General features: G+C 47.8%; 6 protein-coding genes and 1 non-coding gene across 11 annotated transcripts; 1 reads left to right on the forward strand and 6 right to left on the reverse strand.

Annotated features, from left to right (window-relative positions):
* Positions 1-16,587: 16,587 nt before the first annotated feature.
* On the reverse strand, positions 16,588-19,963 carry MRM1 (mitochondrial rRNA methyltransferase 1). The gene is made up of 5 exons (XM_065897802.1): positions 19,401-19,963; positions 19,106-19,199; positions 17,160-17,292; positions 16,938-17,057; positions 16,588-16,733 (listed from the first exon to the last, which is right to left on the reverse strand). Exons 1-5 carry the CDS (start codon positions 19,961-19,963, stop codon positions 16,588-16,590), a joined length of 1,056 nt encoding a protein of 351 aa, XP_065753874.1.
* Positions 19,964-21,601: 1,638 nt separating this feature from the next.
* DHRS11 (dehydrogenase/reductase 11) lies at positions 21,602-29,102 on the reverse strand. Its single transcript, XM_065896950.1, has 7 exons — positions 28,962-29,102; positions 25,955-26,164; positions 23,522-23,616; positions 22,755-22,884; positions 22,036-22,128; positions 21,772-21,837; positions 21,602-21,643 (listed from the first exon to the last, which is right to left on the reverse strand). Exons 1-7 carry the CDS (start codon positions 29,091-29,093, stop codon positions 21,602-21,604), a joined length of 768 nt encoding a protein of 255 aa, XP_065753022.1. The 5' UTR covers positions 29,094-29,102.
* Positions 29,103-31,816: 2,714 nt separating this feature from the next.
* Positions 31,817-62,793, reverse strand: GGNBP2 (gametogenetin binding protein 2). 3 transcript variants are annotated; one of them, XM_065896796.1, is made up of 14 exons: positions 62,647-62,793; positions 61,935-62,124; positions 54,637-54,717; positions 52,816-53,069; positions 50,657-50,755; positions 45,590-45,703; positions 39,607-39,810; positions 38,391-38,565; positions 37,104-37,238; positions 34,917-35,064; positions 34,438-34,563; positions 34,207-34,355; positions 33,090-33,338; positions 31,817-32,056 (listed from the first exon to the last, which is right to left on the reverse strand). In XM_065896796.1, exons 2-14 carry the CDS (start codon positions 62,025-62,027, stop codon positions 31,853-31,855), a joined length of 2,031 nt encoding a protein of 676 aa, XP_065752868.1. In that variant the 5' UTR covers positions 62,028-62,124; positions 62,647-62,793; the 3' UTR covers positions 31,817-31,852. The 3 variants fall into 3 exon arrangements, with proteins under 3 accessions (XP_065752868.1, XP_065752869.1, XP_065752867.1); XM_065896797.1 differs by lacking the exon at positions 62,647-62,793 and having other exon boundaries at positions 61,935-62,171; XM_065896795.1 differs by lacking the exon at positions 62,647-62,793 and having other exon boundaries at positions 37,044-37,238; positions 61,935-62,119.
* Positions 62,794-68,098: 5,305 nt separating this feature from the next.
* On the reverse strand, positions 68,099-69,919 carry PIGW (phosphatidylinositol glycan anchor biosynthesis class W). The gene has a single exon (XM_065897796.1). It carries the CDS (start codon positions 69,911-69,913, stop codon positions 68,405-68,407), a length of 1,509 nt encoding a protein of 502 aa, XP_065753868.1. The 5' UTR covers positions 69,914-69,919; the 3' UTR covers positions 68,099-68,404.
* Positions 69,920-73,883: 3,964 nt separating this feature from the next.
* On the forward strand, positions 73,884-105,421 carry MYO19 (myosin XIX). The gene is made up of 24 exons (XM_065897078.1): positions 73,884-73,895; positions 77,255-77,393; positions 77,726-77,874; positions 79,693-79,806; positions 86,521-86,653; positions 87,292-87,361; positions 87,905-88,007; positions 88,660-88,756; positions 88,895-88,971; positions 90,628-90,718; positions 91,182-91,353; positions 93,351-93,424; positions 94,123-94,244; positions 94,441-94,554; positions 94,796-94,972; positions 95,301-95,453; positions 96,424-96,531; positions 97,424-97,494; positions 99,086-99,189; positions 101,044-101,192; positions 101,315-101,444; positions 102,759-102,844; positions 104,076-104,378; positions 105,293-105,421. The coding sequence occupies exons 1-24, from the start codon at positions 73,884-73,886 to the stop codon at positions 105,419-105,421; spliced, it is 2,877 nt and encodes a 958-aa protein (XP_065753150.1).
* LOC136139603 (small nucleolar RNA SNORA11) lies at positions 103,763-103,892 on the reverse strand. Its single transcript, XR_010657123.1, has one exon. It is a non-coding gene; the product is annotated as a small nucleolar RNA SNORA11 (small nucleolar RNA).
* Positions 105,422-106,285: 864 nt separating the features above from the next.
* Positions 106,286-114,923, reverse strand: ZNHIT3 (zinc finger HIT-type containing 3). Of its 3 annotated transcripts, XM_065897551.1 has the most exons (5): positions 114,838-114,923; positions 114,707-114,738; positions 109,532-109,618; positions 108,494-108,577; positions 106,286-106,467 (listed from the first exon to the last, which is right to left on the reverse strand). In XM_065897551.1, exons 1-5 carry the CDS (start codon positions 114,921-114,923, stop codon positions 106,286-106,288), a joined length of 471 nt encoding a protein of 156 aa, XP_065753623.1. The 3 variants fall into 3 exon arrangements, with proteins under 3 accessions (XP_065753623.1, XP_065753624.1, XP_065753625.1); XM_065897553.1 differs by lacking the exon at positions 106,286-106,467 and having other exon boundaries at positions 108,503-108,540; XM_065897552.1 differs by lacking the exons at positions 108,494-108,577; positions 109,532-109,618.
* Between the last annotated feature and the right edge of the window lie 6,973 nt (positions 114,924-121,896).

The following is a 121,896-nucleotide window of genomic DNA, read 5'->3' on the forward strand; positions in this document are numbered from 1 at the left end:
CCAGCTGTGTGGCCTTGAAAAATTCACTTAGACTTTCTGAGCCTTACTCTTCTCACCTGTGAAATGGGGTTGTAATGAGCGTCATGTGAGATGACAAACCTGAGGCATTCGCCAGCGTCAGCCACTTACCAGAGGCTCGGTACTGGCCAGTCTCGTCTTCCTCATCTCCCACGGGGACTCAGCACCTCGAGCTGGGTCCCCGCCATTTTCTTGGTCTCAGAGCACGTGTCACATGCATGTTGCATCTCTGTTTTCTGTGGATGTGTCCATCTCTGCAGCCCGGTGACAAGCCAATGGTGTGTATCGACCAGCAGCTGAACTGAATGTCCCCAGGCACGGCCACACCTGTGAGGACAGCCCATTCTCCAGTCCAGGGGCAAGACCAACCCAGATTTCCAGCGCTGTCCAAACAAACATTTCCTTTCCCAGGGCCTCAGTCTTCTCCCCTGTGAAGCGGTACTGAAGCTCCTGGCTTGATAGGGAATAAAGAGGACATATTTGGAGGTACTTGTAAAGCGTGTAACACCCAGCAGGCCCTCCATAAGTAGAATTTATCATGCTGATGGCTGGGAGGCCCGGTTGGTGTTCAAAGCTATGTCGAAGGAAAACAGAAAGAGCAGTGTCATCTCAATTCTGCAACAGAGACATCGGGGCAAGGAGGCTGAGGGCAAGCTAGGGAGGGTGAGAGATGCTTAAAACAGGAAAAATTAAAACCAAGTCAGGGTCTGGGCCAACAACTTATCTACAAATAAGGTGTCCCACAGGCCAGGGGTAACTGGGTCCGGGAGGCCTCTCTTTCCCCCAGGCTGGGAATGGGGAATGGGCCAAAGCAGGGTGGGGGACAAGGGGGCGAACAGCCTCTTTATTAACACAATTATTTTATTTGCTGGAAGGTAATCACCCTAAGTGAGGTCAACGCGGCTGGCCCGAGTTGCCATGGCAACGGAGCCCTATCACTTCCAGCAGCTGCAAGGGCTGGAGGTTCCTGAGGAAGGATCCCCCCAGACCTCTCTTCTCCCCCCAGAGAAGGGCTGAATGAGACCTGCAGGTGTTTGCTCTTCCCCCTCCCAGCTCCAGTGACAAACCAAGAGTCCCTGGGAGAACACCCCAGTGCGGGTTCGTGGGGATCCATCCTAGGGGAGAGGGGCCTCTGCGTCCATCATCTCTCTGCATCCCATAATAACCCTGCAAAGAAGTGACTAAGCATCGCCTGACCATTTCACAGATCGCTGTGGATCAGAGAGGCTAGTGACTTGTCCAAAGACACACAGCACTTGAGGATTTGGGGGCTGGAGTCAGAAGACTGAGGCACCATTTGCAGTTGCCTCAGAGACAGGGGCTGTGACATTGACAGGGAGGGATTGGACCAGAGTCTTGAATGATCGTGAAAACTGGTGTGGAGGAAAAGTTGCTAAACTAGAAATCGAAGACGCCTGGGTTTGAGTTCCAGCTCCCCCCTCACAGGTCACGTTACCCTCAGCAAATTCGCTCTGAGCCTCTGTTTATCCAAAGCGTTCTGCATCTGTGACTTGTCAGACTCTGAAAGGTTAAGCAATGACCAAGACATGTTTCCCCATCTGTAAAATGGGCCAACAAAGGCCTGCGCTGGGGACCCAGGACGTCAGTGGTACCTGGTAAACTTGTCCCAGTGTACAAACAAATTAAGAAGCTAGTTCTGTCATTTTCATCCAACTCTCAAAGGGTGTTAGCTCTGCAGAGAAGGGCACAAAACACGCCCTGCCCCCAAATCCTCCAGCCCTGAAGTCCAGGAGACAGCACAGCAGAGGTAGGCCCAAGGAGGAGTACAGCCAGGGCGGGAGCGGGGACGGGGGTCCATTTGGCTTGTGCCCACGGCGTCTATTGCCCCCTGGTGGAGGAGTCTGACACAGCTACAAGGGACAACTCTGCAACCAGAAGGAATTCAGATGGGGGTGGGGAAGGGACAGACAGGTTCAAAGGGAGCATCTGGGCAGGGTCTGTGGGGGCCAGGGGCAGTGAGACTTCAGCTGGGTCTCCCAGAAGGTGGACCCGGGGATGGGAGCAGGAAGGAAGACATTTCAGGTAGTGGAAACCGCCCACAGTAAAAGCCTTCAGACTGTCAGGTGCCACGGGGGCTTGGGGAAGAGGGTTTGGGTAGGGGGAAGGGGTAGAGCAAAGGGACTTCAAGGGGCCCAAGAGGATGTGGGAACCAGCCTGGGGCAGATTGTGGATAGCTTTGACCTTGAGGCTAGGAAGTCTGCGCTTTCTCCTGGAGGCAAGGAGGCGCCATTGAAGGTTTCTGAGCCAGGACAGGAAAGATCTGATTTGCATTTTAGGCTTATCATTTGGACAGGAAGTGGAGGCAAGAAGGCTATGGGAGCCACCTCCTTCCATTAACAAAAGTTAACACCTCATGGCCTGACTGGAGACCTTACAAGCCCTTTTTTAACCACTGCACACAGGCCTCAAGCTGCGTGGGTTCCCTGCCTGGAGGCAGGTGCTGGGGAGGGTGAAGCTCCAGGATCTGCTTCCCACTCTGGCCTCCTTCAGTCAGGGCCCCAACATTGACTGAAGAGCTATGTAAGTCCCCTGAAAGATGAAGGGGGGCAGGGAGGGAGCCCCCTTTACTGAGGGTCTGCTCAGCTCCTTACCTTTTACCCCAGGTCCTCGTGACCGTGGGGCAAGTGCCCTGAAGTAATTATCTCTGTTCCAAAGAAGGAAACCAAGACCTGTCCTAGTTAGGAACAGCCCAGGACCCCCAGGGCCGGGACACAAGCCCAGGTGGGTCTGACCTCAAAGCTCCTCAGACCACAAGCAGGAAGAGAAACCAAGGCCTCAAGGAAGCAAGGCCCCCTCCTCCCGGAAGGAGGACCACTCTGGCCCAGCTACCATGGGGGAGGCATTCTCAAGACCCCTGTCCCCCTCCTGCACACCCCCCCAGTCTCTCCACCAGCCACGTCAGGATCCCAGCCTCCCATGGACACACGCTCACACACACTCATGCTGAGTTCTGGCGTATCGAAGACATTCACAAAGAATGTCACAGTTCACCCAACTTCCCAGTTTAGATGCGCCAACCTCGTCTGAGGCTACCGATCGGAGTCCCTGTCCTGTGCCAGATGACATTGAATAAAGGCAGGAAACAGCAGAGGGGCCGCCCAGGATGGGGTCCATGCCCCCCCAGCCCTGGGGGACCCCGAGTGGGGGAACTGGCAGACAGGAGAACTTCTGAGGAAAGGGTGGGCCCCCCAAGGGGGACAAGGACAGTAGGTATCAGAGAGGCATCTGGGCAGGAAACAGACTCAGAGGCAGGGAGAGAGGCAGAGAGGAAGCAGACAATTCTAGTTCATAGCTGAGCCTGGCAGCAATGCCCAGGGCGCTGGCCACACTCCAGCCGGGTAAGAGCGCCAGCTCGGGCCTAAATTTTAATCAGTGGATCTAAGCCTTGGCCACAGTCAGCAGCAAGGAAGATTAGCAGACACCTGGGAGGGAAGGAGGAGGGTGCACATGGAATCTATCTGGGGGGAAGCGGGGCTCAGCACCCCTTCCCACTCCCTCAATCTCAACAAGCCCCAAGTGAGACACCAAGAAGAACTTACCAACCAGTGAAACCCGAGGATGCCTGAGCAGGGGAGGCTCAAAGCGTTCAGGTCATCCTTAGCTGAGGAGAGAGGTCTCAGCAGAGGAGCTCCAGTGTCCCCGTTGTCCCCTTTAGGCCAGGCTGTGCCCCCCAAGTGCTCTGGAGAGAGGGTGGAAAGTAGGAGGTGACAAAGGGAATCAGCTGCCCAGCATAACTTATTAGCATCTAGGTGAGATTAATCAAGCCCAGAAACCTCGAGCACACCCCTAATTAGTTGCTACTGATAACTATATTTGTCATGCTCTCCAATTACGCCACTGTAAATTTCAGAGTTTAATTGCACCTTGTTCTTCATCGAAGTGTCACTGTTTGCACATGCTCCCCTAATTCTTTAGCAAATTTGACAAAATTCAGCATTAAATATAGATTATCTTTAGATTTCCATAATTAACACAACCAAACTGTCTTGGGCCTAAATATTTCTCCCAGCACCATAAATCTGGCCTGTCCCCGGAACCCGGAGAGCCGCTCCCAGCTCTCCCGGCAGAGGCCGTGGTGAGAACACACATGCACATCTGCGAATTCACATGACATGCCTGTGCAGGGCTGGGGCAGAGGTGGCGGGAGAGGCTTCATTGAGGGCACACACCCAGGGCACGTTCCACCCCCAAATGTGTAGGAGGCCCCATCGAGGCTGCTCGCTGGGGCATCTCAGCTATGTCCCAGGGCTTAGAAGGCCAGTCTAGCACCACGGCTGACCTCTGCCCCTGGCACGTGGGCTAGAGGCCAAGGGCCCAGCCTACAGTCAAGCCATAAGCCACTTCACCCCACGAAGGCCAAAGGGCCCCTGGGTGACCTTTATCCCCATTGAGGCCACCCTTGATGTTGGATGTTGCGCTCGGAACATGGCCCCGGCAGACAGAAATGTCCTCTGTGCCCACCCTCTCCCTGGCACCCTCCCTGCCCAACCTTCTCTCCTAATCCACTCTCTCCAGACTCACCAGGTACATATATGTCCATTCAACTCTAAACATTTACCTGGGGCTCTTAGTTCAGGGGGAAGGGAGGGGAGGGAAGAATTCATGCACCGCCCCCTAACATCAGGCTGTGAATCTTTTCTACCAGCCCCCCAAACCGCAAATCTAACACCCCAACAAAGCCAGCAAGGTGTCCCATTTCCAAGATGACAAAGGGGCAGCAGGGGTAGGTAGGAGAGGGCAGGGAAGCCTATGCCCGCTCCAGAGCCCTCCCAGCCCTTGGCCCCTTGGAGGATCTAGATCCATATCCTGGGTTTACCCCAAGTCAAGTCCCTTCCCCAGGCTGCCTGGTTCATGGGCAGCAGAGCATCAAGAGTTCAACAGCCAGCCAAGCATCATATCCCCTGCTGCAGTCACACACACACACACACACACACACACACACACACACACACACACATTTAGATATATACACAGATACAGAGACAAGTGGACACAAAGATGCACAGAGACACGCCACCGACACCCAGGGACACACACAGACACCCAAAATCACACACTGACACACAAAGACAGACATACACAAACAGAAACACACACCCCTCTGCCCCAGCCTTGTAGGAAGATGGGGCAGCCAGACAGAGAAATTACTCCCTCCCCAGAAATCAGTGGCATATCCAGAACCTCGCTGTGTTGAAGGGCAAGAGCGGGCTGGGGGCTCTGGCGGACAGCTCTCCAGTCCTCTCACCCTCTTAAGAATCCTCAAAGTGTACTAGCAGCAGATTTGCAGGAAAATCAATGGCCTTTAATGAGATTTGATTTTTTGCCCCAATGGCGGGTGCTGGGCTGGGGGTTACATGGGGGATCTCTGGGTACAACATACAAGGAGATGGGCCCAGGCACAGCTTGCAGGGCTGGGAGGGATGGGGCAACCAGCACTGAGGAGGCTCCAGGGCCAGTAGCCATCAGGACAGGCATTGACAGAGGACCAACAGAGGGGAGATGAGGCTGCCATCCAGCCCCACCCAACCAGGCCGAGTGGGCCCCTGGGCCGGCTTGGGCGTCTCCAATGGCCAGGCTGGGTTCTGGATCTGGATCCAGGAGTGTGGATTCCCAGCCTCAGAAGGAATGAGGGGCCGAGGTCCTCCCGGGTCAGAGGGGCTGGCCAAGGCCAAGAACAGTGGGAAGCACCGCAGGGTGGTGGTCGTACAGCCCACTCAAGGTCATTGGCTTTGGAGGGTGGTGGTCGTACAGCCCACTCAAGGTCATTGGCTTTGGAGGGTGGTGAAAGGCAATTACTGAGCACCAGACAGCCTCCAGGCACTTATCGTCATTCTGCAGAAAACCCTGCAAGAGAGGCAATGGCCCCTTGCTCAGCTGAGGAAAGTGAGGATCAGAGAAGTTAAAGAAATTGCCCACAGCCACCCAGGCTGCAAGTGCCCAAGGCAGCACCGGACCAAGGTCTGCCAGGCCCTGAAGTCTATGTTCCCTCAATTCATTCTGCTCGCAAGCAGCACCTCGCAGGTGATGAAGGTGCCACGTCTTCACCTCTCTTCTCCTCCACCAGCCCAGGGCTCCAAGATCCTTGGGCCATCCAGGTCAGAGCTTGGATTCAGGCTCCAGGGTGACGGGAACTCAAGGAATCTCCTCCACAGCTCAATCCCAAATTACAAGACTTCCCCGGACACAGAAGAGTGGACACTTGTCAGGTGGAATCCTGTCTACCCCACCCCACAGGCTGAAGTTCCCTCCTTCCTTACTGAATCATAGAAGGGATCAGAGGCCAGCAACCCAACCTTAACATCATGTGCCTGAAGCCCCTGTGCCACATCCCGCCTGAGTGGTCATCTGAATGCTTGCACTCCTCCAGTGACGGGGAGCTCACTATCTCTAAAGTACCCCATTCAACCTCTGGAATCCTGTTAGATTGAGCTGCTATCTGACTCCCTGAGCCTCCTACTGGGCCCAATCCTGCCCTCTGGATCATTGCTCTGCTCCATGAAAGCGCTTCTGTAATTTGAATACGACGGCCACTGCTCCTACCACTACCACCCACGTGCTTCCGCTCTCCTGGCTAAACACTTCCTCATTCCCTCAACTGCTGCAAACTGTCCTTCCCTATTCCCTCCCACCCACCCACCCAAAGGTGTCAGCAGAATTGTTGACTGCAGAGAGGAGTGGCAATGGATTCTTGGATATGACACCAAAAGCACAGGCAATAAAAGAAAAAATAGATGAATGAGACTACATCAAAATTTAAAACTTCTATAACAAACTAGTGATATTGCATAAAAGAAGCAGACTCAGATATAGAGAACAAACTAGTGGTTACCAGTGGGGGGAGACGGTAGTCTAGGAAATCCTATCACATGCTACATGGATGAACCCTGAAGACATTATGCTAAATGAAACAAGCCAGTCATAAAAAAAAATACTATATGATTCCACATATATGAGTGAAGTTGTCAAATTCACAGAAACAGAAAATAGAATGGTGGTGGGGAGAGGAATGGGGAGTTGTTTAATGGGTGTAGAGTTTCAATTCTGTGAGACGGAAAGATCCACAGATCTGTTTCACAACGATGTGAATATACTTAACTACTGAACTGTACACTAAAAAATGGTTAAGGTGGTAGGCAAAAAAGAAGGAAAAAGCAAAGATTTTGGAATTAGACAAAACTGGGTTTGAGTCCCAGCTCTGCCGTTTCCTAGCTGCATGACCCGGGGCAAGTTGCCAAATGTCTCTGAGCCTCAGTCTCCCCAACTCACCAAGGACTGAGAGATTCTTACTGAGAGGGTTGCTGTGAGCATTATCTGGTTGACAAAGCCAATGAAGGACCTCGAACGTGGTCACCGTTGGAGGGATAAATTAGGAGGATGGGATTAACATATACACACTACTGTATATAAACTAGATAACCAACAGGACCTACTTTATAGCACAGAGAACTATACTCAATATTTTGTAATAACTTATAAGGGAAAAGAATATATACCCACACATACATATATATCACTGAACCACTGCGCTGTATACCTGAAACAAACACAATGTTGTAAACCAAGTATACTTCAGTTAAAAACCAAAACATAAACAAAAAAAGAACAAAAAAAACCCCAAAACAAACAAACAAAACCTCCGGGCATGGCTGGAGCATCAGAATCATATTCTAGAAGCTACCCTTGTGTGGGAGCTGCTCGGGCCTCTCAGATTGGAGCTGGGGCAGCTGACAGCCCTGGACTGGCTGTCCACCCCCAGCCATGCACGTGCCTACCCACCCCCACATTCTCCCTCCCACCCATTTCCTCCTGCTCTCCTTATTCCTCACTCTACCACCAACCTCCTTGGGAGCCTAGAGCACACCAAGCCTGGCCCCACCAGAGGGTCTCTGCTCATACTTGGTGTTTCCACTGCCCAGAATGCTCTCAGAGGGCTCACCCCTTCTCTTTCTTCAGGTCTTTGCATAAAGCTCACCTTTTCAAGGGGGCCTATCCCTAACTACACTATTCAAAATGGAGCCTTCCCCCAAACTGTACTTCCATCCCCCTTTCCCTGCTCTATTTCTTGCATAACACACTATATAATTTTACTTATTGATTTTTGCTGACTCACTCACTGCTGTATCCCCAGCTGGCATATAGTAGATGCTCAATAAATACTTGTTAAATGACAGCATGAGCTAAGCTTGGCTGTCTGTCCTCAGAGGCCCTCTGCCCCGCCCTCTATTCCCATCCTAGCGGCAGGGTCTGCAGCTTTAAGGACTCCCACTCCCAGGTCCTGGCAGGAGCCCTTCTTGCCTTGCAGCCCCAGGTTCTACAACTGCCACTCCATCAGCCCGGGCACCGATCCTGTCCGTCAATGTTGGCCTCCGGCAGCCACACTTGGATGCCCACCCCAATCGATAACTAGCGGCTGCCATCGATCTGCCCTACAGGGTAGAGCCAGAGGAGAGGAAAAGAGAGGGACATACAGGATGTGGAGACACAGCCCCAGAGAGGGAGCAGCAACAGGGACCCCCAGTGACAGGCAGACAGGATGGAGATCATCAGAAAACAGAGGCAGAGCTGAGAAGGAGAGAAAGAACCAGACCCTGAGCTAAGAAGGGTAAAGAGGCTGACACAGAGGGAGGCCCCCAAGAGAGACAGAAGAGGGGGGCAAGGAAGAGTTCTGAAGGCCTACCTTGTGCCCAGGGCATTTCCTCTCAAGCCCCAGCACAACCCTGGGAGAAAGCCAGTTTGGGCACCATTTTACAGGGAGGAAACTAAGCTGAGAGGTTCGGAAACTCAGCTAAGGCCTGAGCCTTTAGGTGTGGGAGCAGATCCAGGATTTAAACCCAAGTCTGGGTGTCTCTAGGACACATGCCACCCACAGCAGCCCTGGGCTGTCACTCTGGCCTCCCAGCCTGAGCATAACACCCACAACTGAGCCAGGAGCTGGTGGAGGTGCTCCCGCACTGGGATGACCCACTGAGAGCTTGTCGAGATGGTCGGGAAGAGGTGGAGTGGGGAGACAGGGTGGGGTGCTGCATGGGGGAGGGGCCTGGTGTTGGGGTGAGGGAAGGTGGCTGTGTGCAGATGTGGCTTGGCCTCCTGAGCAGCAGCCTCCTAGCGGACGCTTGGGCTGCAGGTCCTCTCCTGCCAACCCCAGCTCCCCACCCTCTCTCCCTTCCCTCCTTCCCTCCTTCCCAAACCCTTCGGACTGCCACACCAGGACCCTGGGCCAGTTACTCAACCCCTCAGGGTCCATTTCCTGTCTATAAACCAAAGGTAATAACAGTGCCCACCCCAAAGCATCCTAAGGATTAAAGGAGATGAGGCATGTAAAACTGCTAGCGCATGGCACGTACATAATAAACATTCGTCCCATCACCACCATCATCATCACCATAATCACCATCATCATCATCACCCTGCTGCCAGCACACCGCTTGCGGGTCCCATACTCACCATGGCGAGGCTGTTGTGTATGTGTATTGGTCTCAGGGCTCTGACTTAAACAAGATCCAGCCCCTGGCAGTGCCTGACCTGCAGCTAGTACCCCCATCTAAGGGAGGGGCATCTGTGCAAGATGGGTCTCAGCAGGGCTGAGGGCTGAGGGGTTCTACAGAGCATCCCCTCAGCCCTCGATTAGCTTCTTTGTTTCAGAGAATCAAGAGCAGCTGTGGCTGGAGGACCATTTGCATCTTGCCTCTGAAAGGTGAAAGGTCAGGACCAGCTGGAAACATGCTGAGAGATTTGCCCCCCACCCCACCATAGAGAAGAGGAGGGGGAGGCAATTAGTCTCCCATCTCAGGACCTATTTGCTTGTTCATTCATGGTTTTTAAACCCCCAGTATGTGCCTGGCCCTGTGCTGGGACCCGGGAATACAAAAGGAGTAAAGCTAACTAACTCCTGCCCCAGAGTCTAAAGGAGGGGAGTGGGTGTTCCTAGGCAGTGGGAGGGGCTTAGTGTCTGCAGAGGCCTGCGGGGAGGCCTGTGAGGCTGCTTGCAAGAAGGGACCAAGCCCACTGTCTTACTGTCTCCCTCGTTTGCTGACTTGTGTCTCATTTTCTTCTTTCTGAAGGAAACCGTTCAGCCCACTGATGTTTTTTTGAGGTGACAGATAAACCACAAAAGGTACCACTTTTTAGAGTCTCCCTTCTGACACCCACAAACCTCAGCAAAAAGCAGGGTGTCTGAGGCGGACCAGGATAGGGGCGCAGAGGTCGCGGGGGGTGGGAAGCCCGGGCCCAGCCCCTCCTCCCGGCCCGCCGCAGCTGGTGAAGGGTGTCCTCTGAAATGGAATATTGTGACAGAGAGGGCACGCAGGGGGCGAAGGACAGGCATTTCCATAAGAATCCTTCTTGGAGTGTAGTGGAGGGGAACCTTGTTTAGAAGCAGCCTTCCCAGAGCCCGAGGTATAAATCTCCCCGTCGCAATTCAATGACCAGCCCCACTCCCTTTCCCAGTCTGGGGAGGAAACTGGGACAATTAACTGGGGCAAAGTTCACGCCCTTTCCTGCTTCTTTGAACCTAATGGTCCTCAGGGCTCTGGCCCTGCTCCCCTACCCCAGTTGGCTAAACAAAGTCCTGCGGTTTAAAATGACAATTCTGAGAGCAGTTGTTGTTCCCTGTAAAATAACAACGACGACTGCCATTGTAGAGAGTTTAACAATTTACCAGGCTGTGAGTATCGTGTCCACATTTTACAGAACTGAATAAATGTCCTAGAGGACGGCCACTTGCCTTAGGTCATCCAGCTAGGAAGAGGTGGGTCAGGATGCGAACCCAAGATCAAGCTATGTTCACACCGAGTCACGGGAGATTCGAGATTCAAAAGGAAGGAAGAAGCGGCCAGGCTGGGATGCAGTGGGGATGAGAGGTTGATGGGGGAGGGGAGAGGAAGGGGCAGCCTCAGGTGCTACACCCCCTGACTAAGCCCCCAGGACCTTGGGGGGAGGGGACAGTGACAGCCTCCAAGCCAGTGGACACCTCTCTCCCACATAAAACTCGCTGTATGTGGGTCTGAACACAGACCCAGGAGTGGGGAGCAGGGAGCTCTAGGAGGCACCTCCCCCAGCAGGATGAGCTGAAGACCACCAGGGAGGTGTTAATGAAACAGAGAAGCTGCGAATAGACCCAGGAGTGATTCCAATCTGACACCTCCACCCAGCCCCCACCAGTAATGAGCTGGGACCTGCCCTTCTCCCCAGAGAGGGGGACTCCTTGGGCATCTCTGTAGCCTCCAATGCCTCCTTTGATCACCATCATCATCATTCTTATCATTGTCATTACTTTCACTGACATAAAAAAGCTCACATTTATTGAGCACCTACTGTGTCGCCGGCACCGTGCTAAGTCCTTTTTATACATCCAATCGTTAATGCTCACAGTGACCTCTATGATAGGTACTGTTCCTATCTCCATTTCACAGATGAAGAAACTGCGGTTCAATCAGGTTAAGTGACTGGCCTGAGGCCAATATTTGGACCCAATATTTGGACCTAGGACTGTCTGATTCAGAAGTGTGTGATTTTTTTTTTCTTTTTTTAATTGATGTAGAGTTGATTTACGATGTTAATTCCTGCTGTACAGCAAATTCTTTCCCGTATTCTTTTCCATTATGGATTATCCAAGGACATTGAATATAGTTCCCTAAGAAGTGTGTTCCTAATGCTTTCGCCACCGGGCCTCTGACCAGACCCACACAGTCCTCAGCAGGAAGGTGGGAGGGGTGTCTGGGGAGAGGCTGGGAAGCCCAATCCTTGGGGCACTGGGGACCGGCCCACACCTCCACGAAGGGAGGTATGTGTGTGTGGCCCCGGGGCTAGAGCCGGCCTGGTGAGTAAAGGCAACACCGTGTGTCCTGGAAGTTCCAGAACTGGAAAGAAAGAAGAGCAGGATCCCAGCCTCCCTGGGCGCTCTCGCTGGGTCTCCTTTCCATCTGTGTGCAGTAAGAGTTGGGCCAGGGGGCTCTGAGGAAGGACCTCCAGCTCTGCTCACTGCCTGGGGAAGGGGCTGGAGAGGGGTGTTGGCTGGGGAGGCCTGAAGTAGTGGGCTGGGGGTGCTAGGAAGACCCCTGCCTCCTGGCCCAGGAGGGAGGGGCTGAGCAGCTCTGAGAGTGGAGTCCCATGTTTGTAAACATCATTAATCAGGGATTAGCAGATGGGCATGCTAACTGCACCTGTGGAAGCCAGAGACCTCAAGGTTGATTACATTTGCAAACTGTGGGGCCCCCTGGCGCCTGGCCCTGCAGGAGGGGGGAGGGGGTCGAGTTTAGGACCCCAGCCTGGGGGAGGGTACTGGCCATTTAAGCTCCTGCCAAAAAAAGAAAAAGATGCCAGCCCTGGAGGGGGGCAGGGGTGCTGGCCACAACTGAGCTGCTCTGGGAACACCAACCTTCTGAGACCTGTCTGCTCTTGGCTGGGGGACCCTGACAGAGGAGGGTCCTGCAAATGTCATTTCAACCCCTGCCCCTCCCCCAACTCCCTCTGTTCTTGGCGGTAAACCATTGTGTATTGCAGCTGAAAGGGGCCCTAGAGCCTATGGGGAAGTTGAGGCCAGGTTGGTAGGAGGGCAGAGCCCAGTGCCCTGACCTCTAGGTTGGCCCCCAGGTGCTGTGAGAACACCTTGAAGTCTGAGGGCATGGGGCTGAGGGCTTTACGTGCACCATCTCATAATGATCCATATCACGATCCTCCAAGGTGGACACTACTGTCCCCATTTACAGATGAGGAAAACCAAGGCTTGGAAAAGTTAAAGGACATGTCCACATTTACACCACTAGCAAGTGTCAGACTTGGAACTCAAAGCAAACACTGCTGAATAGCCAAGGTCATGTTCTCAGCCACCACTGTGCTCTCCTCTGGCTGCATCCCGTCCCTGCCGCCCTTTATACCCACGGCCACAGCCACCCCAGCTCCTGGGCTTTTAACCGCGCTTGCTGAGCTGAGCAGCCTCTATGAAGCCAGCACCAGAGGCCACGTGCAAAGAGAAGCAGGCCTCATCCTCGGCCTTAGGGCCTCAGGTGCATTTTCTTCGTCTTGGGAGTGCCTGGTTTGCATGACATAACTACACACCTGTGTGTACCTGGCAGGTAATTAGGGCCTCAGTTCCCTTTGGTCCAAGTGAACCTGTCTTCCCAGAGGACAGCCAGCCTGCTGCCCAGGGGGTGAAGCAGGGAGGAGCCGCCTGGGCCTGGCTGTTTGCCCAGGGGAGTGGCCCTCTAGGTGGCCCAGACCACTGGGAATCAGAAAGCTGATGACAGCAGGCTCAAGGCAGGTTAGATAGGGTTCCAGACACCACGGAGGAGTCCGTGGGAAGGAGGGGGCTCTGGACCCCAAGGACACCAAACCCCAACTTCTAGGTTCCATGCTGGGTTTAGTTCTAGAGAGCAGAACTAAATTCTGTACCCACACATGCAGGGGAGCACCAGGACACCTCAGTTTGTTTTCATCAGGTCTATTAGTCTGGGTTCTCCAGAGAAACAGAACCAGTAGGATATATATATATATAAACATCCACATACAGATACACACTATGTATGTTATAAGGAATTGGGTCATGTGATTATAGAGGTTGACAAGCCCCAAGTTCCGCAGGGTGGGGCTAGACACTCAGAAGAGCTGATGATATAGTCCCCATCTGAAGGCCAGCCAGCTTGAGACCCAGGAAGAGGCCATGTTTCAGTTCCAAAAAGCAGGGAGAATCCTCTTACTTGCAGAAGGGTCAGCCTTTTTGTTCTATTCGGATCTTCAACTGATTGGATAAGGCCCATCACACTGGGGAGGGCAATCTGCTTTACTCAGTCTACCAATTTAAATGCTAGTCTCATCCAAACACACCATCACAGAACCACCAAGAATAATGTTTGACCAAATATCCAGTCACCCCATGGCCCAGTCAGGTTGACACATAAATTGAACCCTCACATCCAGGTTTGTATTATCATGTGTCAGTCTTGGGGTGCACAGCCCTGTAGTTTACAGAATACTTTTTATTTTTACAAACTCCCTATTGGGGAGGGGGTAGCTGGAGCAGGTAGTGATGGCACTATCCCTATTTTACAGATGAGGAGACTAAGACACCATCCGGATAGGAAGCCACAGAGTCAGGGCTGGATCCAGCATCTTCTGAAGAACCTTGGGGACAGGTGAAAGGTTGCTTGGCCCAAACTTTCAGGCATGCACTCAAAAGCACAGGTGTGAATGATGTGGAAGCAGCTGGACACCTGCGGGTGGTCTGAGAGCCAGTGATTCTCGAACTGGTTGCACGCTGGCATCAGCTGGGGAACTCTTAAGAAATGCTGGTGCCTGACACCTTCCCCAGACATGCCGATCTAATCAGCCTGGTGCCTCTGGGCACCTGGACTATTAAATGATGCCTCCACCCACCCACTCCCTGATCCCAGGACACTAAGGCACAGTCACAGTTAAAAACCACACTAGGCTCTTGGTCAAGAGTGCAGCAGGGATATGGGAGGTGGTGTAGTACACCCAAGATGGACACGTGCCAGCAGAGGTCAGAGCCTGTGTGGCAGTCAGGGACAGAGCTCAAGGGGGGACCCGGGCAATGGAGATCTATGGCGTTTATGAAGGGATTTCTTCCTCCTTCTTGAGAGGAATAACTTTGAATTTAAAGCCATCTAAGGCATTTTTTTTTTTTTTTTTTTAAACAAACTCCCACATTAGTCCCAGTGAGAGATCGCTGATGCCTTTATTACGCAATTTGTTTTTTTTTGTTTTTTTGTTTTTTTTTGCGGTACGCGGGCCTCTCACTGCTGTGGCCTCTCCCGCTGCGGAGCACAGGCTCCGGACGCGCAGGCCCAGCGGCCATGGCCCACGGGCCCAGCCGCTCCGCGGCACGTGGGATCCTCCCGGACCGGGGCACGAACCCGCGTCCCCTGCATCGGCAGGCGGACTCTCCACCACTGCGCCACCAGGGAAGCCCTAAGGCATTTTTAAAACAAATTCAAATGTCTTTCTAAACTGGCATCACCATTAGAATTCCAAGATAAATCCATCCCACAGAGAAAAGGGCAGTACTACTTACCAAGCACCTATGATACGTAAGGCACTGAGTTCCTATCACCCTCTATATCCTCCCGGCCACCCAAGAAGGTACGATTATCCCCCTTTGACGGAGAAGGGGGCTGAGGCGCAGGTGGGTAATGAAATGGCCAAGGTCACACAGCAACGGGATCCGCACCTAGGGCTGCTGTCCTCCAGATCCATGCTCCAGAGCACTGGTTCTCAACCAGGAGCGATTCTATCCCCCAGGGGACATGTGGCAGTGTCTGGAGACATTTTTGGTTGTCACAACTAGGGGGAGAAGGGTGCTACCAGCATCTGGGCCTCTGGGCAGAGGCCAGAGATGCTGCTAAACGTCCTACAATGCATAGGACAGGCCTTCACGACAGTTACCCAGCCCAGAACGTCAGTATTGCTGAGGCTGAGAAAACTAGTGGTTCCCAGACTGGGTTGCACATGAAACCCATCTGGGAAGCTTTAAAAATTCAGATGTTCATGTTGCACACTGACCAATTACATCAGGCTGGGAGGGGTGGGTCCCCAGTGTCACTTGTTTTTTAAAGTTTGCCAGGTGGTTCCAATGTGCAGCCAACACTGCTCTAAGTTACTTATCCTAGTGGCCTCTGCTCCACTTGTGGGACCCTGGGGGAGGAGTACCAAAGTTGTCTGGGTTGTACAATAAACAGCAATGCTGCCAGGTCCTCACCGCCTCCCAGAATCAAAGGCCAAGGCTCTGGTTCGGCGGGTCCCTCCACAGAGGCAGACTGACTGATGACTCACCATGGGGGTTACTGGTGGGCCAGTAGGGTGAGAGATATTTGTTAATCGTTCCCCTGCCTCTGGGTGGGGGGGGGGGGGGGGCGGGCGGGGAGGGCCACAGCCAGGAATCTCCCCAGGTGGCTGTGAAAGCCGCCGGAATACTATGGACCAAAGAGCGAGGCTGCCACCTAATGGAGAAATCAGATATAATGGCTCACTGGTTGAGGGCCTGCTGGATACCAGGTGATGTTTTATTGGATTCTCACAACAGCCCTGTGAGAGAGGTGGAGACAAGGGCCCCCAGACACAAAAAGATGAAGCCACGTGCGCAAGGCCCCAGTAGGGCAGGGTTTGAGCCTGGATTTGCACCTGTCTGGCCCGCAAGAGAGCCCCGGGCTTCCCTCTACATTCTCACGCTGGTCCAAGAGGAAGAGGACCCCTGGACTGGGCCGCTTGATTCCCTTCTGATGTCTGAACTTCCCCTTGACTTCCAGGCAGGGCCTGGAAAGAAAGAGACCCTCTGTCCCAGCACAGCCTGGAAATTAACAAGCTGCCATCTCCAATTGCAAGTCCAAAGCTAAAACGGGAAACTGAACTTCCTCTGGTCTCCACCACAAAGCTCCCAGCCTCGGGAGAGCGGTTTATAAACATGGGCCTGGGTGCACATACTCAGGCAAGAAGGCAAGAGACCCCAGCACATTCAAGCGTGTGGATGTGTGTGCCCCCACAGCACACACACACCTCGGACGGTCCAAGTCAGCCCCCGTCTTGCCTCTCTTTTTCTCATCCCGAGGACAGTCCTGGGTGCTGAGCCACTCTGGGCACTTCAGACGAGGCCGAGGGATCTTGGGGGCCTTGAAGAGGTTGCTCTCTCTTCCCTTCCACCGGGAAACCCGTCCTCTGGCTGCAAATGGAGTGAAGAAGAATTCCTGCACAGACAGAAGGACAACGATGGAGAAGAGGAGGGAACATGTGCCAGGCACTCCCTCACCTCATCCTCAAGAGGATGTAGGTATTTTCCTCATTTGGCACATAAAGCAACAGAGACACAGAAAGACTGAGAAACTTGTTTAGGATGAACCAGCTGTACATGTGTGATTAAAGGGAGAGAAGTAAGGGGAGTGGAGACTCACCTGCAGCCACGGAGACATTTAAGGATTCGAGTCCAGGAGGCAGCTGCCGGCCGGGCCGGATGCTAAGGAGAAGCTGGCAGGAGGCCTGCACCTCCCGGGACAGACCAGAGCCCTCGTTCCCTGCAGGGTACGGGGGCCAGAGGGTTAGGGAGGCCCCAGCTGTTCACACAGGCACTCAGAAAATGCACGTTTGAGCACAGAAAAGCAGGGGCATCCACCTACCCAGCACTAAAAGAGTAGGCCGGTCCCAGAGGAACTCCAAGCAATTAGTGATGGGGATCTCAGAAGACAGGGAGATCTCAGGCCCCGGGCAGCCCACCGTGCCAGCCACGAGCCAGCCCTGCCGGGATTTGGCCTGAAACAGGGAAGAAGAAATCATGCTCGCTCACCAAACCTTCATCAGAGCCCCGGCCTTGCCCATATATTCATTCCCTCACTGAGCCACTAGATTCAGTCAGTAGTTATTAAGCACCTAGAACGGGCAGGTTCTGTTCTAGGCACTCGCATAAGGCAATGAACAAAACAGGCCCAAATCCCATCCTCGTAGAAGGGTGGTCAGGGAATGCCTCACTGAAGTGACATTTGAATGCAGACCTGAAGGAGGTGAGGGAGCACCACGTAGACATCTGGGGGAGGAATATTCTAGGCAGAGATCAGTAAGTGCAAAGGCCCAGAGGCGGGTGCTTACCTGGCATGCATGAGGAACAGCAGAACAAGGTGGCCAGTGGAAAGGGAGCCACTGAGACAGGAGAGGAAACAAAGGGCCACGTGAGGTAGGACCTCAAAAGCCACTGGAAGGCCTTTGGCTTTTACTCTGAGAGATGCAAAGGCTTTGAAAGTTTTTTGAGCAGAGAACTAGTAACATGGTCTGACTTATGTCTCTACAGAATCACTCTATGTTGAGAGCCACTAGCAGAAACAAGCAGACCAGTTAGGTTTCTGCAATGATACATGCTAGAGATGATGGTGTTGGACCAGAGTGGTAACAGTGGAGATGGTGAGAAATGGTGAGAATGTGGAAATAACATCAAGGTAAAAACAAAAGGATATGCCAACAGGTGGGACATGGTGAGAGTAGGAAGAATCAAGGAGGGTGCCAAGGTTTTGGGGCGTAAACAACCAAAGGCACAGAGGAGTTGCCATCAATTGAGCTGGGTAAGTCTGCAAAAGGAACAGGAACAACATTTGGAAATCTTGTTTGAAATGACCATAAGACAGAAAAAAAGAGCTGTTGAGCAGGCAACTACATATGTAAATCTGAGGTTCAGGAGCAAGATCCAGGAGGGATCCAAGTTTGGGAGGCATTCGAATATAGATGGCATTTAAAGCCATCAGATTGGATGCGGCCAACAAGAAATGAATATATACAGAAAAGAGATCCAAGGGCTGTGACTTGGGAGCCCTGGGAGAGGATGGTCAGGGAAGCTGCTAAATACAGGGCAGTACTGCCCCCTTGTGTCCAGCAAGGGAAGCACAGCTGAAGAAAAATGTGTATGGACCAGGAGAGGGGTTTTACTAATACTTAGGTTTGCCCCTTCCTTCTTAGGTATCGAAGTGGTTTTTTTGGTGGTGGTGGTGGTTTTGAGGGTTTCTTTTGTTGCTTTGTTTCTTCGCTTGTGGGAGGGACGAGGGGAAAGGCATAGACTAGTCCCTGTTCAGGTTGCCTTTCAGGCCGCGCCCCTCCTGGAGGAACCAGGAGCCATCTGTTCCTCACAGCTGAGCATTTACTGAATACCTGCTTACTGGGCAGTGAGGCACTGCGTACACCGCAGGAGGCGCAAAGATGTACGCCTCGGAAGGGAGTGCAGTAAAAGTCCCTAACATCAGATTCTGCTCCGTGCGTGTGCGCTTTCATTTTTTTTGGCCGCGCCGCGGGGCGTGTGGGATCTTAGACTCCGACCGCGGATGGAACCCGCCCCCCCTGAATTTGAAGCGCGGAGTCTTAACCACTGGACTGCCAGGGAAGTCCTACCATGTGTGGTTTTTAAAACTCCGGGATCTTTCTCTTCCTAAAGGGATTTAGAAGGATGTAGGAAGCGATACCAACACGCCCTCTTCTCTCCCTTTCGTCCATCAGCTGCTAGCTGGGGGCCCTTGGAGAGACTTAACTTGGCTCATTTCTTCTCCTTTACTGACACCCCGCCTCCCCTCCTTCTCCGCGCCATTACCTGTAAAAAACCGGCCAGGTCATCAGTGGAGAACACGTCCATCACCTCCATAGCCCCGGCGCTGGCCTTGCTGACTACAGGACTGAGCGGGCAGCTGCAAGGTTTCCCCATGCCACCGTATGAGGCTGGGTGATCTCAAGCCCGGTGCCGTGCCCTCCCCCCAGCCTCCCAGAGTTAGGGGTGAGAATTTTGGCGTTGGGGAGGCCTGGCTGAGGGACCACCCAAGGGTCAAGGTGCTTAGGAACTCGGCTGCGCCTCCAAAGTGGGGCACACGGGGAATAAGGGGAGGCCATGCCTGTTTCTCCGGCTGGTGATGACTTTATCCACTCCGAGAAAGTGAGCGGAGCGCAGCACGGCCCCAAGATTCCGGGGATCCTGTAGCCCCTCGAGGACGAGCCACAGCTGCTGGGGGTCGTCTCCTGGCCGAGCCTCCCCGGCCTCAGCCCAGGGCCGGGGCCGCAGCGGGCTCACTTCCATGCAGACGCCCTGGTGGACCTGGTAGCGGCACAGGACGTCCAGCTTCCGCCGACTGGGCCGCAGAACCGGGATGTCCCACGCCTCAGCCGCGCGCAGCAGCTCGGCCCGCTCCCCCTGCAGCCGGGACCTACCGGCCTGGAGCAGGAGCCGGGCCACGCGGCGGCGGGCGGCCCGCAGAGCCAGAAGACACGGGGACAAGCCGAACAGAAGCTCCAGCCCCCCGGCCGGCCGCGGAGTCGGCGCCAGGTCATCCAGGAGCAGGCGGCTTAGCTCCTCCCCGCCGGGCCGCGCCCCACGCCCCGACGCTTGGGAGAAAGGACGCGTGAGGAGGCGACCGCAGCAATGCCAGGTCGCGCCCCCGACGGCCGAGAGCAGTGCCATGGTCGATGCCCCAGCTGCGTCCTCAGGAGTAGTCAACCCCGCTGGGGCGCGCTCTCAGGCCCCGAAAGCGGGTGAAGGGGACCCGAAGGCTGCTCCCGGCCCACCCGCTCAGATACAGGAAAGGCCAGGATTCCCAGTCGTGTGCTGGCCAGGACCCGGCCGCGGAACTTAGACAGGCCCCTCCCGGCCCCGACGTGAGCCACTCCGCTTCCGCGTTCGGACGGCCCCGCCCCCGGCCTGGAGCCGCACGGCGCATGCCCACAGCGCCCCCTGCAGGGCCGGCTGAGCGACGACTTCCACCGCCCAGTCACTGGCCCGAGGGGTGCTCGCCGGGGAGCTGACCCTACTGTGGGCTGCGTTCTGCACCCTTCAAGGTCCCAGGAGGCTGGAGGACCTCATTTACCCTGGTTCCAGCAAAGGACACTTTAAGGGGATGTATTGGCTTTCCTATTCAACCTGGTTAGTCGTGGTGACTCCCTCCCCACATCCGGTCCTCCACCGGGCGCTGGTGACTTTCCTCAGAAGATTCTCCCACATCCAGCCCCTCCTCTACACCTCCATTGCCTGTCAAACCATCGGCACCCGTCAGCAGGACCCCACCAATAACTTCCTGTGCCATGGTGCTGATTCTCTAAGTGACAGCTCTGTGCCTGACCTGCACCTGCTGACAAACCAACCCATGCCCTTGGCCCACAGGTAATGGCCAGACTCCTTGCTCAGCACTCAGACCTCCGGGGGATCCAGGCAAGGAGCTACCTTTTCAACCCCACCTCACTCCTGCACTAAGTTCTGTGCTGTTCCCACAACACTGCATGCTCTTCCAGGCCTCCCCGCCTTGCAAGCCCTGTTGTCTTCTTTTCTGGCAGGCAAACTCCTACCCATTTTCAGGACCCAGCTCAAAGGTAATCCACACTCCACGAGTGATGCCCCCAATCCATCCACCTTCCCACTCTCCTGGAAGAAACTCTGAGACACAACCATTCCTGATCACAGCAAGGGGGAAGACCTGAAAGACACTTCTGAAGCCAAGGCAGGTTGTCGTAGTTTTTCTTTTTTAATGATCACAGTGAAACCACATGGGAGGCAGGCCCTGGTACTCTGCTGCCATAGAGTGGAGTGAGGACCCCACCGGAGGCTGAGAAGCCACAGTGGAGCTGGAGAACTGGGACGGGGAATAGATGGGGTGGGGTGTGGGATGCAGGGAAAGGAGGAAGCCCAGAGCCCTGAAAGCCATTCAGACGGAAGGTGAGGGCTTCCCTCTGCCGCCTCATCCTGAAGGGACAGGGGTGGGGTGCAATAAGATAGGGGAAAGCCCCACTTTTGGCCACAGCCCCTTTCCCAGGTCAAAGGGAAGAGACCAAGGACAGCAAACAAAGGCCAAGGAGCCCAAGAAGGAGACCAAGAATGAATCAGTAGGGAAAACAATCAGGGACACCACCTCCTCTCCCCTGCCCATTTTTCAAATTTGGTGGAAACAATTTGACAAGATTATATGAAATCTCAAACAAGTTTTCTAGCCCCTGCTGGGGGTGGGGAAAGGAAGTGGAATCCAAGGGTCCAGAAATCAACACCCCAAATCCAGAGGCAGGTGCCAAGCCTTGAGGGGCAGGGAGGGAAGGAGGAGCTCCCCACAGGAAACTAGGTCACCTGCTCCGTGGGCCTCATCTGGATGTCTCCGATCTGCAGAAGGCACAAGGCTTGAGGCAGCCAGCCAGGACCCTCTCCCCACCCCCTTAAAGCCTCCCTGCTCTTCTCCTCTGGGGACGGTCGGGCTCCTCCGGGGGATGGACATCCAAGGCCAGACTCACCTGGACATGTGGCGGGGTGCTGAGGACATAGATGACAGCCTTGGCCACATCCTCAGGTTTGAGACACTGAGAGCACCAGGGGAAAGGGGTGAGATGAGGGCAGGATGGATCCAAGTCCCCTCCCACCACTGAGGTCCTCTCCAGCACCGCCATTCCCACCCCCACCCTGCAGGAGGGGCGACAGGCTGGCTAGAACGGCGAGGTCTAAAGGCCAGGGTTCCCTCTGCCTTCATTTAGGAAGTGAATGGCTTCACTGGGCCCCACCTTCATGTGTTCATAGGTGGCAGCTGCCTTCTCAGGGTCCTTGTCATGGAGTTTGAAGGCGAATTGTGTCTCCACCACTCCTGGAGAGATGCACTGGGCCAACAGAGACAGCCTGCTCAGGAGCTGAGCCCCAGGCCTTGGGGAGGTTGCAGAGAAAGGATGGAAGCCAAAGGGCCCCAGCTTCACAGTGATGGCTGCCCGATGTCCAGCAGCCACCTCCTCCCTCCAAAGCTGCCACTGGGGATTATCAGAATGATTCCTACCAGCTACAGAGCCATTACTATAAGCCAGGTCAGTTTTACAAAGTGGTGTCCCTTAAAACCTCATAACCTGAGAGGTATTATCATCTCCATTTTACAGATGAGAAGACTGAGGTTTGGGGAGGTTGAGCGAGTCACCCAAGGTCATACAGCCTTCAAGGGAAGAGCCCAGAGTCCCACTTTCCAGCCGTGGTTTCCCACAATCCCTTGCTTTCCCTCAGTCTCACCCCACCATGTTCCCTTCAGGTCACCCGCCTCCCACCTCAAAGTCTGAGAAATGCGGGAACTCAGGTACTCAGCAGGGCCATGCAAGTAGCAGCAGAGCCCAGTAGATGTGGGCCCAGTACAGACCCGGGAGCTCTAAGCAGTACAGCCAGGACATGGGCCCCCGGGCCGCGAGTGTGTGGGGTGAGCGGGCCTGTGCCTCTCAACCCCCACCAGGGTCAGGCCACCCCTCACCGTGGCTCGGATGTGGGTCTGGGCCTCCCGAAGCTCTTGCCTCAGCCCCTCTGTCAGCGCAGTGACGGCGTACTTGGTAGCACTGTAGAAATGGGCCACGGACTGGGGTGGCACTTGGTGGCCAGACATGCTGGGTGGAAGGAAGGAAGGGGAAAGGAGAGAGTGAAGCAGTGCCCCCTGCTGTACCAGCCAACCCCACCCCCTGGACGCCTTCTAAACGGGACCTCCAGAGGCCATCCTCAGGGCCACTGGCCCGGCTTCTGTAATTCAAGCAGCGTCTATGAGCCCCACTCTTCCTAGAAGTCCTCCCTACACCAACCACAGCATTCACTCTCCAGTCCACGCAGGTTGTCAAAACTCTCTCGATTTCATCTGTGTGTTCTCTGATGTGGTTCTATTGGGAGATCTGTGGGACAGAGGCCACGTCTCCAGGGGCTCCCCAGTGACAGAGACTGTGCAGTCTTTGTGCCACGAGGTGAGGTTCATGCTGCGGCCTGAGGAATGGAGAACCTCAGTCCCAGGAGAGCCCCCAGGCTTCAGCTGCAAAGGGGCTGAGCTACCCCTTCCAGCCAGCTAGGGGCTGGCATTTAACACATACTATTCTTCCCCTCACCACAGTCGTGCCACTTGGATATTAACTGGGTGTTAAATCCCTGCTTTACCACCCAGGAAACTGATGTCCAAAGAGGTCAAATGAGCCGCAGCAGACCACCCAGCTTGGAGGGTGCGTGGTTATCTGAACTCTAGCCCTCAGCCACCGGCCGCACCTGTTGATGTTAATGATGTGCCCGTCATCCACCTTCCGCTCCCTCATGGACTGGTAGGCTTCCCGTGTGCAGATGCTGAGGGCCAGCACGTTCACCTGCAGGCCAGAGGGGCAATGGGGTGTCTCCAGCTTGGGCCCATCTGAGCAGGTGATGGAGCCACAGAGCACCCTGCGGTTGCGGGGGCAGGTGGCATCCAAAACAAGAGTCCAGATCCTACCAGAGACCAATGAAGGGGACAGGGCACCTGGCTTTAGGTTCCTCCCCCTCAAGTCACCAGCCCCACCTGACAGCAGAGGAAGCACCTCTCCCTGGACGATGCCCCCCAAACGCACCCAGGAACCCTCCCTGTCTTGGCCGTCTCCTGTGCAAACAGCAGGACCTCTACCTTAGGGACTCATCTCCTTTCTTCTCCAAATGCCCTACTCTTCACTGGCTCACCTCTCTCCTAAACAGCCTAAAATCCATCCAAAAAAGACTTTAAAAATCTTGCTCCTCAGGACAGATCTTAGCTTCTCTCCACCTTACCCACTAGTCTCTGTGCCTTTCCTGTCCCTCCCTTGAGACTACAGTGGAGAGAAGGCCTGATCCTCCTTCATTCCACGCCTTCCTTTAACCTCTGTTCCACCTGTAAGACTAGGCAGAGACTCTTCAGAGCGTGGGGTAACTTGTCACAGGATGGCAAGGGACGTCCCAAGGGCATGGGGGCTTCCTGCCTTCCTTGGCCCCCTCCCACTCCTGCTCCTCTGGCAGAGGTGACCCCAGATCCCCGCCCTTCCTGGAGCAGAGGCCTGAAGAAGTGTCGCTGCTCTAAAGCTCCTGCCCAGCCCCACCCCTTTAGCCTCACCCAAGATAAAGCTTTCAGCAGGTTTTCGCTCTCTCCTCTGGGGAAGAGAGGAGACCAGCCGGAAGATTAGATGTTTTTCTTTATCGGGTGTCAGAGCCAGGCATCAGGACAAATACTCGGTGTAAACCTGCCCCAGCATTCACAGCAGGACATAAGAGGTTTCCAGCCCTGCTTCTGGTCCTCTTAACAATGTGGGTTTCTGGGGCAGAGAACTGAGCTCCTGAGGACGGATGGATGGAGTAAGAGAAACAGATCCCCTTGGGCCAGGGGAGTGGATTCTCCTAGGTACAGGGGTCAGGGGTTCCCTGTGTGTTCAATGATGTGGTTCTATTGGGAGATGCCTCATAAGACGATCCTAAGAAAATTACATAGTGTTCAAGCTGAAAGGGGTCTCAGGGATTTAATATACGTGCCTCACTTTACAGATGGGTAAGCTGAGGCCCAGGTTTAAAGACTCCCTTACTGCAGGTGACGACCACAACTCAGATCTCCCAGAAGGCTCTCTGAGGGCTAAGGCAGTGCTTCATCTCCCGTTTATTGTTTCAACTTCCATTGCATATTTCTGGGCCCAAGCACCTGTTAGGTGCTAAATCTATTGTGAGCACGTGTGAAAAGGATTGTGAGGGGAAAGAAGCATCCCATTTACACAACGCTTTCAACTTCTCAGAATATTTTCATACCCCAATATTGCCTCACAATACAGTCTAGAAGTTGAAAACCCATGTCCAGAAGGCTGTGTTTGGTCCACACAGGGTTTTGAAACATTTTAAAATTCACTTCCAATATGTATTGGAAGGTTTCATATATTCAAAAATTATCTGTGGAGTGTTTGCAGGCTGAGGCTATGACAGAGAGTAAAATAGACAAACCTCCTTGCCCTCCTGGAGCTGAGGTTTTGGTGAATGGAAGGAGTGAGGTTCCACGTGAAAATCTAGGTCCCCTCTGCTCTCAGAGAAGTCACAGGATCTGCCCGCACTGCCCAGACTGCAGCGCAGCCACCCCCAGACATCCATGTGCTTTCCCATATGACCCGCCTCCCTCCTTTACAGTACCTACCCAGCCCCAGGGGACACTGGAGTTCGTGACCCCAGATATTGATGGTCTAGGTGTGTTTCATCCCGATTAAATGTGACAAGACTGAAGCTCAGACAGTGTAACTACCTGCCTGAAGCCACATAGTTACTGGCGGGGCTGTGAGATCATCAGCTTCTTCATCTCCTGTCTCTCGGTCCCTTTTCTTCCCATAAGACCACGGTCCCAAGCACTCAGCACAGTGCCGACACTTGGGGACGTTCAACCGAGCCGTTCTCTCCCCTATCCGTATCTCTTCCAATAGAAAGAAATCAGCCTAGACTTTAAGAACTGCCCCCAGGGGCTCAAAGGAAAGAAGAATGAAAAAGACATGGCCATTCATCCACTCTCTCTCCTTCAGGGGAGGAGAAGCAGGGGAGAGTGCCCCAGGTAGGAAACTGAACGCCCCTCTCAGTAGATGTCTATCCCCAGCAGCCCCCTGGCTCCTGGCTCCCCGCTCTTCTCCCAGCCTCTCCCCCATCCCTGTCATCCCCAAGCCACAGGCCTGCAGCCCTTACATTGAACATGTCCTTCCAACCGCTGGTGCTGCCTGAGAGCAGGGTGTCAGGCCGGGCCAAGCCAGCGTTGTTGATACAGATGTCCACACCACTGTGCTGAGAGCGGACCGCCGAGAACATGGAGAGGATGTCCTCCTCATTTGACAGGTCACATCTGTAGGGCATCAGAGTCCCGGGGTAGCCTGCACTCTTACATTCGGCAGCCAGCTCCTATGAAACCCAACAGGGGTCTAACTGAGGTAAGCCGCTCACTCCACGCCTCCCCACCCAGAGATAACCTCCCACCGGTGTCACTGCTCACAGAACTCTCGCCTTTGGTGGCCAACTTGCAGCCACAGAGATGTTGGGACTGCCCATCCCCAAAGCGTGTCCTCTTTGGTCAAAGTCCCAGGGGTGGGGGGTGGTGAGAGCACTCCCTGAGGGAGGGAGGGGAGGCTGAGACCATCCATGGAGGAACCTGAGGGATAAACTCGAGTCTTCAGGTCTAAAAGGGGAGAAGGGCTGAGGCTGTGAGTGTGTCAGGGAAGGGGCCCAGGGATCCTGGGAATGGAGTGATATCTCTTTTCTGACTCCCAATAGGAACACACCTCCGCTCGCAGGGGAGATGCAAGCCTCCCCCAGCCCCCTGCTGCTTCTGCCGGGTGCCAAGAGTCACTGAGCTGGTTACACCAGGGCCTCGATTCTCTTCTCTCCCTTCACTCCATCCAGTCCCTCCCAGAAGGGCTTATATCTAAACTATCGCCCTCCCTCCACAAACTGCAGCCAGGTGGCTCAGAGTCCTCACACGTACTTTTCAGTTGAGCCCAACTGCCAGTCTCCCCTCACTCTCACTCCGTCTATAGAAAGGGTCAGGAAGTCGGGACGGATTCTTTCTCTCTGACCCACAGTGCAACACCCTCCACCCCAAAGTTTCTCTGGATATTATGAGCCAAGCCAGGTGGCAGGTGACATTGGGTACCCCTGTGCTTTGCCAGGGTCCTCAAGACACTGAGGATCCCTGAGAGAGAAAGATCTGAGAAAGACGGGCCATCAAGAGATGGCTATGAGGGAAGCTGCCATTCAGAATCAGGAAGAAAACAAGCTATGTGGTAGCCTTGGAGGCCAGTGACCGGGCACCCGACCTCGTGAAGGTGACTATGTACATGTGTGGGAGGGAGAGGGTTGGCGGGTGCAGGGTGCCCTAGAGGAAGGCCGGCTTGGCCAGCCGCCCTGGAACACCTTCCTTCTCCCAGACCAAGCTGAGAGTAAAGGGCCGGGTCAGGTGACCTAGGAAATTCTTTTCTGCTTTAACTTTCCAAGAGCTTAAGAGGTACAGTCCTCAGGGACCCAGAAGTCCCCTTTCACCTGATTTCACCTACTCACGACCACCTCAGGAAATAGGGCTTCTCGCTGTAGGAGGCCAGAGCTCAAATTTTGTTTTAGTATCGACGAATGAGTGAATCAACCAATCCATAGAAGCAGACCGTGGCCAAAGAAGCCTGGAATTCTCCCCTCCCCTGGCATTCAACTTCTCCCTTCCTCCTCCGGACTCAAAGCCCTGCAGGAAAGCCAGAATGGAGGGACTCCCTGTCACTGCCTTCTATGCTCTACCTGTCCTCATCTATCCTCAAAAATGACCCGAAATCATGTCAGTCCCATCACAGCAGAACCATCCTTCCCTCATTAAAGGAGATACCCTGGGGCTGAGTGATCAGCCTGGGGATCTCCTTTGGGCTCAGGGACCCCTTTCCTGGCTGGTTTGGGGTCGGGAGGTGGTAGGAAGAGAAGGCAAGAGTGGCTTTAGAATTAGGGAATCAAGTGGTCTAATCCCTGGTCTGATCCTCTAGGCTCCAAAGTGCGGGCTGGGCCCTGAGCGCCTCAGGAAAGGAGAAAGGGATGGGCAGAGTGGGGCAACAGTATAGCTAGGTGACCTTGGGACTATCTAGGAGGCTATAAAGTGCACCTTTGGTCAGCAGCAGGGCGGAGAGGGGGGGAACCGGGGGGAACCGTCCTCCTTCCGGTACACCTTCCCGCTCTGCCCCCACCCAAGGCCTCCTCACCCTCTCCCAGCCCAGGGACTTTGAGCAAGGGTGGAGAGAAAGCTAAGCACTAGCTCAATCCCTGAGAGGGGTCTTGCCAGGGGCAAATCCAAAGTGATCCTATGATGGAAATTGCTTGTATTCTTCCTCCCTGCTCCAACATAGCCAACTTCATTTCAGTTTTCTCTGAGCTCTTATCGCTCACAACTCTTGGGGCTCCCAACCCATGTTAAGAGAAAAACCAGGAGGTTCAGTTCCACAATGCTTTGTCCCCCAGGGCTCACATGTTCAATGCCCCATTTCACCTAGTCAGTCCCACCTGGGACAGTGAGATTGCAGGAAGGTCTACCTATATATCCCATTTGTCCCTTATGTCCATCGGGTAGGAGCTAACCCTCACATTTCGGGGGAAGATGGAGCTGAGCCTCTTCGGAAAAGTTCCACTCCCACCCCAACCCCACTCGCAGTCCTGGGTGAAAATGATCATGATCAAAACCTGCTCACTTTGCTTGGCTTTGTGGGCTAGGTCTGGGGACCAGAGGAAGCAGTCCAGTAGGCAACTTAGCCACTGAGGCGGGAAAGCTTACTTTACTTCTCCCTGGCTTAGCCCCTGATCTCTGGCTTCTCCCTTTCTCAGCCAACCCGGGCATGCAAGTCGGAGAGAAGGAGAAAGATGCCAGTAAGTCAGAGATTTGGTGACTGGAGTAGAGGCTGTCAGGAGAAAAGGCTCCTTAAAAGACTGGACTGGAAAGCGAAGACTGGAAAAGCGAAGGTGAAGTCCTGCCCTGAGGGGTCCAAAAGCACCTAGGTCCTCTCCACCTAGGCATCCGTCTCTCTTGCCCCTGAGCCTGCTGCAAGTGACCCTGGGGTGGCGGGCAAGTGAGGGCAGCGTGACAGCTTGGCTCCGACCACTCCCCATCCCCCACCTGGACCCTAGCGCGGCCTAAACGACGCCACCCAGAGCGACCCTTTCCCCAGCAGGGCCTTACCTCGATGTTGCTCACGGTGCGGGCACAACCCACCACCTTCAGTCCCTGCTGGACCAGGGCTCGGGCCACGGCCGCGCCGACGCCCCCCGAGGCTCCCGTCACCAGTGCCAGCCGGTCACGCCACCGCTCCATGCCGGCCCTGGCCAGGGTCCCGAGCCGCCCGCCCACTTCGCTTGGGGAGCCGAGCACTTGGATCGCAGAGCTCCGCCCCGGGTCGTAGGGACCCGGCCACTCTCTTGTCACCACCGCGGCAACCGCCCCCGACCTGCCCCAGTCAGAGCTGCGCCTGGACCTGCCTCCACTCACTCCGGCTTGCCTCCGCCCCCGGCTCCACCCTCCGCTGCTCCGCAAATGGCCACATCCCGCCGGAGGACCAACAGCGGCCTGGCCACCCCGCCCCCTGCGCGAGCACGGAGGGCACGACCCCGCCCCCTCCGGCCCCGCCCAGTCTGCGCCGGGAGGAAACCGCTCCTCGCGGGACAAGGGCGGAGGGTGCTGGGAGCTCGCGGTCCTGCTTTCCTGGTGAGCTCCCACCCTCCGGAGAGGAAAACGAAGTTTCGCGGGGTCTTGCACCAGGCCCGAGAACGCACGTACTCCTGCCTCCTGCTCGGTCTGCCTTCCCTGTTCCTGACCCCTAAGGCCAGGAAGAGAAATTAAGGGCACTTAAGGTGACTCCAACGCCTGCCTAAGCCAGCCGGTGGCTGATGGGAAGGATTCAGCTCAGAAAGGGCTGAGTGTCTCCGCTATCAACGCTGGGTGACCTTGGGAGGGGCTTTCAACCCTACCTGACCCCTTGGCCTTACTAACCAAGGAGAACTGATGGTTAAAAATGCAAAGACCCCCAAGTACACGGGTATTGGGGGGGTTGTGTCCCTAATGGCCTACAGTCTACAACTTTCCTAAGCCTTCCCACTCCCATTGGAGCAAATGTATCACGGTGTATGTAAGAGATTAAAGCAATAGCTAACATTTATTGAGCGCTTACTGTGTGACAGGCACTTTTATAAGCACTTTAAATATATGAATATGCCCAAGAGCCATATGAGATAGTACCTATTAACACTTTCATTTTATAGACCATACTGAGACAAATGTGAAGCCTGGCTTGGATGGCAAGCAGTCCAGTATTAGGCCAGGCGATGTGCTCCTAAACTGCCTTCACTCCACTCTCCTTTGTCTCTTCTTAGGTTGTTGGTTCTGTCCAAAGTAGAACTCACTTTTCTGACCACTAAGGATATTCCATCAAAGCATGAAAACTGCCTCACTTCTGCATTCTTTATATAGCCATCCTTCCAAAGAGAAAACATCTCTGCATAACTACTGGAATCCTGTTACTGCAAGCAATGGGATAATCAGTGAACGTGGCTGGTTTATTCATTCAACAAGCACTCCTGTGTTTGGCCCCAGAGGCAAAGATTAAAACAAAATAAAACTAGCCCTTGCTTAATTTAGGGATCTCAAGAGAACCTGACTGCGACAGGGTGGTGGAGAGGGGTTTGGGCTCAGAGCCAAGGGCTGTGGGAGACCCTTAGTCATTTTTTATGGATTCCAGGATGAAAGCAAACAAGAGTCAGAAAGGAATGACTCACTTTATCTGCCCCAATCCCTATACAACACTTTGATTTGAAAAGACAACTCAGGGGTGGATCAAAAAAATGCCACCAACTACAAAAGTTAAATCTCACTAAGCTTCTGCTGTTGCCCATTTGAAATCTGATTAGTAGTCTGATTAAGTGGTAGAAAGCCTATAAAATTCACTCCATCCCCACCGCACAGAGGTACTGACCGTCCCACTATTTGTCTGCTGCCCACCAAGTATCAACCTGTAGACACAAAACTCTAAGCACATGAGTTTACTGAATTATTGACTCAACCTTTTAAATGGCAGCCAAATGCTACTCCTAGGGGAATCTCTCCTTCTTTAGTACTCAGACAGCTTGTGAAAGCAGTAAACTGTAATGCCATAGTGACCTTATTGTTGGAAACCAGATAAGGAACAGGCACTTATACAGACTGCAGTGTGGTTAGCCCTCAGTGCAGCCTTCTGCTCTCAGTTCTCTACATGCTGAGTAATTATCAGCAAACCTTTGGTTGAAATTCTGCCAAGTTTTGTTCTCATTCTTCTAGTTCAATATGAACCTCTGAATTTAAGGTGCTTTGTGTTATGTATCAGGGAACCTTATTAATAACAGCAATTAAAAGTCTCATGAGGAAGTAAGATGCTAGCCAGTATTTAAAGGTATCGCAGCAAACTTATTCTTTCAAAACAGAAGCCTGGAAACTGCTTTTCTCGGTTGTCAACTCTGATGAAGGGAAGAATTTGTCTTCAGCAATCTATCTCTCTCCTCATTTGCTCCTCATCCTCTCTAACATCAACACTGGCCAAGTACCAAGACCACAGGTGGCAAATTAAAATACTGCCACACATTAAGCAGAAACATGTACACCAAATTTTACTATGCGTATTAATAAATATTCTTTATTTTAAATTTTGCACATTGCGCTTTAACATTACATCCAAACATTTCGCAAGTGGATGTCTACTTTGTAAAACCATATATTCAGCTCATTGTCATTTCTGTACAGAAGTATAAGTACAACATTACTTTTTGCCACTAAGTTGCTTTTTAGTAAGTCTCACAGGAAGAGAAACATTTAATGAAAAGGGATGGCTGAAATCATACGGCAGGCCTGCGCAGCCACACAACTAAAGACACAAGCCTGAAGAAAGAACAAACTAAGGAGGTTACCTCCACCGTCTCCCAAAACAAGAAAGAATCACATTGATTTAAGATAAAATTTTGCCATAAGTCACTAAGAGTTTTTTTTGAAAGAGAAGGCGCAGTAGTCATCTCGAGTGTTTCAATGAAAGACAGAGCTATTTTATTTATTTAATTTGCTCCAGCCGTTGTCAACCAACCACTACAAATGGGGCTCTTGTGATCATTTAAGCGGCAGTATTTATTAAATTTCTCCTTCAGATGCTGTCGGTATTGTTCTCTATTGCTGTAGAAAGACTGGTTATTAGCCATAAATGACTGTATTTCATCTTGTGAGATAAAGATTTCCTCATCTGAAGTACATTCAGACTCATCCTGCAAATTAAAGCAGTAGTTAAGACTATGACTTAAATTAAGAATGCAAAATGCTATGGTGATGGAGGACAGAGAAAAATTAAAGCAGTCTAACCCTTAGTTTAATTGGAATGTTTACAGGATAAGCATAATGTCATTCTGTCTTAGAAAGTACTAAGTAAGAATAAAAGGCAACTCAACTTGGTTTAAAACTCTGGATCTGTAATTTGTCCTAGAAGCCTACAAGCAGACTCCCAACACACTTCAGCCTTCAAAAGTGATTAGGGATGGTTACAAATAGCTACCAAACTTTAAATAACCTGACTTATCTCTGGCTGGTTCTATGTTGAAACTTTTATCTCTACACATTAAGTAAAATATAACCTTTTTTAAACTTATGAAATACATAGCATCACCATTAAACTTTACAACCATATAAAAAAGAAAAAACCTAATATTCTAAAGGATTTGGTTCCCTTGGGATCCCATAATGACTACAGAAAAGATACCACCCTTCTCCTTCTTTGCCCCTCCCCCAAGTCCCACACAAACTATGCACTGGGTCACTTGCAATCAGGTATAATTCATCTAAAGTATCAAGAATTGGAGTCAGTAATAAAAGATTTTCCAGGTTGAGTTATATGCTTTTATCCTACATGACACCTAAAGGAAGTAGCCTAGAAAGTGGGCTCTAGTTCAGATTCCATATTCTTTCCTGGTCTGGAAGGGTAGCTACCGTAAATTGCCACTCAGAAAGGCAGTTTGCTTATAATAACCCTCGTCAAGGAGTCAGACTCCTGGACATAATGCTAACTCTATCCCCGTCTCCCAAGTAATCTTTTCTACCTCTGAGACAAAGGAAGACGAGGAAATGTGCTCCAGAGTAGTTAAGTGGTAGAGCAGGAATGAAGTCACCAAAAAATAATGAAATACTGCCCATAACTGCTTAAAAGCCTCCTCCCATTCCCAACATTAAACCCTCAAATACGTTCCCTCCCACATCTACCCCGTGAACAATCAGTTATCCACAAAAAGATAATCATGGCTTACTTACAAGGAGTTCAACTAAGCTCTTGGCACCTTTTCCGGAATCAGGACCAAACGACGTTTCTGTATGTTCTGCAAACTGTGGTACATTTTTCCTATGCTCAAACCAAGGCAGTGGCTGCCCACCCTTTTCAGAGGTGCAACAGCTTTCAGGATGTGTATCTTTGGTCTTGTCACGGTGAAACACTGTGTGCACGGTATTTCCTGAGGCCTCTCGATTACCTGGATCTGTAATACAGCTTCCAAGCTTTTGGATCTGAAACCACAGCAAAAGGACTTCTCAGGTAACAAGGCAGGGAATAATAGCAATTACTATTTTTTAAAGAAAAAAAGTACCCTGAGAGTGTGTTAAGATTTTAGCAGGAACACTGAATAACAGCAACAGCTGGCAGTTACTAGGCATTTACTGCACACCAAACACTATGCTAACCCACCAATATAATTTCACTTCATCTTAACAGAGCCTAATCTCACAGGGACTATTATCTACATTTCACAGATGGGAAAACAGATCAAGCAAACTGCTCAAGATTACAGAGCTAAGGGGCTTCCCTGATGGCGCAGTGGTTAAGAATCCGCCTGCCAGTGCAGGGACACGGGTTCGAGCCCTGGTCCGGGAAGATCCCACATGCCACGGGGCAACTAAGACCGTGTGCCACAACTACTGAGCCTGCGCTCTAGAGCCCGTGAACCACAGCTACTGAAGCCCACGCACGCAGACCCCATGGTCAGCAACAAAGAGAAGCCACCACAATGAGAAGCCGGCGCAGTGCAACGAGGAGTAGCCCCCGCTCACCGCAACTAGAGAAAGCCCGCGCATAGCAACGAAGAGCCAATGCAGCCAAAAATAAATAAATAAATAAATCTATTTTTAAAAAAAGATTACAGAGCTGAAAGATTAAAAACTATTATGAAAAGAATGAATTGGATTTATGACTCACGTCGACTGTTGGACAAATGACCACATCAGACATACACATGCATATAAATTCACAAGATGAGCAACCAATGGAACTGCATAGGTGCTCATTCTTAAAAAAAAAAAAAACCTAGCAGCTACGCTGCACACTTTCCACTCCGAGGAAAAGAACAAAGGCTTAAGGATTCCAGGTCATGACACTCACATGTTCATCACATTTCAACATCTTGCTTTTCTTTTTCTTCTTTTTATTTTTTCCTTTGGTGGTGTTCTCTTCAGAATTTGCCCAACATTCAACACAACTATCGCCATCATCCTCTTTATCTTCACAGTGATGAACACAGGAGTCATCACCTGCAGAAATCAATAATCTCTTATTTGGGTGTTTAAATCAGCCATGTAGCAGAAATAATTGGGAAGCTTAATCTGAACCTACCGTGTTCGTCATGATTACAAATGCCTTCAGTGCAGGCAACGTCCGAACCCTCCCGAGAACCAGTTTCACTCCCTTCCATGCTAGATGAATATCCACAGTCACTACCATTACAGTGTGGCGATAAGCCTGAGAATAAATCAAGTGAGAGTTACAATTAACATGCCAATAAATATATTAAGACAAAGAATGAACCAACTGGGGACCACAGAAAAATTTCAAAATTGATGGCTTACTGAAAGTAAAAAGTGCATTAAATAATGAAAATATGATTGGAGCTTTACAATTTTTGATTTTGTTATTATTTAACAAATCAAACACCATAAAGAAAAAGGAAATACTAAGTGTCTGACTAAATTTTATGATATTCTTAGGGCTGTAAAGCAGTTCCTAAGTTCTAAGTTACAGGATCTCTAAAAGCTCTTATATTTAAAAAAAAAAAAAAAGAATAAAGAGTTAATTTTTAAAAACTATTTACTTACCTTTCTTTATTTTAGGAGACCCCAAAAGATTGCCACTGCTAGGACAGGTACATGATGTATTTTCATTGGTAACAATTACTTCTACACAACTATTACCATCTTCAGTGCTGCCACAGGCTTTGCAGCTGTTTTCTATGAAGTCTGTTTCCTTTAAGGATCAATATTAAGAGATAGTAAAAAGCTTTACCTCCATAATGGCTATATTTTAATTTTCTTAACCTAAGATAGGAGTTACAAGGTTAAAAATTGAAAAAAATTATTCTCATGAAAAATCACTAATTCATTTCAAGACCAAGAACCAACAAAAGTAAGTTAAGACTTAATGGTATCAGGGAAGTCTAGGAGAGCTATTCTCAAAGTGCAGTCTGCTAACCCCAGGTCAAAACCATTCCCTAGGTCAAAACCATTTTCATCATAACACTGAGATGTGATTTGCCTTTTTCATTGTCTTGACACTTACACTGATAATATAAAAGCAATGGTGGGAAAAGTTTCTTTAGCACAAACCAAGGCAGAGGCAACCAAGTATGTACTAACAGTCACCGTATTCTTCACTTGTCAAGCACTCTCATCAGGAAATAAATAGATAAAACGATATTTCACTTATGAATGTCTTTGATGAAGCAGTAAAAATGCGAATTTTATTAAATACGAACTCATGGCGTAGAGGTCTTTTTATTACTCTGTGATAAATGGGAAGAATGCTTAAAGCACTTTTGATGCATACCAATGTATAATAGTTGTCTCAAGTAAAAGTACTTGTGCAACTGTTTAAGTTGCAAGCTAAACTAGCTGCTTTTTCCTGGAACATCAATTTCACTTGAAAGAAAGAATAAGAGACAAATTATGGTTATTCAGACTTGGATATTTAAAAGATACTTTCTCAAAAATGAATGAAATCAGGCTATCTCTTCAAGGAAAAAAATGGACAGTCAATGATACAATTCAAACTTTCAAACTACAATCAGAATTTTGAAAACTTGCATACACAAGCACAATGAGCTTGAAGCTTCCCAATACTTAAAAGACCTTTCTGATCAGATGAGTAGTGGTTTTAAGATGATTATATGATATTATATAATGAATGTCAATATCTGGAAAGATCTGCATAACTCAGTGAACCATTATCTTTCAAATGACCAATGCATGATGTTACAGAATCATGCATAAATAAAATCTATTCAAAGTGCCAAGACAGACCAATGGGTTTTAATTTAAAAGTATGAAAAGGTCACTGATAAGGTGTCAGGTTCCACATTGCAACTAATCTTTAGGAAACTACCACCTGTCAAGTTATAATGCCAAAGAAGAATATCCACAACTATCTGAAAAGGTTTATATTAAAATACTCCTCCCTTTTCCTACTATATATATCTGGGTGAAGTCAGACTTTCTTCACATGCTATAACCAAGCAACATATGCTAACAGACTGAATGAGAATTTACCTGATTCCTTTTAAGCCAAATATTAAAGAGATTTACAAAAATATAAATTAATGCCACCCTTCTCAAATTTTTCTAGTTATTTTTAAAAAAATGTTCATTTTAACATATAGTGGGCTTATTATTTTTAAAAGAATAATAAATAACTTTAAATTTGTCCATTTTAATTTCTAATACACTAAATGCTGATAAGTACAACCCACATAAACAAAAGCTCACTGGGCTCCCTAATTTTTAAGAATGCAAAGAAGGGAATTCCCTGGCGGTCCAGTGGTTGGGACTCCACACTTCCAATGCAGGGGGCATGGGTTCGATCCCTGGTAGGGGAATTAGGATCCCACATGCTGCGTGGCACGGCCAAAAAAACAAAAACAAAACAAAACAGAAAAATGCAAAGGCGTCCTGAGACTGAAAGTTGAGAACTGCTCTAGGTCATGCATGGAGTTAACTTTTCACATTTGGACTATGATCTAGCAGAATACTAAGGTCATGTAATAAGTTAACTAGCCAACATTGTCTCTAGAAAACAAACACACGACATTAAAGATTTTGGTTTATACAGATTAGAGTAAGAAAAAAAGCCAATAAAGAAGCCAAAGGAGCCACATTCTGGGAAAGCACAGTAAAAGTGCTGAAATCTAGAAATAAGCTATATATTTATGAGTCAATATCAAGAAATACTACCTTCTCTTGGCTTACTTCCTTTTCATCTGCTGTTTGTAAGGGAGTAGGAATATCACATACACATTTATTTTTTCGTCTATTCTTCCGTTTTTGGCGCTTCTTTTCTTGCTTGAGTTCTCTTACTCGTTCCTCCTCTGAAAATTCTTCACAAAGTTGTTCCAATCGACTGATACCCTGTACTTTTTCCACAGTCATCTATTATAAAACAAAGCTGAGACTGAATACTGGCCCAAACTTCCCTTTATTTTCCATGGAAATTCTCACTTGTTAATTTTAAATGATATCACACACATAGAAACTGGTATTTCATGCTGCAATTTGTCAGGTTAGTTTTCTCATTGTATGAAGAAATGGATGAATATTTACTTTGCTGTGTCTTGTCAGGCAGTCCCCACAAAGAATTTTAAATTTTAATACCTTAAATGATGACAGTCTTAAAATCTACTCAGGAAATGAATATACAACTAATTCCTACAGGAAAGGTAGACTTACACATACTCCAATTTCAAACCAGAAATATTCTAGTTTCAAATTTCAGAATTTTAACACAGCAAAGTAAATATTCATCTATTTCTTCATACAATGAGAAGACTAACCTGATTAAATGATCTAGTTTCTGAAGACACAAACATTCAAAGAGAAAAGGAATAAGAAATCTGTTCAGCAAAAACTAGCACAAACCTCCTCAGACTCCCCAGAACAGTGTTTAAAGTTCATGGATGGGCTTTTGAAAAAGGGTTTATAGCTTTCGTACCATTTTCAAAAAGGACTGGTGACCAGTTAAAGAGTTACAACCATGCCCTAGAATATAACAAAATATTCACTAGCCAAAACTTTATGTTCTACAGAGTATAACTGAAAATAATGTTACCAAATGACAAACATGAAACCCAATACCAGCATTATAAAGAGCCTTCAGTGTGCTTCTAAAAAGTAGCTCTTATATCATGGCATTCAGACACCATTTACTCCATATGATTGGAAAGAAGCAGGCAAACTGGGACTCATTAAATGTTTCTAATTTTGATGCTTATTTTTGGGTTGCTTTTAACTTGTCAACAGTTATGTTTCATAGCAGCTTCTCATTAAATAATCATCAATTTCAGTTTTCTACTTTCAGAATGTCTAAAAATCAAGGCTGGCAGAGGAACAGGATTAAAAAACAAAGAAAAAAATCCATAAACAACTTCTAAATTTCAGTTCCCCAGCAAACTCCTCTCCTAACCCCCCAAAAGCCATGACCAGTAGATCACAGCTAAGGCAAGGTAAGAGTGGTGATTAACATTAAGATTCAGTCCAATAACTTAACTAAGCAATCTGGACACTGAAGCAGTCCACTGTTCTTACCTCAAAACTCTTGCGTAAAGCATCAACACCAAGATAGAAAAGCATCTGCCACGTCTGCTCTTCTGCCCGTAGTTTTTGCCAGATTCGATGCAGTCTTTCATAAAGATGAATTCCCAAGCAGGTCAGAACTTCTTCTTGAGCTATATCTATTGTCTTAGCATGCCTTTCTCTTCTCCTATAAAGGAGAATAAATCACACATATTTCCTAATACCCTTAAGCTGAAACAGTAAAAGATGGATAACACCTGTGCAAGTTCAGGTTTTAAACACAGTCTGCATGCCTAGTAACAAACTAATAACAAGACAGTTATACATTCAAACTCAATGTATATATAAATACACGAGCACACATGTATAAAACCAATGAGAAATACACATGCAGGTAGAACTCAGCCTTAATATTGCTTAACTTAAGGTAATTCAGGAACTGGCCCTAAAGAGATGTTTTCCGGAGCACAGAGAAGTCATCATATGTTAAGTGTCCAGCTCAAGTAGGCATGACAGTTCACCTTCCAATTACCGTAAATGCCTGTTTGGTTTTTGTTCTTTTTTTTTGAGGAGAAAGACAATACCACCAAAGTGATTCAATCATGGGCAAAAGCCCTCTAGGTCAGTCTTCTGTAGAAGTGTTCATGAACTTCAGTGATAAAAGGAGTGTTTGTATTCTGAATGCCTAGCAGAAAGTAGGCACTCAAATGAGAGCTGATACACAAAACACAAGGGGAGGTGGGTTCAATTTATTGTGAATAACTTTTTTAATTTTCTTTTTACAACAAAGCCAGAGATAAAATTTTGGCTTCCTATATAATTTAGTAATAATATACACAGTTCATGAATTACATTCAATGAAGTATTTCTTAACCCCCTGCTGCAAAGATCTCACTTCCTATGCAAAAACCATCATTATAAACAAAATTTAAACATGGAAACGCATGGATGGAGGGGGAAAAAAATCCCTTCTGATCATTTTCAAATGAAAATGATAAGCTATAATAATGAAAGCCAAAAAAAGCCTGCCTACTTCAAGCAACAAGGAGAAGACAACTGATCGACATTTTCTCCCTGTTTTTACTCAGTCAACTAAACGCATATTTTAAAGAAAGCAAAATCTTTACAGGCACACTTTAATTTATACATGTATCATATGTACTGAGGCAGAAGGATAAAATGAAGCAAAGCGCTAGATAGCCCATTCTAGCAAATTACATACTCATACCCTCCTGCGAACTCTGGCTCAGCACGACCCAAAAGATGTGCAATGAAGTCTGTCTCACAGCAAACATGTATGTGTCGCTCATGTGGACAGCACCGCAAGCCTTCATAAAGTGCAGCACAGTAGCCCTTCTCTTTGCTGCAATCAAGTTCACCAATAAGGATATTGTATGCTCGGAGGACTTTATTTTTGCAATCAGTGCAAAACCTGTTGAAAAGAAAAACCTCAAAATTAAGAACTGGCTGTGTAATTATTTCATGAGGTATATAACAGTGTACTAGACAATGACACTCCCCTCCCGTATAGAGCATTAAAAAAAGCCTCCATACACACATTGAAAACATACACATATAAGGTAAATACACATTTAGGGATTACATGGGTATAGCTAGATCTCCATTTGCAAATGCTTTTTAAACTAGAGAAACACATGGGCCTAAAAGAATGAGGCAGATAAATACCTGTTAGTGCATAAAATACATGGCCAGAAAATATTAGTTGCCAAGGACTAGCTTATCTTCACTTCAAGAGCTATTTGTGCAGGTCAGAAAATAAAACAACAGAGGCTACCAACCAATGACTCTAGGATCCCTCTCCTTTCAGCCTCTGAAGATAGCTGGTATCTTCAGCCAGTAAACCTTGATTCAAATTTTTACATTTTAATACATCACTAGCTAAGTATGTGGGGTGGGAAGGGAAAGAAGAATGGGAAAGTGGTACATGTAATTTTTACTTTACTGGTAATTTCCAAAATGTCAAATTCTTTCCTCCAAAAGAAAATGCGTGTTTCTCAACACTCAGTCATAATATAGACAACATATATGTAGAAATGTGGTTTAAACTTGACTGTACAAAATGTGGTAAAAGTACAGAAGAGCATGTGAATGTAGAAGGATGTAGAAAAGTTTTAGAAACCATTTTTTTTTAAATACAACTTTATAAACAACTGAAAATAACTCACAAATAATAGAATTATGACTACGACCGAGCAATTTACAGAGAAGTAACTGAGGGTGGTGGGCAATATATTCCACTATAAAGAGCATCAATAGTAATCAAAGAAATGCAAATAAAATCAACAGCAACGTATCACATACATATAATTCACTATTCAATCAGAAAGAATAAAGCCTGGTTTCTTTATTTTTGAATTCCTGAAATAAGGAAGAATTCGGTCTGGCGAAAAAGGCAGGCTCACAATATTCGTAACTCTGAGAAGATCAGCTGTGGTGGAATGAGGAAATTTTGCTCTCTTTGATTTAGATTCATCTACCCACATGAGCTCATCTATTCCCATAGCTTCAGTCAACAGGTCTGACTCTCGACTCTACAGCTCTGCTCAAGTCTCTGTCCTTGCCTGAGGACCAGACCCATATAGAAAAAATGGGCAGCAACACAGATGTCCAAAAGGCAACACATTAAATTTGTTGTCCAAAACCAAGGGCAACACGGTTCCCTTCTTATGTTCCCTTCCATCTGTGTTAAGAAATCACCATTCAATATGGGGATATATGCATACATATAGCTGATTAACTTTGTTATAAAGCAGAAACTAACACACCATTGTAAAGCAATTATACTCCAATAAAGATGTTAAAAAATAAATAAATAAATAAAATAAAATGCAATACAAAAAAAAAGAAATCACCATTCACACAGTCACCCAGGATGAAACCTCAGTTAATTCCAACTCCTCCTTAGGTCCTGCTTTTAGGGGTGGAGCCAACTGGTATCAATTCTTTCTAAAATTCCCTTGAAGGTCAATTCTTTTCAATTGCCTAGACAGTTTTTAAAAATGCTTAACAGGTTTCCCTGCTTCCACTCTTACTAGTTCTAATGCATCTCTCATACCAAAATAATTTTTTTAAACAAATCTCATTACCTCAATCTCAGCTTAAAAAACTCCCCACTGTTTATGAATAAAGTTCAAACCCATTAAGGCCTTCAATGACTTCTCTTACCCAATCTACTATTTCCAGCCTTATTTCCCAAGATTCACCTCTCCCTTCATGGTCCCTCTACTCTACCCCGCCCCCCTATACACACCAGATATATAATGGACTTTTTTTTTTTTAAATTGAAGTACAGTTGACTTACAATGTTGTGTTAGCTTCTGGTGTACAGCAAAGTGATTCAGATATATAAATATATATATATATTCTTTTTCATATTATTTTCCATTATGGTTTATTACAGAATATTGAATATTGTTCCCTGTGCTAGACAGTAGGACCTTGTTTATCTATTTTATATATAGTAGTTTGTATCTGCTAATCCCAAACTGCTAATTTATCCCTCCTCTATTCCCTTCACCCTTCAGTAACCATAAATTTGTCTACGTCTGTGAGCCTGTTTCTGTTTTCTACGTCTGTGAGCCTGTTTCTGTTCTGTAAATGTTTCACTGTATCATATTTTAGATTCCACATACAAGTGATATCATATGGTATTTGTCTTTCTGATTTACTTCACTTAGTATGATAATCTCTAGGTCCATCCATGTTGCTGCAAATGGCATTATTTCATTCTTTTCTATGACTGAGTAGTAGTCCACCGTGTGCGTGCATGCGTGTGTGGGTGTGTGTGCATGCACGCACACAGGAAAGTTGAATTCTAGTTATGGGAATTGCAGAAGGCTTCTTTAAGGATGGACGTGAAATGAAATGAATATATGTTAAAACAGAAGCTCTAAGCCCATTTTGTAAACAGAGGCAATAATGTTGACAAGTAAAGTTAAATCATTATGTTTCACTAATGCTTAAAAAATAGAGACAGAAATATACAAAAATTAACTCAAAATGGGTTAAAGACCTAAACATTAAGACCTGAAACTATAAAAGCCCTAGAAGAAAACATAATAATGGAATAGATGATGATTTCTTGGATATGGCATCAAAAGCACAGGGAACAAAAGAAAAAATAGACAAATGAGACTATATCAAACTTAAAAACTTCTGTGTAGCAAAGGAAACAATGAATAGAGTGAAGGACAACCTATGGAATGGAGAAAATATTTACAAACCATATACTGGATAAGGGGTTAACATCCAGAATAAATAAAGAACTCTTACAACTCAATAACAAAACAAACAAAAAAAGAACCTGATTAAAAAATGGACAAAGGACATGAATAGACATTTCTCCAATGAAGATATACAAATAACTAATAAGCATATGACAAAATGCTCAACATCACTAATCATCAGGGAAATGCAAATCAAAATCACACAGTATCACCTCAAACCCACTGTATGGCCACTATCAAAAAATTAGAAAATAACAAGTGTTGGCAAGGATCTGGAGAAACTGGAACCCTTGCACACTGTTGATGGGATTGTAAAATGGTGCTGCCAGCATGGCAAATATTATATTGGGTTGGCCAAAAAGTTCGTTTGGGTTTTTCTGTGACATTGTACAGAAAAACCAGAATGAACCTTTTGGCCAATCCAATAGTATAGCATTTCTTCAAAAAATTAAACACAGAGCTATCATATAATCGAGCAATCCTAGTTCTGGGAATATATACAAAAGAATTAAAAACAGGATCTCGAAGAGCTTTTTGCACACACTCATGTTCACTGCAGCACTGTTCACAATAGCCAAGATGTGGGAACAACCTAAATGTCCACAGACAGGTGAATGTGGTGTATACATACAATAGAACATTATTCATCCTCAAAAAGAAGAAAATTCTGTCATCTGTTACAACATGGATGAACCTTATGGACATTATGCTAAGTGAAATAAGTCAGACACAAAAAGACAAATACTGCATGATTCCACTCACGTGAGTTATATAAAGTAACTGAACTGAAAGTAACCAAAAAATAGAATGGTGGCTTGCAGTGGGTGAGGGGAGGGGTAAATGAGGAGTTATTGTTCAATGGATGTGGTATAGCTTCAGTCATGCTACATGAAAAAATTCTAGAGATCCACTGTACAACAATGAGCAAATAGTTAACAATACTGTACTGAACACTTAAAAACTGTTAAGAGGGCAAGTATAAGTTATGTTTTTTTATCACAATTAAAAAAAATCTTCCCCTTGGTGGGAGAAATGGTCACAGACACAGAAATAAAAATACTTCCACGTTTTCAAGCTACAATGTAAGTTTTCATTTTTGAGTAAATAAATGATTAAATGTCATACAGTACCAATAATGAAACTTGAAATATTTCCCCCATATCTTACTGCTTTAAATCCTCAGTCTAATATGTTTGTACGTAATCTTAAGTAACATAAGTAAACAGCAATTTAAAATTTTATATGTAAGCCACAAGAATGAAAGTGATTTTTCCTGTTTTCAAAAGTAACCTTGCACACAAATTTAAAAAACATTTTCTTAATTCAGAGGTTTCAGTTTCCTAACACCTCATTTCTAATAATGTACTATCATAAAATTTAACTGGCTAAATAGTGTTATAAAATCTTTATTATAAAGTGCTCAGAAAAGTCCCCTAAATAAAGTGGAAGTGCCAAGAAGGTCCATTATTCAGACGTTTAGAAATCATTTTCAACTGACTGTACCTCAAAAACTCAACCTGTACCTATAACAACTAGATACCCAAGATTAACAAGGACTTGCAAATCTGGCATGCAAAGGTTCACTGATGCGCTTACTGTGTGCCAGATACTGTTCTAAGTAAGTCTTATTATGTATCATCAATTCGCACGACAAATTTAATCTTATAATAAATCCTATTAAGACCATTTCTATCATTATTTTTGTCTTAAAAAAGAAAAACACTGAGGCACAGAAAAGGAACTTGTACAAAGTTATAATCAGTAGAACCCAGATTCAATGCAATCTCCCTTAATTGCTCTCTTAATTGTACTTCTCCCCTCATCCTTAACATATTTATAAAATGGACTCCACCTTTCTTATAAATTACTGCCCCCTAAACACAGGAAATATCTAAAACCAATATAGGAAATTCCAAAACATTAGCTATAGTAACTAGTAATTTATCACCCAAAAAAGCTATCTTTTGGGGACCAATTCATATTGAATACAAGGATCAATTCATATTGAAAGAGAAAGGAATCTATAACAGACCTATACATTTATGTTTTACGGTTAAAAATCCCCCTCCCAAACTCCAAATAATTGACATATTCTCTACTCTCTTGGGTATAATCAACTAAGGCAAAAAACAAGAAAGTTTGTAATTCTAAAAAAAAAAACACTTAATAAACTTAGTATGCAGGTAAAGTCATTAGCTCATTGCCATATAAACATCAGTCTTGATAATGCCAGTTTTTATTATTTACACGTTTTCTAGAAGTATCCCCAAAGTAATTGTGTATATCTCTCCCAAAGTCAAAGAACACACAACTACAAACCCAACATGTGACAAATTTATATGAAAACAGTACAACTCCCCCCCAAGAACGCCATCTCTAGATGGCTCCCTTACCAGTTTCCTTTCCTACTGCACTCTCCCTCCCTATGAATTTCCAAATGTTAATGACACTTAGAAAATTCCTTTGTAAAGTAGTATTCTAAAAAGAAAAATCTGAAGTTACTTTTATAGTACAGGAAGCACATGAATTCCAACTCTATTTTTAGGTCTTGACAATTAAAGAAAAATAATTCAAAATATTACTAAGTAAAAGCTGCTATTTTAACTTTAATTTTGAAAAATGACATCATGAAATGCTTCTATCATAAAAACAAGGAGTACTAGAATTTCCAGTGATTAAGTACACTTTACTTGATTTACAGTTATTGTGCGTTTCTTGAAAGGCTGGCCTGGAGCCAACAGGTAGAAATTACAAAAAATGGAAATGCTGGCCTAACACAAGTCAACCAACACTGAGAGTCATCCTATAAAGGAACTGCCTACCCTAACATTAAACTCCGCCTCATGTCAGGTATTAACGGGAAGGCTGGAGTACTATTATGTGAAGAAGGTCAGTGACAGGTCAGTCTGGAAGACTGACAGCTATGGCGCCTTCCAACTACACCATGATGATCTTTGGACTTACCTGTGTTTTCGCAGATACGTTTCTAGTGTTTCCAAAAGACAACTAGAGTCAATTAAAACTACTTCATCCCTGCATTCTTGGGACATTAGTTCCCATACGTCCATCCAACAACCTCTGCAGAAAGAATCAAATCTTAGTGAGAAGAAGGAACATACAAGGGTAAAACATTTTAAAAAGGTGAGTAAAGGATTGCTTGATTTTACCTGGCTGTTCCCTGGAAAGGTCCATAATGGAAAATGATCCTACACTTGCTGTCCTTCCTGTGGTCTTCACTACTTCTCTTATATGTACTTAACTTCTCTGAACTGAAACTGCTACTGCTCCCTTCACTGTAGTACAGTACAGTACAAAGCTTAGTGACACTGAGATAATCTGAAGGAATAATTTCTATAGTCTAAATTAAAATCATGAACTCTTTAATACATTAAGATATTAGTACGATAAGTTTGCAAATTTGTATATAATTACATATTTAACCATATTAAAATGTTACTTAGACAGGTGCTCATATCTTTATACAAAAACTTCTGCTCAACTATTAAGTTTACCTGATATAATTTAACAACATTTACACTTATCAAGATAGTAACTGGTTAAAATACTAAGCATTTTATGAGCAAATCTACTTGGAATGTTTTAAAGTCAAAAGGGCTGAAAAAAAATAAAATATTTTCACCTATGAACATGGGATCAATCTTCCACAAATTGAAAATACTAAAAAGTGTTGATCTACTTAATGTGATTTTATAGCTAGCCCATGGCAACAAAATTCTTATCTACCTTCACATTTACAAGTAACTGGGAAAGTCACAGATTAATCTAGTTATAGTAAATAAATTTTTATTTTTACTAAAATAAAGATAGCATACTAAGATGAACACTTTACACAGCCTAAATTAGTAGTAAGTACTATACAAATAATTTTTTGAAAACTTACTAAAAACTTCCCAGACTCTCCCTCCCCCACAGGTTGCAATGTGGCACTGGTCATGCATTTTGCTTAGCTGCAGATGTGCATTCCAAGAGAAATAGGTTTCTATATTCCATTCAATGATAGTCTTCTTGATTTTTCATGATTCTGAGCAACTGGCTCCTGCCTGTTCTTCTGCAGGGTCTCACTACAGTCCTAGAAATTCATTACCTGGGATGCTTGAGATGGAAAAACTTCTGAATCTTTACTTAACCTACTCTATATACCTACGTAAGTATTTCTCAACCCCCTGCCCACCCTATAAGGTCATACGTACAATTCAGCTCCCTACTCCCATCTCACAAGGGCTCAGGCCAAGGATCAATGTTCCTTATTCTTGAAACAAAAACCTCAACTCCTGCTCTGCCCTGCATCTTATATCCTTCTATTCTCATCTCCCAAATTTGCAATTTTCTATGCCTGAGTGATCCATAATCTAAAACTGAGTAACTCTCAAACTCAAGTTCTCATTATTGAGGAAAAGGTTCATGAAATCAGAGCTGGGGAATGATTATTATACCATCAGAATGTGAAAGCATTATTCTAAAAAAAGCTTGAAAAAACATTCTACAGCTCAAATCAAGATTTTATCCATAATCTCTCCAGACCAAATGTCTTTATATCACTCCTTCCTTTCAAGATCAAGCTCTCTAAAAAAGGAAGTCTTTTCACTTCTTGTTCTACTCCCACGCCTTCCACTCACAGTTTAACCCATTACAACCTTGCATTGCATGCACTTTTCTACCCATGCTGATCTAGATTGTTTCCATTCAACCACAGATCTGCTCATCAAAATCACCAATTATCTCAGTGTTGCTATATCCAACAGACACTTTTGGGTCCCTGATAACTCAGCAACCTTCAACACAGCTTACCAACCACCACCCGCCCCCCGCCGCCCCACACTCTTTTCCCTTGGCTTCCTCCTACCTCTCTGGCGATTCTTTCTCGAGTTTCTTTAGGCTTATTCTTTCTACCATTAAACTGAATTCCTCAGCATTCTTTTCTACTACTCTACTCTTCCTCTAGGTGATCTTATACAGTTGAACAACATGAGGCTGAAGTGCGCAGGTCCACTTATGCACGGATTTTTTTCAGTAGTAAATACCACAGTACTACACAATTTGCAGTTCGTGGAATCTGAAGATACGAAGGAACCATGTATACAAAGGGCCAACTAGAAGTTACACAAATTTTCCATTGCGTGGAGGGTCGGTGCTCCTAACCCCTGCACTGTCCCAGTCAACTGTAGGGACTTCCCTGGTGGTCCAGTGGTTAAGAATCTGCTTTCCAATGCAGGGGATGCGGGTTCGATCCCTGGTCAGAGAACTAAGATTCCCACATGCTGCAAGGCAACTAAGCCCGCGCACCACAACTACTGAGCCCAGGCGCTCTGAAGCCTGCGTGCCGCAACGAAGATCCCACATGCCCCAACGAAGATCCCACGTGCCGCAACCAAGACCCGACGCAGCCAAATAAATAAATTAATTTTTTTAAAAAAAGACTCAACTGTATATCATTCATCAGCTACAGGCCTACAACTCTGGCCTAGACCTTTCTTTCAGACCTTGCACTTACTCCCAGACAGACAATAACTTGGGTTTACTTGCACGAATGTGAGAATACTCTCAGGAAAACTGAACTAGATTGTTACTACTGATTAGGCTAAAAGCTAATTAACTGTATTACACTTTCCCCTGAAGAAAATCTAGAGAGAGAAAGGGGGGAGCAACACAGGGAAAATATAAAAAGAAAAGTCACAGTAGCATAGAATGGCAGTGGCCATCCAAAGTGGAGGAGAGGTCTTGGCTAAGCAGACTAAACTCTCTGGCCTGCTATCTACATGGCTTGTGGGAATAACTGAAGCTACCTTAGGAGGTGTCGCTTAACTAACTCCACTCACACTGACTGCATAACTCAGCAAACAACCTTGCAGAACATTTGTCTTCCCATGTGGTGGGGCTAGAGCTGAAGCAGGATGTGAAGTCTGTGGAGGACTGTTTTTTGTTTTTAAGCTGAAATATAGGAAAACATAGCTGTATGTCAATTTAATAAAAGTAGGTAACTGATGAAGCAAAGTCAGAGAGAAAAAGAGAAGAGGTGGAATCCGGAGCGAAAGTGGAAGGACTGGTCTTTGAAGGAAGGTGGCAATGAGCACAGATGTTTAAGATGTTGGGGTAGCTGTTGCTTTTCAGCTCCTCAATGAAGAATATTCATAACAAAAACACAGAAGGCAGCCTTTGTATTATATCATACTACTCTGTGGCTTTAGTCAACAGGTTATTCAGAAAAGGTTACTGTCTAATGAGAAAATTAGAATGGATTCTGCATTCAGAAAGTCAGGAATTCTTTAAAGATATTGGTAAATCAGGTATATGAAATAATTATCCTTAGATAAGCACTTTAGGTTGTGTAGAGCTTTACTGGGTTCAGAGCTCTCACACTTAGAAATCATATAATGTGTGGTTCTTGTTTAGATCTTGATTCTAACAAATCAGTGTAAGAAGACACTTTTAGAGAGAGTTGGGGAAATCTGAATATGAACTGGGTATTAGATTATTATAGTTAAAAGTTTTGTTAGGTGTTACAATGGCACTGTCATGAAAGAAAGTATCACTGCATTCAGAGATGAATGTGGAAATATGTAGTAGTAAAATAACATGATGCCTGGAACTTGCTTTAAAATACTTCAGCAGGGCTTGCCTGGTGGCGCAGTGGTTGAGAGTCCGCCTGCTGATGCAGGGGACACGGGTTCGTGCCCCGGTCTGGGAAGATCCCACATGCCGCGGAGCGGCTGGGCCCGTGAGCCACGGCCGCTAAGCCTGTGTGTCCGGAGCCTGTGCTCCGCAACGGGAGAGGCCACGGCAGTGAGAGGCCCGCGTACCGAGGGAAAAACTTCAGCAAAGGAAAAGGTGAACAAATGAAATAAATGTGGCAAATCTTGATAACTACTGAGTCTGGATGAAGGTATTTGGGGGTAAGAGGGTCCTTGTATAGTCTCTCTACTTTTCTATGTGTTTGACAGTTTTCATAACAAAAGTTTAAAAACTTTTTTCTTCCTGAGTATAGAAAATAAAAAGTATTATTAACTATTAACACACCACCACCTGGTCATCTAGGTCTTTTTACCAGAGCAGAAAATGTCAATTTAACAATGGTGTCAACACTACTAATGAGATATCTAAAATAAACTAATTTTTTTTTTTTTTTTTTTTTTTTTTTTTTTTTTTTGCGGTACGCGGGCCTCTCACCGCTGCGGCCTCTCTCTTTGCGGAGCACAGGCTCCGGACGCGCAGGCTCAGCGGCCATGGCTCACGGGCCCAGCCGCTCCGCGGCACGTGGGATCCTCCCGGACCGGGGCACGAACCCGCGTCCCCTGCATCGGCAGGCGGACTCTCAACCACTGCGCCACCAGGGAAGCCCCCAAAATAAACTAATTTTTAAAATTAATTCAGAAGTATAGTTTTACATCATCTCATTCTCTCCCCAAACAAAAGTTACTTCTTAGAAACTCCCTTCAAATTCCACTGCTTCTCCTTACCACCCCCAACTCCAAGCAATTTTGAAGGGGCAACTGTGACACTGTGCTAGGAGATGGGGGCAGAAGCAGCCTTGGACACTGTAGCTCCTAACCAAGAAGAAAACTACAAGTTAGTTACATGAATTCACATTGCTATAACTGATTCAAGATTTTTTTTTAAATCCTTGATAAATTATTAGGGAGACCTAGAGACAAGGAAGACAAGAAAAATAATTTATACATTATGACTATTACATAGATTAAAAAAACGATACAACTTTGAAAACTTTAATACTGGCTACATAAATTTCCACAAAGATCTCAACCTCCTTTCTCTGAAACATATTTAATACAAGGAAAAAAAAAACTTAAAAAAAAAACCAAGCCTATGTAGTCCTAATGCAAAAAGGCCTACAGAACCAGGAGACATTTATTTTGACCAATTAAATGGTTTTTATGTTACAGTGTAAACAATTAATGAAATAAAACTAGCAGGGCTTCTTTTCTTTTTACCAAATGTGATCAACATTTATAATCTTAACACCGACAAAGCATCCTGATAATCATTTCTACTTACCCCAAAGGTTTTGGTTTGTGCGTATCTAAGGAGTGCAACTGACATCTCTTGTTCTTTTTACTTTTTGGAATAGCATCTATCATGTCATTTAGTTTGGACCTAATTAAAAATAAAACATTAAAGGTTTGATTAATATTAACTTTTCTTTAGAATTTTCAAACTCTCTATGCCTTTTAGTGAGAAGTATATTTAAAGTATTAGACACATCACTTACTTTGAAAATTTCTCATCAAACTCTAACCCAAGAGTCAGTACATTTATATTCCCTTTCCATTCCCAGCCTATCGAAACACTGAAGACCTGCCCTATTCAACATACTCTTGCCCCTAGACTACATGTGTCTCATTCATCCCTGCATCTGCATTGTATCTAGCAGTGTGCCTGGCACTCAAATATTTTATGACTGATTGCTACCTGACTCTCAGCCATACTCCCTTGTCCAAACATTAGATATCTAAACATACACTATCCTTGGGAATTCCCTGGCGGTCCAGTGGTTAGGACTCCGTGCTCTCACTGCTAACAGCCCGGGTTCAATCCCTGGTCGGGGAACTATTATAAAATCCCACAAGCCACGTAGTGCGGCCAAAAAAAAAAAAAAGGAAACAATAAAAGATACACTATATACACTAAAAGATACACTATAAACAATAAAAGATACAGTATATACACTATCCCTGATGAGGAGCCTTCAACAGAAATTTTATGCAAATATAGAAATACATAAGGCTAACTATCCAAACCCTGCATCCAATCAGCAAAGCTTGTCAACTCTAACTTTTAAATATATTCAGAATCAAATCATGTCTCATCACCTCCACCGTTACCACCCTTGTCCAACTCGCCTCTCTAGCTTAATCAACTGCAACAGCTGGCCTCCCAAATGGTCTCTTTGCTTCTACAGTTTGCCTTTACACACTATGTTTCACTTAGCAGCTGGAGTCATCTTTTCAAAACAAAAAGCACATTATGTTATTTCTCGATTCAAAAACCCTCCAAGGCTTCTTTTCTGAGGGAGAGTAAAAATCCAAAGTCTCTACCACCACCTCAAAGTAGGTTTGGTCTCCAGACCTCTTCTCTTTTCCTATTTACACTTACCCTTTGGTGATCACATCTCATCTCATGGGTTTAAATATACATATAAATACTATATATATGTTGATGACACAAATTTATATCTCTAGGCCAGAACTCTCTGAACTCTACCTGGACGTCCAACTGCTATCTCAAATTAACACATCCAAAAGTGAGTTCTGCAAAAGTGCTCCTCTCTCCTCCAGGCCTACCCACTTCAGGAAATGGAAACCATCTGTCCTGCTCTTTAGACCCCAAATCTGGAAATCATCCTTGATGCCCTCCTCCATATCCAATCTACCCAAAAATCCTGTTGGCTCATTCCTCAAAATATATCCAGGATCCAACCATTCCTCATTATCTCCGTGGCCACTATACTGGTCACTATTATTTCTTGCATGGACTATATTAAACAAGCCTGTTTCTCCACCCTTCCATGACCCTTCTACTTATTCTCAACACAGAGGTGACAGTAAGCAAAACTTCAAGGAAGACCATGTATTCCTCTGCTCAAAACCTTCCCAAATCTTCCTATCTCAGAGTTAAAAATACAAAAGACCTCAAGATGGCACTCCATAATTAGGCCTTTTAGTACTCCTGTGACCTCATCTTTTATTACCATTCCCTTCATTCATCTGGCTCCAGCCACAATGGCTCCCTTGCTGTTCTTCAAACATTCCAGGAAAACTCCAACCTCTGAACCTTTACACTTGCTGCTCCTTCTTTGCCTTCCCCCAGATATCGACATGGTTCACTCACTTCATTCAAGTCTATATTCAATGTCATTTTATCAGAGAGGCCTTCCCTGACCACTCTCCATATGAATTCTACCCACTCATTGTCTATCTCCCTTACTGGTTTGTCTTTGTAACTTAACATCCTTGACAAATTATGTATTTGTTTACTGTCTGCCTCTCCCCACATGAGAAAAGAAACTTTACAGTCACTGGCACATAGGAGTTACTCAATAAAAGTGTTGAATCTGGACTCAAGCTTTGCCCCAACCAAATTTAGAAAAAAAGCTGCCACTGTCACCAAGTTTAAAAATTTAACAAACTCATTGTTTCCGAATTGATTATACTCACCCATGTACATAAAATAATGTATAAAGCTTCTTTGCATCAGTCATGCAGCTTCGAGTTACAGATAGGACTCCCTTGGGCCCCACAGTCAGGGGTTCAAGGGCAGGATTTCCAGACTCTACAAGCTGGGAAAAGAGGCGCTCCACACTTCGACGACAACCAACACATGGGACAAGCTGAGAAAGTGCGCTCAAGACTTCACGTGATGTCACCACCATGGCAATACTTAGATCTTGCTGCTTAAGCATACTATGTCGCTGAGAGAAGAGGGAAAGAAAAATAGAGTTTGTAAGAAAGACATGAAATGACTCTTTCACCACTCTTTCTGGTTCCTATCCTTGTGCAGTGAGTACAGCCTGGGCAGGGCTTGCCATCTCTATCTGCAACTGAGTCAGTAAGGCAAGGCAGTCGGCCTTGTCCATGCTGTACTGAGTTTGCTCCACAAATCCCCCTGTTCTAGAATCTAGGGTATAAAAAACTCCACTTAGGATGCCAGGGCTATGCAGTATGTGACCCAGCATAGCAAAAAGAAGCCCTGCATGTGGAAATTTAGTGCCTGTCAAATGTGCATTAACCTTAGTACTCTCACTTAAAATAAAACATTTCAGAAAGGAAAGAAAGAAAAGAGAAGAGAATAAAGACACAAAGCAGCTTTACCATGTCTTTTTCTCAACCTTTAGCAACACACTACATTTAGCTATACAAGTCAAGTCAGGACAGTGATCATGTAGAGCAGCAATTCTCAACCTGGAGGTATGGGCAGGTGTGTCATGGATTAGTGGGCGAGAACAAGGCCTATCTTACCTATGTAGGAGCCTGCAGTGAGTAACTAAAATGCTGGTGCATATGAATGTTATCTGTTGGTTATGACAAGGAAGAGAAATGACTGAGAACCATAGCTGTAGAGAAATGGGCAAAACTCATAAATAACTTCTACTTAGATGGAGTTATAGTTATACTACAAGTAATACCTCCAGTTTACAAAAAAAAAAGATGAGAAAGTAAGATAACTCCCAAAAAGGATATTCTCACATTTACTATCAACCTTTAATTCAAAGTTTTCTCCAAAAGTTGAAATAGAATTTTGAAATAAAGTAACCATTTATCTTCCTTTATCTTGATCATATATAGTGTATTTACAAAGTATCACACTGTTTAATAATGAAGTAAGACTGCGAGTTTTGGGTTAGTAGATGCAAACTATTACATTTAGAATGGATAAACAACAAGGTCCTACTGTATAGCACAGGGAACTATATCCAATCTCCTGGGATAAACCATAATGCAAAAGAATATAAAGAACATATATATGTGTATAACTGAGTCACTGTGCTGTACAGCAGAAATTAGCACAACATTGTAAATCAACTATACTTCAATAAAAAATTAAATTAAATTAAAAAACAATTAAATAAAAATCAGAAAATTCACTATACAAGATTAATTTTTTTTACTGAACAAAACAATTACTACAGAAAAAAACGAAGTTCTCAATGAAAAGCTGTCTGCCTTACCTTCTAAAAACAGGGAAATTAAATTTAAACTAAATTTAAACTGGTGAAATTAAAGCCTTACAGACATGTAAAATGATAACACACCACCACCAAATCTTTCACATCACAGGTATGTAAATATACCTGGAACAACAGTAAAAGAAAGCAACCTCACTGCAATCTTAAGACCTAAAGAGTCCTAGGTAAAATAAAATTAATACTTACAGGTAAAATTTTAAATGACTCTTTGAAACACACATACATACACACACACACATGCGCACACGCACACACACACACCATTTAAAACATTAATTTTTAAAACTATTACCTGAATGAACTGCTTTAGTTGTGCACCATTATTTTGATGCCCATCGAGATTTAACACATTGTCAGGAAATTCCATCACCATCTTAATATGCAAAAAAATAAAAATCAATTATTTTATCCTCTTTGAGCACATGATACAGACTATTTTATAGTCTCCTAGGATAGAAATAGACCCCTAAAGCCCAATTTGCTCCCTCCCACTTCCATCAAAAAGTTAAAAAAAATCCAAGTTACAGTTTCTAAAGCTAGAAATGGTATAGTCATTAAAATCAAGGGCACTGAAGTCAGGCAGACTTGAATTCAAATCCCAGCTCTATCACTTACAATTTATGTCATAATTCTGGGCAAGTTATTTAACCTGATTTTCAGCTTCCTCATTTGTAAAATGAGATTAAATAATAATTTTTCATATCTCTCATCAAATGGGTTGTGAGGATTAAATTATATTTTAAAATGTTTGTTGCAGTGGCTAATAATAGCATTTAATAAGTTAAATAACCTGATATCTTACATTAAATATCCTGATATTTTCAGTTATTCCTCAACTACAGAATAAATCTTACCATGTAAATGACTATGTAATGACTTCACTACACACACACACACACACACACACACACACACTCAGAATAATACCCAGCACATAGTAAATGTTTGCTCTAATCATGAACCGAAAAAAATACACTGAGATATTTATTCAATTATCAAAATTCACTACCAGAGGAAGAGGGATACATAAAGCTTAAGGATGTCGCAGGATGTCAGATAATGGGAATTAGTTATCAGCACATTTCACTGATTTGTGACATCACCGAAGTACCTTAGTTATGTACCACTAGAAAAGAGCCATTATAACTGGAAAATGTCACCGAACGAAAGAAGCATACCAATTTCAGAGATGTTAAATGTGAAAAAAAGTATGCCTTCAAAACAATGAAATAAAGTAACACATTTGTATCTTAACTAAAACACTGTTAAACATATCAAACATATTGTGCTAGAACAAACTTCTATTTCCAGATGACAAGGGGCACAAACTCCTACACACCCAAAGAGTGAAGTCAGGATAAAGAGACCATTTGAGTCAAAACCAAAAAACTAAAAAACCCCACCCACCTGAATGTGATCTTAAAAAGATTCCTCCCTTCACCAACCAGCACCACAAAGACCTGCTTCTTTAATCAAGTGACCATTCTTTCCCCTCCACATTAGAAATGAGAGCCTAAAAACATGCTTGTTCTAGCAGTAAACTGAGGACTAAACAAGTAAGGCAAATATAAGCAACAGATATAAGACCTTTTCTTTATTAAGAAGGGACTACTGGATATGTGAACTAGAAAAGACAAGTGGATACTAAGGATGGACAATGACGCCAACACCGATTCAACAATCCAGAGGACTTCAGTGTATTTCACAGGCTCAAAAACTGCATGTACAATATGATTCAAATTTTTATGTGTATATTTTCCTACAGAAAAAGAAAATACATAATATATTAGATGTGGCTATCTCTAGGCAGTGAAAAGATACATGACTTTTTTCTTTACATGTTCCTATCTTTCCCAAATGTATTATAATACACATATACCACTTATTACCGGGGAAAGAGCTACTGTTCCTTGTCTCCAGTTCTATATTCATTATACCATGTTCAGAGACATGCTTCCATTTCAATAGCTTTTACTATTCTGGAAGTTTCTCCTTCCATACACACAGACTACATGTCCTTATCTCACAATTTTAGGATCAATTATCCAGTTTTCAGGTTAATCAACTTCTCTCCAGTTTTCCCTCTCAGAGTTGTCTTATCTCCAAAGAGTGGTGGTGATAATAATAAAGACATTTAATGTAGCTTTATGCATACTAGCCATTGCTCTAAACACTGTCATATATTAACTTTGCCAACAGTACAAAGTAAAACTGGTCATCTAGTCATCTTAATAATCCTGGTATTAGAAATCCTGACCCATGAAGACTGAAAAAAGAATAGTGCAATTAACTCACATTATGTTTTCTGGAATCACCACATGGTTTAAAACACAAAGAAATTAACTGTCAAGTCATAAAAAAGGTATAGGATAAACTTTTAAAGCCACATAGCTCAACAGAACACTGCAGGTCACTCCACATCTACCATTTAAGCAACTAATACCTTAATTTGCATTTCCACTTGCTTTATACAAATATACACCATTTCACCACATATTAATTGCCACCATAAAAAAAAACTGAGACAATTACCTATACTACTTTAAGATCAAAGCTACTCAATTTACCAAATCAAGGTCTCTCCAGTCCAGTTCATAGGTGAAATCCTAAACTGACTCTGTGTAAGTGAATTATTTTTATTCTGATCAACTATATTTTATTGTTTTAATAATTAAAGCAGGGGCTTCCCTGTTGGCGCAGTGGTTAAGAATCTGCCTGCCAATGCAAGGGACACGGGTTCGAGCCCTGGTTCAGGAAGATGCCACATGCCGCAGAGCATCTAAGCCAGTGCGCCACAACTACTGAGCCTGAGCTCTAGAGCCCGCGAGCCACAACTACTGAGCCCACGTGCCACAACTACTGAAGCCTGTGCGTCTAGAGCCCGTGCTCCGAAACAAAGAGAAGCCACCGCAATGAGAAGCCCGCACACCGCAACGAAGAGTAGCCCCCACTCACCGCAACTAGAGAAAGCCTGCGCACAGCAACAAAGATCCAACACAGCCAAAAATAAATAAATAAATAAATTTATAGGAAAAAAAAAATTAAAGCAGAGGTCAAAGAATACACCTAACATACTGAGACCTACCAGCTGACCTTTAAAATATATATGTATGGGGCTTCCCTGGTGGTGCAGTGGTTGCGAGTCCGCCTGCCGATGCAGGGGACACAGGTTCGTGTCCCGGTCCGGGAAGATCCCACATGCCGCGGAGCGGCTGGGCCTGTGAGCCATGGCTGCTGGGCCTGGGCGTCTGGAGCCTGTGCTCCGCAACGGGAGAGGCCACAACAGTGAGAGGCCCGTGTACCGCCAAAAAAAAAAAAAAATATATATATATATATATATATATATATGTATATAAAATTTAATGGATAATACCTACTTTAGGAATCCTTTTTAAAAAGTCTATAAACAGGGTTAAAATTAAAACAAAAACCCCTCATTTCCAATCATTTCATTTTCACCTAACTAGTACAGATAAATGTCAAGATCAGGTCTATTACTGCATCTTTCCTGGGTTTCACTGGCTTGGATAATACTAAATTTTCTCTTGTACATACTCAATACCACTGGGTTAGAAACTCTGCACTCACACTAAGTAATTACTGTCCTTGCCTTTCACTTAGGACAATGGCTTTTTACCTTGCTGTTTACTGGCCAATCACTATATGCTCTTCAATGATGACACCACAATAAGAAAAAGGGAAAAAAGAAAAAGAGGAAGATAGAGGATAGCAGCACTATTTTTCCCCATTCTTTAAAACCACTTCCTTGACTTAATCTTCAGATTCTAGGTTACCTAAAGGAAGACAGTCATGTAAAGTATTTCAGGTGTGGTCTCACAGAGGAATCATTAGTGTTTGGCTTCATGATGAGGTTGCCTATCCCTAGCAAGCCAAAGATAGAACAAGTCATTGTCCTGCAATTACTGCTTTATAAAGTGTATTGAATCCATTACCCACTTTCACTCTTAAGTATCTGTCCTGGTTTCTCCTGACCACAAACAATCTGTTCTTAGCACATTCTCACAAGCTCTAACCCAACAATACTAAGCTTGTATTTATTAAAAATCATTGTCCCTTTAGTTTTCGTTTTTTATTTCCTTATCCTCACAGCCACCTGCAACATCTATCACCTTTGGTAAATTAGTTAAATATTTAATCAAGAGTTGAAAGCAAACAATAAATACTAAACTTCTAACTGATGCTAAATACCTAATCCCCAAAAGGATATGCTACATTTTAAAATCTTTTTTAAGTCTCAATCAAAAAACCTTTATCAGAGTTTCTAGTCTCTTTTAGATTGGTTTGAATTAGAAGGGTAAACTGTGTTCCAGAAATATTGTAGCAATCTGACAGTATGCATCAAGAATTTTATAAAAGGTTTTTATCCTTTGACATGTAATTTTCCTCCAAAACCCTGAAAAAAAAATTGTTAATGCAAAGATTTATGCATTATGTATATTCTTAGAGTATTATTCATAGTAAAAACTAGAACCACCTCTATGTCCAACAAAGGGAGAATGATTACATTATGGAATGTCACACAACAAAGTATTACATGGCCACTAAAGCTGTTTAAGAATGACAAGAGAAAATGTTCTCAATATTACATTTAGTGAGAAAAAAGCAAGATATAAAGTGTTACAGAAAACGATACACCTCAACTCTGCATCTGTGTGTGTCTATGATGGGAACTACACCAAATGCTGCTATATTCTTCGCTATCTCTTGGAAGTAGGGTTAAGGATAATTTGTTTTGCAATTATTTTTCAAGATTATTTTATAAGGAGTATATATTTTGACTATTAATTCCTTTAAAAATACTTTAAAAATCTTAATTCTTCAAAGATGTCTTCAAAATAAAATCTGTATTCTGTCCATCTGCTATTCTATAATTCTAATAACACTGAAAAGCATTTTGGCTACATGGCGTACCACTTTCCTGAATATTCCACCAGTTCACTTATTGGAGATTTTCTGAAATACACCTACATCAGCACTGTACTCAAGCATTCAAACCCACTAAACTGCCATATGAGTCTTTTAAATGTGGCTACAACATACCACATAAAAGAGGAGGCTACTTCCTCACATACAAGCTTGTTAATTTCACTTTACAAATCCAACTTAAAATCGCCCAGTTTACCTAAGTAGAGGTTTCAGCTTCTGTTACTAAAACGACAAATATTTGTAACTGATTGTAAACATTACAACCAGACTTAACATCTAGAAGCTAACAAGATTCTAAGACTACTTGAAATAATGATCACACAATGTTTCCTCAGTGCACTACCTATGGACCCTAGGAACAAAGACCAAACCAAAAGTTAACTTCAGGGTGACAATGCCATCACACTAACAATGGACCCGTGCATAACCCTCTGCTGCAGGCTTCTCCCCTCCCTCTTCCCCAACAGGTGTTTGCTCTACATTATTCCTTTAAGTAGCGTTTGGTAGAATGGTTCTGAAACTTGTTTCCCTAAATATGATGCATTCTTGACAAGATTTTTCACTAACCAGCATTCAATGACCGTGCATAAGTTCCATAACAAAGCAATAAATAGTCTCACTCATTTCCTAGTGATAAAAAACCTTCCACAGTAAAGAAAAACTGCACCTTTTCCTAAATAAAATCCTATTTTAAGATATTTAAGTTGAGTAAGCCTAAATTTTATTTGCCTGGGTCACAAGTCCACAATACAATAAAAATGAAATTCAACCACCAGGTCAGTCCAATCCCAACTTCTCTACAGAAATAAGTACAATAACAAATCACAGGGCAGGTTACCTCTTTTTCTTTGGAAAATTTTGGAAATTCATCATTGTATAGAGAATAGAGTATAAAACCCCCCAAGTTGACTATTTTAAAGCACTACATGATGGATGTATCAATGCTACATTCACATTAAAGGTGATTATGTGAGCATAAGGAGAATCAGTGTCTTTTAAATTTTTGTAAATACTCAAACTTATGTTTGATTTCCCCTGTTTTGATAGTATACACTCAATAGTAATCTTATGTCCAAACACACAGAACTTTTTTTTTTTTTAACTTCAAAGGCTTTCTGGGACAATAAACATAAAAGGTTGATACCAAACTATGTGCTCTAGAAAAGTGTCTGTGTTGGAGGGAGAGAGAAGAAAGAAAATATCAACACATGAACTCATATTAGTTTTCAAACTGAGAAATGCATCATTTAATTTGATCAGTGTTAGTTTTTTAAAAAACTACTTAAAATACAAGTCCATTACACTTTTAATGCAAAAAGTGCAGAAATCATGACCACGGCATACAAGTACACTTTCTAATTCAACAACACAAATTCTATTTACCTTATATCAGCCCAAATCATTCTACCTTTTTCCATGAAAAAAAAAATGCACTTGGATAATTATAGATGCTTTCACTTAAAAAGTTCTAACAAATTAAGTCATTCAATAGCTCTTCTAATCCTTTTAAAGGTACTGCAGCTCAATCAAGTCTTAACTGAGACTGGCAAACATAAAGGCATAGACTGGCATCTCTACAATGACTTGCATTTTATACAAAATTTGAAAAAAGTTCAGTAGATATTTGCAAAAAAGAAATTCAGGAACAAAACAGATCAACTGCCTTTGAAAAGGAAAAAAGCTAAAGGTGTTACGATGAAGACACAACACCTTATCAAAGCAGGCAAATGTATAATCCAAAGCTTCAGCATCATCAAAACGTAGATTTCAAGATATTCAGAAAAGGTTCATTTCATTTCGTAAGAAATTGTGGCAAGCAACTGCACTCATTTCCTGTTCAGATTCGATTCAAATTTCTACCATTTCCTTTTAAAGGAAATACTACAGCAACACAGGGCAGAGGGTCTGTAATGCTGTACCATGCTAAAAAGGAAAACTACTCAGAACTGGGTTTTGACATTCAAGATGAGAAATCAGCTTTTTACAATGCTCTTACACATTCAATCAACTTTGCTTCCTTTGAAAAGGCTACCTGTAAAGAATAATGACAAGAAAACCCATTTTGAAGAGTCATGGCCTAGCAATACAATCATTTCGAACAGTTTTAATGTACGGGCATATTGAGACTATAACGAAATCAGATCATTTTAGTGGAATCTTTACTGTGCAAGCGCATGCCACCCTGCCCTCAGTAATTATGCTTATGAAGAGCTGTAGTATTAAGATAGAAAATAGACAGGTAGCAGTGCAGCTGCGACATTTCCAGATAATTAAGCCTCCCCGAGGGTAGATGGTTCCCGTAATAGGCCCTTGACGCCCAATATCCTTCAACCCGTATCCGAGGCGCGTGCTTTGGCAAAAGCACCGTCTGCTAATGGGAAAGGGTGAAGCTAGAGGGTTGAAAAAAGAAGGGAGAGCTGGGGTGAGGGGCTCAAAGTGCGTACGGAGCGCTAGCCTGGGGCCCCGTAAAGGTTAGCGAGCCACCCACTGCAAAGGCGAGTTTGCGGGGCCTGCCGGAGAGAAGGCCTCGCCTAGGAGTTGCAACACTCTTTCTCCAGTGCGCAGCGCTCGGCCTGGGGGAGGGGGAGGAGGGGAAACAGCTGCCAGGGGAGCGGCGAGCCTGGCCCGGCCCGGCCCGCTCACCGTGAGGGTGTCGTCTATGTAGAGGGGAATCTGCCTCCTCTCGAAGGGGAACTCCTCCTCCCCGTCCCTGCACACTGCCACCAGTCGCGCCATCGTCCCCGACGCTGCCGTTGCCACCGTCACCACCTCCTCCCAGCTGCTGCCGCCGCCGCCGCCGCTCCTGCCGCTGCCGCCTCCTCCCAGCTCCTGCCTGCAACAGCCAAACCCCGCGAGCGTAAGCACCCGCCGCCGCGCAGCACATTCGCCACGGGGGGGAGGGAGAGGAGCAGGAGAGACGGGAGATCTGAGCTGCGTTTCCCATCACCCGATTCCACACGCACTCAGCCAATCAGCGCCGAGCAACGCCGAGACCCGCCCCCTCGCGCCGCTCTCCCTCCCCACCCCCCACCCCCACCCCGCCGGCCTCCAGTCAGGGTCCAAAGGAGAGGCGGAGGGGACCCGCCGGCCCTGGGGCTCCCCTAGCCCGTCAGCGGAGTCCCGGCTCTAGGACCCCACCCCCGGCCTCCGCTCCGCTGCCCGGGGGCCCTCAGCGTCCAGCTGACCCCTTCTCCCCCTTTAAGGGCGAGCCCCGCCCAGTGAGTCCCCTGGGCTGCAGTTGCCCAGCGCGACCCCGCCCCTGGGAGGGGTCGACCCCGCCTCAGCTCTGCGGAGTCCGAGGTGGGAGGCTCAGACCGTTTCCTAGCCCTTCTCGGAGGAGCCTCCCGGTTCTGACCTTCACCGTTTTCGTGATCGCCTCCCTGACCCCCACCTCGGCTCCCCGTTACCGGCTGACAAGGCCCGCGTCAGGGCCGGCCTGGGCGGGAGCGCGGCTCCGACTACCGTTTCCTCTCCAGGCTCAGTCAGCCGCTGGCGCCACGGGGAGTGGGGGAGGGAAGGCGGGGGACGTGGGGAGGGTGGGGCAGGGAGGGGCAGAGAGCGCCGGGCGGGGGCCCCGCCTCCTCTCGCGAGACTCCAGACCCACGCTCCTGAGTCGCGTTTTTCGAAGCCCTAGCGGAGGCGGTGGGTTGCTCCCCCGGCTGTCTCCGACGCGTTACTGGCACCCTCCACTGAGTCTAGCTACTCAAATAAATACGAAATAGGGCTGCTATGAGGGATGAGTAGGCCTAAACTCAGTCCTCCGTTGCGCGAGCCTGGAAACCGCTCTCCCGAGGGCCGAGGGGCGAAGGGAGCGGAGCCGAGGTGACTCAGGGCCGATCCGAGGGTCGGGGCCCAGTGAGGACTTGGGTAAGTGGGCAGGAGCTGAGGCTTTCCAAATCAGTGAGAGCAAAAGGTGGGAGTGAGGGAGTGGAGACGTGCATCTGGGGGCTAAGGGACAAACTCTGAGTCCTTGACGCCGCTTTCCCTGACCCCCCTGATCTACCAGGAGCCCCCCGCATTACTGCTTCCCAGACTCGAGTCGCGATCTCGCCGAGGGGGCAGAAAATATTTAAGTGCTGACAGCTTTTCGTTGTCGTTGTTACACTAGAGACAAATAGAAGACTATGTGGAGAGTGGCTTGTGTATGCGTCCTGGGCAGAGAAACTTCTTGGACTGGGTTAATATGAACTTAGAGGCTCAGAAAGGACACTGATTCCCTTGGGCAAAGTGCTAGTGCTGGCCAAAGGCCCTTCCCTCTGACCCTCTCCTGAGAAGCAGAGCTGCTGACAAGCCACAGCGTGCCATCATGTACTTGGTTCCTACCCTGAAGGCTTTGGAGGCCAATATAGTTGTTGGAAAGTATTGTGCCTATGAAAGTCTTCACGATTTTAAGGATCAATACATTTGCTGCTCTTACAACTAACTAATCCTGGTAGAATAGACTAGAGCTGTGATACTGATCTTTTTTTTTTTTTTTGCGGTACGCGGGCCTCTCACTGTTGTGGCCTCTCCCATTGCGGAGCACAGGCTCCGGACGCGCAGGCTCAGCGGCCATGGCTCACAGGCCCAGCCGCTCCGCAGCATGTGGGATCTTCCCAGACCGGGGCACGAACCCGTGTCCCCTGCATCGGCAGGCGGACTCTCAACCACTGCGCCACCAGGGAAGCCCCTGTGATACTGATCTTTAAAAAGTATTTTGGTCACGACATGAAACCGTACAGATTCGCAACCAAAAACCTCATAGTGCATGCAACCCCTTAACCACGTTGACTTACGACATTGTGTGGTCACTGTTAGGTTAGGTAACATAGTAAACTGGAAGAACCATTGTTCAGTCCCAAAGGTGTGATTATCCAGTAAGTATTTATGTCTTTGGCCATGTTAGGAGAGCAGAACAGTGTATGGTCCTTAGCTTAAATTCAATAGGCATATAGGATGTGCATGTAGGTTCTGACAAGTTAGACTACATAGCCAAAACCTGCACATTTTTAGAGAATCTTGTGTTTTATGTAAAACGCTCCCAAGGAAAAAAGGAATACTGTGGCTTTTAAGATCTGTAGGTGCTCCTCTAAAGACTATGTCGGTTAATGTGCCTACTTTATACCTTTTAAACTAACTTTGGGTGACGGTTGGTAAAGGACATTGAAAATGACAAGTTCAATATATAGGTGCTAACTTTAATAAGTTTCAATACTGAGTACACACTGGGTACTAGCAAAGAAAGAGTATTCACCCTGGGGGTTTAAATCTAAGTTAGAAAAGGCATTAAAACCCAGATATAAAACGTAACAAAACGAGGAGACCAGAACAGTCTCTTTCCATCTGAGATTACTTTCCCTGATTTGGATTTGTCTTTTAGATCCACTGAGCACACTGCTTAGTATCTTTGGACAATGTTTCACATACTATAGGTATTTAATAAGTACTTATTGTAAGGTTAAAAAGCTAATTTTGCTTGATAAATTGCTCTTTCTCAAGGAGGTAGCCTGGGCGCTACAACTGTGATAAAACCAACATTTGAGGGGAAAATGCTTAGAAAGTTACTTCCCTGTAAAACAGTTTTTAGACGTTTTAACTATGTATCTTCATTTTAGAGCAGGCACTCTTTTTCGCCATTGGTCTATCTTCAACTAAGCAAATATAATATTTAGTGCTGCAGCAAATATTTCATGACTAAGTATCTGCCTCAGAGAGCTTACCTTTAATTAACAAAATAAATGATTGCATAAAAAAGCCAGGGGCTTCCCTGGTGGCGCAGTGTTTGGGAGTCTGCCTGCCGATGCAGAGGACACGGGTTCGTGCCCCGGTCCGGGAAGATCCCACATGCCGCGGAGCCTGCGCGTCCAGAGCCTGTGCTCCGCAACGGGAGAGGGCACGACAGTGAGAGGCCTGCGTACCGCAAAAAAAAAAAAAAAAAGCCAGTTGTTGCCCCTTTTAAATTTCGATATTGGCAATGTGAAGGGCAAGGCTAAAGAATTTTAAAGGCCAAGAAAGAGCGGGCAATCAACAGCAGAAGACATTTTGCTGGTACCTCGTAAAGAACAGTTAGTGTGATGGAGATGTGGTAAATTATCAGCAAAATACCATTCTTTTTCTTCTCTGGGAGGTCAACAATGTGTGAGAAGCCAAGCACAAAACTCAGACATAAATGAGATATGACTAGTCTCCAAGCTACCTGAGTTTAAAAGAAAAGAAGAATATTGATTTGTTCCTTACACTCCTATCTTCATAGACTATACACAAATTCCTAGGGAGCAAAGTATGTTTTTGTATAATTTATACAACCTATTGGACAAGGTGCTCAATAAAAATTGTCATTTTCTGAACACAAAGCTATTAATATATATGTGGTAGACATCCCCAGTTTCTTAATTGTGTAAAATTAAAGGCATGGGAATGAGTCACTTACTGAAGGTCATAGGATAAGGCCCTAGACTGGATTATATTCTTCCTTTCTTCTCTTTCCCCCTCGCTTCTCTGTCCTCAAAATTGACAGCTGAAAATTCATTAGAATACATACTGTTGTTTTCACTGTAATAACCAATTGTTTTATGTGGTAGCAAAATCAACAGCAGGATGTTATTTAAATTGCCACAGTTGTCCAGATCTGAGTATCTGTGAATTGGGTTTTCTTTTTCATGACCTGACAGTGGGAAGTTGTGTTCTATCTGTCAAAAACAGAGGTACATTTCCCCCACTAAACAAATTTTAAAGGAAAAATAAGATCCACAAGTTAAAATGTAAGCTCCTTGAGGGCTGGATCTTATTTTCTTTTGTCTCCCCCGGGACCTATATCTGGCCTACTGGAACTCAGTAAATCTTTATTGAATGATCTCTTTCTCTTCTATAAAATCAAGTCAGAATGGTCTTTTTTTTCCTTATTAATTTCTGTTTCTATTAATGCAATTTCATTAGCTTTCTCTTACATGACTTCCCTAACTGGAGGTAGAATAAACACAGTACATTTCATTCTTAGTTGTGATTCAATGTCTGTAACTGGGAGACAAACTTCCTGAGAGGTATTTAAGACCTAGGACAAGAAGCAGCAGACCAATTAGACACATGCTCATTGTCATCAAATACTTTAAATTACTATTTCTTTAACGAGAGGACAATATGGTTAGAGCCTCTCAGCCTCCTATGAATGCTTTGAACAGGTAAGTTGTAGGATATTAGCACTGTGACATAGCAGGAAAACCAGTCACCTTTCCTAGTCATGCTTAATTTACACACTATAATCTTATCGATTAAATTTCAAGGTTTTTTTTTTTCAGTCTTTATTGAATTCGTTACCATATTGCTTCTGTTTTGCATTTTTGTTTTTTTGGCCCTGAGGCATGTGGGATCCTAACTCCCTGACCAGGGACTGAACCCACACCCACTGCATTGAAATTTGAAGCCTTAACCATCGGACTCCCAGGGAAGTCCCTCAAGTTTTCCTTTTTTTTTTTTTTTTTTGCGGTACGCGGGCCTCTCCCTGTTGTGGCCTCTCCCGTTGCGGAGCACAGGCTCCGGACGTGCAGGCCCAGCGGCCATGGCTCACGGGCCTAGCCGCTCCGCGGCATGTGGGATCTTCCCGGACCGGGGCACGAACCCGTGTCCCCTACATCGGCAGGCAGACTCTCAACCACTGCGCCACCGGGGAAGCCCCAAGTCTTCCTCTTTAACTGAAAATAAAATCTGACTTTTGTTTTTATAGCTATATAACTATTCAAAAGACTGATTTTTTTAGGGGGAAATTTCTTTTAATAATAGATGACCTCCAAATATAACTGATTGTAGTCAGCAAGGATAAAATGCCACATAAATACCAAATTAGCCATCATCAATATAACAAATTGAAGTAAACTAATGAGTATAATAGTCATATTTGCTGTTTACCCCCACCCTTACCAGCATATGCCCCTCTACTCCGTAGACACTCAAACACTAACTCCTCGTCCCATGCATCAGCTCTAGCTCAAAAAATACCATCTGTGGGGAAAACTTTCTTGACTCTACTGTAAAGTCAATTCTTGATTTGACACTCTTGGCAACCTATACTTTATGACTTAACACAGTTTATAACAGTTGTTTAATGTGTTTCCCCCATTAGATTGCAGGATCCAAGATATCAGGAAATTTTTGCTTATCATCCCTAGCAGAGGGTAGGCTAAAAAAATGACTAGTTTTGCCTTGAGACAACAGCTTTGTCTCAAGGCAAAACTATTGTCTCATTAATTAAGTATATAAACCACAACAAATAATTCCATCTATTCTATGGAGGATTTAACCGTTTTCTGACTTTATAAGTATTTGATTTTAAACATTTGCTTTCTTATACTGAGGTTTCTTAAAGACTAAAATTGAGCAGTAGTGTTGACAGTTCCACAACTGAGATTTTAATGTAAATGTTATAAAATACATACAATAAAAAATACAGAATAATAAGTGATATAAGATGGAAAGTAGGGGCCTCCCTGGGGGCGCAGTGGTTAGGAATCTGCCTGCCAATGCAAGGGACACAGGTTCAAGCCCTGGTCCAGAAAGATCCCACATGCCACGGAGCAACTAAGCCCGGGCACCACAACTACTGAGCCTGCGCTCTAGAGCCCGCGTGCCACAACTACTGAGCCCGTGAGCCACACAACTACTGAAGCCTGTGTGCCTAGAGCCCGTGCTCCGCAACAAGGGAAGCCACCGCAATGAGAAGCCTGCACACCACAACGAAGAGTAGCCCCCGCTCACCGCAACTAGAGAAAGCCCGTGTGCAACAATGAAGACCCAACACAGCCCAAAATAAAATAAATTTATTTAAAAAAAAAAGAGATGGAAAGTAAAAATCCTCCTCCTCACCCTCCAATCTTCCAGTATCACAACTGTAAACACAACAGTTTCTTTAAAATACTGAAATTTATAAATATTCTAACAAGTCAAGAGGCTTTGTTTCTTCTGTATTGGTTTGTTTTACATGGTGTTGAGATATATTTAAAATATTAAGCATCACTACTGTTAGAGTAGGAATGAAAATTTTATAATAAAATACACTTAACACTGAGTTGCCAAAAGCCCATTTTATATTTATTCTTCCTTATTAAAATAATATTGCTCAAAACATATACTACCTGTACTGATCACCAAAGTTTTACCGTCTTATCCTGCAAGTGCAGCACATATATAACTAAGCAGTTGGTAAACATGTAGAGATTGAGTACAAATAAGGCCCACAAGGTACTGCTGTGTAATGTATCTACCAACAGGTTGACTAGGCCAGTTGTTACATTTGACAGCAAGAAAAAAATTAACTGGTTTCTGTTCATTGCTGTGATTAAACAAAGAGTGGGTTCCTTTCTTTCAGCTTCAGAGACTAGAGATTCTGAATACTTTCTATTTGCAGCAGGTGACTGGATAATTTTCCAAGAACATGGTACTGTTGCCCCTTTAATTAGAAATTTGGCAAAATTCAAAATTATATCACCCAGTAATAAACTACTAAGAAGGATCAGGCAAGAAGCAACTATCCAAATACAAAAGGCTAAATTGGCCATTCTTCGAGATGCTACTTCTACATTTACCTGAACTATGTAAAGAGATATGAAGAAGCCAATAGCTGTCAATAGAATACAACATGCTACTTTTATCCAGTCTTTGATATGTGATCTTTTTTTAAGTACGTATGATCCTGTTTGAACACCAGCCATGTGTATTGCCACATACCCCAAGGTAGAGATTATTCCTTCTCGGTTGGCATTTAATAAACCAACCCTTGTGCCACTGCCATCACTGCCATACAAAATTAACCTTCTCAGTGGGGTAAAATCAAGGGCTAACTGGTAGAATACAGTAATGCCGATAGCCACAATCCAGGATTTATTTAGGGGAAAAATAATCAAAAGCAGTGATGTTATCAATTTCACAACTATTAAGGTAAAGAAAAAATTCCAGTGAACTCCATACTCAGTTATATGTTCCTGATAGCCTATGGATTTTATAATGACTAATCGTCCCACTCCTAGGAAGACTAATGGCCAAACAGAGTACAATGACTTTGTAAGATAAAGTCTGGACCCTTTTGTATATTTTCTCCTAACCTCTGGACAAACCATTGCAGTCCCAAAAATAAAGCCTCCTACTCCAAAATCCATTGCTCCTGTCCCATAGAGCTCGGTTTTGGCAAATCTTCTGGGAAAAAGAGGGAAGTCCACAGCCAAAATGGCAACAGCAGTAAATGCACTGTTAATTACACGGAAACAGGAGATGGCTGGAATGTATTCTGATTCTATACTGATTTTCAAGAATTTTTCAAGGATTTTCCCGACAGGCATTCTGGCATAGCAAGTTCTCCTGCAGTATGTTTCATAGAGCAGCCCTGCCCCAAAGATAATTACAATGAGATACTCAAGGAGGACAAATGAAGCGAAAATGGTCAAAGTGGTCACCAGGGGAACTATTAGGAAAGCAAAGTCAATGAAGAATCGAGTTCTCCAGGTATGTGAAGAACAACATAAGTGCTGTGAGGCAATGATCAGGAGCCCTCTACACAGGATACAGAGTGCAGGTAAGCACAAGCCCTCGGTGATTTCCAGCACGCTCGTTCCATTGTGGTTACTGACAAAAGCTTCCTTCATCTGCTTTTGAGACATTTTTTCTTCTTCCTGTGAAAACAAGAGCAAAGGGATGGGGCTAATCTGGCAGTCCAGTAGTTAAGACTCTTTGCTTCCACTGCAGGGGGCACGGGTTCGATCCCTGGTAGGAGAACTAAGATGCATTTGTGGAAAGCAGCGTTCCTGTGGAACTGGCATATATATGTACCTGACTTGGTAATTTGCATAAATATGCACCTGACTTGATTTTACTCTTATTCCTGAGTTTCGGAGCAGAACCTAGGACTCGCGATTCCCCTTACAAGGACTGCTGGAAGAAGCCTAACACTAATATATGAGGATAAGAATGTCATACTAATAGTATGAAATTACTGGTTAAAATGCTTTAGCTATTCTCAGTATAAGGCAGACTCACAAAGAAAGTGAATTTGAGATACATAACCTGAGAGTGGACTCACGGTAGGATAGAAATTCCTACTACAAAGCATGTAAAGGTCATGAAGATAATATAATGAAAATTGAATATACCTCACTAATGATTTAGAGTCAAATCTGAGACGGGAGGAGAAGAGGGACAGGGAAAGAGAAGGTATTTAAGTATACTTTGGAGTTGGGGGCCCTGGTTTCTGTCCTGAGCCTCTCTGAACCTCCTGCCTCTAGTACAAAATGCGAATCCTCCAGTGATCTGCTGAGCCCCAGGGTACTCCTTACCTCATTTACAGGTTAAGGTGTAGGTAGGTAGAATGGATGCTAATCGTGGAGGAGGAGTAGGGGCCGTAAAGTACACACTAGTGTTAATTGTTTTAAAGGGATATAAAACACCTCTCTGCCACATATCCATGTCTGAAACGTGGCACCTGGGAAGAACACATTTGTTGGCCAAACAAGAACCATATTGAATAAAAGAATGCATGCATGCGTAATGGCCTATCTGAGCCCAGCAGCATTACCTCCCGAGAACAAATCGATCCAAACCTGCTGGCCTTTAAAAATAAAAGAGCCCTTTTCCCGACAGACACGCGCCCCGGCCGCGCCGGCCGTTATACCTCACGTGTTCCTGGTGGTCTCTGCGCCCAGAGATAGAGGGACCCGTAAGAGTGCCGGGGCACTGGATACCCCCGCAAGGGCGGGACACGCGCGAGCCAGCCGCTTCCGCCTCCCGAACAGCGCTTCCGGCCGACGTCGGGCGGGCCTGCGCTTCTGGGCCGGCCCCCCGCGCGCGTCCCCGCCCACGAGGCGCGTTTCCCACGCCCTGCAGGCTCCCCATGCGCGTCCTTCCCTGTCAAGGGCTTGCCTAGCCCAGGTGCTCTCGGGCCTTGGCCTCCGGCAGGTCGGTAAGAGGAGCTCGGGCGGGAAAGACGCTTCCCGCACCTCACTACTGGCCCTCAGACCCCACGGCGAGGCCTCGTCAGTGGGGGGTGGGGGTGGCCAGGGCGCCTGGTCTCCCTACGGAGAGACCCACAGCCCCGTGAGAGCCCGGAGGCCCTGAAGCCCTCCCTCCCTTCTCTTCTGCATCTTACCCCAGGTTCTCAGAATATTTTGTCCCGGACGAGCCCCCAACTCCGGATGCCGGCGCCGCGGACAAGCCACGTGCGCCCCGCGCAGCGAGTGCGCGCCCCGCCCGAAGGGAGGAGCGTGCCGGCTCCCAGGCACTTGGCCCGAGCTGCAGCCCGCGGCTGCGACCCGGCGTTCCCTGCTTTTCCTCCTCTCCAGCTGGCTCCTGACCCCGCCTCCGCCCTCCCCTCCCCGGGCTCTTCCCGCCGCCTCACCCGGCCCGCGCGTCTGCCTTTCCAGTCTGGCCAGCGGGGGCCGCACGCTGGGCGGCTCAGGCCGTGGGACCGGTGAGTGCCACCCCCAGCCGGGTCCGAAGCCCTTTGCGTGCCCGAAGGGACAGGGGAGGCCGGTGGGCCCCCGCGGCGCTGGGGAAGAAGGGGGGCGTCTCTCCCTCCCCTTTCCAAAGCGCCGTTTCCCTTCCCTTTGCCTTTTCTTTTTGACCCTCTCGTATCCCAGGAAGAGGTAGCCCAGCTCTTTGCCTTTTTCCAGAACAAGAACCTTTCATAGTCACTCACCACCGAGCCGGCAGGGGGCGGCCCGGGGTGGGGGAAAGGTCCCGCTCCTCTCCTCTCCTTGGCTAGGGACCTGGGAGGGGGCGGCTGGCCCCGGGAGGCGTCGGGGCAGCCGCGCCCTTGGCTGGGGTCACGTCCACCTTCCCAGGAAGGACATACTGTCCCCGTGCCAGGTGCTTCCGGAGCGGCATCCCAGCCCTGGGCCCGGCAGGCACCTCGCGGGGACAAGGAGTGTCCGTTCCCGCCGGGAACCTGGGGGCGGGGCTCCCAGGACCCTTACCCTGCTCTTCTCGTCTGCCCTCCCACCGTCGTCTGAGCCGAGGAGAACCGGAGGCTGGAGGGGAGGAGGGAGGGGGAGAGCTGTTGTTCAGGTTGCCACCTGCCCTGACTAGGGGTTTTCATCTATTCATTACCGTCTCCCTCCTGCCCACAGTGGTCACTCCCTTACCAGAAATTCTTGGCTGGTAATCGCGAAGCCGACAGGGAGCAAGAGCTGGGAGAACTGGAGAAAACCGCTCTAATCTGACTTGATTCTGGCAAGAAGTGGACCCTGCGTCATAATAACCAGCATTTGCAAAGCGATCTCAGAGGTACTATCCCATTTGATCCTTAACTCAGCATTGTGAGGTCTGGGTATTAGTAGTCCTTTTTGCAAATGAGGGAACGGAATAAGGCTTAGAGGGGTCTTGTGAACTGCTTTTGAGGGGTTGTGGGCTTTGGATTCTAACCCTACAACCTGTTGTGTTACCCTCTGATCCTCTCTCTTAAGATGAGCTAGTTGAGGGAACTTTGTTGGCCTTGAGTCTCTGGAGCCCTCTGCATGGCTGTACCCTGGATGGGGTCCAGTCAGTGTCCAGGGTGAATGTGTCCACCACAGTCCTGATGCCCTCTTCTGCCTGAATTGTCGTTTTTCCAGTTTCCATGGCAGCCCCTATCCCTGAGGTCTTTCAAAGGCTGGATGTATTCAGGGGCTCAAGAAAGTCTCCACCAAGGTCACCCCAATGACACCCCTCATTCTCATCCTTCCTTGCTGGGGAGGTGTGAAGCCTGGGAAATTCCAAGTCTGTGAGTCACTTACAGTTTTTCAGAGATTGGTCTAAGCCCAGCTTCACAACACCGGCTCTCTCAGACGGGTTCCCCTCCTCTGAAATCTTCGCCTTCTTAAAGTTGACACTGAACTGTTCCACTTGATTAGTGCTCCCAAATGGATCCTCCATCCTTAGTACTAACAATATTTCCCCTCTGAATGAATATTCAGAGTTGTACTTTGTAGGGTGCTTTCACCTGGTTGCCCTTCACAGCCACTCCTTGTGAGGTAGACAAGATGAGGAATGAAGGTGGGTGGGGAAGGTGTGATGGCTTACCAGTGAAGGGCTGAGCTGTGGCTTCCGTCCCACACAGCAACTTTCCTGGAACATCAAAAGTTGACTCCAGCCTCCCTGCCCCACTGACTACTGACTGTACTAAGATAGGACATTTCTGTGTGCTGGAGAGGATAGGGCACGAGGCATCTCTGTCTTCCGGTGTCCTCATCCTGCATGGCACGCTGACTCAGAAGATTTGCAGCCCCACCTCACACCCCGTAGTAAAACTGGCCCTGAAGGAGCCCAGGGCGCCTCTGGAGGCTCCTGTAAGTTTCCCGTGTTCCCTCATCGGCAGGGGGCGTCACAGACTCCCTCTCTGCCCAGGCTCACCCGGGTTCTCATTTTGGTTCTTCCTGCTTGGTGTGAGGAGCAGGAGTGAGTCACCCTGGAGAAGCCATCACCTGTGTGTGCCCCTTGTCTTCCCTCTCATGCCACAGGCTCTAGGGTGATTTGTCTCAGAGATTCCTCAAGAACTGAGCCCTTTGCAGGACTCATGCCCCAGCCTGTGCCCCCATGACCAGGTGGATAGCACTCCTTGTGCCTGCGACCCAGAACCCTGGCTGACCACATTGAAGCAGGATGCTCCAGCAGGTAAACCCTCACCCTTCGATAACCCTGGCCCTCAGGCACCTGAGGCACCTCCGCATCTTTCATTTACCTGAACGAAGCTTCCACTGCTCTGACCTGGAAAGAAGGGAAAGACCCCTTAAAGGTCTTTCTTCTTTTCTGTCTTCAGATAGTCATTCCAGTGCTTTTCACGTGTTTCCAAGAAGCTCTTCCTGATACCTAATTTGAATCTCCCCTGTTGTGGTTTTTAGCTCTTTTCCCTGGGATGGGTAAGATGGGCTGGGTGAGGGAATCCTTAGGGCGTTTTGGTGACCTTACAAGCCTGAGCCGGTGAGGGAGTCCTGAGAGATGTCCTTCACAGCCTGAGTTATTAAGGCAAGTGGAAGGCTGTGGCCTCCAAGAGGAAGTGTTCCTTGAAGCTGAGCCTTAAAGAATAAGTAGGAATTGGGACTTCCCTGGCAGTCCAGTGGTTAAGACTCCGCCCTCCCACTGCAGGGGGCACGGGTTCAATCCCTGGTTGGGGAACTAAGGTCCTGCGTGACATGCAGTGTGGCAAAAAAAAAAAGGTAGGAATTAGCCAGGTGGAGAAGGAAATAAGCAGTCCAGGCCAAGAGGTCAGCCTGTGCAAAAATGTGAGAGAAGAGGACCTATGTGGAAATATATAAGAATTCTGATGATGGATCATGGAGTCCACGGTGGGTTGCTGTAGGGACTTGAAACCTGCCCTTACTCCAGGCCTCAGCCTCTGAAAGGCTCCTATGGCCCCTGTCCTGCCCTTCACTGTGGAGCCCTATCTCATACCCATATCATCCTTCACATGCACCTCTTGGTCCAAAGACAATGCCAGTAGATATTTGCTGAATTTTTATTTACTGAGTGTTGCCACTGGCCTGAGGCAGATGCTTCCTGCCCTTTAGGAGATCACGGTCTAGTGGAGTCCTAGGCAGGTCAGGCAGGATAACTGAGAGTGAGGTCAGCCAGCCTCAAGGGAGTCATGGTAGACTCTGCTACTTGACCTTCTCCCAGCCTTTTGGCTGATGAAACAGGCTTGGAGGCTGGAGAGAAGCATGCAGGACAGTCATCTGCTCCGGGCTTTTTTTATTGTCCATTTTTGACTTATTTCTTATTTAAAAAGCAGTAACATTTATCGTAACTGTACGAGCAGCTGCTCTGTTGAGCCCTTGCTATATAGTAGGCACTGTAGTAAGCATTTTACACATTTAGTTTTGTTTAGTCCTTGAGAAAGAGACTGTGTCATATATATAGTGCTATTATATCCCCATTTTGGAGATAAGGCTCAGAGCAGTTAAGTGACTTATTCAAGGTCAAGTTCATTATAAGCAATGTGGGAAATACAGGTAAGCAAAAAGAACATTAAAGTTACCCATAATTGTACTGCCCAGAGATAACCGACATTTCAAAGAATATCCTAGATTTTTTTCCCTAAATATGTATTTTTAAAATATTTAAAGGTATCGTTCTCTTTGTAATCTGCTTTATTCCATTGTAAGGTTGTACTATAATTTAAACTACTATTTGGACATTTGGGTTATTTTCAATTGGTTTGCAGTTGTAAATGTTTCTATATATACTGAACATTTTTATGACCTTTGCATAGGATCATGTTCTAGAAGAAGAATTGCAGGCTTAAGGGACATACGTAGTTTTAAGGCCTTTAATATATTATTGCCTAATTAGAAGGACTGCTTTTAACAAAATTATATTATAATAGCTAACTTTTGGTGGAAGAGACCAGATGCCTTTTCTAAATACTTTATGTGCTTGTTAGCATCTATGAGGTAGATGCTACCACCATTCCCACTTTACAGATGAGGAAAATTGAGGCACAAAGAGATTAAGAAACTTACACAAGATATACAGCTAGGAAGTGGTAGAATCAGGATTCAAACCCAGGCAATCTAGCTTTCAAGTCCAAGTCAAGGACCATGATACTCAGCTGCCTCTCTGGAAGGATAAGAGCTGTTCATAAATTATGGATGGGGGACTTCCCTGGTGGCGCAGTGGTTAAGAATCCGCCTGCCAGTGCAGGGGCATGGGTTCGATCCCTGGTCCGGGAAGATCCCACATGCCGTGGAGCAACTAAGCCCGTGCGCCACAACTACTGAGCCCGCGTGCTGCAACTACCGAAACCCACGCGCCTAGAGCCCGTGCTCCGCAACAAGAGAAGCCACCGCAGTGAGAAGCCCGTGCACCGCAACGAAGAGTAGCCCCTACTCACCGCAACTAGAGAAAGGCCGCGCGCAGCAACAAAGGCCCAGCGCAGCCAAAAAAAAAAAAATTATGGATGGCTTTGTGAGTGATTTTCTTTTTTCCCCTAGAGCAGAGGGATTCGCATAGACCCAGTCATGCTCTGACCTTGGCAGTTATCCTGGAGGCCAAGAGCCTGCTTTGTACATTCATCATTGTGGGCCCAAGTTCAGAGAACAGGCAACATCTTTGGAAAGAAACTTATTACTGGGCCTCTCAAATGACACTTGCCTCCTTGGCTTGAGGGTTTGAACTCTAAGGTTAAGTAGTATCATTAGAAACCCACACATGTTATATCACGGACCCCTTCCTCCAGAATCAGATTTCAGCCAAGTTACCGTCTTCTTTTATTACCCACACCATCTTTCCTGCAGCCCCCAGGGAGAAAAGAGGAGCCATGGGATCACAGGAGGAAAACAGGGAGAGGAAACATGTGGAAAGTGTTGGCATCGAGGATGGGCAAGGGAGAGGGAGAAAGGGCCACTTCCCCTTGGTGCTCGTTCTTGACCTCATCTGAGCCAGGCTTCTTCTCAAGTAGACCAGGGCAGCAGGAGCTAATTAATTAACCAGGCTAAATTTAAGCCCCAAGAGGCGGCTGCTGAAGGCATGGGGCTACCTCATAGCTGAGTTTTCATCTGAAGCTGAATGGTCTCTTTCAAAAAAGGGCCAAACCATGGTTGTTTTCCTTTGCAGTTCTCCTGTAGCAGCCTCCCACCTTGGGCCCCACCCCTGCCAGCCCAGTAATGCTGGTAGCTGGTCTGGCTAGAAGCTGGAACTCATGGCAGAGGAGAGGGGATAGCATTTATTGATTTACTGAGTACATGTTATGTGGCAGGCACTTGACTAAGTGCTTTGTATATGTCTTCTTATTTTTCTTCCAAATAGCCCTGTGAGTTGATTTTATTTTTCCTAATTTACAAATAAAGAAGCTGTGGCTCAGAGAGGTTAAGTAACTTACCGAGTCTCACAGGCCTAGTAAGTGGCAGAGCTGAAGTTTGAACAACCAGGCTATGATACTATAGGCCTGTTCTCTTTCTGCTGTACAGGCCCCCACCCTTATGTAGCTGCCAGCTGGTCTGAGTACCAGCTCTCCTGGCCCTGTTACTCCCTCCCAGGTTAATGGCCACAGTTCAGGCTCTGATGCCCATGGTGGGGAATCCCTCAGAGAAGACCTGCAGGAGTTCCTGGGCGGGGAGGCCCCGCTGCACCAGCTGGATGACCTCACCAAGGTGAATCCTGTGACACTGGAAACAGGTATGGGCCCCCCCCTCCTCGAGTGTGCCATCTCCAGTGGGTGGAGGTGTGATGAGGGTATTCAGCACTGCTGCCCCAGGCCAGACTAAGGCAGGCAGGACTCCTGACCTGGAGCCAGACCTCTGCCTGGCAGCTGCCCCCGGGCTCCCCAGTGCAGCCTTTGCTCCAGATGTGGGGCTCAGCTTAATTAGATCTTGTACCTACTCTTCAGGGAGCTGCTGGGATCTAATGGCTCTTGGCTAATTGCAGAGGGAGCGCTGTTAGGTGGGTGTTTGTATGTGCAGTTATGTCTCCATTTGAGCCAGAGTTTGCTAAAGGCACCTCTGCCTCAGTCCTGAGGTGTCTGCAGGCCCGGTACATGGCAGACACGTTCTACACCAGCGCTGGCTGCACCCTGGTGGCTCTGAACCCCTTCAAGCCCATCCCTCAGCTCTATTCACCAGAGCTGATGCAAGAGTACCACGCTGCTCCTCAGCCCCAGGTAAGACTCTCCGCTGCCTGTGGCCTCAGGGCTGCCCCTCCTCCCCTAGGCTACCCTGTCCTTATCCATGTATTCACCAGCCAGGTAGTCATTCAGAGTCTACTGGTGCCATGGCCCTGCCCACCAGGAGCTCACAGAAGTTTGGACATATACCAGTAGGTGCAAAGTGGGAGATAAATACTTGTTCAACTGATTTTGGAATTTAAAATAGGGACATAGGACAGGTGATTTTTATTTTCTTTGTAAGTTTATTAGTAGGAAAGAATTTATAAGGGTACATTTGTGTATTTAACAAACTACTTTTTTGGGAAAAGGATAAAATGACATGTGATAAGGATTGCCCTAGAAAATTCAGCACATATTCATCTTCACTGATTGGAATGCCAAGTAACTTCTTTTTTATATAAATTTATTTTATTTATTTATTTTTGGCTGTGTTGGGTCTTCGTTGCTGTGCGCGGGCTTTCTCTGGTTGCGGCGAGCAGGGGCTTCTCTTTGTTGCGATGCACAGGCTTCTCATTGTGGTGGCTTCTCTTGTTGCGGAGCACGGGCTCTAGGCTCGTGGGCTCAGTAGCTGTGGCTCGCGGGCTCTAGAGCACAGGCTCAGTAGTTGTGGCGCACGGGCTTAGTTGCTCCACGGCATGTGGGATCTTCCCGGGCCAGGGCTTGAACCCGTGTCCCCTGCATTGGCGGGCAGATTCTTAACCACTGCACCACCAAGGAAGTCTGCCAAGTAACTTCTTGTGGAGGTGAGGATGGAGCTGGTACAGGCAGGGAATGGACCAGTTGATGTTAAAGTGCAGGGAGAAGCAAGAGCTGACTTGCTGGCCAGAGGGAGGTATTGCAGAGAGAGACAGGAGATGAGATAAGCCAGGACTGTTGAAGGGTCTGATGCACCACAGCAGGCAGAGTGTCCACAGAGGTTCTTCATCAGGCTTGGGGGTGGGACTGTGAACGGAGCCGACTGTGGGGATAATTACCTTGGAAGTTGGGGGAGTTGGGTTCAGGAAGGTGAGACAGGAGACAGAGAACAGTTGGAGGCTTTGTAACAGTCCAGGTGGGAGGTGGATGGGGTGAGGGCAGGGGGAGAGAGGGACGGTTCTGACACCATCCAGAGTGATGTCCTATCAGTCATTCCGGGCCAGGTGGTGCTGCGCGGGCTGTGCGTTGCACAGGTTGCCTGGCTCACGCGTGGTTAGTGTACGAGTGGAAGCCAGGAGAGGCCTGGCCAGAGAGCCCATATCTGACCGACTGTCTGCTTCCTCAAAGGCAAAGCCATGTCCTGGTCCCCTCTGTTTCCTCAGTGCCCAGCACATTGAGGGCAATTAATACTCGTTGATGGAAAGGAGAACAGTGACTTTGGAATTCAAATCACATGGCTGCACTTATTTGCTGTGGGGACTTGAGAAGGTTATTTAACCTGTCTGAACCTCAGATTTCTCATCTATAAAATATAGTTAGCTATCCAGCTAATGTACAGAGACTTCTTAGGCAATACCTTGTAAGAAAGTTCTTGCAAATTGCAAAGTACAGTAACATAAAATAATAAATAGCAGAATAAGACTGTTGAGGTAAGATAAGATGGGAGGATAAAGTGTTAATGTCGTAGACTGGTCAAGGCCAGCACTGCTTCCAAACTGAGAGAAGATGAATGGGTAAAGCCCACAGTTGGGCTAACTTTGTTACTTCCAGGAAATTTTTCTAGACAAAGCCTCTGCCACTGCTGTGGGCAGGCTCCTCATCTCAGCCGTCATTGGATCAACCACTCCTTGAAGACAGGCGTTTGCTCACATGACCTTTCACCCCTTGATGTTTCAGAAACTGAAGCCCCACATCTTCACTGTGGGTGAACAGACCTACAGGAATGTCAAGAGCCTGATTGAGCCAGTCAACCAGTCTGTTGTCGTCAGTGGAGAGAGTGGTGCTGGGAAGGTAAGAGGGCCTCTTTCCCACCCTGTCAACTTTGTGACTGGCTGGATGGGCAGGGAGGCAGAGGAGGTCACTCCTCTTGGATTCAGTGTGCAGCAGTGGGCGGGAGCTGGGCAGGAAGTCAAGAGGCAGGGTTCTAGGCTCTTCCACCGGCTCTACTGTAACCCTGGGTGAGATTCTTTTTTCTCTGAGCCTTCATTTTCTCATTGAAGGACTCTCTCAGCTCTGACACCATTGGACACAAAAGTCAGCTGTTGGGGGTTCCAGCATAGTGCTTAAGAGCACATCAGAAAGATATTTAGCTTTTGCAAACCTCATTTCTTTCGCGTGTAAAATGTCAACACGTAACTCATGGGACTTCTGTGAGAGTTAAATGAACTAGTGCGCATAAGGCACTTGGTGGCATGCTGGGCACGTGGCAGCACTCCTCCAAAAGTAGTTAGCATTCCAATAAGGAAGTAGCCCACCTGCATCTCTGGGTTGCCCTTGATGGCAGGGGCCGTGCATTGGGCCAGCTGTGGGGAAGGACAGAATCTCCTGATGTGGTCATGTGGTCCCTAGGTGGCAAAATCTTAATAGGTGAGACAGAATGTTGTACAAGGATGAGTGAGGAGTTGCACGGCTGGTCAGAGGAGGCTGCTAGCCCAGGCCTCGCCACCTTCTCGTCGAGCCTCACCAGCCACCCCACCCCTTCCTCAGCATTACCTTCACAAGGGATTCTTTGGACCATAAACCCCCTCTGCCTACACTCGCATGTGAAAGCATTGCTGAGCACTGAGCATCTGCCAGCTTCTAGGCTCTGGGCTAGCCAGTAAGGAGTGGCAGGGGGAGGAACAGAGGAAAAATGCAACATCTGGCTTTCAGGGGGCTCTTAGCTCACTGGGAAAGACAGACAAGGAAACAGATGGAGACAGCAAACTGTAGGGATGAGGGCTAGGACTTGGGTGAAGAGGGGATCTTTGAGAGCTATATCAAGTTCGCCGGTGTAGTGGCTGAGGCCCAGCTCCTGGATGAGCCCATTGTCCTCCAGAATTGCTCTGGGCAGCTGAGGCTGGACCTGGCCCTAGACCCGTGCAACCAGAGCTCAGTAACCCTTTATTGAACAGCCACTGTGGTCATGGGCTGGGCCTGGTATCCTTTTCTATTTTAATTAATTTATTAATTAATTTATTTTTTTTTTTGCGGTACGCGGGCCTCTTACTGTTGTGGCCTCTCCCATTGCGGAGCACAGGCTCCGGACGCGCAGGCTCGGTGGCCATGGCTCACGAGCCCAGCCGCTCCACGGCATGTGGGATTTTCCCGGACCGGGGCACGAACCCATGTCCCCTGCATCAGCAGGCGGACTCTCAACCACTGCGCCACCAGGGAAGCCCTAATTTATTTTTGATAAATAGTAACATAGTGACATAGCTCTCAAAAATCAAGCAATACTACAAGGCTTACATAAAAAAAACAGCAACCCTGCCCCATATCTCTCAGCCCTATGCTTTCACATCTTTTAGCAGTTTGTTTGGGTGTCTCCATCCATATTTCTAAACAACATGCTTATATTATTAGTTATTGATTTTTCAGTTTTGATCTTATCTGTTCATTTCCTACTTTGATGAGAATTTAGCCCTTTTTCCCTGCCCCCAAATACATACATACATATCACGATTTCTGGGTAAGTTAACATATGGTACTTGTAATTACAAGTATGTATGTATTGTTCCCAGCAGAGCCCTGTAACATACCATGATTATATTTCTTTTCTTGTGTAATTTTTCTTTGCCTCTACTTAATAATTGCCCCCACTTTTTCACTTGTTTAGTTTCTATATACCTATTATTAATTCATTATCAAACTTGTCACCAAAACTGGAAAACACCTACCCAACAGGTGCTTTTTTTTTTTTTTTTTTTAATCACACTGCTTCCAGGATCTTAGTTCCCCAAGCAGGGATCGAACCCGTGCCCCCTGCAGTGGAAGCACGGAGTCTCAACCACTGGACCGCCAGGGAATTCCCTCAGGTGCCTTTTTTTCTTGGTGATGCCCTTCCTAGAGTTCTCACGTCTCCTACTCACATTCAGACTGGTGGCTGCCAAGGGCTGCTGCCACACAGCTATTACCTGGGAGCTGTCTGCCTCACTCTGGGGATCCAGGTTGTCCTCTGTTCTGTGATAGATCTCTTATTGTTGGAGCCCAGTGGATTCCTCTTCATCCTTTACTGCCTTGTTTTTATGGAGCATATTCTTCAGTAGCTTCCCGACAAAGGTTACTTGGAGGGCATATTTTTGAGTTGTTGCACATCTGCAAATGTTTATTCTGCCTTAATTTGACATGTTGGCTGGATATTATAATTTCAAATTGGAAATCATTTTCTTTCTGAATTTATGTTATTTTCTTATATATTCTTTTGAGTGTTGCTGTTGAAAGTCCCAATCCATAAATGGTGATTTGTGTTTTCTTTCCGAAAGTTTTTAGGGTCGTCTTTTTTATCCATAGGTATTGAAATTCACAGTGGCGTGTCTTTTCTCACTTGCTGTTCTGGATACTTTATGTGGGTCTTTTTAACCTTGAAACTCATGTCCTTTAGTTTGGGAAAATACTATATCTGTTGATAATAATTTAATAATTTACTCCCCTTGTTTTCCCTTTCTGGAATTCGTATTAGTAGGAAGTTTGATAAATTGTCTAATATCCTGTTTTCCTCATCTATTCTTCTGTCTCTTAATATTTTGTCCTGTCTTCTGGGAGATATTCTCTACCCTTCAATCCTTTTGAATTTTGAATTTTTATTAAAAATTTTAATTCTAAGAGTTCTTTCTTGTTCTCTGAATATTATTCTCCCCCCAGCATCCTGGTCTTATTTCTTCTCTTATCTTTGAGGATATTTCATGATTTTTACTTGTCTTCTGTTCCTTTCATTTCTATTTCCAAAATTCATTTCTGTTTCCTTCTAGTTCCTTTTCTTCCTTTGTTGTGATATTTGTCATTCATGTAAAAGAAGTTTACCAAATAGTTAGTGATCCTTGAATTTCTGTTTATACTCCAGAATAAGGCATTAAGCAACTGATTAGAATCTCTTACGTTTATGGACAGGAGGCCTCACTACGGATAGCTTTCTAAACTGGTGGGACCCTGAATGTTCATAACTTGTCTTATGAGCTTGTCAGTATCTCCAGAAAAGATTCTTCTAATCTCTTCATGAGAGAGGTGGAAACTATAGTTAAGTGGAAATGATAAAAGCATAAACAACTCTTATTAGCAGACTAGACATGCAGAAGAATTCATCAGTGAACTTGAGAGTGAGTCAATAGAAATCAAAAAATAAAGAGAAATTTGGGGAATTCCCTGGTGGTCTGGTGGTTAGGGCCCATGCTTCCACTGCAGAGGGCACGGGTTTCATCCCTGGCTGGGGAACTAAGATCCCATGTGCCACATGTTGTGGCCAAAACAAAACAAAACAAAAAAGAGAGAGAAAATTGAAAAACAAAAAGAAAAGCACATTCAGGAGCCTTAGTACAATATCAAACGGTTTACCATACTTGTAATTGATGTCCCAGGAGAAGAGAGAGTGTGGGTCAGAAGTAATATCTTAGAAAATTAGCAAAAGATAACAAGCACAGATCCTAGAAGCTCAGGAAACACTAAGTAGGATGCATACAAAGAAAACACACCTAGGCACATTATAGTCAAATTGCTGAAGGCAAGCATAAGGAAAAAATCTTAAAAAAAAAAAATCTTTAAGGAAGCAGGAAAATATACGTAAAGAGGAACAAAGATAAGAATGATAGGGACTTCCCTGGTGGCACAGTGGTTAAGAATCCATCTGCCAATGCAGGGGACACAGGTTCAAGCCCTGGTCCTGGAAGATCCCACATGCTGTGGAGCAGCTAAGCCCACGCACCACAACTACTGAGCCTGTGCTAGCCCGTGAGCCACAACTACTGAAGCCCGTGCACCTAGAGCCCGTGCTCTGCAACGAGAAGCCACCGCAATGAGAAGCCCGCTCACGGCAACAAAGAGTAGCCCCCACTCGCCACAACTAAAGAAAGCCCGCGTGCAGCAATAAAGACCCAACGCAGCCAAAAAAATGAATGAATGAATGAATAAATAAATTTTAAAAAATCATTCATTCTAAGGTGAAGACAGTAACAGTTTATTGTAGAGGTACAATGGAATCATAGAAGTACACAATTCAACCAGAGGCAATAAAAGGAGAAAAAAAGTAACAAAGATCACATGGAACAACTCAAAAAGAAATAATAAGATGGTAGATTTAAACCCAACCATAGCGATTATTAAATGTAAGTGGACTAAACTCTTCAATTAAAGACAGAGAATGTCAGAGTGGTTTTCTTTAAAAAGGCAAGACTCAAATTATATAATGTCTTAAAGAAACCCACTATAAAGATATAGATAGGTTCAAAGTAAAAGAATAGGAAAAGATATACCATTCCAACACTAATCAAAGGAAAGCTGAAGTAATTATATTAATACACAAAGCAAAAACAGTTGAAAGAAATAAAATCAAAATTAATAGTTTGATATTTGTGCATTCTTTTCAAGTACACGTGGAACTGATATGGGCTATCTTCTGAACCACAAAACAAATCTCAATTTGAAAAGATTAAAATACAAACTGTTCTCTGCCCTGAGTAGAATTGAACTAGAAGTAAATAACAAAGATATCTAGAAAATCCCAAAGTGTTTGGAAATTAATACCTTTCTAAATATCCTTTGGGTCAAAGAAGTAATCACAAGGGATATTAGAAAACACTTTGAACTGAGTGAATATTAAAGCAAAACACATCAAAATTTGTGCTTAAAAGAAAAAAACAGTGTGTAGTAGGAAATTTGTTGTAACGTTGAACGCTTATATTCAAAAAGAATAAACTCAATTGACCTGAACCTCTACCTTAAACTAAGGGAAAAAGAATAAAGTAAACCCAAAGTAAGCAGAAGAAGGAAATAAAGTTAAAAAAAAACCCAGTAAAATAGAAACAAAAATAATAAAGCAAGTGAAATCTATGGTTATTTCTTTGAAATGATTAATAAAATCTAGTCAAACTTAGAAAGACAAATTACACATGTCAGAAATGAAAGAATAGACATAACTAAAGATCCTACAGATAAGAAATTTTTAACTATTACAATAAATTCTACAATTTAATAAAATGGAGAAATATTTTGAAAGACACAAACTGCTGAAGCTCACATAAGAAGAAACATATAGGGCTTCCCTGGTGGCGCAGTGGTTGAGAGTCTGCCTGCCGATGCAGGGGACGCGGGTTCGTGCCCCGGTCCGGGAAGATCCCACATGCCGCGGAGTGGCTGGGCCCGTGAGCCATGGCCACTGAGCCTGCGCGTCCTGAGCCTGTGCTCCGCAGCGGGAGAGGCCACAACAGTGAGAGGCCCGTGTACCGCAAAAAAAAAAAAAAAAGAAGAAACATATAACCTGAATATCTAAATCTATGAGACAAATTTAAGTCATCGTTAAGTATCTTTCCTCAGGGCTTCCCTGGTGGCACAGTGGTTAGGAACCTGCCTGCCAATGCAGGGGAAATGGGTTCAAGCCCTGGTCTGGGAAGATCCCACATGCTGCGGAGCAACGAAGCCCGTGAACCACAACTACTGAGCCTGTGCTCTAGAGCCAGCGAGCCACAACTACTGAAGCCCATGCGCCTAGAGCCCGTGCTCCGCAACAAGAGAAGCCACCAGAATGGGAGCCCACGCATCACAATGAAGAGTAGCCCTCACTCGTAACTAGAGAAAGCCCACGTGCAACAGCGAAGAGCCAACGCAGCCAAAAATAAATTAATTAAAAGAAAAAGAACTAAGGGAATAAGACACAAAAACACAAAGGGAACAGGAGAGATATGAGGAGTGAGAAGTAAGACAGCATGGATATGCAGGGGGGCCTGAGTCTTCAAAAAAAAAAAAATCCTCATAGAAAGCTCCAGGCCCAGGTGCCTTCACTTTGTGGATTCTACCAAGTATTTAAGGAGTTGACATTACCAGTTCTATACAAATTCTTTCAGAAAATAGCAGAGAGGGAGCACCTCCCACCTCAGAGGGAGACCTAAAAGAATTTACCAAAAAAGCTACCAAAAAGACCCAAAACCAAACAGAAACAAAGCTAAAAACTTGTAGTGAGGTGTAGGGAGTTTATCAAGGTGACAGGGTACAGTCAGTATATTAAAATCTATTGTTTCTCTGTCCTAGCAATGAACAAATGGAAATTAAAATCAAAATAGACCTCATCTCAAGTGATTAAAAACAAAACAGTGAGAATTTTGTAACTAGATTGCCTTGGTATAAATCAGAGCCCTATCATTTACTAGATATGTACTCTTCAATAAAGTTAAAATTTTTTCTATGCCTGAGTTTCATCATTTTGAAAACAGGTAGTATGTAATTGCATCTGTGTCTGTAGGGTTGGCAAGAAAATGCATGGAAAGTCTCCTTAGGTCAGTAGCCTGCTGAGGTCAGGGTGGGTTGTCCTCCTCTGCCCCAGCCCCCCTCATTTCTTAAATGCATCCTCAGGAGCTAGGAGAAGCAGAAGTAAGTGTCCCCATTTCACAGACGGGGAAGTGCCTTGCCCAAGGATACAGTTGAACTCAGCATTCACCCTTTGGTCAGCAGCATACATGGTGGAAAAGAGGGCTGTATCAGGCAGGCTCAGAAGTGGGAGGGAACGTGGACACAGCTCCCACAGGGCTGTTTCTGCCACAGACATGGACGTCCCGCTGCCTTATGAAGTTCTACGCTGTGGTGGCCGCGTCACCCACATCCTGGGAAAATCACAAGATTGCAGAGAGGATCGAACAGCGAATCTTGAACTCCAACCCCGTCATGGAAGCTTTCGGTGAGCTTGGTGTCCTCGGCACAGTACCTCAGTCCCATTTCTTCTGGAATTTGCCACCTTCCAGGGAAAGGAGCTGTGTTCTCTTTAGGAGAGGGGTGGAGGATAGTTTATCATTCACTGCCATGGATCCCCAACTTCCTCCCAGGTACCCTTAGCCTCCTTCCAGTAGAGGTGACGTCACTCTGTCGTCCCCTCCCTCTAGCCTAAGCAGGTGTAGCAGTGGTGCTGGAGAGGACCTTGTGGCTCACCCAGTCCAAGCCCCATCCTTCCAAACAGCTTCCTGATGGTTCAGGGAAGGGGACTTGTCTAAGGATGCACAGCAGTTAGTGTCCATGTTGGCACTCTAGACGTGCCTTACCATCTGCCTCAATAGTAACAGCTTGGTTTTGATCCTTCTCCTTCAGAGAAAATCGTCCCTGACTGCCTAGATTGGCTCTTTCCACTTCATTGCCAGGAAGTTCTAACTCAGCTGAATCTCATTTGCTAAAGCCCGAGTGCCCAGTCCATAGTCCTGTCCCTTGTGACATGGAAACCAACAAAGGGGGCTTTAGGTGACTTGAGGATAGAGACCTGGCCCCAGCAGACCTGAGGCCACCTTAGCCCCTGGGGACTCTGTAAACACAAGGTGTGATCTGTAGGGAACGCGTGCACACTGAGGAATAACAACAGTAGCCGCTTTGGGAAGTTCATCCAGCTCCAGCTGAACAGGTAATCTCTGCTACCAGTCTCTGTGCCAGTCTGGCTGCTGGGGGCGGGGGAGTGTGACAGTGTCTGGGGCAGTGCCCCGCCTGGGCCACCCCTGTGGGCAGAACTCAGCTCCTCCTGGCATGTTTTTATGTGTGATAAATGAACCTGAGGGTGATCTTTGAAGCTGGAGAACTCCTCCAGCCTGAGGGACCCTGGGGCAATGTGCTTGTGCAGCCCATGTGTTCTGACTTCTGCCCTTGCTCAGAGACTTCTAGCTAAACTGCCACCTCTTGGCCACACCTCTGAGCTTGAAGCTGGGGCTCTGTTCCTGCCTCGGGATGGGGCAAAACAATGTACAGAGGCCTTGGTCCTGCCTCTGAGCTGGTTGGAGGGCAATGTCCCAGACCCCCAACCAAGGACTTGCTGAGTGGTCCCTAGTCCTCACAACCCCCATTGCCTAAGTGGAAGAGTTGGGGGAGGTTGCAGTCTGGCACACAGTAAGTGCCCAATAAACGTCCATGGGATGAACAGGCAACTAATGGGCTCCAGCCTGCTTGTACCCAGGGCCCAGCAGATGACTGGCGCTACAGTTCAGACCTACTTGCTAGAGAAGACTCGAGTGGCCTGCCAGGCCTCCAATGAGAGGAACTTCCACATCTTCTATCAGGTCTGTACCAGGTGGGGCCCACAGCTGCCCAGATGCAGGGCAGAGATGGGTCTGTGCCCCTAAACCTTCCCCTCCCTGCCTTGCTTCATGCCTGCCTGTCCACCTGGTTTCAGCAATGCCACCACTTATTCCTACAAATTTTATGTAACACTTCTGCCACACACTGGGTCTTGGCTCCCAGGATGGTTTTGGCATGGGAACGTGCTTGCCTTCTCTGTCAGATCAGAAGGTCCTTGAGGCTGGGACTGTCTCCACAATGGAAACTCTCACTCTCAGATGGAGGGTTGTCCTCGAACGGCAACTGGGAACAAGGACCTCCCTAGACTGTGCCTCCTCCATCAGACTGGGGGACCCCCAAGGCATGGGTAGTACATCTCCCTGCTCTCAGATTGGGACTGGGGGCTCCCCAGGTGGAGTTTTGCTTTCTTCATCAGACTGCAGACACCCTCAGTGAGTTTTTTTGCATCGGGTGGAGACGCCCAGAACTGTTCGCTGCTGCTTTTGCCCCCCTGCCTGCCCTGGGCTCTCTACGGGAACCTCTCAGCCTTGTGACATTGCTGCCGTTTCTCACTGCTCTCATCCCAACCCCAGGCTTATGCAGGCCTAGGCTTCCCCAGCACCCCCAGCTCAGCCCCCGTCCCCATCCCCACAGATCTGCAAAGGAGCCAGTGCGGACGAGAGGCTCCAGTGGCACCTCCCTGAGGGAGCTGCCTTCTCCTGGCTGCCCAACCCAGAGAGGACCTTGGAAGGTAGGGGGAGCCTTACCCAGCACCCTGGGCTGGCCCGGCAGCGCCCACCCATCCCGACAGGGCCTGCCTCCCTCACCCCTCGCTGCCCCTGCTGACCTCTGGTCCTGACTCTGGGCTGTGACTTGGATTCCTTTTCAGAGGACTGTTTCGAGGTGACCAGGGAGGCCATGCTTCATTTGGGCATCGATGCCCCCACCCAGAACAACATCTTTCAGGTCAGAGGAAAAGCCACACCACTAACATGTGGCAGCGGTGATGGGCAGCCCCTTTCATAGGGCCCTTCTCTCAGTGTGTGAGACTCTTTCCCTGAGGCTCTAAGATGTTAGGCCCCACTGCACAATCTCCAAGGAGTCGCCCGCCTCTCTGTGAGGCTGAGCCTGGCGACCGGGGGTCAGGGTGGACGGGGGCAGAGAGGACAGTGGCAGGGCACATAGTGCTATAGAACAGGCCAGCACAGTGACCCACGGAGGTCAAAGGGCAAAGTGCCTGGGTCAGTTATTGCTCCATTAATCAGAATAGAGAAACGATGCTGCCATGTGGTTGTCTAGTGTGTTAAAAGTTTTAAAATCATGTTCACACCTCTTAGCTCACTTGGTATTTTTCAACAGACCCATGGGTATGGAGATTATTCCCATTTAATGCTTGAGAAAACTAGAGACCTGCCCACGGCCAGACAGCACTGAGTGGTGCAGATAGAGTTTGTACTGGACGTAGTAATTCCGACTTCCCACCCTCTTCCTCTTCCTCCTGGGACACAGTGCTCACCCAGAGGAACTGGGCCCCGCTCATCCCCACTGGTGGTCTCCCTTCTCCCATCTTTCTCCTCACTCCTGCGGAGTGGCGGGAGGGGATCTGTAGGATTGGCTGGCAGCAGAGACAGGGATGCCGCTCCAGGGAGATGGCAGTGCAGTGGAAAGAGACCTCCACCTCCAGAAGGGGGCTGCTCAGGCTGTAGGGGGAGATCACAGCCAGTATGGACACCACCAGCCAAGAGCTTGGCCAGAGGGACAGCACATAGGACAAGTTGACAACAATAGGAGTCTGGACAGGAGTGCTGTCTTGAGGGTGTGTCCCAGCCACACTGCCCATCAGCACAGTAGTCTTCTCCTGAGGTGGGTTGTGGCCTGAAAGCCAGTAGCATGTGGGCACACCCTTTCTGGGACCAGACAGGGATGGTAGGAGAGGCCCTGCTCTACCAATACCAGGTCCAAAGGTTTCCAAGTTGCTGGACCCAGGGGTCCCCTTTCTACAGCCCCTGGGGGCTCATCCATGTGGGTCATTGAGTGCGAAGGCAAGGGAGCACCCGCTGGACAGAGACTAAGATCGCAGATCCTGCCCTAGGCCAGGCTGTCAGAAGCCAAACAGTGCTGAGAAAGAGCCAGAAGGAGCCAGAGCCAAGCCCCCACCAGCCACACAGAGGTGGGGCCAGTCCACGAGGAACAGGAGTGGCCTTCCCACACGGTCTGCTCCTGGAGTCGGGGGGCAGGGGGGACAGACTGTGGGTGACGTGGCGGCCCCAGTGGCTGCCCCGGGAGGGATCTGAAGTTGAATTGCCTGGGTTCTCATCCTGCCTTTCTCCTTTACCAAGTGCGTGGCCTCGGGCTTGTGATTTAACCTCTCCCCATCTCATCTATTATCATGGGCACCACCATAGCAAATGCCTCATTGGTTGTTGAAAAGATTACAGAAAATGATGCATGTAACTTGTGTAGAATTGGGTCTGGCCAAGTCATGGAGTAAGTGGGCAGTAATTGAGAGCTGTTACTATTCTGTTATCATAATTATCATATTCAGCAGGAGAGAGACCCTCCCCAGGCTGGGCTCCAGCCCTTGAGAAGGGGCCCACTTCGTGTCCTCTCCTGCCCCCTCAGGCCCTAGCTGGACTGCTGCACCTCGGCAACACCCGGTTTGCTGACTCCGGGAACGAAGCCCAGCCCTGCCCACTGATGGACGATGCTAAGTGTGAGTGCAAGGATGGGGGGCCTGCACCTCAGGCTTTGGTCAGACACCCGGGGAGCAAGGCAGGCCCTGCCGGAAAAGAGGCGACATTTGGTGGGATCGGGTGGGAGGGAGGCCAGAAGGTGAAATTTGGAATCAGTGCCCTTGAAGCCATAAGCTATAGGGCTCTGCCCTGGAGAAGTTACTCCTCACCCCATCTCTGCTGCAGCAGATAGCATCACCCGCATCTTACAGATGAGAAAACGAGAGTTGGAGGGTTTATGAAGTGGTTTATCCCACTCATGGCCATGTGGACTGGCACACAGAAGCCCTGGGTTCAAGTCCTGCCTCTGCCTTGGCCAAGCCTCCTCACCCACCTGCACCTGGGTTCACTCTGCCCCATTGGGTGGGTCGTGGTTCCACTGTGATGACTTCACGGGGCCTTGGGCAGAGCGATGTTTGGATGGAGGGTGTTTGTGCCTCCCAGGCTCTGTCAGGACATCGGCCTCACTGCTGCGGCTCCCAGAAGACCCTTTGCTGGAGACACTGCGGATTCGAACCATCAGGGCAGGCAGGCGGCAGCAGGTGTTCCGGAAGCCCTGCTCCCGGGCCGAGTGTGACACCCGCAGAGACTGTCTGGCCAAACTGGTCTATGCACGGTGGGTGCTCTGGGCCCTGCCCTCCTCCCAGGCCCCCCCATCTGGAGTTGGAACAGACCCCTTAGGCAGTACGGCTGGGCCCAGGGTGAGGGCTGCCAGATAAAGCAGACGGGTTCCTGGGGGGCAGGAGGGAGTGGCTCCTGGGCTTTCCCCGAGCAAGGCCCTTGGCTTGATTCCGGACTACTCTGCGTGGAGAAGTTGCCACCTGGCCTAGATTCAGCATGTTACTAAAGTACAGGAGCCTGGCTTGACCTTGGTGATAGGTGAGGAAGGCCTGCCTGCTCTGCTGGCAAGGCCAGCCCCAGAGGTGATGTGGGTCCCTCCCAGGTCCGGGTGCAGACCCATGGGTGAATAGGCTCCTCTGTCTCTGTGTGCCCTTGTACTCTTGGTAGTCACCTGGGGAATCTGATAGATGGTGGTAGAGCCCGAAGCTTTGCCCACAGTCTTGAGCAACACTGCAGCAGGTGGAGCCCAGAACGGGGAAGGCGGGGGTCCTGTCCTTTTCCTGTTGGTTCTGTGGGCATCTCTACCCTTTGGCCATGTGGTTAAGGGGTGATTTGTTACTCTGGGTTCTGAGACCCTTTGGGGTGCCATTGAGGGTGTCTAGGGCCCAGGCTCCTCTGAAATTATGGGACAGAACACGTGTGTGTGTGTGTGTGTGCGCGTGTGCGTGCGTGTGCTTATAGGAACTTGGGTGCCTGTGGAGAGGGTCCCCCTGGTTTCACGAACTTCTCAAGAGCTAAGAGCCTGAGAAGCTCTGCTAAGGGGATAAGATCCTCTGAGTGAAAATGGCCCAGGGCAGCTGGGCCCAGACTGAACCCGGTTCAGCAAGGTACTCTGTTCTCACGCCCTAGAAGCGAATTTCAGGTCAGAATTTGAGGCCAAAGATTTTTAAAGCTTTTGTGTCAAATCACTGCAAAATGAGCAGGGTAAAGTGTGATGATCACAGACACAGTGAGTCTCTAATCATGGATCATTTTACACACAGCAAACAGGTCATTGTATCACTAGCTCACTCATTTTTAGTACCTCAAATGGGTATTTGAAGTCCTTGTTGCAAAAATAGGAATCATTTACTGAATTGAAAAAAGGTTGCAGAGCAATTACTTAAACGAATGGTAAGGAAGAAACCCTTATATAGTATCATATGTGTCACCATGTTGTACAGCAACCATCCCGTCATCTCAGGGGCGACGGTTCCAGAGCACAGGTTGCCATTGTCCACCTCGGGTGACGCGGGGCCCCCTCGTGCAGGATGGAGTAGGGGGATGTGGTGGGGCCTTGAGCGCTGGCCTCCGCAGGCCGAGGTTTGCAGGGGAGTCCAGTGACCTCAGTGCTTCACGGTCCCACCCAGAGCTGCCTGTCAGCCCCTTCTCATCAAGATGCAGCTGGGTGTCGGGCCAGGGGACTGAGGCAGACCCACTCCCTGTCTAGCCCCAGAAGCTATACTGGACCTCAGTGGTATCACAGGTTCAGTTCCAGACCACCACAATAAAGTGAGTCACACGAATTTCTTGGCTTCGTGGTGCATAGCAATGTTATGCTTACAGCATACTGTAGACTATTAAGTGTGCAATAGCTTTATGTCCAAAAGAACAATGTACATAACTTAATTTTAAAATAACGCTGTTGGGAAAATGGCGCTGTTAGACTTGCTTGATGCAGGGTTGCCACAGACCTTCAATTTGTAAAACACGCAATAAAGCAAAGCACAGTAAAAAGGGACGTGCCTGCAGTTGGTCCCGTGCTCAGTCTTGCTCGCGGACAGGCCAGGTCTTCGTGTGCCCGGGAACGTGCGTGACCATGGCCTGCATGTGTAGTAGGTCAAGACAGGATGGGCAGGGCACGAGAGGAGAGTGTTCAGCCCTTGACCTGTCAGGCTTAGAAGACAGGCCGTCCAAGGTGTGGCACCCAGGCTGGAGGGACAGTCCTGCCACCCCTTAGGCTCAGCCTGACGCCTCTCACCAGAGCCCACTCCCCCCGCCCCACCCCAACAGGCTGTTTGACTGGCTGGTATCGGTGATCAACAGCAGCATCTGTGCGGACCCCGACTCCTGGACCACTTTCATAGGTAGCAGGGGCTCACCCTCCAGGAACCCTCCTTCAGAAAAAGGACAGGAGGGCCCGGCACAGAGAGCAGAGCCCTGGGTCTACTGCGGGACTCCGGGCAGCTCCTTTCCCTCCTCTGCACCCATCTGCTCACCCTCCACCAGTGTGTGGGCGAGGTCTCTGCTCTCTGGTGCCTGCATCTGACCGTCCCCAGCCCTCCAGGCAGGCTCAGCTGGTGGCCGGGCCACGAGGGCCCCTCCTCTCCCCGGAGACCCAGCTCCGGTCTCAGGAGAGTAGTGGGGGACGGTGAAGGAGCTAGATTAGAAGGGACATGGGGGACATGGTAACATCATTAGAACCTGCTAGGGGAGGAAGTAAAGCTCAGAAGCGTCGGTGAAGTTTGCTCACAGAATGGAATTCTAGGCACCAACTGAGCACGTGAGACTCAGGCCGTCCAAACCGGGTTGGACACACAGCGTTCCCCAGGACCTGGTTCCCTGACACCTCATTCGGCCTCTTCCTGCTTTGAGCTCTGAGGGGACGGGGAGGCTACCCTGGGAACCACGCTGGGGTGGGAGGTGCTCTGCTCACCGCTGGGTACTGTCCTCACCCCGCCTCAGCTCTGGCTTGCCAAGCATGAGGCTTTACCCTGGGCTCCTGTCGTCCCGCGGGCCCCGCCTCCTCCTGCCCTGGCCCCACGGGGTCTCCGCTTCCTGCCAGGCCTGCTGGACGTGTACGGGTTTGAGTCGTTCCCCACCAACAGTCTGGAACAGCTGTGCATCAACTATGCCAGTGAGAAGCTGCAGCAGCACTTCGTGGCTCACCACCTCAGGGCCCAGCAGGTGAGGGGGGGGCGCTCCTGCCTTCCCTCTCTCTCCCTGGCCCCCAGCCCCGTCCCTGCATCTGACCAGGCGTCTTCGGTTCCTTCTTTCACACCGCTCTGCAACGGGCTGTGGTGCTGAGGCCAGCCGTGGGATGGCCAGCTGGACCTCAGACCACAGTTGCCTTCTGCCACCCCACTCCCACCTCTGCCCCCAGGAGGAGTACACAGCTGAGGGTCTGGAGTGGTCGACTGTCAGCTACCAGGACAACCAGACCTGTTTGGATCTCATCGAGGGGAGCCCCGTCAGCATCTGCTCCCTCATAAACGAGGTCGGGGGGTCAGCTAGTGTGCAGAACACCCGAGTGGGGCTTTGGGCTTCTCTGGGACCTTGAAGACCATCTGTGCTCTCTGTGTGCCTCTTTCTATCTGCATAATGGGTTTGCTAGCCCTATAACCCCTCCTTTTCAGGGTCACTGTGATGCTCCCATGGGTCCACGGCGTGGGGACTGTGAGGGTTGTGAGCCCCTCTCACCTTGTGGCTGACCACCTGTCCCATCCCGGCCCACACAGGAGTGCCGCCTTAATCGGCCAAGCAGTGCTGCCCAGCTCCAGACACGCATTGAGAGTGCGCTGGCAGGCAGCCCCTGCCTGGGCCACAACAAGCTCAGCCGGGAGCCCAGCTTCATCGTGGTGCATTATGCGGGGTCTGTGCGGTACCACACCGCAGGCCTGGTGGAGAAGAACAAGGTGAGGGCTGGCCCGTGGCCTGTGGCCCCTGCGTGAAATGAGAGGCTGAGTCATGGCTGCATGTGTGTGGAAGCTTCTGTCATGCGTCCTCCCCTCCTGAACATCCTCCCGAGTCCAGGGTCGCCTCTTGGGCCCTCTTCTCTGAGATCTCTGCTAATTAGGCACAACTGCCCAGAAATGGCTGCGTTTCCTGGCTTCTAGGCACCCAGTAGACCAGCTCTGAACCTCTTGGGCTCAGGCCCTGCCCTTCTTCTGGGGCCTGGGTGAGCAGGGCTGGCAGCCCGTGGGCAGCACCATGCCTGCTCTCACCCTGGTCCTTTCCCCATAGGACCCCATCCCCCCTGAGCTGACCAGGCTCCTGCAGCAATCCCAGGACCCCCTGCTCAAAGTGCTGTTTCCTGCTGACCCTGAAGAGAAGTCCCAGGAGGAGCCCTCTGGCCAGAGCAGGGCCCCTGTGTTGACCGTGGTGTCCAAGTTCAAGGTGGGTCCGAGTGCTGATGCCACGTGTTTGGTTCACTGATCAATCTCCAGTGCTTACCAAGCACCTCCCAGGATCAGTGCTGTGTGCTGGGAGCACTGAGGAGTCAGGTAGCCGTGGTCCTGGTCCACGGAAGACAGAGACCGGAAACTGACAGAGGGACTGTGTATGTAGTTGACGTGACAGGAAGCCTAGGGGCGCGTGGGTGGCAGTGCGGCCTTTCGCCCACTGCTGATAGGGTGATCGTGGAAGAGCAGTAGTTACCTGAACCTCTGTGACTGGCCCACTCCCAGTTCCCTAGCTTCCTGCTCAAACTCTGTCCTCGGCCAGAGCAGACGGGTCCCCTCCTGCCGTCGCTCCGCCCTTGCACGATTGGCTGCACCACTCCTCGGCTCCACCCTCACTCCCGCCCTCCATGCCCCTTCTCTTAGTTTATTCCTCGTCCTCCTTCCAAACGCAGCCCTCGCATCACCTCCCATGGGGGACAACCAGGGGAGCCCAGGTTTGGTTAGCCCTTTCCTGCCCAGCCTCAGACACACCACTGAGAGAGCCCAGCCCACGTCTGCAAGGCCCGTTAGGCCCCGAGCTGTGAGATGACGGCAGACGGCCATGTCATAACCCTGGCAAGGCATCCAGCACACAGGACGCGCTTGGTTGCCCAAACAGCTGTCGCCCAAACAAATGGCAGTGGGTTCTGAGATGCTTCTCTCCTGGAAAGGTTGCTCTGGTCGGGGGCGGCTGAGACCAGATGCAGGGAGACCAACCCGGTGGGGAGGGCCACAGGTCAAGAAGGGTCCCTGGAGGCGGAGGTGAGGAGTGTGCTCTGGGCACACCCAGTGAGAGCTGCCAGGACTCATTCAGGGCATGTGAGGATCCAGCTCTCGGGGCTGGGAGGGCTGCTTGGAGGTGTCACTAACCAGGGCCCAGCCGGTGCTCCCCCAGCAGCCTGACCCACGGTCTCTCCCCTCTGCAGGCCTCCCTGGAGCAGCTTCTGCAGGTTCTGCATAGCACCACACCCCACTACATTCGCTGCATCAAGCCCAACAGCCAGGGCCAGGCGCAGGTGTTCCACCAGGAGGAGGTAATTCACACTGGGCCAGAGCTGCTTTGTGGAGGGTCCCATTCGGCCAAGACCCTGGAGGGGTAAGGGGCAGGACGTCTGCTCCAAATGGAGTGACATTAGGGAGGGCTTATCTCCCCAGCTCTGGCAGGACAGTCATGTACAGTTGTGTGGTCTGTGTACTGCATGGTGGCCCAACCACAGGAGGCAGGTAGGGGCTACAGTGCATCTTGCTCTCTGCTCACCAAGCCATGTGCCCTGACAAGAGACTGAGGCTGCCCAGAGGAATGGGTGTCTTTTGTGATCAGCTGGAAATCTCTGTCACCTTACAGACCAGACACAGTGCACTCTTTCTGATGGATAGTTTCTAAAATTTACACAAAAGCACTCTGTGGCCAGCAGCTGCCCTTTGCCCTTTGGAGGGATGTGGTAGAGATATGAGAGCTGGACGATGCTGGGGAGTGTCCCACAGTCGACTGGCAGATATGACCTTAGGGTTCATAGTCAGGACCACTGCTCTGTGGTAAAGACCTTGGTTGGGTCCCAGAAGCATCTTCACAGTATAACCTCCCCTGCCTCTTAGCTGTGACTCACTCTATTGACTGCAGAATATAAAATAAATAAAAAAGAGGAAATTGGATTGGGCTGCATTGTGAGGCAGAGACGGGAGCGGTGAGACAGCCAGGACTAGCATTGGGCTCAGTTGTACCAGAAGCCAGGCTTCAGATAAGGGGACCTGGGGCCACCAGGACCCTTTCTAACAGGGAGATTTTCTCAAGGTCCCTTGATTTCTCACTGCCCCAAAGACTGCCCATCAGGAGAGCCTGCAGATCCACACCAGCAGGGCCACAGGAAGGGTGGCATTTGGGGCCTGCTGGCCCCATGCTGCAGCCCTATGTCCCTAACCCTGCAGGTCCTGAGCCAGCTGGAGGCCTGTGGCCTCGTGGAGACCATCCACATCAGTGCCGCCGGCTTCCCCATCCGGTGAGTGGGCCAGTCCATCCAGTGCAGGGGGCAGGGCCAATGCCAGGGTGGAGCTCAGGGCGTGGGTCAGACGAGAGCCTGACCAGCCCAGAGCAGGATGTGGAGATGAAGAGAAAGAGGCAGGTCCACAGAAGTCGGCCTGGAGCTCTAGGGCTGCGCTCACTTTCTGTGGCCTGTTTTGTGTAGGCACGTTGCCTGGTGCGTATCAGTGAATAAGAAAGGTGAGTCTTGCCTTCTTGGGATGTACATCCCTGTGGAAAGGAACAAAATGTGCCATTAGGTGGACAAATGGGGAAGGGGTCAGGACTGCTCAGGGAGGGGCCCTCTGAGCAGCTCAGGCCTAGGGAAGCAAAGCCAAGGGGCCAGCCTGGGAAGACTTGGAGGAGGGGAGAGTATTCGAGACCCTGGGAACAGCAACCCCAAAGCTCCCAGGTTAGGACCTGAGAGATGCTAAAGTGACCAGAGCACACACAACAGATGGGGGGAAGGGGGGAAGCTCTAGGCCACGTGAAGACTGCTGTCTTCCTGAGGGCCGTGGGAGCCGCTGGGCATTGTAAGCAGGGCACGCTGCACGCTCGTTCGTGTTCCGTGGCTGCTGTGTGGAGGCTGCCCTAGGGTCAGGAGAGGAGGGAGATGAGCGGGCGGCTGTTCCAGGTAGAACAGGTGTGATGGCGGCCCAGTGAAGAATGGAGAGAAGTGGGTAAAAGTGGAGTGTGGCTTGCCATAGAAATGGGACTGTGAATGGATAGACGGTGGGGTATGGGGCAGGGGAGCAGTCGACTTCCAGGCTTCCATCTGAGGCAAGTGGATAAATCGGGACACAGGACGGTCTGGGGGAGAGGGCAGGCGAGAGTCCGGTTTGAAATGGAGGGGCACGTGAGGGTCTGTCCTCAGTGACTTTTAACACCGTGAGCAAGGAGATCACAGGGGGAGAGGGAGGTCTGAGGCCATTCCCTGAGGAACGCTCACGTTTGGAGAGGGTGGATGACGAGAAACCAACAACTTGGAGGGGGTTGGGGTGAAGGAGGAAGCCAGGACCGTGGGTGTCCTGGAGGCTGAGAGCAAGCTCTACAAGGGAGAGGGGTCAGCTGGGCACCTGCTGCTGAGAGGCTGGTCAGAGCACTGACCCCTGGAGTTGGTGGCCACGCTGGTGCAGTTTTGGGGACAGAAGCCAGACTCAGGAGGAGGAAGTACCGATGTGTAGGGAAGTGCTGCCGTGATGGGGAGCCGAGACCCCGGGCGGCAGTGGAGGGGGCCGTGGCGTCAGAGGGGAGATGTGCTGAGCCCCTGTGCACGGCAGGAGTGACCCAGGTGTCTGGAGAGAGGCTGGCGAGCCCCTTTGGGAGGGGGCAGGCTGCAGATCCCCTCCTAAAAGAGCAAGGCTCCGTGTGGGTAGGACCAAGGCTGCAGGAGCAGGAGGCCCAGCATGCACTGGTCTGCACCGGCTTCCCGCCAAGGGGCCTAGTAATGCCATCCGCTCAGTGGCCACAGTCAGGGCAGCACCTTGCTGGTGATTGAACAGGTGAAACAGTGACTCCTGGCTCACGGCCAAAGTCACTTCTTCTCTCCTTCCGCCTGCTTTGGCTTCCAGGGTCTCTCACCGGAACTTCCTGAAGCGGTATGAGTTACTGAGAAGGCTCCGTCCTGGCGCAGCCCCCAGCCCCCATGGCCCACCTCCAGATGAAGGGCGCTCAGGTGAGGCGCCCATTTGCCAGTCACTCGTTCACCCAGTTTCCTGAGCACTTACCTGGGCCATCTCAGGGTGAGGGGCTGGGGCTTCAGAGATGAATAAAACACAGCCCTGCCCTCGGCTCTTGGCTCAGTGGGGGAAACAAACTAAAAGAAGACAGACAATGGGGAAAGTGGAGACACAGAGTTAGGAACAGAATGCTGTGGGTGGTGCTAGAGAGGTATGAATCGGGAAGGCTTCCTGAAGGAGCTGGTGTCTGAGGCTAGATGGGATTAGCCAGGTGAGGGGCATTCCACAGGCAGGGACAGCACTGTGTGTAAGAGGAGCTCCAGGCTGTTCAGTGTTGCTGGCTCATAAGGGCAAGAACAGTAGTCGGTGAGGCTGGGGGACAGGCAGGCCCACTCGCAGAAGCTGGACTTTCTCCTCCAGGCAGATGGGAGGCACTTCGGGGGATGAAGGGAGTGGCGTCAGCCTCATGCTTTCTGGAGGCCACCGTGGGGCGCCCCGTGGTTGGCCAGAGGGGAGATAAGCTAGAGATTTGGGCACAGCCGGGAATTGTTGGGAAGAAATTGGCCAGACTTGGCAAGCATGTGATTCGATGTAGAGGGAGAGAAGAGGAGAGAATTAGCCACGCCCAGCCAGTGGGGAAGAGAGGTCTGGGGAGGCTGCCGAGCCCTTCCCGGCCAGTGGAGACATCCGCAAGGTACCGGCCAGCTCCCACCTCAGGGAAAAGGCCTGGTCTGCTGGGGTTGTTGCATGTGGCGTCACTGAGGCTGTGCGAGTCGGTGAGAAGGCCTGGGCACAGGTGGAGGGAGAAGAGGCCAAGGACAGGACAGACAGACAGACACATACACACACACACACACACACGGAGGGAGAAGAGGCCAAGGACATGACACACACACACGTGCATACACACAAAGGGATAAGAGGCCAAGGACAACACACACACAGGGATAAGAGGCCAAGGACAACACACACACAGGGATAAGAGGCCAAGGACAACACACACCCGGGAACGAACACACACACACACACACACACACACACACACACACACACACACACACACACACCCGGGAACACCCACACACACCCACCCAGCAGAGCCCAGGCACAGTACTGCTTTGTATTTCCCTCTCTTGGGGCACGATCTTGTCACTTTCCTTTCATCCTTTCTCCCCACCTCTCCCGCCCCCTTTCTCCATGGTGCGCTCTTCTGTTCTGTCTCTTGCCCAAAGCCCCTGGTTGATTTTGCTGCTGTTTCTCGTCTGCGGCGTTTCCTTTGGCAGCCTCCAGAGAGGCACTGGGCAGCTAAAGGTGCTCAGAGCCCTCAGGTAAATCCTCCCTCTACAAGAGCCGGCCCTGCCAGGTGTGGGAGGGCAGGCAGGGGGACCCGGTGGGCCTCCATGGGACTGGGATTTGTTCCCCCTTTTCCCACCAGTGGCGGGAGGGCTCAGGGGCAGAGGGAGTGGCCCGGCTGCCCTGTTTGGCCCTCAGCATGTTTGGGGCCGTAGAAACAGATGCTGGCTAAGCAGCCTGGGAGCCCACGTGGGAGTCAAGGCACCCGGTGCCCTCTGCCACCCTGCCCAAAGGGACCCACAGGAATGGAGGCTGCAGGCCAGTCCAGGGCACAGCCTCAAGTGGGATTTGGAGATTCCTCAGAACAGCCAGGGACCTGAGGAACAGTGGGAGGCCACCTCTGGCCTCCTCCCGAAAGGCAGGAGGTAGAAATGGTTAGAGGCAAGAACAGCACGGAAGAATCCTGTGGAATGTTAGGGAGACCAGACCAGTTTCTTAAGGCCACAGAAGTGTGTAGACAATGAAGCACTTATGGGACCTCTGTCTCCGTCCCCCAGAATCGTCTCCACACTCTGAGCAGGCCACGCTGCAAGCCCTACTCCAGGACATCCTCCACACGCTGCCAGCCCTGGCTCAGGCACCAGCTGAGGCCACACCAGCCCCAGTGCACTGTGGCAGGACCAAGGTGTTCATGACTGACTCCACGGTAAGCTGGCTTGGGATGAGGAGTGGCCAGCCACATGCTGTCCTTAGTAGGACAGGGTCTCGGCCCTCCTGAGGGCAGGGGGAGGAGAGGCTGAGGACCTCAGTGGATGCCCCTTCTCCCAGCTGGAGCTTCTGGAACGCGGGCGTGCCCAGGTGCTGGAGCAGTGTGCCCGCAGCATCCAGGGTGGCTGGAGGCGACACTGGGGCCGCAAGCAGGAGAGGCAGAGGCGGGCCGCCGTGCTCATCCAGGCAGGTAGGAGAGGTGGGGCCCTGGGCCCGCAGTCATCGCTCCTGGCTAGCAGGTGGGCCCAGGTGCGGCCACTGTCTGCAGCTGCACACAACCCACGTGATACCTGTTTCTTTGGAAGTGCTGCTGCTAGAGTCCCCACAGACCAAAGCTGACTGTGTCCAGCCCCAAGAGGTTAACTGCATGTCTCTGTGGTGCGCTAGGATTTGAATTCCCTGTCCAGTTCACCCAGAGCATCTCCAATTCAGTGCATACCATACCAGGCCACACCACAACTAAGGATGCTTTGTAGGTAGTAGAGGCTCAAAAGTTGCCTTTAATTCCCTTTTCCCAGTCCTAGATGGCTGTTTATGCCACCTTTTTTTCCCTTTATGACAACTCTTATCATTACCTGGGCTCCCGGGCATGTTGAGTTTAATTAAGGAGAAGGTAAAAACTGAGAAGATCTGATTAAGGAAGCAATGTATGAACCATGACAGCCTCATTTTGAAAAACAAAAATACTGGAAACAACCCAAATCTGACAGTGGTGGAGTCATGGCTACATTAAGGATGATCCTTAACTAGCTAAGAAGTGTTTTTGAAGAATATTTTTAATTCACCAGAAAAACATTTCCAACATGTTCAAATCTGAATCCTGAACTACACATCAAGGTGATGCCACCTTCATAAGGTGCGTTTGTGTGTACAGGCCTGAAAAAAAATAAGGAAATACTGCAGAGCTATCTGGGTTGGTAAGATAATAGGTGACTTTTATGCATCTTTAAACTTTATAGTTTTTCAGAATCCAAATGTGTTTGTTAGTGTTTAGTCGAATAGCCCATTTTCTGAATATGACTGTACCAAAAAGAATCAGAAAATGCTGAAATTTCAAAAGAAGAAAATGAAAATTGCCCCATGATCAGCTCCCCATCCAGTAGTTATTACCTTCACCAGTGCATGGGTGTATGCTGGTATCGTCTGTGGATTCATAACGCACGCAAGCAAATTCAATTAAGGGTTTCCAAAAATACAGGTGAAAGATGCAGACAATTCAGACCCCTCTTGTTCCCTGGGCATTATCTCAGACTGAGCCTGAGGTGGGAGGTGACCCCATGGCAGCTGCCCGTTTGATGTGTAGGTATCTATCTCCAAGTCTGGGCAGTCTGAGCTGTGGTTTGCAGAGCCAGGTCTGCTTCACGTGTTGACTCAGTCCCTCACCTCATGTGGTGGCACAGGTGGCCATTCATTCAAACGTTTACAGCTGCTCTGGTGTTGCTGCAGCCTGGTTACTGAGAGCTCTGACGAACATTTATTTCCTGTTTCTGGACAAACCCCTCAGCTGTTCGTTCCTGGTTGACTCGGAAGCACATCCAGAGGCTGCACGCAGCTGCCACAGTCATCAAACGCGCGTGGCAGGAGTGGAGAGTGAGTACTGACCCGAGAAGTCAGGGTGGGCAATGATGGACGCAGGCTGGAGTGCTGGCCCCGCCACTGCAAAGCGGGCGGCCTTGTGTCCTCATGAATGAAGTGGACACAACACCGCCTACACCACAGGACGGTTATGACACGGTAGAGTGGCACAAACAACTTGGGGAATATGCTAAAAAACATGGAACTGTACGCTTTAAAAGCATGAATCTTATGGTATTTCAATTAGATCTCAATAAGGCTATTATTTTTTCTTTTTAATTTGTGCTTTTATTTGCCAGTATAACTACAGTAACCTGCAAACTTTTTTATTCTAAAAAGCACATTTTACATTACAGTCCAACAGACACATATATAGTGTGTATACATATATAAAAGTGAAACAAAGGTTTTGCCAAAAACGTCTACCCTGAGTGTAAATTCTTTTTAAGACTTTTTTTTTTAAAACTAAGGCTGAACTGCACTGACATCATAATCACCAAAGTCCCTAGCTCATCTTAGGGTTCGCTTTATGAAGTGAATAGTGCTGCATGTTCTACGTGTTTGGACGATAGTATGATGACATAAAACCATTATAGTGTCATACAAAGTATTTTCACAGCTCATAAAAATTTCTGTATTCTATGTATTCATCTCCCCCGCCCCCACAAACTCCTGGCAACCACTGATCTTTTTATTGTCTCCATTGTTTTGCCTTTTCCAGAATGGCATATACACGGAATCTATTTTTCTTTTTTCCTTGAAGAGAGGGGTTCAAAGTCTTTATGCCTATAACACCACTCATGGCCCAGCCACATGTGGACCGGACAGGCTCCAGGTGGCAAACTCCCCCACTGAATACTGTAGCTTTCCTTCCAGTACTGAGCCCTGTCCCACTGGTCCTGCCCAGCAGCCACATGCAGGTGAAGGGGGGATATGTGTTGGGTATCTGTTCATAGGAAGGCCACAAGTTTTGTGCCCCTTGTCACAATGAACCCTGATTCCTGTCGGGTGTGTTGTAAACAGATGAGCCATTTCTTCAGACCCCCTGCTCTGAGCACACCCCAAAGGCTGTTATTTTTTTTAAAGCAGCATATGTAAGGCCTCAGCACAGCTGCCTTGGGCGTAAAGTTGTGCCACATCAAACCAGGTGCCCTTCAGTTCACCTTGTTAAGCTGAATTATTAAAGAGACTTTTGGATTCTGTTTTGCATTAAGAGAAAGCTATAAAGTGGTGTTCTCTTTTTAAGATTAGAATGGCCTTCCTGGCTTCTAAAGAACTGGATGGTGTGGAAGAACAACACTCGTCTCAAGTCACCTGTTCCCCGAGCTCCTTGCCACTGCCCCAGGCACAGACCAGGCTCCTGGGGGCAGTAACCCGCTTCTGGCCCCTGGGACTGGTCCTGGCCAACGCCGCCGTGGGTGCTCGTGGCTTCCGGAGGAAGCTGGTGGTCTTCGCCTGCCTCCCGCTCCCCGTGGGCGGCCCCAGCAGCTACACTGTCCAGACAGCACAAGAACAAGCTGGAGTCACGTCCATCCGAGCGTTGCCTCAGGTGAGCCGTGTGACGGGCTGGCCGTCCTGCCAGGACAGCTCCAGATCCCTCACGCCCCACTGTGGAGGGCAGGGGGCAGAGCCCGGGAGTCACAGCAGGAGCAGGACTGAGGCTGCGAGAAGAGCCTCTTGACCCTGCTGGGGAAACCAGAAGCCCGCATGTCCCTCGCATTGTTACGAGGAGGAGTCTTCCAGAGCTCTTTCACTTTTTAAAAGCTGCCTCTAAATGATCTAGCGTCTCCTCTGAATCGCCTTTAAATTAGCCCAACTTCCAAAAAATTGTGGTTGTGATGACGGCACCATGTTCTCCCCAAGTTGTAGTCTTTGGTTTATCCTATTCCAGCTGAGGAAATGACAAGCACATGAGTCAGTGGTCCAAGAATTTATATTATGAGCAGCCAGGGAAAGAGCCAGCCAGCACAGAAAAGGGCTAATACCAACCTTTTACAAGGATTAGGTGACACTGACAAGGCAGAAGGAAGGAAACACTGAATTTCCTGCCAGAGGAATTCCTATAGGACATAATCTAGATAAAATCTCCATGACAACACACAGGCCAGCCAGAGTGTAAACAGAAGTGCAGTTCTTTGATCTTCCATCTTTAAGCAAGCATAAGAATGTGACAGGCCATACATACTCCTAGTATGGGGGAGCTCCCTCCTAGTGTTTCCTCATCTGTCTCACATTGAATGGATGTGAAATTTTATATTTTAATACTGTTTTGGACTTTGCCATCGTTTTAGAATAAGGAGAAGACAACAACATTAACTAACTCAATCGTGCTACTGCTGTGACTCTCACTTGGGTACTTACTTACATGTCCCCGCCTCCCTGCATTTCTAGCGTTCACTCTGTCAGGTACCTTTAGCCCTGGCACTCCTGGGAGCTGGGGTTAAGCTGCATCTCTTTCCCCAGGGTTCGATAAAGTTTCACTGCAGAAAGTCTCCACTGCGCTTTGCTGACATCTGCCCTGAACCTTCGCCCAACAGTGTTACTGGCTTTAATCAGATCCTGCTGGAAAGACACAGGCTGGGCCACGTGTGATCTCTCCTCACATTCCATCCTCACCTGGCTGGGCCCTCCCTGGAGCCTTTGTTTCTCCACGGCCTTTTCCTGCCAGCTGCCTTGCCAAAGACATCTAATCAACACACAGCTGCCAAACAACTCCCACAGCGACTCGGAGCACACGTCGGGAGCCGCGGCTCCAGCCTGCAGGCCAGGCCGGGTCAGCAGCTGCACCAGTGGCCCGGGGCGCCGATCTACGCCTCCAGCCCTGACAGGTGTCAGGGCTGGTAGCTACCAAACCTGGATTAAGAAACTTCAGGGCCTTCACAGAACCCACTCGGTGGTGCTGGACAGCAGGCACCCCGCTCCTCCAACCCCACAAGCAAAGTCAGCTTGAAATGAGCTCTAAAATTTTGGCTGGCAGAAATTTTGCCTTTAGTTCCTTTAAAAGGAACAAAGCTTACTATTTAAATATTTGTTGTTTAATGTAATTTCAAGCAACTAGATTATGAATCAAGAATGACGAGCAATGCAATGCACCACAGAACCACCACACTTTAATTTTGAAACACTGATCAAGTTTTAACTCAACTGGGTGTGAAAACCATATCATTTATGTCTTAATTGTACCGAAAATAAATGTAATTGTACCGAAAATAAAACATTTAAAAACAACCATCTGAATGTCAAGTTCTCTCTCCATAAAGGGTTTGCCACTTGGAGTACCTCCATCCATGCCACCTGGAGTACCTCCATCCGCCTGCACCCCAGCCTGCAGCAATGGACATAACGATGTGCAGAACCTACCCGAGGTCAGCCGCTCGATGTCCGGAAAGCACCGCCCCTGCCAGGGCCCCACGCAAGCTGGCCTCCTGGGAGGAGCAGGCAGCACAATAATCCACCTTAAGAATCCTCGTTCGGGGACGGTTCCACGATCCTTAAACAGCAGTCAGCAAACTCCAAAAACAAAGGCTCCTGCATGCAGGCTCGCATGAGCTTTGCCTTGTCGTCTGCCTGATCGAGGCTGACCATCAACTGTCTAAGGTGTGGACTGAGCAGTAAGCTTCTCAGCGCTGCAGACTCCCCTTAAGAATGAACAGGGAAAGAGAACCAAGCTGAGTTCAAGTGGGAATAGGCAGAGATAGCTGAAAGCCAAATGTTTCAAATGCAATAAATACCAAGGATGTGGTATCCCCTTACCCTTTAAACCCACAAATTAACCCAGCACTTCACATAAGGTGAGATCAGCGTATCAGATGATTTCCAAGTTAAACGCTATCAGATTCTTATTCTTTATATCTCTGTAAATATTTTAACTTAATTTTTTCTTAGCTGAAATGGCATTATTTTACCAGCACAGATACAAAGAACAGCAGCATGTTGGCATGTTTTCTCTCTATAAGCATGAAGGTTCTCAGCGACAAGGACAGTTACACCAAATCTCTGAATGATGTTTAAGTGTGCGCTTGATCCAGCATAAAGCAGGATGAGTAGCAGTGAACTGACACTAACGTGTATGGTGCTTTACAGTTTACAAAATCATTCACACATATACCCAGCTCAGCTCCTACCTCAGTCTAACTAATCACTCCCATGGGACTGGGTACAAAGCACCACCTCTGTGAAATGGGAAAAATGAAAATAACACCACTTTTAGGAATTACACTGGCCAGTTAATTATACACATAATAGAAATGCAGTCCTACAAAAATGCTGGGTATTATTAACACCACGTCCCTCTGAAAAATCAAATCCTGGGATGACCCAGTCTGCATGAATGACTGGACTGTAAAGCAAGCACTGGGATCAGGAATAAACGGAGGCCCCTGACTGGTGTGAGAGACAAACTACCACAAAACGGGGGGGGGTGGTGGTGGTATATTACAGCACACCATGGGAAGCTGAAAAAGTACCTATCTGAGAGTTAAGACCAAAGGTCAAGAAAAGTTTAGCTGAGGAAAGGAAATTTGAACCAAGCCTTGAAAGAGGAGCAGAATTGGGCTTCCCTGGTGGCACAGTGGTTGAGAATCCACCTGCCAATGCAAGGGACACGGGTTCGAGCCCTGGTCCGGGAAGATCCCACATGCTGCGGAGCAACTAAGCCCGTGCGCCACAAATACTGAGCCTGCGCTCTAGAGACCGTGAGCCACAACTACTGAGCCTGCATGCCACAACTACTGAACCTGCACGGCTAGAGCCCGTGCTCCCAACAAGAGAAGCCCACGCACTGCAACAAAGAGTAGCCCCCGCTCACCGCAACTAGAGAAAGCCCACGCAACGAAGCGACGAAGACCCAATGCGGCCAAAAAAAAAATAAATTTATTAAAAAAACAAAAAGAGGAGCAGAATTTTTGACAACCCACAGTCAGTAGGATTCCAGGCCAGAGGAAGGCCTTATAGGCAGGCTGGGAGGTGTAGAAGCCCTGTGTGCCTACAGAATCACGTGGCTGGAGGAAGGGCTCTGCCCACCACACTAAAGCGTTTAACAGCTTTAAAAAATCACATTCTGGACTTCCCTGGTGGCGCAGTGGTTGAGAGTCCGCCTGCCGATGCAGGGGACACGGGTTTGTGCCCTGGCCTGGGAAGATTCCACATGCCACGGAGCGGCTGGGCCCATGAGCCATGGCCGCTGGGCCGGCGTGTCCAGAGCCTGTGCTCCGCGACGGGAGAGGCCACAACAGTGAGAGGCCCGCATACCGCAAAAAAAAAAAAAAAAAAAAAGAATCCACCTGATAATGCAGGGGACACGGGTTCGAGCCCTGGTCCGGGAAGATCCCACATGCCGCAGAGCAACTAAGCCCGTGCACCACAACTACTGAGCCTGCGCTCTAGAGCCCGTGAGCCACAACTACTGAGCCTGCGTGGCACAACTGCTGAAGCCCGCGCGCCTAGAGCCCGTGCTCAGCAACAAGCGAAGCCACCACAATGAGAAGCCCGCACACCACAACGAAGAGTAGCCAGCGCTCGCCACAACTAGAGAAAGCCTGTGCGCAGTAAAAAGGACCCAATGCAACCAAAAATAGATAAATTTATTTTAAAAAATTACATTCTATACAATCCAATGTATCTCAATGGTTAACAAAGAAGTAAACAAGCACAGCACAGACTTACCTAAATTCTTTAAATTCTGCAAAGAAACTCTGTCCTCTTCCTCGTCACTATTGAGAAAATCAGCTACAGAGTCGTCATCATCATCTGAGGAATATAACACAATCAACTGCTTATGACTGAAAAGGAAACCTAGGTGCCAGCTTTTAATAACTCCTCCAATAGATAAAAAATATATGCGCACACACGCAACAGGAACAGAGGTATGCAAGTGGGTACAGAGAAAAGTAACCTCTTCTCTGGAATTTGTGACTAAACCAACACTCCTTTTAGGAAAGCAAAGAACTGGTGAGTAACAAATGCATCCTAGTGTTCACACGCTTACTCTATGTGTTTCCCTGTGGTCTGTGGGCTTCAGGGCCTTATTTTCCAGTTCTTGCCACCCCATCTCCCCTCACCATGGCGGCTCCAGCCCTGTCATGGCCAAAAAATTATATGCTCTGTAAAAACCCACTGACATGATTCCCCTGTGTTTTCAGTATGGGCAGAAATGGGCCATCCCCTGGCTGTGAATGTTCAATGCCTCTTTGGTGGCACTGGGAGGGGCTGCTTCCAGAGCCTGGCATGGTGCATCGCCCGCAGGAGGCATTAAAGAAAGGCTAGATGGATGGAGAGGGTGACAGCCCACTCCCGCTGTGAGCTGTGAGGGCCCCAGCAGCAGCGAGACCAAAGGCAGCACCCCGCCTAGACCCAGCTCAGGTGAACCTACAGCCCCAGCCAGGCCCAGGGAGGGGGACCCGAAGCCGTGACTGGAGGAGGCTCCCGCCAGCAGTGTCCACCACTCACCCCCAAACCACGGCGATGGCCTTTCTCCCCCTCTGCCTCCTGCCCCCATCTTTCTTCTCTTGAACTGTCAGACTGCTCTGTAACATCACCCGTGGTGACGTGTGCCCCCAGCCCGAGTGCTCAGGGCTGAGGAAGCTACTGCTCCCTAATTAACTTGACTCCTGGCCCCAGCCCAGTCTCCTCTCCTCTCTCCCTTCAACATATTCTATTTGAAACCCTTCTCTAGGTTTGTTTGTTTGGAGTCAACCAACCCACCTGTGTTTTCCACAGGCTTTTTAATTTCTGCAGTAAGATGCGATCTTATTTCTTTCTTGACAGGACGAGTTTCAGGGTTGCACTGCTCTGAAAAAGACACAAATCTCAGGTGCACATCGCCTCCACTTGAGTGACAAGGCTGCACACGCCACCACCAAGCCAGCCTCTAGGGGGAAGCATATGTATGGGGTAAGGGACGTAGGTGGGGATGGGGATGAAGGGGAGGAAGTGAGAGATCCAGTGAAGGGCCAGTAAAAGCCTGAGCCCCGCAGAAGGGCTGAGGAAGCAGGCCTCCTGCACCCCTAGGGCCTGTCTCCAACCTCCCTGCCTGGCCGAATGGCACAGGGCTTTCACCGCGATTCAGTAGCACACTGACTTCAATCAGCATCAAACTGTGTTCTCAGCAGTTTCTGATACCAAATTTGCATGTACCACATGCCACTGGGGACACACAGATGAAAGCCATCAGGCCCTCGGAGGGGTTTAGTCGCACAGATGACAGAGATATGGACAAGGTAAGGAGAGTCTGATCCGAGTCACCTGAGAGGGCGGGGAGATGAGAGGGGAAGGTGCTGCCAGGTGGAAAGAGCATGTGGGAAGAGGGAAAGGTCCATGGCTGGACCGGACCCTTGAAAGAGTAGGCAGATGCAAGGAGATGGTGATGAACAACCGGCAGCTGATGGGCGGGGCACAAGAATGCCACACACAGGTCTGTCTGTCTTCCCCAGACCAGTGTCTCTCAGAGAGGGCGCTACTGTATTCAGGTTGGAAAGATCTTTAATGGTGTGGGATAACTTCACACACCCCAGGCGGTTTTTGTGAGTCAACACCAATAACCGGAAGTACCACCATCGCCTCCGCTACTGTGAGAACAAAAACACTGTGACCACGTGTCTCTAGGGAGAGCAATACCCAGGTTAAGAACCACCGCCAGAAGACCTAAATAGACAGTCCTCCAAAGAGGACATACAGATGGCCAACAGGCACATGAGAAGATGCTCAACATTGATAATTATTAGAGAAACGCAAACCAAAACCACAACAAAGTATCACCTCTCACTGGTCAGAATGGCCATCATCAAAAAGTCTACGAATAACATGCTGCAGAGGGTGTGGAGAAAAGGGAATCCTTCTATACTGTTGGCAGGAGTGTAAGTTGGTGCAGTCACTATGGAAAACACTATGGAGGTTCCTCAGAAAACTAAAAATAGAATTACCATATGATCCAGCAATCCCACTCCTGGGCATATATCCAGACAAAACTATAATTCAGAAAGATACACACACCCCTATGTTCACAGCAGCACTATTCACAATAGCCAAGACATGGAAACAACCTAAATGTTCATCGACAGACGGATAAAGAAGACATGGTATATATATATATACAATGGAATACTACTCAGCCATTAAAAAGAATGAAATTATTCCACTTGCAGCAACATGAATGCAACCAGAGATTACCATACTAAGTAAGTCAGAAAGACAAATACCATATGATACCACTTCTATGTGGAATCTAAAATATGGCACAAATGAACCTATCTGCAAAACAGAAACGGACTCACAGACATAGAGAACACTTGTGGTTACCAAGGAGGATGGGGTTGGGGGAGGGATGGAGTGGGAGACTGGGGTTAGCAGATGTAAGCTATTATATATAGAACGGATAAACAACAAGGCCCGACTGTATAGCACAGGGAACTATATTCAATATCCTGTGATAAACCATAATGGAAAAGAATATAAAGAAAAAAGAATTTTATATACACATATATATATGTATATAACTGAATCACTTTGCTGTACAGAAGTTAACAAACTGTAAGTCAACTATACTTCAATAAAAAAACCCCATAAAGACCACCAGACATTATGCACCTTCTACAGTCATGCCTAAGACCACCTGTAGTTTTGCCAGAGAGACTGACCCTGAGCTCTGATCCAGTCTCTGATCTGTCAATTTGTAAGAAACAGAGGATTGAGGAGTATGCCTAACTGCACCATGAGCTTGCAATCAGCAAAACCCAGACTGTGGGTAACTGTACAAGTCAAGTGGCTTGAATTCTTCAACAGAGAAATTGTAAAGAAAAAAAAAAAAAAGAATGGAGGAGGAATTTACAGATTAAAAAGAGACTTAAAAGAAATATCAGGGGCTTCCCTGGTGGCACAGTGGTTAAGAATCTGCCTGCCAATGTACAGGACATGGATTTGAGCCCTGGTCCAGCAGGATCCCACATGCCACGGAGCAACCAAGCCCGTGTTCCACAACTACTAAGGCTGCGCTCTAGAGCCAGCGTGCCACAACTACTGAGCCTGTATGCTGCAACTACTGAAGCCCGGGCACCTAGAGCCTGTGCTCCGCAACAAGAGAAGCCACCGCAATGAGAAGCCCACGCACTGCAACTAAGAGTAGTCCACACTCTCTGCAGCTAGAGAGCCCACGCGCAGCAACGAAGACCCAACGCAGCCAAAAATAAATTAATTAATTAAAAAAAAAAAAAAAGAAATATCACATTTTTGGGGAATTCCCTGGTGGTCCAGTGGTTAGGACTCGGCGCTTTCACTGCTAGGCCAGGGTTCAATCCCAATCCCTGGTCAGGGAACTGAGATCCTGCAAGCTGAGCAGCATGGCCCAAAAACAACAACAAAAAGAAAGAAAGAAAGAAAGAAATATCACCTTTTTTTTAACGGACAAGACTAAATGATACGCTTTCAGGACACGTATTTACGTAATAAAGCTAAAAAAGCAAAGAAGAGATTACTATAAAAGTCAGGACAGTGGTTACTTTTTTTTTCTTCAAAAAGATTTTATTTTTTTGATGTGAACCGTTTTTTAAAGTCTTTATTGAATATGTTACAATATTGCTCTGTTTTATGTTTTGTTTTTTTGGCCATGAGGCATGTGGGATCTTAGCTCCCCGACCAGGGATTGAACCTGTACCCCCTGCATTGGAAGGCGAAGTCTTAACTACTGGACCGCCAGGGAAGTCCCAGGAGAGTGGTTATTTATAGGAAGCGAGGGCACTGGATCGGGACAGGTCATGTGGAGGGGTTCCCAGAGTGGATGGCAAAGTTCTATTTTCTTCATCTGGGTGGTGTTTGCCTTGTAATAAATAATTCAGTAAGCCAAAAAAAAGTCTACAAATAATAAATGCTGGAGATGGTGTGGAGAAAAGGGAACCCTCCTACCACTGTTGGTGGGAATGTAAACTGGCACAGCCACTATGGTGAACAGTATGGAGGTTCCTTAAAAAACTAAAAATAGAGTTGCCATATGATCCAGTAATCCCACTCCTGGACATATATCCAGAGAAAACTCTTAATTCAAAAAGATACATACACCCCAATGTTCATAGCAGCACTATGTACAATAGCCAAGACATGGAAGCAACCTAAATATCCACAGAGGGATGAATGGATAACGAATATGAGCTATATATACACAATGGAATACTACTCAGCCAATAAAAAAAAGAATGAAATAATGCCATCTGCAGCAACATGGATGGACCGAGAGATTATCGTACTGAGTGAAGTAGGTCAGAGAAAGACAAATATCGTGATACCTCTTATATGTGGAATCTAAAAAAAATGATACAAGTGAATTTATCTACAAAACAGAAAGACTGACATAGAAAACAAATTTATGGTTACCAAAGGGGAAGGGGTGGGGGAGGAATAAATTAGGAATTTGGGATTAACAGAAACACATAAATAAAATAAACAATATAGACCTGTATAGCATAGGGAACTATATTCATTATCTTGTAATAACTCATAATGGAAAAAAACTGAAAAAGGAATATATATATATATATATATATATATATATATATATATATATCACTGAATCACTTTGCTGTATACCTGAAATACTGTAAATCAACTATACTTCACTTAAAAAAACAAAACAAAACACTACTGCCAGAGAGACTGGAGTGTTCACCAAGGGAGTGAATTTCTCAAATCTGCATTTCAGAAAAACTACCCAGGCAGCTGCCAGGTCTCACAGTTAAGAGCTCCAGATTGCCCTAGAGGGTCTTGGTGAGGCCTTACAGGGCTGCAGGACTAGAGGGAAGCGTTCCACATCCAGCTCCCCAACCCTGTTTCAGTAAAGCATTTCTACTTCTTTTCTATCTTGAGCTGACAGGTTTCTTTTGAAAATGCTCCAGAAACATTAGGGTTAAGGAACAAAAGCGGGGCGGAGAGTGGAGAGGGTGGTGCTTGAAACACACAGCTGTAAATCAGAGACTGGAGGGGATGAAACTACAGGCAAACCACCAATGAGGAACTTTAACCGAACAAGAGAGAGGTCGTGGGAAAGAGTCCCTAAGGACTAAGAGGCGCGGATTGAAGATACTTTAAAAATGCAGGCTTGACAAAGACCTTGCTCCTTAATGTAAACTGAACTACCTCCACGTTTCTATCAAGATATTATTTAAAAGAAAGAAAATGAAAAGAAAAAAGAAAGAAAGAAAGAAAACGTCGTTATCCTCAGCCAGCGCAGCAAATGATGCGGAGCTGCGTCAGAACACTAAGAGGAAGGAACAGCTAGGGGAGACTTCTACGGCAAAACTGGTCGACTATTTTTAAATAACAAAACGAGGATAACGGAATTCCCTGGCGGTTCAGTGGTTAAGACTCTGCGCTTCCAATGCAGTGGGTAGGGGTTCCATCCGTGGTCAGGGAACTAGGATCCCACATGCCACGCAGCACATGCAAAAAAAAAAAAAAGAGAGAGAGAATGGTACGTAAAAGAAAAGGCAGGGCAGAAAAAAGGTGTTTTTGTTTGTTTGTTTTTTTGCAGTACTCGGGCCTCTCACTGTTGTGGCCTCTCCCGCTGCGGAGCAGAGGCTGCGGAGTCGCAGGCTCAGCGGCCATGGCTCACGGGCCCAGCCGCTCCGCGGCATGTGGGATCCTCCCAGACCGGGGCACTAACCCGTGTCCCCTGCATCGGCAGGCGGACTCTCAACCACTGCGCCACCAGGGAAGCCCCAGAAAAAAAGGTTTTGATTGTGCAAAATGTGGAGAGACATTCGCAGATAGAAGTATCCGCCCTCCCACCCCGCCCAGGAGGGGGAGCTCCCACAGTACCAGCCGTTGCAAGGGCGGGAAGGAGCAGGGGACAACGACGGGACGTGGGGGCTGCCGTGCACGAGGAGGGGGCCTTACCTTTGTGCTCCCGGAAGCAGGTCAACGAGCAGCTGTAAAAACAAAGCCACAGGCCGCGTCAGCCCCGAAGGCCGCGCGGACCCTCTCGCCACCCCGCCACCCGCCCGCCGCCCACAACCCCCGGCACTCACTAGGGCACGCGGCAGGCGGGGCAGCGGTATTTGGGTTTCTCCAAACAGATAACGCAGACAGCGGTGCTGCAATTCAGCGACGCCATGGTCTCTCCCAGGACACGCTCCGTCCCGGCGCCCAGGCCTCTCGCCGCAGGTACCACGTGCACCCCTTTCCTTCCGTTTCCTTAACCAGGACCAATCAGCGCGCAGCACTTATTGGCAGTCAAAAGCAATGGATTGATCCAGCTCATTGTTTCAGGCCTGAGAAGTAGAAAGTCGATGCACTCGATGCGCAACCAGTACCCCCACCAGAGGTTCTCTCTGATTAGGTCACGGTCTCGAAGAACTTGTTATGTAGCCCTGTCCCTGTCCCTACGCGGCCCTGTGACTTGCAGCAAGTCATTGTCACTCTCCAGCTCTGTTGCCCTGTATGTAAAAAGAATACGTGGGATTAAATGTCCTCTACCTTCTGGCTTGGACTTTCTCAGTCTTGCACCGGCATTGGGTTCTCCCCGCACATCTCATTTGCTTCTCCCTTTGCGGAGCACAGGCTCCGGACGCGCAGGCTCAGCGGCCATGGCTCACGGGCCCAGCCACTCCGCGGCATGTGGGATCTTCCCGGACCGGGGCACGAACCTTGTCTCCTGCATCGGCAGGCGTACTCTCAACCACTGCGCCACCAGGGAAGCCCCTCATTTGCTTTTTTTAGCAAATGAGAAGTCCACACACTGGCCGTTAAATCACATGACACACATGAGCCCTTCCCAGCCATCCTTCGCACAGGAAAGGAAGATGAGGCTTGGCCGCTGATAGATATTTATTGAGCTCCAACTGTGAGCCCCGCACTGCCCAGATGCTGGGCTGGGGACACCCAGGGATTAGCAGGCACGGTCTCTGGGACCTTAAGGCTTAGAGTGAAGGCAGGAAGGAGAATCCCTGGGTGGGATTGATTATCCAGGGAACAGATGAGTTACCTCTGGCCCAAAGGTGGGGATCCTGGTCCAGAAAGGTGAACTGTGATGGGCCTTGAATGCCACCTCAGGCTTTAGGAATAGACAAAGTCACATTTTATTGGGAGCCCTGCTCCTCCTCAAAGCCCTGAGCATTGTCCAGCCTAACCAGGGTTCCCAGCCCACACATGTGGGGTGCCCTCTTAGGGCCATAAGTCACCCTCACCCCAAGAACCTCCCCTTTGTGTTGGTCCATCAGCCCTCAGGATCTCACTATTATAAAAGCCCTGAACCACTGTCACAGTCTGTGGGGATGAATCTGCTACAACCAAAGCAGTCATTCAAGTCTTAGCTCCAACCCCTCTCTGGCTGTGTGACTTGGACAATTGTCTACCCTACATCTATTAGAGTGGATGTTCAGGCCTACTTTCCTGAGCTATTTAAATCAGAGAGGAGACTGTAAAAAGGTTTGTGACCTGAAGTGCTACAAAAGGTTATTTATGGGATATCTAGGAACAGTCTGCAACTCTCCTGGAGCCCTGGTCCCCACCCCATGAGCGTGGGCTCCAGGCCCCAAGTCCCTGGAGCCAGGTTGCTGGACCTCAGGCCCCTCTAAAAGGGTTTCACTGTCAGCCTCAGTGAGCCATGCTGGGGTTGGGCTTGAGTGACTATCCATCACTCCTTTGGCTTTGCCAGACTGTCCTGAGGGCGCTGTCCAGTCCTCAGTGCTGAAGTGGCACTGGCCCCTCCGGTTGCCTACCTGCCCCAGCATGCAGCTGCCCCTACCTCCAGCCTCCAAACAGAACTCAGGCCAAAATCCAATGTTTCCACACTGACCTAATAATCAGCAGCGTTCCTTGTATTCCTCAACAGTTGTGACCACTGCTGGTTTGACCCAGAAGTATTCCAGAGAGCCCATGCTTAACAGGGAAGGCCAGAGGTCAGTGACATGTCCAGGTCACATTTGAACCTCATGCCCTGTCTGGCACCAGCACAAATTCTCCTACTAGGTACATCACCACTGCCCACCCAGACTTTTCCTGTGAGTTGTGTTTGGAGGCTGAGGCCATGGAGAGTCTCCACAATCTTCAGGGGCTCAACCTGACCCCACCCACACCCATACCATGCTGACTCTCCTACCTTTGGGTCCAGAGATGGTGACTCCAGCAAAAAGAAAATTCCTGGAATTCATCTCATGCACATTGCATTCAGTAAAAATACCTCTTCCTCTACTCTGGGTGACCTCCAGCTTCCCTGGAAAGACGTACCCCTCCTGCTCCAATACCCAGGAAAGAAGGTGGCTCATCTCTGATGGTGATGAGGTTGGGGAACACCAAGAAGTGAAGGACGCCGGGTACAGCTCCTCTGAGCAATGGCTAGTTCAGAGAAGAAAGACGGGTATGACTCTGGGCCCCAGCAACTAGATGTCCACACTGATGTGGCCTGGCTCTCCCTGGTCCCCTATCATGCCCTCCTAGCGGCTGTCTAAGGCTGCCTCACGCCTTCTCAGCGTCAGCCGAGGAGCAGGGCCAGACCTGGAGAGAGGCGAGGTAATAATCGAGGCAGAACGCTTTCCAGAGCTCCGCTGCTTGGCAGACGCTGTCCAGCAAATTCCAGGCGGGCCGAGCCCGGCGCCAACGCCAAAGACTGGAGACGCGCGTGGAGTCCCAGGCCCGGCACTCAGCACCGCCAGAGGGCGCTCCGGATCGAGATTGGCCCTGGCGTAGCCTGAGCTGGACTGGAGCACCGCTCGCACCGACCTTGCGTGGGAGGCCATACTGTGTCGCCATTCGGGGAAGAGTAAATACAGGCCTGCCCGGCGCCTCGATCATCGCCAAGTGGCGGGAGAGAGGGTCGAGAGTGCGGGGCTGAAGCAGACGACTGGATGGGCAGCGGTGTCTCTTCCATGAAAGTAAGGCCCACGCAAGGCCAGCCGAGGGCTCCAAATGCGCCTGGCTGTCCAGGGGCAGTTCCCGCGGTGCCCACAGCCCCGCGCTTCTCGGCAACCCCTGGGGTGGATATTCAGCTGGAAGGTGGCCACCCCACATTGGCCTTGTGAAAGGTTAATAGTACTTCGGGAGTTTTCAGATTACTAACTAGGGTGCACCACTGCCCTGCACCTTCCCTGATGCCATGATGGGGCGGGCACGCGGGCTGCATGTTGCCCTTATCTGAGGCCAGATGTTGATAAGGCTGGGCTCTCGGTGTAGCTAAATCTCAGCTTCTTTCTGCAGCCCTAACATCTCTATCCCTCTGCCCTCTTGGCGGCAGCAAGAGAAGTGTCTAGGATGGTATCTTTAGAGGACCTATACTGCCCGGTTCTCACCTCCTCCCCGCCACTTACTCTCTGGTATCTAAGAGAGTAGTTCAGATGTTAAAGGGGGTGAGGTTGCTGGTGCGAATCAAATAAAGGAGGCCTGAGGTTCTGCTGGAGTGGTTTCCAAGTCATCCATTTCCAACTCTCTGCGTGTTATTTTATCTTGAAAATGACATTCATTCCCCAACTCTAGACAATGACAGTCTGACCTTCAGTTAGACTCCAAGGAGAACTTCCAAACAACAAAAGAAAAATAATTGCACGATCTACAGCAGAACGGATGGGAGAGCACAAACCTTAAAGGTCACCGTTGTCTCATGAATACACCCTACTGCCCACAACCCCACACTTTTCTGCCACCCTCTCCCACTTGCAAATCAATATATATCTCCCACCGTACATTTCCTAGGACAAAGATCAAAGGAATCAGGACTTCCCAGACAGATTCTCCACGAAACCTCTAAAGGTCCCATATGGAGTGGGAGTGGGGCTTGCACAGACCTCCTAACTCACCTCTATCTCCCACATGGCATGTCAGGGAGGGAGAATTTCCCCCTCTATGCTTCTTGAGTTCTTGTGGTTGCCGCTAATAATAACTAGTGCACTAATAGTAATTAGTGCACTGATAATAAAATTGACACAAGAGAAAAAGAAACAAAATTTAACTCATACGCATGGAGGTCCCATAGAAATGAAACCTAAGAATAGGCCAAAGCAGGCAGCTTCTATACTTTCTAGACAAAGAAACAATAAATTTGTGAGGAATTGACAAGACAAAGAAACAAATTTTGGGTGCCCAACTAGTGAAGAATTAGAACAGAGTTTGGGCTTGGGATAGTAAATTGAAGTAACAAGGATTGTTTATATAGGCTTCTCGGCCCCAATTCCCTATCTTTGGCAATAAGGGGGTCCTTCTACCTCCAGATGCAGGGAGTGCATCTTTCACATGAATGAAAGGTTTTTTTCCCTGCTTTCAAGGAGACAGCAAGGAGGGTCAGAGCATCCCTCTTGCACTGGCCATTTCTTAAGCAACTTTAATTCAAAATAATGAATACACCACTGAGGCACATTCTGCGGTGGATTACTCTGGGTCCCAACACAGAAATGCATAGGAACTCTGCTCAGTGGCGAGCAGGGAAAAGGACGTAAGACCCCGTTTCCTTCCCCCTCCTTTAAAACTAAATACAAAATAACAACTTTCAGACAAATAAAAGCCATGAGAATTCTTCATCAGCAGATCCACACAAGAAAGTTATTCTGGCAATAGGAAAATGATACCAGATGGAAATTAAAATCACAATATAACACCACACACCTACTAGAATAACTAAAATGACAAACACTGGCAATATCAAGTGCCTGTGAGGAGGCTGCTACGAACTGGACGTTTGTGTCCCCTCAAAATTCATACATTGAAATCCTAGCCCCCAATGTGATAGTATTAGGAGGTGGGGCCTTTGGGAGGTGATAAGGTCATGAGGATGGAACCCTCGTGAATGGTACTAGTGCCCTTATAAAAGATACCCCAGAGAGTTCTCGTGCCCTCCTTCCACCATGTGAAGACACAGTGTGAAGATGACAGTCTGTGAAGCAGGAAGTGGGTTCTCACCAGACACCAAATCTGCTGGCACTGTGATCTTGGACTTCCTAGCCTCCAGAACTGTGAGAAAAAAATGTTTGTTGTTTAAGTCACCCATTTTATAGTATTTTTGTTACAGCAGCCCAAGTGGACTAAGACAGAAATTGGTACCAAGAAGCAGGTACTGCTGTAATAAACCGAAAAATGTGAAAGTGGCTTTGGAACTGCATAATGGGTAGAGGCCAGAAGAGTTTTGAGATGCATGCTAGAAAAAGCCTACATGGCCATGAAGGGACCTTCAGAGGTGATTTGAGTGAAGGCTCAGAAGAGGAGGAGAGCTATATCTTAGAGAATATGTAAGTGGTGGTGAACAGAATGTTGGTAGAAATACAGATGGTAAAGGCTGTTCTGATGAGGTCTCGGAACTAAAGAACACTGGAAATTGGAGGAAAGGTGATCCTTAGTATAAAGTGGCAAAGAACTTGGCTGAACGATATTCCTGTTTCAGAGTTCTGTGGAAGGCTGATCTTGCAAGTGACGACACTGGATGTTTAGCTGAAATTTCTAAGCAAAGCGTTTGAAGGTCTGGCTTGGCTCCTCTTTCTTTTTTTTTTTTTTTTTTTTTTTTTTTTTTTTTTTTGCGGTACATGGGCCTCTCACTGTTGTGGCCTCTCCCGCTGCGGAGCACAGGCTCCGGATGCGCAGGCCCAGCGGCCATTGCTCACGGGCCCAGCCGCTCCGCGGCATGTGGGATCTTCCCGGACCGAGGCACGAACCCATGTGCCCTGCATCGGCAGGCGGACTCTCAACCACTGAGCCACCAGGGAAGCCCCTGGCTTGGCTCCTCTTGACTGCATCCGATAAAATGCGAGAAGACAGAAATGACTTAAAGGAGGAATTGCTAAGCAAAAAAGAGCAGAACTTAAAGATTCTCAGCCTATGCATATTGAAAAAAAACGCAAACACTAACGGTGTGGCCAAGCAACCATCTGCTCAGGAGAATTGTAGAAACTAGGCACTATTCTTCAAAACAGCCTGTGGAAAACAAACATGGGTTGGTTGACTTAAACTGCAATGAACACAGAGATGCATCTACTACAAATCCTTACTTCCTCCTCCTTCGGCCAAAATTTCCAGCCACATTTCGTTCTGACTTTGCCTGGGCAGCCGTACCCTTCCTTCCAAAGTGCTCATGGGGAATCCATAAAAACGCTATCATAAAATGTTGTGGAGGAAGTTATACAACAATGAGAAAACCTTTAAAGAGAACCTAAGTAATGGAATGCTAATCTTCTGTACTAAAAACGCTAATTATCCCCTAATTCATCTAAACATTCAAGGAAATTCTAATTTATTTTTAAATTTTTGCTTTAAATTATATTTTTATTTTTGGCTGCATTGGGTCTTCATTGCTGCGCGTGGGCTTTCTCTAGTTGCAGCGAGCAGGGGCTACTCTTGGTTGCGGTGCACGGACTTCTCATTGTGGTGGCTTCTCTTGTTGCAGAGCATGGGCTCTAGGCACCTGGGCTTCAGTAGTTGCAGCACGCGGGCTCAGTAGTTGTGGCATGCTGGCTCTAGAGCACAGTCTTAGTAGTTGTGGAGCACGGGCTTAGTTGCTCCGTGGCATGTGGGATCCTCCTGGACCACGGCTCGAACCCATGTCCTGTACATTGGCAGGTGGATTCTTAACCACTGTGCCACCGGGGAAGTCCCAGAAATTCTAATTTAAATGCCCTCATAAGAAATCTTTGGCTAGGAGGGATCACGGTTGAATGGGCCTGTGCTTTACAAGCAGGATTTCATTTGAGTAAATCCAGCCACACCTTAAGCCTGGAGCTCAGGGACAGTGTGGGTGAACATGTGGACATGTCCTATAATGGACAGAGGCTAGGAAGAAAGAGATGCAGCCTTAGCCCTGGTCTGGGAGCACCAGGGCCTGAGATACCTCCCAGAGGGAAAGCTGCAGTGTGGGTGGTGTCACCCACACCTCACACACGAGGAACCCGAGGCCCAAAAGCGTTTCATGACTTGCCCGAGCCACCCACGCAGCAGCGGCAGAGCCGGCCTTCCAACCCAGCTCTGTCTGGTGCCTGGTCACCCTCCTCGCCCGCTCAGGCCGGACAGTCAGACACTCCCCACTCCGCCATGCGCACTTGGTGAGGGAAGCAGTTACCTGCAGCCTCCGGGCATGTTTCTGAGCTGACCAAGAGCTAGTTGCTGATAATTTCGGC

This window comes from Phocoena phocoena, chromosome 19, assembly GCF_963924675.1.
Source record: "Phocoena phocoena chromosome 19, mPhoPho1.1, whole genome shotgun sequence".
NCBI classification, from domain to species: Eukaryota; Metazoa; Chordata; class Mammalia; order Artiodactyla; family Phocoenidae; genus Phocoena; species Phocoena phocoena.

What these genes read in the sequence shown, in the direction of transcription:
- MRM1 (XM_065897802.1), bottom strand. Translation starts at nt 19,963, where the DNA reads ATGGCACTGCTCTCGGCCGTCGGGGGCGCGACCTGGCATTGCTGCGGT. An exon ending in ATCACCAGCCGGAGAAACAG is followed by an intron (nt 19,200 to 19,400) that starts GCATGGCCTCCC and finishes GAAACCTTGCAG; the next exon opens with CTGCCCGCTCAGTCCTGTAG. An exon ending in ACCTGGCCGGTTTTTTACAG is followed by an intron (nt 17,293 to 19,105) that starts GTAATGGCGCGG and finishes TCCCTGTTTCAG; the next exon opens with GCCAAATCCCGGCAGGGCTG.
- DHRS11 (XM_065896950.1), bottom strand. Translation starts at nt 29,093, where the DNA reads ATGGAGCGGTGGCGTGACCGGCTGGCACTGGTGACGGGAGCCTCGGGG. An exon ending in GCACCGTGAGCAACATCGAG is followed by an intron (nt 26,165 to 28,961) that starts GTAAGGCCCTGC and finishes TGGGTTTCATAG; the next exon opens with GAGCTGGCTGCCGAATGTAA. An exon ending in CCACCTATGAACACATGAAG is followed by an intron (nt 21,838 to 22,035) that starts GTGGGGCCCAGT and finishes TGGTGCTCTCAG; the next exon opens with TGTCTCAAACCTGAGGATGT.
- ZNHIT3 (XM_065897551.1), bottom strand. Translation starts at nt 114,923, where the DNA reads ATGGCGTCGCTGAATTGCAGCACCGCTGTCTGCGTTATCTGTTTGGAG. An exon ending in CTGCTTCCGGGAGCACAAAG is followed by an intron (nt 109,619 to 114,706) that starts GTAAGGCCCCCT and finishes TGTCTTTTTCAG; the next exon opens with AGCAGTGCAACCCTGAAACT. An exon ending in GCAGAATTTAAAGAATTTAG is followed by an intron (nt 106,468 to 108,493) that starts GTAAGTCTGTGC and finishes TTCATTCTTAAG; the next exon opens with GGGAGTCTGCAGCGCTGAGA.
- MYO19 (XM_065897078.1), top strand. An exon ending in CCCAGAGAGGACCTTGGAAG is followed by an intron (nt 88,757 to 88,894) that starts GTAGGGGGAGCC and finishes ATTCCTTTTCAG; the next exon opens with AGGACTGTTTCGAGGTGACC. An exon ending in TCCAGATGAAGGGCGCTCAG is followed by an intron (nt 99,190 to 101,043) that starts GTGAGGCGCCCA and finishes TCCGTCCCCCAG; the next exon opens with AATCGTCTCCACACTCTGAG.
- PIGW (XM_065897796.1), bottom strand. Translation starts at nt 69,913, where the DNA reads ATGTCTCAAAAGCAGATGAAGGAAGCTTTTGTCAGTAACCACAATGGA.
- GGNBP2 (XM_065896795.1), bottom strand. Translation starts at nt 62,027, where the DNA reads ATGGCGCGACTGGTGGCAGTGTGCAGGGACGGGGAGGAGGAGTTCCCC. An exon ending in GAGCCAGAGTTCGCAGGAGG is followed by an intron (nt 38,566 to 39,606) that starts GTATGAGTATGT and finishes TCTCCTTTATAG; the next exon opens with GAGAAGAGAAAGGCATGCTA. An exon ending in GTCTCCTAAAATAAAGAAAG is followed by an intron (nt 34,564 to 34,916) that starts GTAAGTAAATAG and finishes ATTTATTCTCAG; the next exon opens with GCTTATCGCCACACTGTAAT.